This window comes from Scatophagus argus, chromosome 1 (genome assembly GCF_020382885.2).
Source record: "Scatophagus argus isolate fScaArg1 chromosome 1, fScaArg1.pri, whole genome shotgun sequence".
In the NCBI taxonomy this organism is placed as follows: Eukaryota; Metazoa; Chordata; class Actinopteri; family Scatophagidae; genus Scatophagus; species Scatophagus argus.
In genome coordinates, this window is record NC_058493.1 from 1,075,371 (window position 1) to 1,219,549 (window position 144,179).

General features: G+C 40.4%; 4 protein-coding genes across 8 annotated transcripts; 2 read left to right on the forward strand and 2 right to left on the reverse strand.

Annotated features, from left to right (window-relative positions):
* Positions 1–9,279: 9,279 nt before the first annotated feature.
* On the reverse strand, positions 9,280–59,872 carry ccdc102a (coiled-coil domain containing 102A). Of its 2 annotated transcripts, none has more exons than XM_046385978.1 (10): positions 59,502–59,870; positions 38,918–39,387; positions 37,784–38,173; positions 30,859–31,106; positions 29,646–29,754; positions 27,557–27,673; positions 26,948–27,157; positions 20,359–20,529; positions 15,426–15,529; positions 9,280–10,799 (listed from the first exon to the last, which is right to left on the reverse strand). In XM_046385978.1, exons 2-10 carry the CDS (start codon positions 39,278–39,280, stop codon positions 10,667–10,669), a joined length of 1,845 nt encoding a protein of 614 aa, XP_046241934.1. In that variant the 5' UTR covers positions 39,281–39,387; positions 59,502–59,870; the 3' UTR covers positions 9,280–10,666. The 2 variants fall into 2 exon arrangements, with proteins under 2 accessions (XP_046241934.1, XP_046242007.1); XM_046386051.1 differs by lacking the exon at positions 9,280–10,799 and adding an exon at positions 11,899–13,042 and having other exon boundaries at positions 59,502–59,872.
* A 4,763-nt stretch (positions 59,873–64,635) lies between these two features.
* On the forward strand, positions 64,636–82,487 carry txlng (taxilin gamma). 2 transcript variants are annotated; one of them, XM_046386176.1, is made up of 11 exons: positions 64,636–64,788; positions 67,219–67,327; positions 71,465–71,612; positions 72,641–72,732; positions 75,962–76,132; positions 76,408–76,602; positions 76,847–76,966; positions 77,165–77,239; positions 77,804–77,896; positions 77,995–78,090; positions 79,153–82,487. In XM_046386176.1, exons 2-11 carry the CDS (start codon positions 67,235–67,237, stop codon positions 79,522–79,524), a joined length of 1,455 nt encoding a protein of 484 aa, XP_046242132.1. In that variant the 5' UTR covers positions 64,636–64,788; positions 67,219–67,234; the 3' UTR covers positions 79,525–82,487. The 2 variants fall into 2 exon arrangements, with proteins under 2 accessions (XP_046242132.1, XP_046242212.1); XM_046386256.1 differs by lacking the exon at positions 64,636–64,788 and adding an exon at positions 65,850–65,873.
* Positions 82,488–82,656: 169 nt separating this feature from the next.
* Positions 82,657–95,661, reverse strand: LOC124057785 (histone-binding protein RBBP7). Of its 2 annotated transcripts, none has more exons than XM_046386455.1 (12): positions 95,447–95,661; positions 94,638–94,782; positions 93,250–93,395; positions 91,384–91,557; positions 91,158–91,273; positions 90,745–90,905; positions 90,477–90,603; positions 90,310–90,387; positions 89,385–89,461; positions 85,653–85,710; positions 85,290–85,400; positions 82,657–83,633 (listed from the first exon to the last, which is right to left on the reverse strand). In XM_046386455.1, the coding sequence occupies exons 1-12, from the start codon at positions 95,460–95,462 to the stop codon at positions 83,571–83,573; spliced, it is 1,272 nt and encodes a 423-aa protein (XP_046242411.1). In that variant the 5' UTR covers positions 95,463–95,661; the 3' UTR covers positions 82,657–83,570. The 2 variants fall into 2 exon arrangements, with proteins under 2 accessions (XP_046242411.1, XP_046242332.1); XM_046386376.1 differs by having other exon boundaries at positions 91,384–91,560; positions 95,447–95,657.
* Positions 95,662–101,003: 5,342 nt separating this feature from the next.
* On the forward strand, positions 101,004–111,675 carry hdgfl3 (HDGF like 3). Of its 2 annotated transcripts, XR_006843183.1 has the most exons (7): positions 101,004–101,442; positions 102,211–102,287; positions 102,872–103,010; positions 103,727–103,888; positions 106,604–106,738; positions 109,003–109,081; positions 110,996–111,675. XR_006843183.1 is itself a non-coding variant. In XM_046386586.1 (6 exons), the coding sequence occupies exons 1-6, from the start codon at positions 101,359–101,361 to the stop codon at positions 109,027–109,029; spliced, it is 624 nt and encodes a 207-aa protein (XP_046242542.1). In that variant the 5' UTR covers positions 101,027–101,358; the 3' UTR covers positions 109,030–111,675. The 2 variants fall into 2 exon arrangements, 1 of the variants encoding a protein (XP_046242542.1); XM_046386586.1 differs by having other exon boundaries at positions 101,027–101,442; positions 109,003–111,675.
* Positions 111,676–144,179: the final 32,504 nt, after the last annotated feature.

Consider the following 144,179-nt stretch of genomic DNA (forward strand, 5'->3'; position numbering starts at 1 on the left):
AACATTAGCTTCAGCATTGTGGGTTCTTTTGTTTTAAAACTATTGTGGCAGGACTGGGTGGTGGTTTGGTGTTTTTTTTAGTTGTAAAATGACAAAAAGGCTGATAAAAGTCAGGTTGGACTGCAATAAAGCTATTTCAGAATTTGAGAGATGGTTAAAGAGCATTTATATCCATTTGGGCTTTTTAATTAAGCTTATAGTTAGGGCTGGCCTATACTGCTATAGGCTTAGACTGCCGGGGATCTCCCACGATGCACTGAGCTCTTTCTTCCTCTCTCTCTCCTTCTGCACACATTCATGTCCCATTAATGCATATCACTAACTCAACTTCTTCCTTGGAGTTCTTGTGCTTTCTCGTCTCGCAGGTTCCCATGGATCGTGGTTGGACCTCCTGCTACGGTCCTGCTTGAAACTTACTGTGATTACTACTGTTTAGTCATAATCTATTTTAATTCTATTACTACTATGTAGAGGTACTACCATTATTATAGTTAGTACTAATGTTATAATCACCATAGGACCTTCTGTATACTTCATCATTATCATTATCTATAGTTCCATTACTTCAAGTATTATTGCTGTTGCTACGCATCTCTGCGTGCTCCTTCTCTCACCCTTAAGTGCCTTGCTCAAGGGCACATCAGCCGGCCAATGAGGGGTGGGGACATTATCACTCCACCACACTCAAATTTTTCCTGCACGTCCGGTGGGGGAATCGAACCAGTGACCTTCTGATCACAAGCCGCTTCTCCAACGTCCCTTTGCAGCTGCCATGATTCAACAGTATTTCCCCATGGGGTTCATTAGTGTTTCATATCCTCTTAGTGAATTATAAATGTATACTATACAGCATAGTATTGGGACACACCTCTTTATTATTGAATTCAGGTGTGATATGGGGCCATAAGCAAGGTCTATTAAGACATGGTTGGATGAGTTTGGTGTGGAAGAACTTGACTGGCCTGCAGAGGGCCCTGACGTTGTCTACATAATGTACCTCAGTATAAGGCCATACACATAGAAGGGTTTGAAATGTCATTATTTTCAGTATTTACATAATAAAAAGCCACATATTGCTTGAAAAATTCAGGACACAAGGAAATTGTGAGTGTTAGAGAGAGACAAAGAGAGAGAGAGATACTGTGACGTCCTGTGAGAACAGCAGTCAGCCTGATAACAGAGTTTGAGGAGTAGGGACTTGTGTGTGTGTGTGTTTGTGTGTAGTAATAGTGGCTTAGCACAGTCAGGTGACAGGGCCTGTAATTACAGCCAACAAGACCAGACAACCTGTCTTCTCCCTGCAACAGAAAGACAGGATAAAGGAGAAGAGGTACACACATACACACACGCTGGCCTAGTAAATGTTTTTTAGTGTATCTGCTCAAACACAGCAGACTGAAACACTCAAGTCAGTGATTGGCAAATTTCTGATAGAGGTTACTGCTTTCACATGGTTTAACATGGAGGGGAGTTTAGAGCTGTAAGAGTTGTATTTTTAATTAAAAGTCAACAGTCTGTAACTCACAGGCCTGGACATTGTGCAAGTGGTAATTTAATAAACACTGGTATTAGAAGTAACAAAACTACTTAATATCTAGCTCTGAAATGTAACCTTTTTGTCTGGATTAGGGTGGCAATCATAAAAAAAAAACTTGGTTATTTAAATTTGACCTATGGAGTTTGGACAACTGGCACCATATGCAGTATGCACATATTATTTTTCACCGTGTGTGTTTTTGTCCCCTTTTTTCACTGTCTATTTGCAATGTAAAGATCAACAAATTGTAAATGCACTAACTCAGAAATCAGCAAATACTTGTACAATAAATGTTCATAATCAGACTATATCTGTTCTTTGAGTGAGAGAATTGTTATTGATGGCAAAAGCCACTGTGATCTCCAAACTACTTGTCCTAGATGCTTTGTTGGTCGGACAACAGCCACTGCTGGGCCAGTGTCAGTGTGTAGTTTCTGTTGTGACTTCTGAATGTGTTTACGACAGGGCACCAGACAGGTTGTCAGAGGAAGAAGCCTGTCCATTGAACCAGATAATGATTTATACCTGGGGACAGTGTCCATAAGCTATTGAGGTACTTTACTGGTGCTAAAGATGTATCCCAAATGGACTGAAAAGGCTTCATTTGATCATAGTGAATAACTTAATATCAGTTTCAGGATGTCTCAAGTTCGAGAGTTTGTGTTCACGTCCCCTTTCCGTGTCCTTGATGAGATAAGTTTGTAAGGTCTAGTCAATTTAGTATCAAGTTCCTTCTCCATTGACTGTCTGCTCAGCATGATGAGAACAAACACCCTGAAAAATGTTGCCAAGCCATTTTATCAGTTCTGAGATTAAGGATTTAGAAAGTAGATTTAGTTTTACTTTTATTATCAGGCCAGAAGGTAATCAAAGCTTATGAACGTAAACTCTGGCGTGCATGCATGCGCATATGGTTGTAGGTATGTGCCTCTGCAGTATTGTTGTTTTGGCGTGGATTCATTTTGCAACCATTATTTCTGCTTTGTGAGGACATATAAGCTGCTTTACAAGGCTGTTTGAATGTTAAAACTCGGCTTTAAGGTTAACCCGATTTGGGTTGGGGTTTGGCAGTTGTGATAATTAGGGATATGGAATGCATTTACTCAGTGAAGGTCCTCACCACTATAGAATATGTCTGGAAATGTGTGCATGCTCAGAGGATTTCCCTGCTGCCACGTTAAACTCGAACACAATTTTTTAGGTGTTTTGTGGGTGTGTGTGTTAAAAGGGAGGCCATGGAGATGTCTGAATGACTGTGTTGGGACTTGGACAACAACAGCCGTATTAGACATGTGCGTGTGTCATGAAAACAGAGCAAAGCTTCCAAAAATGTCATTTTGTATTTGTTGTTGCTGTTTTCTGTCTCATCTGCCCACTGGACTGTGATGCCTGACAGCTTTGGAAGGGAAATTATTTTATTGCCTGCACGCTCATCTCTGTGGGAGATATATTGGTGCAGAAATTCCATTAGACCATTTCCTTTTTCTGTCAAAAAAATAACAGCCTCAGAAAATGGGATTCTTATGCCTCTGTGTCCTCGTCTTGACTCACAATCCACTTAGAGACGTGATGATTAATGATCATATTTGCTGACACCACTGTAGTAGTGATTGAGCCTAAGTTTATGAACCCTAAACTGGACGTGAAACAGTGCGGGACAGCGTAACCTGTCATAAACACGCCATAGTAGGCCTAATTATCAAACTTTGTAGACAGCTTTGTAGCTATATCAGCTTCCAATCTTCTGGGAAGGCTTTTCACAAGATTTGGGAGTGTTTCTGTGGGAATTGTTGCCCATTCATGCAGTAGAGCTGTGAAGTCAGGCACTGATGTTGAGTGGAAAGGCCTGGTTCGTCCCAAATGTGTTGGATGGGGTTGAGGTCAGGGCTCTGTCCTTGGGCCAGTCAAGTTCTTCCACGCCAAACTCATCCAAACACTTGTGTATAGACTTTGCTTTGTACACTGAGGCATAGTCATACTGGAATAATGTGACCCCACACTGTTGCCACAAAGTTGGAAGTATAGCATTGTCCAAAACTACTTGGTATGCTGAAACATTAAGATTTCCCTTCACTGGAAGTAAGGGGCCGAGCCCAGCCCCTGAAAAACAGCCCCTGTCTGAATACTTTGTCTATTTAACGCAGAATTCCCCTCATCTCAACTGCAGTGGTACAATTTGGTCCTCTCACAAACATATCGAAATGTTACAAGGCCAGATTGATAACAGGGAATACAGTATGGAGGTGATTCATGGCATTTCCTGATAGACAGATAGCTTTACTTGTAACCATTAACTGTAACTGATGTTAGCACTGTTTTGGAGGCCATGTTTGGTTTTACCACCTCAGGTCATGTAATGGAATTAAGTGAAAAGGAAGTTATTGGTTAACATAAAATAAGGGGAAGCAATTTCTTTGGGGCATTTTTATGTGTACTGAATGCCATACAATATCAAGGCCATCAGGAAACGAGGGGAGGAAAAGAGAGGCAGAATTGAGCCAGGGAGATTGCGGTTATGTGGGATGCGCCTTAACTATTCAGCTATCAGGGTGCCCTGTGCACAACAATTTTCCTGTACAAAGAATGATGTGAATGTCGTTTCTCTCTGCATTCCCTTTGTGTGTGTTTGCCATTATCATAGTGAATACTTGCACAAGTTTGTATGTCTAAACTGTCAATATACAACTATCACACAAAGTGTGGAGTCAGCTGTGCATATTATTGCAGTCATTCTGACTTCAGCTTACACAAGGGTAAAACATTCATTACGTCTTGACTTCTCTCTCTCTCTCTCTCTCTCCCCACACACACACACACACACACACACAGAGAGAGTAATGAATATGATCCTAGAGGGAGATGCAAGCTGTTCCCCTACGTTGCGTATGGGGAACCAGACTAAGGTTCATTCTCATTACTGTCTACTCTGTGCAGTAAACAACAGTCGGCACTGCAAAGCATACAGCCAGACTGTGTGTGAGTTTACTGCTGATTCTTGCTCCAGCTAGTTTGTTGCTGATCTCTGGCTTTCCTAACCTCTCATGATGAATTATTTTGCCCATCTTTGAGGTGTCTTAAAACGTTTATCTTTGCAATTACTAAGTCAGCATTATTTTACACATTAATACTGAATTGAATGCCTGTGTAAGGTGTTGCACATAGTTCTGAAATCATCAAGCATTGAAGCTCATTGTTTTGTTTCTTTCACCCAAACTCAGATCTCATCAACCAAGTTTCTATCAGTAGTTGGAAGGTGTTTTCAGTGAAAAAGCTCTAAAAACCCATTGGACACCACCTGCTCATGCATGAAACAGCAGACAGACACAGTTTGCAACCACCTGGTGATCATAGTGGACCATTTAGCAGCTAAACACAGATATTTCTCTGAGAAGTTGATTGAGGTCAAAAACGAGGCTAAATACTTGAATAATTTTGGACTAATATTGGAGTAATATTGATCAGCTGAATGCGAATTTCCCAATTCTGTCTGATATATACTAAACAGAGAACAATACAAATAAAATATACAGCCACAACATGAACACAGACAAGTGAATCTGATTATGCAGTCTTCTGTGGGGAAACCTCAGGTTCTGGCAATCATGTGGATGTTCTTTGACGCACACCACCCACCTAAGCATTGCAGATCAAATACCACCAGTCCTCACCCCCCAGTGGCTGACCCCCTCCTCAGCAGCAGCCTCCCTCCACCTCAACAATGCACCCCGTTACATTTTGAAAACAGCTCAGGAATGTCTCAAGGACCACAAGAGTGAACTGTGGACTCCTCAAGATGGCAACCTGATAGAGAATCTGTGCGGTGCACCAGAATAAACTCAATTCAATTTGTTTCTCAAGAGGCAAATGTCTGCAAAAGAATGCATTCTGATATGCATTTTGATATCAACTATAGCTGCTTTAGGCTCAGTGGGAATCAGATTGTGAGCAGTTGCTGTAGTAACTGAACCACATGTCACATTATTCTCTTTCTGGAATGGACAACTCAGTTTTCCCCTCATCTCAGGCTCAATAAACTCAAAAAGTTTTCACTAAACCTGCTTTCCGAAACACAATTTGTCCCAAATACATGCTAGATCACCAAAAACACAGATGGGGAGAGTTACGATTCCATTTCACTGCTGTTGTTCCTGTACAATCATATAGGTGACAAATAAAACTTGACTTGATGAGTATTACTCTGCAACCAAAAAAAACAAAGACCCCACCAAATGTACTACTTTCTTCGAACTGAACAAGATGGACTAACTCATTGTTGATTTTGGTCTTTTCATGGGGAACTGCTGAAAGCATTCAAAACAACAGACGTATACTTCTAAAGCAGTTACTTACAAACACCCAATGATATGGTGATGGCCAATGATTTTACACATAAAGGTCAATTTATTTTTCATGAGGAGTCTTATTCAGCTTGTGAAAACAGTTGTTAACTGTGTTTGGTTTTTTCGCAGTTTTGCCAAGGCCAAGGAAATTGAATCAGACTCAGACACGACAAATTTAGAACCAAAGCTTTGCACAGTAGACCAGGAGTGTTGAGATCAAACCTTGTTAGTTCTCAGGTAAGCTATGGAGATGTAAGGAGAGTCTTCTTCTGTGATATTTAAAAAGATTTATGGAAGTCTGTTCATAATCAGAAAGTTTGAAAGTCGTATGTCATGTCTGTGTGTTCATAGGCTGGAGCCTATCCCAGCTGACTACGGGCGAGAGGCGGGGTACACCCTGGACTGGTCGCCAGTCAATCGCAGGGCCAACACACAAAGACAGACAACCACACACTCTCACACTCACACCTAGGGGCAATTTAGAGTAGCCAATTAACCTAATGTGCATGTTTTTTTTTGGTATTGTGGGAGGAAGCCGGAGAACCCGGAGAAAACCCACACAGGCACAGGGAGAACATGCAAACTCCACATAGAAGGGCCCAGACTGGGATTCGAACCTGGAACCCTCTTGCTATGAGGCAACAGTGCTAACCACTGCACCACCGTGCCTCCCACAACATATATATACATGTATATGGTGTTTGCAGGTTCTTCCCATACTTGGTGGGTTTCCTCTGGCTATCAACCACTCAAAAATTAGTAAAATTACAATGGTCATTCTGTATCCACTACTAGACTGGAGCTATCACTGGTAGATTTAGAGATTTAGCCCTGCTGAGTTTTGTACAGTTAAAGTAACTCATTAGTCGACACCCATTTGGAGTTAAAAAAAGTTTGGAGTTTTTTTTTTTTTCCTTTTTGGAGAAACCATCATGAGAAAAACATTTGAAGTGAGGGGCAAGGCTGTGACATAAATATTTATATTTATATTTACGGAGGAAAAAAGACACGGTGAATCATGTTTCTTAGTATGTACAGTTGACATTTATAGAGCTAATACAAAACCACTGTGGTACAGATCATTTATAAAAAGTAGACCATAACAACAACATAAATAGTTCAGAATCCTGATCAGTAAGAATATCTTGGTCCCATTCCAGCGTCACGGTTGAAACTGAAGCAGAGAGTGACAATGGATGGTGGTGGGCGATAAATGAATGTTTTATTGCTTTCACAACTGTATGTATCCACTACTAGACTAGAGCTCTTTCACAGTCAGGAGATTTAGCCCAGCTGAGTTTTGCACAAATAAATTAACTCTTAAGTCCAACACTTCCTACTTTGGTTGAATACCAAGGCCATCAAGCAATTTTACTGGCCTGTGATTCAGCAAGTGTTTCATTATCCCATGATGGTCTAAATGCTGCTTTGGAGGCGTTTCCACTGTGACTGAATACAATCCTGAGGGAAACGCTGGACACACATACTTGTCCAGGGTTTTTTCTTCAAGAAAATTACAATATTTTAAGATACTGAACATCAGCATAAACACTGCATAAGAGAACAGAAACAGAACAGCAACGTAAACGTTTAATGTATTTTTAGCCATTGCTGTATGGAACGGTTTTGGTTCCACTGGTGTCTACTGAAAATAAAATCTCATCTTCAAATTTCTTCATGTTGTAGCACAATATCACTGATTTTCAATATGCAGTTTCTGAATTCCATCTTTATAAAGGACCTGTCACGCCATAAAAAGACACAGAGAAATTTAGCTTTTAAAAGTATGCAGTGTTTGAGGCAGTGCTTGTGCATTCTCTTAACTCATGTTTAGATATACAGTGCATCCGGAAAGTATTCACACCGCTTCGCCTTTCCCACATTTTGTTATGTTACAGTCTCATTTCAAAATGGATTATATTAAATTTCTCCCTAAAAATTCCACACAAAATACCTCATAATGACAAAGTGAAACAAGTTTGCCTGATTTTTTAGCAAATTTATTAAAAATGAAAAACAAAAAATGTAACGTGCATAAGAATTCACACTCTTCTCAAAATTGAGCTCGGATGCATCCTGTTTCCGTTGATCATCCTTCAGAGGTTTCTACAACTTGAACTGAGTCCACCTGTGGTAAATTCAGTTGATTGGGCATGATTTGGAAAGGCACACACCTGTCTATATAAGCCCTCACAATTGACAGTGCATGTCAGAGCACAAACCAAGCCATGAAGTCAAAGGAACTGTCTGTAGACCTGTGAGACAGGATTGTGTCGAGGCACAGATCTGGGGAAGGCTACAGAAAGATTTCTGCCGCATTAAAGGTCCCAAAGACCACAGTGGCCTCCATAATCTGTAAGTGGACGAAGTTTGGAACCACGAGGACTTCCTAGAGCTGGCCGCCCCACTAAACTGAGTGGTCGGGGTAGAAGGGCCTTAGTCAGGGAGGTGACCAACAACCCAATGGTCACTCTGACAGAGCTCCAGCATTGCTCTACAGAGAGCGAAGAACCTTCAAGATGGACAACCATTGCTGCAGCACTCCACCAATCAGGCCGGCATGGCAGAGTGACCAGATGGAAGCCACTCCTCAGTAAAATGCATATGAAAGACTGCCTGGAGTTTGCCTAAAGGCACCTGAAGGACTCCCAGACCACGAGAAACAAAATTCTCTGGTCTGATGAAACAAAGACTGAACTCTTTGGCGTGAATAACAAGCATGTCTGGAGGAAACCAGGCACTGCTCATCATCTGGCCAATATCATTCCTACTGTGAAGCATGGTGGAGATAGCATCATGCTGTGGGGATGTTTTGTGGCAGCAGGAACTGGGAGACTAGTAAGGGTCGAGAGAAAGATGATTGCAGCAATGTACAGAGACATCCTTGCTGACAACCTGCTCCAGAGTGTACTGAACCTCAGACTGGTGTGAAGGTTTATCTTCCAACAGGACAGTGACCCTAAGCATACAGCCAACATCACAAAGGAGTGGCTTTGGTTCAACTCTGTGAATGTCCTTGAGTGGCCCAGTCAGAGCCCAGACTTGAACCCTACTGAGCATCTCTGTAGAGATCGGAAAATACCTATGTACTGACGCTCCCCATCCAACCTGATGGAGCTTGAGAGGTTCGGCATTGAAGAGTTGGAGAAATGGCCCAAAAATAAGTGTGCCAAGCTTATAGGATCATACTCAATAAAACTTGAGGCTGTAATTGCTGTCAAAGGGGCTTCAACAAAGTATTGATCACAGGATGTGAATACTTACGTACATGTTATAGTTTTTTTTTTTTTTTTTTAATTTTTAATAAATTTGCAAAAAAATTCAAGCAAACCTGTTTCACTTTGTCATTATGAGGTATTTTGTGTAGAATTTTGAGGGAAAAAAATGAATTTAATCCATTTTGAAATGGGACTGTAACGCAACAAAATGTGCAAAAAGAGAAGCGGTGTGAATACTTTCTGGATGCACTGTACCACATAAAATTTATTGTGACATTTTTTTATTGTCATGGAGCAACTCCAGCATTGCTGAGAACACATTACATCATGAAATGATAATGTCTAATACATGTACATGAGAGTATAAGTGCCACACAATTTGTGAATACACCTCTACTGTTAGGAGAGCTAGGAGAAGTTTTATATGATTGGTGCTTTGGGTCACTGTGCTATATTCTGTGTTAGTCTATGATGTGTGAAAAGCCACATTGGATTGGTTCAGGTCTCAAGTTCAGCAGTACCAGGCATGTTCGGCCCGGGTAAGGACCAGGTACAGGTGCAGAACTCTTGGCTCTTTTGTACTCTTCCTTCATTCCACAATTTTAGCATGCATCTAAACACAGTCATTATGCTATTGACCCAAAATGCAGCCCCAGTAGCAAATATTAACCATATTTGCTACTGGGCATAGTGGAACTGACTCAGTTTGAGCATAGACTGATTGGGCAGTGGCAAACAGAAAACCGATGAAGACAGGAAGCTCCTGCACCACATATAATATGGTTGTAATTTAATCCATCTTGCAACTATAATGAAGCTAAAAGTTGTGTAGTGTGCTCCCAGCACTGGTTGTGACTTTTAAATACATAAGAAAAAGACTTTGGAACTTTGATATTAGGGAAAAAATACTTTTGACAGGCCATTTTTAGTGACATGTCAGAAACGCTTTTAAGCTCAAAGGGAACACGCTTTTTCCTCACAGCCATGAACAAAGTATTAATACTGGTGATGCAGATGTCGGGCTGGGGCCTGTTTGAATACAGTAGCACAGTTTAAATGGGACATCTGTAATGCTCGTGATGATATGAGGTAAGAATTGGTGAGTACTTTGAAAAGGGTGTCACCTGTCAGCCTCTTCTTGAAAATAGTTGAAGTAAGGATCCTTTCATTCAGCATTAGACTGTCTGGATGTCCTGATCATGTCTGTTGCACACGTGCTTGGGTTGATCATGTTGCTGTGTCTCTCTTTATCAAAGTATACCCAAGCATGTTTGACTCTCTTTCTCTTTGAATGTGTGTGCATGAGTTCGGCATAAGGCTTAGATGTGTGCTTATCATACTGCTGGTGTAGCCTTTGTCACATCACCTCCTACATGTTAATGAACAATCACGTGATTTCTTTATGTCTCCTCAAAAAGGGGACCAATTAAAACTTGCCGTTGAGGAGAAAACAGCACTGCCATTACTGTAGATCCAAAATTTCCCTCAAAGAGCAACAATATTCACCTTCATTATGTGACTGATGATAATTGTTTACAAGTATATCCTGTATCACGCTGTGCGTGTGTGTGTCATGGGATCTGGAGCTGCAGTTCTTCATCCTCCTCGTCCATATCACTGGCTGGGCCGTCTGGATTTTCAGGACTGAACCGAGCAGTTCGCATCTTCCCGAACAGACCAGGATTCTGCTGCTGCCGACGCAGCCTGAGAGTCAGGGAGAGAGACAGAGAGATACAGACAAAGAGATAAGGCATTTTTACATTAGACACATCAGGTGTTCCTGTGTATGTGTGTGCATACGTGTGTATGTCTATAAGTGAATGTGCATCTATATGCATAAATGTGGCAACAGCTTGTGGAAGGTATTTTTCTATTCCAGCATGACTGTGCCTCAGTACACAAAGCAGGGTCCGTAAGGACATGGTTGGATGAGTTTGGTGTGGAAGAACTTGACTGGCCCACACAGAGCCCTGACCTCAACCCCCCAAGTGTCCCAATACTTTTGTCTATATAGTGTATGTAACACATTATGAAATTATCATTTATGTGAACACATAAAGCTAAATAGTTTCAGTTTGATAATTAGGCCTACTATGGTGGGCGAGTTTATGACTGGTTATGCTGTCCTGCACTGTTTCACATTCAGTTTGAGGATCATAAGCTTAGGCTCAATCACTACTACAGTGGTGTCAGCAAAAGAAAAAGGATAAAGGAAATGGCCTGTTGGAATTTCTGCACAGACATATCTCTGGAATGGAGACTGCGAGTCACACCTTTTCGCCCAACATCAGTACCTGATCCCACTATTGCTCTACTGTCTAAATGGACAAAAATTCCCACAGAAACACTCCAAAATCTTGTGGAAAGTCTTCCCAAAGCTGTGTATGCATTTACAATGCAATGTAATTAAAGCCTTACACCCTGTTGCTGTAATGGTCAGGTATCCCAATACACCACTGTGTACACCATTACACCCACAGAAACAGCAATACAAAAGAAAGAAGGTATGCACTTGGTGTTATGCATTTCAGTTGGGACCAAAGTGGTGGGACAGCGAGCTAACCCATGATACTGTCTCTTGACCTCCACTGCTTGCATGGCTAAAAACAACAGCTGTAAAAATATATCTCTGATAATCACAATCAATTACGTCAATGCATAAAAGTCAGTTATGACAGCAGCAAACTAGCACCTTAATGACAGTTAGCAATATGCTGTGGTAGTAATGGGTTTTATTAGATGCCATGAGTGGGACTCAAACTGAAACTCTATGAGTAACAACCTTAGTTTTTGTACTGATAGTACTGGTAGCTCTTGAATGAGGTAAACATACACTAACATACACTCGGGTATTCCTAAACTTAATTTCCATCTTAAGCAAATTCCCCTTAAGGTATGCCCCTATGTTACAAAAATTACCCATCATTATAACATTTGAGATAACTTCTCAGAGTATCTATTCAAAAAATACCCCAAATTTCATCCACACCGACATTTCAGTCTGCTGGTTGTCCTGGGGGCGCGGATGCCATTGCTAGCCAACACTTTGCTGCGTTCACAGTTGCATGTAGAAGTGGGAAACATCAAACATTAAAGTGTGGCTGTTGAACTGCAAAATCTGACACAGTTTCTTGCTCTTATACTGAGATTGGTGGCTTGCCTAAAACCGAATAGAACCTAACCAATGGCGTCAGTTTTTTCACTGCCCATAATGTGAAAATGGTGTATAGAAAGCAAGGAGTCTTACTTCTCACAGACTCTCAGGTCCAGGAATGTTTATTGTCAATAACCACAGAATTGCATTTGTGTGTCTTGTAAAATACAACAGAAAAAAAAGAAAGGAAAAGAAGAATTAAAGCTTCAAGTAAAGAAACCACAGCTGTAAAGTGAAAGACAACATGTTAGATAAAAACACCCAGCATGCAGCTCTGAATATGAAGCCTCCCCACCCCCACGATATTCTGATTGGTCATTTCATATCAGAAATGTGGGGGGTTTGGCATCAGACCCATGTTGAGGGTCTAAAATGTGACATCATCAATTTGTATAGAATGTAACTATGGATTGTATTTTCACATTACAACTTTCTTGCATTTTGATTTAATACATTTTCCTCAAACCAGTATTTTATTATGTTTTAGTACATTTGATGAGCAAATATTATATTATTATTATATATGTAATTTGTAACAATTTGCAACACTAGTCTCTGAGAAACTGAATGGGGAAAAAAAACAGAAACAAAGAAAAGCTTAACCTACACCCTCTACAAGAAAACACAGATACGTGTCAGTCTCTGAAGCTGTTACCATGCCGACACGCCTGTCACTCCTCTACAGAGCAGAGCAACAAGAGAGCTCTCTGTTACTGGGGTAACCTGCACCTGGAAGCTTGCTCATTGGCTGCCCAGCAGTGGATCAGTGATGTGGAAAAATGTGGCGAGAACGCTGAGGGAGATTCAGACAGCAAGGAAGTGAGGACTGTGCAAAGCTGCTAGACTGAAAGATGGGCAATACACACATAAAGCAGCAAATAAAATATAAATAGCAAAAAAGTGAGTGCTGAAGCTCACAGCTTGTCAGCTTCATATCACACATACATCTGAACATGGTGTGTGAACATGGTGCTGCTGTTAAACATGACATCAGTAAGTAAAAAAAAAAAAAATCCAATTTCACATAAGGCTTTTGGTAAGATGCTCCACGTTTCTGTGGAGTTTGATAACAAGATGCTACTGTGAACATTTTATTGTGTGTCTTGCCTTCTGGATTGCTAGAGTAACTTAAACCGCATTTTGGGAGTTATGTTTGAGTTGATAAGGCACCCAAAATAAATTCAACAGTGTATTTGGAAAGCACCAGTGCTAGCAGTAAGAACAGCACTGATGTCTACAAGCGAGAACTTAGCTATGCCGTCTAACGTTATGTTACACACCACACCACTTTAGTATAACACCTCACTGGGTGTGAATGTTCACTCCACCCTATGTTCTTCATTTTCAAGTTCCAAAAAAGTCTTTCAAATATCAAAATATTCAGCTCAGAAAGGACATTCAGGGTATTGCTTTTCTGTGAAAATGTCTCCATTAAAATGAATGGATGGAGTATGAGTTTACAGTAGTGAGCACTGACTTTGTGTTTGAGGATGACATCACTGCTAGAGTGGAGGGGAATGAAAAATTATTAATTAATTATTAATCATTATTAATGAATTATTTATATATAACTATCAAATGCTCTCATTCCTACAATATTTACTCCACATACCTAATTTTTACATGAAAAACATGGAAAAATTTGTGCAGCTTCTAGCCATGTTAATGTAATCAACCAGACACTTTTATTTGTGACTTTTTTATTTGTGTCAAATTTTATGGAGAATATCAGAGTGACGGTTTTTTGAATTGCTCTAAAATTCATAGTTGAGGTGGATTGTACAGAATTTTTTTGCAACAGCAACTTCTGAGGATTCTCAAACTGAAGTCATTAGAACGATGTGACCCCGGGTTTTTGACAAAACCTGCCAGTTCATAGGTTAAAATGTGCATAATTCTCACTCTGTGAGCCAACTCAACACAAACAAGTGGCGATCACCTGGCAACCACTGTCTGCACTGTCTGCACTGCTGGCACAGCTTGCAGGATGTCAGTGACTTCCTGATAATGGAAACATACTAAGTAGTTCCAGTCAAACTGCCTGTTCAGCATTCTAAATGAATACTCTGGCTGCAGATTCCTCAACATTAGAAATAAATTACATGAAAAAAAAATAATGTGAGTGTAGTCCTTCAGTGTCTCGTCCTCACCACAGGATGGCGACTGTAACACACAACACTATGCCTCTCTGAACTTAGTTCGTAAACTATCTCATAAATAATCATGTCACATCCCATTCACTGTTTAATGCTTTACTTCAGACTGCAGCCAACAGTATACGATGATGTGTTTGTGAAAATCTTGAGAATGATTTGTGGACAGTAACATGGCTGGATAGCTAGACAGTCTTGTTGTTAAACATACTGTTGAATTACGTACTGTTTCTGAACTGTATGCAACATTATTGAACGTGAATCTCACTAGCATAACATTAGCTTTCTGGCCAGCTGGAGTGGAACAGACTGGAGATATCTCTCATTGCCAAGGTTTGTCCTGTTTATGGGAGGGGTGAACAATGTTTCCATTGCATTAGAACCTTTTGAGATGGAAATGATTGTTCAGAGACTGGTGTTTGACCAGTTGACCTGCCAACACCTGATCAGGTGTTAGCAGGGAATTAGAGTTACAGCTTTTGAAAATGCTAAATGCATTAAAATAGAAATTAATGGTCTCATCTGTTTTTCTTTAAGTGAACATGGTATAAGCAGAATAATGCCCTTTGAGGTGTCCATAGTGAGGAATTAATGGCTTAATTTGTTGCAATGGACACCTAATCTGACATTATCCCTTATTTAACATCTATCATGTATGGGTTCAAGAGAACAATTGTGTTACAGTGTGTGTGTGTATGGGTAAGTGAATTCCTGTAGTTGTGGGGACAAAAATATGTTTACATAGTCACATTGTGAGGACCTGCCTTACCTATGAGGACAAAATGCAAGTCTCCCACAACGTAAATGACTAAATATTAGGGTGAGAACTTGTTTTAAGGTTAAGTTGAAGCTAGGGATAGGTTAAGGTCAGGGATAAGGCAAGTAATGTTTATTGTTATAGTTCGGTGGTGGTTAAGCCTCTAGGAAATTATTGTAAGTCTATGTAATGTGAAGACTGAGACCACAGTGTGTGTGTGTGTGTGTGTGTGTGTGTGTGTGTGTGTGTGTGTGTGCGTGCCATACCTTGACTGTAAGTGTTCCAATTGAACCTGCAGGTTCTCCGTCTGCTCCACCTGTTCATCCAGAGACCGCTGCAGCTTCCTTGTCTGGTTATGAGACTCGTCCAACTGAAAACACAAAAACACATTTTTTGCGGTGGGTTTAGTTCAATAATGTAATAAAGTGTAATAAATTCTGGGTATAGGTGAGGGTTTTAGGGTTGACTGTCAAAGGAAGAGATTGTCTGAAGAGTGCTGAAGAGAGAGTGAAGCATACCAAGCCTTACTGTTTTGCATGGAAGCTCAGACATGGGAATAGTCTGCTAATGCTAACAATCACTGACAGGTCAGGACAGACCACTGTCCATGACACGTGTCCATGCTCTAAACCGTACTGTACTGCATCTGATCTGTAGATCATGTCCAGTGTGTGACAAAGGACATCATGTGGCTGGTATGGGTTCCAGCTGAAACTGGGGTTGGTAAACTATTGTCGAGGCATTTTTGTAGAAAATCTCTTAACATCTCAAAAGCAATAAATCAAATTCTCTGATAAAAATGTAAAAAAAAAAGTTTGGCGTCTGTTCCTGTTGGAGATCTGTAATAAGCCAATTCCAATCACAAATGAAATGACTGCCTGTGGGTGAGCACGCTGCCCGTGCTCTCAGTGCACACATTTATGGAAATTACTAGAGAGATTAGCAATCTAGCTGCACAACACTGACTGACTGAAATTTCCCAAGAGAAGCATGCTAGCTTAACTGCTGTGGACACTGACAATAGTTATCTTCATTACTGACATTTATTATGATAATGTTAGGCACTTTCTAACATGTGAATGATACATGCAGTAGGCAGCTGGATGTGATTAGCTTTGACAAAGATGTGCTGCACTTCCACAACCACAGAGAGGTGGAAACTAACACCACTAAAATACCTGCTGTTTGAGCATGGTGGTGGAAATGCTTATTTTGATTGTATTTATATGGTTGAGGTATTTAAAAGGGTTATTTATTTATTTATGTACTTCTTGTACTATAAAGGCCAAGAGAGTTCATTGAATGTGGTGAACTTGTGAACTCGTCATTGTATTCGGGTACTTCACGTTCATGTGTTTTGGAGAAGTGGCTTTCGAGGAAGGCCTGAAGCAAGGGGGTTGAATATTTTTGGTTGAATAAAAATGTAGTTACTTTGTTTGTTTCTCCACTGTTACCAATCCTAACTTTAAGAGTGAAATCTAACCCTAATCTAAAATGGTTAAGGGAAAATTCTGCTATTTATTTAAACTAGGTCGAATCCTCCCTGTTAGGACTGCTTTTAAGATAAGATAAGATAAGATAAGATAAGATAAGATAAGGGTTAGGGTTAGGGACGAACTTTATTGATTTCTGTTACGTGCCATTGTATATTTTGCTGTCCCTTGTATGTGTGTCTGTCTGTGTTCTAGGTGCAGTTTCCTGAGAGATGATGCAGGGCCCCTGCATCAAGCTGTGGGTGCAGCCTATATAAGTGGCTCTTTTCTCCGCCCTCTCTCGCTCTCATCTCCCTGGCACAGGATCCCAGCCTTTGTTTGTGTTACTCATCTTTTGTTGTAAATAAATATGCTTTTCTTGCATCAGATCTAGTATCATTTTCCCTTAATGTGCTGTGACTTTGAGCCGGTCATAACATTTCACAGTGGGGAAATTCACTTGTCTTGGCAGTTCACAAGACCAGAATAGAGTGCAAAAAGCAAAAGGTGTCCAAAACAGTTTCAAAAATAGAAAGAGTTATAAATGAACAATTTAAAATATAACACTGTACAATATACCGCTATACAGGCTATATGCATATCAGCAGAGGGGTAGAAAAGAAGGTAGTGATTGTGGGTAAGTATTACACAGTTCTGTAAGGATAGGGAGGAAATGAGACAAGACAAGACAAGTCAACTTTATTTGTATAGCCCATTTTTACAAGCAGTTTGTCTCAAAGGGCTTAACATAACATCAGCAACATCCTCTGCCCTTCGACCCTCACATCGACTAAGGAAAAACTCCCAGAAAAACCTTTAACAGGAAAAAAAAAATGAGGACTACACTGTTGAGTTGTACAGTCTAACAGCAGTGGGAATGAAGGACCTGTGGTACCACTTCTTCCTACACTGAGGGTGTAGCAGTTTGCCGCTGAAGGAGCTGTTCAGAGCCTCCACTGTCTGATGCAAAGGGTGAGAGGTGTTGTCTATGATGGATGTCAGCTTGGCTTGTCCTCCTCTCACCCACCTCCTCCACGGAGTCCAGTGGGCAGCCCAGGACAGAGCTGGCCCTCCTGACCAGCTTGTCCAGTCTCTTCCTGTCCCGGTCAGTGCTGCCCGTTCCCAACAGACCACAGCGTAGTGAACAGTAGGGGCCACCACAGAGTCATAAAATGTCTGTAGCAGGGGCCTGTACACTGCAAGTATCTCCTCAGAAGGTGGAGGCAACTTTGGCCCTTCTTGTACAGGGCATCAGTGTTATGTGACCAGTCCAATTTATTGTTGAGGTAAACACCCAAATACTTAAAAATGTCCACAATCTCAATGTCCGAGCCCTGGATGTTGACTGGTGTATGTGGTAATGTCCTTCTCCGGAAGTCAATCACCATCTCCTTTGTTTTTCTGGTGTTTAAGCACAGGTGGTTACACCTGTCCACAATGACTGACCTGTACTCCGTCTCATTCCCCTCAGACACACAGCCAACAATGGCTGAGTCGAGAACTTCTAGAGATCACATCTGCTGGTGTTGTAGGTGAAGTCCGAGGTGTAGAGGGTGAAGAGGAAAGGTGAGAGTACTGTTCCCTGGGGGGCCCCCGTGCTGCAGACCACCACTTCAGACACACAGTTATGCAGTCTCACATACTGTGGCCTGTTGGTGAGGTAGTCGATGATCCAAGCAGCCAAATGTTCATCCACTCCTGCTCTCTCCAGCTTCCCTCTCAGCAGCACTGGTTGAATTGTACTGAATGCGCTTCAGAAGTGAAAAGACATTCTCACAGCGCTCCCAGCACTCTCCAGGTGAGTCAGTGCCCGGTGCAACAGGTAGATGATAGCGCCATCCACACTGATGTTCGCCCTGTAGGTAAACCGCATCCATTGCTGTGCTCACCACAGAGTGAAGGGGTGATGCTGACAGTGGTGGAGGGGGCTGGTGTGAAGTGGTGTGAAGACAAGGGGGTGATGGGAGGTGAGGGTGAACATGGTGATGGTGGCGGTAGTATCTGCTGGCCTGGAGATGTGTGAAGAGGGGAGAGGAAGGGTGGCAGAGGGGATGGGGTAGGAATTAAATTTGTTGAAAAACAGGTTGAGTTCGCACTGAAGGCTCTTCTTCTCCACTCTGTCCCCAGAAAAGAAAGCCCTCTTCTTCTGGTTCAGCAGGGCTTTAGGCTCAGGGGTCACCCAGGGCTTGTTGTTGGAGAAACACCGTACCCTCTTGGTTGGCAAATTGTTCTCCACACAGAAGTTGATGTAGTCTGTGATGCAGTCGGTCAGGCCATGGATGTCATCACCATGAGAGCTGTAAAGTGTCTCCCAGTCTGTGGTTTGGAAACGTCTCTCACTGGTCTCATCAGTCCACACTTTCACAGACTTCTTCTGTGCAGGCTGTCTTCTCACCTTGGCTGTGTATTCAGCAGATGGATTCAGCAGATGAACGTCCTGTTGACCCTGGTGTGGCATTTCACACACTGTGTGAATGTAAGATAAGGTAAGAAGATAATGAAACCTTTATTTGCCCCACAAAGGGGGGAAAGTGGAAGATGGAGAGGCTTGACTGAAGTCCCCGCTGATGAGCAGGAGGGACTGTGGGTGCTGTGTTTGCATCCTGGTCACTGCACTGTGGAGCAACTCACAGGCGGCTGCTGTGTTGGCAGAGGGAGGGATGTACACATTTCAGTATACCGTGTTTCAGCAGTGTGGTCTCAGTATTCCAGTCCATTCAGCCAGGTCTCAGCAAAACACATAAGGATGCACTCCCTGTACACCCTCTGCAGCCGTAAGCTCATTGGTCTTATTGGAGAGGGAACAGACATTTCCCATAATAACAGAGAGTAAATATGGTCTGTTTCCTCTCCTTATTACCTTGCTTGCACTCTCCACCTCCATTAGAGAGATTCAGGAGGATGACTCCAGGATAGTACTGCAAGCTTTCCAAAGCTTTCCAAATAAATAACATTTCAAATGCCTCTTGTCTCTTTATATCACAGAAAATGCAATGTAGCTTAGCTGTTTCAGCTAACTGAAATCCAGGGCAAATCTGGTAATGTATCAATGTAATATGTGTTATACAGATGATTGTACTTTGTTATAGAATGAGATGTGCACATAATAAATAAAAAATGTAAAATTTATTTGGAAAGCTTTAGGGGACCTGGGCTTGCTGTGATATATACTATGTTTACCAGTTGTTCTGCTTTGAGTTGTTTTTCCCGACTCTCTACAACCGAGGTGTTGAGTGTCATGTTAGCATAAGTACAAGGGATAAGCAGGTACACTATTATCTGTACATGTTCAGCCAGCTAGATTATCTATGTCCTTAAACTGGAAACAGGTGGGACTAACTGTAAATTGTTCATTTAAGCTAATTGCTATGGGTTGATCAGAAGTTGCAATATTTATTTATTTAAATTATTAAAAAAAATAAATAAATGAATGAAAAACATCAGCCAGCTACTCAGTGAGGATTTTCCTTCATCAAAAGTATGTTCAATTTACTTGTCCTCAAAAAGTCCTCAAAATTACAGGTACCAGACACTTATTTCAGAGTACACTCAGGTTGAAAAATGGTGGAATTTTTCTTTAAGAACAGGTTACAATTTTGGCCATGAGAAACTAAAATGCCTTCATTAAAAGCTTCATTCACCACAGAAAATGTCCTCAGAAAAATCTTGTGCAATGTTAGGTTTGTCTGAAAGGCTAGTTGGAAAAAAATGACAACCATGTTCCTACCTCATCTTCAGCCTGTCCCAACTCTTTCTTAAGTTCTTCTACCCTTAGTCGTAACTTTTTGACTTCGGCCTCATGGCTCTCCACCCTCCGGTTGGCGTGGGCAAGCTCTGCTGTCTTCTCTTGGAATTGTTTCTTTAGTTTGGAGTGAACATGACGAAGGTCGGCCAGCTCCTACATACACAGCAGAAAGACAGAAAAGACGGGCTATGAGACTGGAGTTTCCACCACAGTTTTTCTTCAGCTGATAATCTACCAGCTCTCCTGTCTCATTCACTGTTAATCAACGAGTCTTTCAACTAGTAAAACCAATTTATAAAAAACAGAAAGAGATGGCAGGAACTGACAAAGAATTAAGATGATTCAGAAATATATACAGACAAGTAGACAAACAAATGGAAATGACAGAAAGAACTGGAGTTTTGGCTGACTTCTGAGGTCAGTCAGAGTCTGAGCTAAATACACAAACACACACACACACACACAAACATGCATGATGATGATGCAACGTGAAAATTTGCTTCACTTTTGAGGAAGAATACACTTATATGGAATGTTCCCCTTTGCAAAGGTATATTGTCCTTATTACTACAAAGGTCCAGTGTTGCACAAGATAGAGAGTGCAGAATAAAAGGGTTCCTTTGTGGGTTTCTGTACCTGCTTTCTGAAAAACTGTAGCTGCATGAGCCAAACAAATCACAACAGTAACAATCACAAAGACCAGTAACAACATCCAAGAAGTAACAAGCCCCATCATATGAGAAAAATGTAGCCATGCCTCAGCCTCGTGCTGTAATTTTACACTTTGAAATGTCAAAGAACTCATTTGTATTTGTTGCCGTTGACCAATTATACACACTAATGTCAAATGGCCCAAGTCATACTTCAAACGTAACATGATGAAACTGAATGTTCTGTGATAACATATATGATCAAGTATATATTTTAGCCATTGTTTTGAGTAGTTTTCTCCTGCTTTGTGTGTAACAAAATCAGTGTTCATTCATAAATCAGACCAAACACTGCCCATTGGTGTAGAGAATATCAGAAGCGAAGAGCCACCCAGAAGAAGAGAGACTGAAGTGGGAACCAACAGATTCTGCATTGAACAGCAGAGGCCTGCAATGGATTCATTCTAACGTGAATAATTTAATGTTGGTTTTAATTTTAATGAATTACTTTAGATCCCTGGTTTTCATGTTTTTGTTGACATGTTTACAACCAAGTTGGCAAACTCTATAAACATGCAATAATGACAATCAGTGTAAAATGTGTCACATAAATGACATAAATTTACAGCCAAAATTCATGTCTGACTTTACTGAGATGGCTAGTTTTTCCCCAGTGTCCTGCTACTTCATATTCTTGTGGATTTCCCTGAGGTTTGCATCGGTATGAGCAAAGGAAAATGTGCACTTGGAGCTAATGGCATCATCGATAATGCATCACTCACTGCACTTTCATGTACTTTGATTGTGTTGATTCAGCCTCCATCTCCCTCTCACACCTAATGGCTCCCTTGACAGAGCAGCTTACAAAAAGCTTTTCTGTATTTATACAGCAACAGGATAGAGAGAAATCAGATATTTACAGCAACAATGAAAGACAAGCCCAACACAAAGGGAGGAAAATGCATTTAAATTACTTATTTATTTATATTTGTATTTGATGGACCATTTATCTTTATTATAGTTTTCAGTGTGAGCTTTAGCTTATTTATTCTTATTGACAATATTACACGAGCAGAGGTTAGAATAAGAAACTGGCACTTTATTTGTGGTTCAAATAATAACTTTCTTCAGATGTAGTACATGGACACTCTTCCCCTCAGTGAAATTTACATGAGAGAGAGAGAGAGAGAGAGAGAGAGTGAGAGAGAGAGAGAGAGAGAGAGAAAGAGAGAGCAAGAATACTGCAAAGATAAAAAACAATATTAACAGTAAAAATAGTAATGATAGTAGGAGTAATAATTATAACAATTCAGAAATACTAAGTGGTAATGACAGTCATTGGTATCAAGCAGGACCACAGCAAGTGGTTCAAACACGACCCATGTGAACCCGTGAGACAAGAAAGCACAAAGGCTTCGGGAAAGAAGTCAAGTTAATGACATGTATTAATGGAACATGAATGTGTACAGAAGAAGAGTTAGAGGAGGAGAGAGAAGCTCAGTGCATCACAGGAAGACATCAATCTAGGCATATATATCAGCATTACCAGGAGTCAGCCTTGGCCAGCCCAACTGTAAGGTGGACAAAAAGGCCTGGCTTGCAATCTCCGGTCCAGATCATTATAAAGGTGTTGGATGGGGTTGAGGTCAGGAATACACATACACACACACATACAGTGAATAGCAAGATTGGGTTGATAATATGGGCTGCCTGAGACAGTGAGGGAAGAACTTGTGGGCAATGCATCATGTCATGTACTTCAGTATCATGTCCCAGTCCCGCAGAACATTACAATGCTGTCAATGCCAATTGTCGTCCCTCTCAAACCATAGTGTGGACAGTGCTGCAAGCTCATTAAGGACAACAATTGACTCTATTGCCCCACTAAAAAAGAAACACATAAAGCAAACGAGACTAGCGCCATGGTATAATACTGAGGTTCGCATATTAAAGCAAAATGCGCAAAAACTTGAAAGGAAATAGCGTTCCTCCAAACTCATAGAATCTTGCTCAATCTGGCAAGACAGTCTTAGATTATATAGGAAGGCCCTACGGACTGCCAGAGCAGCCTATTACTCAAAATTAATTGAGGATAACAAGAATAACCCCAGGTTTCTGTTCAGCACTGTAGCCAGGCTGACAGAGAGCCATAGTGCTATTGAGCCTTGTATCCCTGTGACCCTTAGCAGCAGTGATTTTATCACCTTTTTTAATAACAAGATCTTAAACATTAGAGACAAAATTCAACACCAACTGACCTGGTACTGATCAACATCCAAACACTGGAGCCTTAGAAACAGCAGCAGAACCAGATAATTATCCTGATTTTCTCCCATTGACCTTCATCAGCTAAATTCATTCATATTTTCATCTAAACCAACAACATGCCTCTTAGACCCCATCCCAACTAAGCTGCTCAAAGAAGTTTTACCCTTACTTAGCACCTGTCTATTAGACATGATCAATCTGTCCCTGATAACAGGCTATGTACCCCAGTCCTTTAAAGTAGCTGTAGTCAAACCTCTCCTTAAAAAACACACACTTGACCCAGAGGTCTTAAGCAACTATAGACCAATATCTAACCTTCCATTTCTTTCCAAGATACTTGAGAGCTTAACCTTCTACAGAGTGATAGTTTATTTGATTTTCAATCTGGCTTTAGAGCTCATCATAGCACAGAAACAGCATTGGTCAAAGTCACAAATGACCTCCTCCTGGCATCAGACAAGGGATTTATCTCTGTCCTTGTACTGTTAGACCTTAGTGCTGCATTTGACACCATCAACCATTCTATCTTAATACACAGATTGGAACACCTAATTGGCATCAAAGGAACTGCATTAAGCTGGTTTCAGTCTTATTTATCAAATCAATCTCAATTTGTTCATGTTAATGATACATCGTCCACACTCACAAAAGTTAGTCACGGAGTTCCCCAACGTTCTGAGCTTGGGTCAGTACTATTCACCCTTTATATGATCCACATCGGTGCCATTATTAGTTTATCATGTTTACTTTCTTACTTTCTGACTCTAACCTCAGCAACTCACCCTGTTTTTCTTGATTTTATTCCTCCATTCATCTTCCTCCCACTCTTTTGCATCTTCATCATCATTGTCTCTTATCTCTAAAATTGTGTTGCCTTTCTGTTCCAACAAAATGTTTGGAAAAATTACTCCTTGAGACTGATTTTGTTAGAATCTTTACTCTCTCTCTCTGTGTGTGTGTGTGTGTGTGTGTGTGTGTGTGTGTGTGTGTGTGTGTGTGTGTAGCATAAACCTAAGAGCATCATAAATAACCCCCTTGGACAGGTGGTAATGGGACCATACTTACACACATACTTGCTGGCACATGAATGGGTCACTGTTAGGACACGCACTCGCGCTCTGAGCAGAGACCCTCACTCAGTCAAAACACACACACACACACACACACACACACACACACACACACACGCACACGTTCCTACATTATTTATAAAACAACTTCACAGTCATTGCTATAAAAGTACAACATGCAGCTGTTCCCAAATAAAGCAATGTATAGACTCCTACAAAAGTAATTTGTCTCACCTATCAATTATGAGCCTCTCGAAGTGTGTGGTGATGTCTGCAGAGACTCTGCCCTCTGCCTGTATTTACTTATCTTCTTAGTACTTTGCAGTGTTGAGACATTTCTGGGCGCCAGCCTGTGTGCAGCACATCCAATTACAGCTGTAAAACTAGAATTACTGCCTTGCGGTTAGAGGCCTCCACACACCAGTCGAATTGCAGTTTCCATCCATATGTGTCCAGACTTATATATGAAGTGATAGAGAGCTTTGTCACATAATGCAGTGAACTTGTCATGGACTATGTTGCTTCAAATATGGATGTTGCTACAAAGAAGTTTCAAATGTAGAGGCTTCACGTACATGTTCGACATGACAGCACAGAAGATCTATACAATCACCACAGTTTCAGTGTGGACACCCAAGATTAGTGTCACCATGTCAGTATCTGACCAAATGTGAAATCTGTAAAAACATGTTTTGAGTTCAGAGTGACATCTGACCACCAAATTCTAATCTGTTCATCCTTGAGTCCAAGTGCCAAAAATTTTGCCAAAATTGAAGAAATTCCCTCAAGGTGTTCATGAGATATCACATTCATAAGAGTGTGATGAATGGACAGAATCAGCCTCTGGCCACAGCTGTCACCATCTTGGAGGCATTTAAACATAACAACCACTTTACAATCAGTTTAAAAAAGTCTCCATTTCTCCCTGGAGTTGATTCACTGCTTTGTTCACAACAGCTCAATCAACCACCACCGCTCTCCCTCTCAACTGTGGAAGAATTGCAGTTTGAATTGTGAGTTTACAAACGGCAAAATATTCTCCTTATCAGGCCTTTCACTTCTGAAAGTGTTCATAGGACATTATTTTGTATGAAATATGTCTCCAAATTGCATATCAGGCAGAAATGTCTTCACCTTGCCAAAGTGCGTGTTGGGTATACCACACCACCTGGTGACCATAGGTGTCATAAAAAGACATCTACGTATGTTGTACTGAATCTGCACATATTCTATTATTCTTTGATAAATATACACTGATCAGCTCCAACATATACCACCAACAGCTGAAATGAAAAACATCAATCATTTGTTTACAATGCAATGTTCTGCAGGGAAACCTTGGGTTGTGGAAATCATGTGGATGTTCATGTGACGACACACACCGCCCACCTAAACACTGCACACCAAATATAACCCCCAACCCCCACGTAAACAGCTCTTCGTGGAGGGTGGGGCCTCTAATACACAGGACCAAAAGGATCCAACATTGCGATTCTGGTAACCACAACATAACCCGAGAGGTCCTACGCCCCTTCCCCTGACAGCACTAGAGGGGCCTCCTGACTGCTGACTGCTGGTACCGAAAAGCTGATAGATGTTAGATAATAGATGTTATATAATTTTATCAGATTGAAGTTGAATTAACGTTATTTCAAATATTAATTGTATTTTTAAAGGTACTACACAAACACAGCTAATGAGCCGTGATTTTATAACAGGCCAAAAGAGAGACTCACTCCATCAGTTTAATCATTCTTGATGTAAGGAGAGTGTTGGTAGCACCAAGTAAAATGATGAGAGGTCAAACAATCACTCAGTTTATTCATTAGTAAATTTTTCAAGCAAAATGAGCAAACATTCCCTTGTTCCACCTTCCACCTTCTTAGATAAGAGGACTTGTTGTTTTTCCTTTTCATATGTAGCAGTGAAGAAAGTATTTTGGGATTTTGATGTTGGATAAAAAAACAAAACAAAACAAAACAAAAACACCACCTAAGCAAAACAAAAAAAACACCACCCTGGGAACATGTTCTCTGAAATGACTTAATGAAGAAAATAAGCCACAGAAATAATTGGTATTTAGTACACGAACTTGAAAGTCCCTTCTGTGTGTCTGTGTGTGTGTCTGGTGTCTTTATTAGTTGCCCCATTTCTCATTCTTTCTCAAGTAATACCATGGTTTCAACACTATACACAAAATACAGTCCGTCTCACCCTCTCTTTTCCAAAACACAGACACAAACACATGCATACATATACATACACACACACATACACTGCTGACAGTGTTCCAATCAGACTAGAGCAGAAATATAACAAATAAAGAGATCTCATCAGTGTGTGTATGCACTGGTGTAGTAAGACAATGATTGTGGGGTTTATTACAGTCTAGATTACTCTGGTAAGGACAGTGCCGTGATAGGTAAAATAAATGGAAACTTTCCTTCAATAGCTTAACAGTATAAAAACCTGAATCAAAGGATTGATGAGACATTTAGGCAGCAGTTTATGATGGGGGGAAAAAACTAATTAGCATGATGAAAGCAATGGGAGGTCAAAAAACACAAGGGCTGTCCTACTCACCTTATTTCTCTCAAACAGCTCACTCTGAATGGCCTTGAGGTCAGTGTCGAGTGCAGAGGCGGCCTGCCGGCGTTTCTTGGCCAGTTGTTCCTCCAGGTCCTCAACCTGAGCCCTTAGCTTCTTATTGTCCCGTTCAAGAGCGAGTTTCTCCGTCTCCAAGCGCTCCCTGCGCCCCCACTCTGCAGCATTTTCTACCTGTAGCCTCTCCATCTGACGAAAAGGTGGAGAGAGCACAAAGGATGGCTGAGGACTCTGCATGATGGTAACATACAGGTTATTCCCTCAACGACATGTCCAGTGGTGCTCAGTCATAAACAGCATAAGGCTGAAGCTATACAGGAAAAAGTCTTGGTGTAAATTACTCTCTCTGCACTGAAAACCACCCTGTTACTAAATCTTGTGTGAAGGGAAGGCATCGCTGTATCGATGAGCTGAACGTCAAAGACAAATTGACATGAGCTGTACTGCAGCCAGCCACCAGGTACCAACCAAGGCATATACAGTCATATATACAGTCAATGCCTTCACCCCACACACCAGCTCTTCACCTGCATGCTGCTGTTAACTTCTCCATGTTACACCTCTTTCTCTACTCTGTAGCCTCCTCACCTCTGCTCGTAGTTCAGCTAGCTTCTTGTCCATACTGGTTCGGGCTCCAAGTTCATCCTCCAAGTCTTCAGATATGCGGCCGAGTTCATCCTGGTGCATTTCTTTCAGCAGGTTCAGCTAAGTGGGTTGTAAAAGGGATGTGTTAAAGTTATGCTCTGAGAAAGAGACAGGACAACTTCAGTGCTCAGTCACCTTCAAACTTTGTAATTGCTTGACATTTAGTGTTATCTACAACTTTGGAAGAAAAGTTTCCTTCTTAAAAGGTAGTCAATTCCAGAACCACACATCTTCTGCAATCTTTAAGTATCTTGGACAACAAGTGTGTATGTAAGGATGAGTCTCCTCTACCACCCCATTTCATCCCTCATTGTTCTTATCTGTGTCCCATCTGCCTCCTCTCCACCTTCAGTCTCCCATTCTACTTCGATCTTCTTCTCTTTCACATGTTTATCTTCAAAATACCCATCATCACCATCTAAACACCTCTCATATGTTCAGACCCATCTCCTTCTCTCTTTATCTCTCCTTATTTTGTCAAATTGGTCTTTTCATTTTGGGAGACTTTCCATGAGAATTGTATATGCTGGGTTCTTTTCTTCAGGTTTACTTTGCCTTCTCTCCACTGTATTTTAACCCTTCGGGCTTGCTGTAGGCAGACATGACACAATAGAAACATGGCTGATGAAAAGATGTTTCCTTTGTGGTTTCATCAATTGCTTTTTGCGTTCACATGGAATTCCCACAATTCTGTTTTGGTTTTCTTTATGTCTGTGGGCTAATCTAACTACATACCACAACAATATGGATAAGGCAAACACAGCAGCTGTCATCTTGTACCAAGTGACAGTTACCCATAATCCAAAGCAGTGAGGTCTGAGATTTCCAGAGGATCTATAGTGTGACCAGAAAGAGGAATGAGGCCTCATCAGAATTGTAGAGAAAACTGGGCCCTCTTTCAAATGAACTCACAATGTGAAATCAAAAAGTCCCTTTTCTGTTGGGACACTTTAATGGGACTGAGTTTGGTTCATTTAAAAAGGACTGCCTAAGCCTCTCCCCTCTGTGGGCTTGGACTGCCCCCAAGTGGTCTAACACTGCCAAAACACTGGTCATGTTATGTCCAGATGACCTACATTTTATGAGTGCAGCTTTGGGTGTGTGACACTCAAGGAGTGTAACAGTGCATAGGCATGTGAAGATTTTATCTTCAGGAATCCATCAATGCAAGACAGATATCAAGGCACAGGGAGAACTTGCAAACTCCACACAGAAGCCTCTTGCTGTGAGGTGACAGTGCTAACCACTGCACCACCATGCTGTCCTGTCAAAGCTTTATTTTTGATAATATATTGCAGAACTACAGATGTATGTATCACTAGAACCATTAATCTCGACAATTTGCATGGACCTAAGAACAACTTAAGTTAAATACACTATATAGTCAAAAGTATCCAGACACACCTCTTTGTGGGGCTATTTCTCAAAGGTTGGGCTCGGCCCCTTACCTCCAGTCAAGGGAAATCTTGATGCTTCAGCATACCTAGACATTTTGGACAATGCTATGCTTTCAACTTTGTGGCAACAGTTCGTTTTAGAAAAACTCAGTTTCTCCAGTTTTTAATTAAAATATGGTTGAGCGAGTACTTGGCTGAAACTGTCCAGACTGTCCAGTGCAGATAGTGTAGTTTTATAACATATCTCAGACATGTTAGTAATGTCTTTGTTCTGTGTTTCCTGTTTTATTTTGTCATTTACCTGTTGTGTTGTCTCCCATCCTAATTAGCATCACCTGTGTTTTGTTTGCCTATTGTATTTTAGTTGTGCTTTATGTCTTTCTTGGTTTTCTTCAGTTTGTTTTGTACTCTTGTGTCATGCGTTCCAGCGATTGCTCTGCATTATTTGTTTCCCTGTTTTGTTTTGTTTTATTTTTGCTTGACTGTTTTGACTTTGCTACTGCTTAATCCCTTGGATTTTGTTTCTCACTTGGCAGGATATACTGTATCATCCTACAACAGATCTGATCCGATGTGTATCTGTTTCAGTAAAATTGTTATTTCTGACTGGCGGAGTGACAGCATTGATGTCTCACCTGTTTGAGGGCCTCTTGTTTGCTCTTGTTGAGCTCCTCATATTTAAGTTTCCACTGACTGAGTTCAGTCTCCAGTCTCTCAATGCTCTTACTCAGTGCAAGCTTGTCTCTGAGGAAGACACAACACACACAACAGTGACTTTCAACACTTAATCATACTTCTCCAGTGCCTCAGTGGGTCTTTATCCGAATCAGCAAGTGACATTTGATTTTTCACATTTCACATTTCGAGTCCTTGTGCAGTTCACAACAGAGAGGGTCTATCTAGTAAGACTAGAAACTAACAACTGAGACCATAAACCCATTAGATCCTTTATAATAGGTATGTTACCAAGTGTTTTCACATATTACGTTTGGGGAGATCTGAAAGCAGCAGACTGTTTCATCTTTGCACTTAGGGAAGACAACATCAGGGTCAAATTCTTACGATGAATCCACACATGAAGTTTTTTAAAAACATTTCTTTTTACAATGCTGCTACAGAACAGCGGACATAAACTTTAACAAGTGTACAATATCAGTCCACACTGGCATGTGCATCTCTATCTGTATCATTTCAGTCCGTAACGATTGATCAGAACTCAAAGTGTCAGTAAGATATTTTCAGTTTCACTTTTTATGTTCCCAGTCCTACTTTGCAATTCTCCTCCATAGACAGTAAAGGGTAAGTAAAAATCTGGGGCTACAGAGTCTTCTCCATAGCTTCCCCCAAAAAACTTCCTGGACTGTGCCAATGTGTCCACATTCGAAGTAATAATAATGATACTAAAGAAAACTCACCTTTTTCAACTTAATGTTGTGTTTTATATTTTTTTAGATATGTAGTTTTCTTTTTAACTTTTGCAAAATATCTCTGAAAACCATAAAAATCAATGGATAAAATGTACTAATCTATTATTATCTGTATTAGACAGTGGTACCATTAAATAGCTGTTTTCACAGGCTGAAGTACTTCAAAGAGTAAACTGATCTTAATGGATCAAATTGGTGGAGAGCCCCTTTAAACTATTGTTGTCAGCAAAATGTCCCTAAAAATAAAAGTACTCGTGATACAGACTGGCATACGGAAATGGAAATTACTTTCCAGCATGCTATTATGAATTTAAAAAAAAAACCTGAACACACAAACTTCTCAACAGATACAACTGTGGTTTTATGACACTTCATATCTATGCTACAGCACGGACATTTTTACATGTTCTGTCTCTCTTACTCTCTCTCTTTCAGCAAGACCTTCTGGGACTCATCCAGACGAAGCTGCAGGGCATTGAGTTTTCTGGTGTCTTCCTCCACCGTGCTAATATCCTCCCACAGTTGTCTGCTACGCTCCTGCCGGCTCAGACCTGATGATGACCGTGAGTTGGCCAGGTTAACAGCACCGCTGCCACCACGACCTTCCCATTCCTCTGTGTCGCCTTCTGGGGCTCTGGAACGAAGGACTGACTCCATCACCTCCAAGTCCTGACAAAGAGAGGCAGGAGAAACTACAATACCACTACAATATGTTTTCATATAGGGATATACTGTACACTGCTATATCACTGAAACTCAGCTAATGCAGCAGAGTCACTACAACAAAATTCAACAGGGCCCATATTAGGGCAGGTAGATACACTTTCATAGGAAAATAAGTTAGACCTTCACCCAGAAAAAAAAATATATGGCAGGTTTTAAGTCATGTCAAAGTCACTCATCAAAATCTACATGTACATATCCACAAATATGTAATACGTAACACATGTAAAGACTTTTCAATAGCTTGTTTACAAGAACGCAGTATATTGGTCAAAGATGAGAACAATAACAAGAATATAATTCTGTCACAGTAAATGTAATTTTACATAACAGTACCAGTTTACTGTATAAGATACAATTGTTAGGTATCTGGAAAACCTACTGAGATTGTTAAACTCAGCACTGTGATGTTAAACTCAGCACTGTGACGGACACACTCACTGTTTATACAATGTACATATTGGCTACTTTTACACATTGTACATACCTGTATTTTTAAATTTTCTTAAAAAAATTTTTGAATACAGTTTTTGTAAATACTACCGTACTTGAGATTTTAGTTTTTGTTTATCCTATTTATATACTCTGCACTTTTCTCCTTTCTTGGTCGGGAATACTGCATGTGCAATTGTCTGTAGAAACAAGAATTTCTCTCCAGGGATTAATAAAGGAATTCTGATTCTGATTCTGAGAACCAGACTGTTTGTGGCTAACCCAGAACATGAAGTACCTGGTAGGATAGTACACCATTACATTGATGCTGAAATCATATATAAATCAAATATTGTCATAAAACAGTCCTGCTGATTGAGTATAAATGTGTCCTAGAATGGTTTAATACTCTCAGAGATTATATACCCTGGTATAACATGTATGGAAAAATTATGATATATAGCTATATTGTTTTGGGGTCTATAAAGTCATATGTCTCGCCCACCTCCAGCTTGGTCTTAATGGCTGGTCACATCAGAAAGTGGCACGGTGAAGTTCATCCTCTCTAGCATTTTGTTCTCAGAAATACTCCTAATTCCATTCAATAGTGAGCTACTGAAGAGAGACAGAAACTCTCTTCTATCAGTGAGCTTGTTAGCTTGCTAGACGTAATCTTGTTCAAAACACATTTGCACTATTGACTCCTGGGTCTGTCTGGATGTCTCGCCTCCTTTGTGGAGCAGTTTACACTAACAGGCTGTGATACCTGCCCTCGTCTTTGACAATCCTGAAGTTTGTTATTGGTCAGCAATGCAAATTCACATGTTCAAGTTCTGCGTTTATTCGCAGTTTCCAACTCCATGTTGGAAATGTTAGGGAGTTTTTTCTTGCCACTGTCTGTCTGTTTGCTCGGGGGTTCAGGCTCTGGGTCTCTGTAAAGCATCTAGAGACAATTTTGATTGTATAAGGTGCTATATAAATAAATTGAAAAACTGAAATTGAATGTTGCTGGAATAATTCCTTTACCCAACATGCCATAACTCCTGACAAAACATCAGCAGGGATAAAGTTTTTCTTTCAGGTTCAGTCCCACCAAATAACGTATCAGAGTCATTCAAAACTACTCAGATCACTTGTGGCCTCTTCTGCAAGAATCTTTCATTTTCTGTCCTCACTGTTTATGGCTCCAATCCTTTGTACCTCCCTACCAAGGCCAGAAATCAAATCATTCCATCCAGAGGTTTCTGCCAACATGCTGTCATAACAGAATGCTGAAACTCTCGGGTAGGTTCTCGTGACCAAACATTTTCGTGTTTCATTTTATTTAATGGTCTTAACATTTCCATTAAATTGGAAACATCAAGCTTTCCAATTTAACTGAAGACCAACTATAGACTGCTGCTCACTGCACTTTAACCTGTTTCATGCTGCTTCATAATGTTTATATTTCCATTTAATTTTTGCATAGTTTAGCTATCTACACACCTATTTTATAAGGCTAGGCTTATAAGCTTATACCTTACTTTCACTTAAATAGTCAGGGGTGTTGCAATTACATTTCACTGTTGCTGTAGTCAGTGCCACCATGCACATGACAAATAAAGCTTCTAAGTCTAAATCTTTTTGTCTTCATAATACAGTAAATTTATCTGCTTTGACACTACAACGGTAAATCTGTAAATCAGTAAAATATGTCTTTCACTGCATCTACCAGATGTAAAATGTGAGGTCTTTCTCACAGGCTCCATATTGTTGCAGGGTTCTTTTGCTGCCTTTAACAGTTCCTCAAAAATATCTGTTGTCTATCTGTTGTATCTGTTGCATATCTGGGTTGTAAACATAGTGTATCTGTGGTTGAGTTCAGTAGTATAATATTTAAAAACGTGACATGCTTGGGCATTTGCATTATTTAAGGTTGACCAGAGCTCACCAGAGCTGTGATGCTGCTGTAGTTATAACAGGCCATGCCCGACAGAGGGACTCGGTGTGCAAGAGAGGTCGGTAAGATAACTCATACTGTGCCACATGTGGGAATACTCAGTGTGTGTGAGAACCAGAACAATGGAGGGAGACAGGAAGTGAGGCTCTGCATGTGAGTACCACTTAGCTGCCTTTCCAGGACCACCTCTGCTGCCACCACTGACAGACATATTATCCTGATTCACTGGGAACACAAAAACCTCAATGTGTATTTCTCTTTCTGTGTGTGACCATGAAAACCACTTTTGAACTAAACAAAGGTCAAATCTGATAGGCAATGACAGGAATCTTTATTTACTACTGCTAGTGTCACAGTTTGTTGAGTATGGGGTTGCGTAGCCACTGACCAGTCAGGGTGCCCATGCTGACCTGTTTCCTCTGCCAAAACCCCCCGAAATGAGCATGTCAGCATCAGAACTGGTCCACAGAGCAATGGAAGATATTGGCCGAGTCTGAAGAATCATTTCCACTGTGGCTGCTTCACTCATTTAAATTAATGTACTACAGCACTCTCTCATCTTCATTTTGTATCTCCATATCCTAACAATTTTATATTAGGAGAGGGAGTTAGCATTCCTTAGGCTTCACGGACAAAAAAAACATGGTAACATAAATAAAATACAGTGGTGCTAGGTATATGTTAAGGCTGGTTGTATGAGGACTTCAACAATTTCAGACGTCTAACAAGAGGGCTAGCAAAATACTGTGCTGTCCCTGACAGAAACGCTGCTACCTATATCCTCAAGAGTAATTTGTTTTGTATTGTGAAGACCAATGTCACTAGTCCATTGTCTTGTCAGTAGTTTTTACTGCATCTCCAATATCTGTGTCCTGGTACTTTAATGTACTTTACTTTAATGTGAGGGCATATGGAAATTCATGTACCTGTGTATCCACACTAGTGCCTTTAAATAGGGCAACACACACACTTGGTGAGTGATCTAGCAGAGCTGGAGACACAGCAGCAAGCGTGACCTACATTCACCAGTGCTCAGGTCACATTGTGCATTTAGCAGCAAAGGACATGAGCAAACTGATATCAGAGAGCATTCTGTCGATTTTACACGCATAGAGGTTTTAATATAGACAGTGAGAAATCAAGTGAGGTTTCAAACAGCGCACATTAACATGACTTACATGCATTGCTCAGGCTCAGGCCCTTTTAGTTAAAAACAAGGAACCATGAGACACAAAGTTCAGTTTGATGAACAAAGCAATCTGATGGGATTTTAAAACTATGAGAACTTATCCAAGCCACAACTATTTTATATAATAATAATAATATAAAAATATAATAATTGCAGGACAAACCTTAGAAGTACATTGTTCGCATTTGAAATTAATCTACCAGGAATGAGAATTTGCACACTGCATTCAATTGGCCACTGCAGCATCTTGCTGAATGATGTCACAACACTTATTCACCATTGTGTACTGACCAAGTGTGTTTTACCCAAGTCTTCCACACTGGCTTTCCTTCTCATTCAAAAATCACGAGAGGGCTACAATTTTTCAACTACACGATACAGACAAAAGTATCCCGACACTCTTTATGGAAGTGTTTTTCAAGAGCTAGGCTAGGGCCCTTACTTTCAGTGAAAGGAAAGCTTGATGCTTCAGCATACCAAGATATTTTGGACAATGCTATGCTTCCAATTTTGTGGCAACAGTTGGGGAAATGTCCTTTTCTATGCCTGCATGACCCAAGAGCACAAAGTAAGGTCCAAAAAGACATGGTTGGATGAGTTTGACGTGGAAAAACTTGACTGGCCCACACAGAGCTCTGACCTTAACCCCATCAAACACCTTTGGGGTGAACGGGAACAGGGACTGCAAGTCACGCCTTTTCGTCCAACTTCAGTGGCTGACCTCACTATAGCTCCGCTGGCTGAATGGGCAAAAATTCCAAGCGAAACACACCGAAATGTTGTTGAAAGCTTTCCCGGTAGAATGGAAGCTGTTACAGCTGCAAAGCTGTCAATGCATTAAGAATGCAATGTCATTAAAGTCTCTGTTGGTGTAATTGTCTGTTGTCTCAATACTTTTGTCCATAGAGCGTATCTCTACCATTAGCTATAGACAAACAGGCTTACCAGTGTCCCTGAAAGAGGAAAGCCTTTGTTACTTGGGTGATTTAAGGTAAGGTTACTTTATGTCTTCATTTTTTGAGATTGTGAGCCAGGCCTTTGCATCCAACATGAATGTGTGACTTCACAAATGGCTGATTGAATGGAGTAATTCCCACAGAAACACTCTGTGGGAATCTCTCGAACTTGTTCTTACATATGGCATTGAAAATGAACATTTAATAGCCTTTCCACAAAATCTTCTTTTATCTGACCGTTGTTTATTAATTTCTGAATTTCTATCTGTCTACCTATCTACAAGCTGCTAGGAAAAACGTCCCACATGAGAAAATTTAAGGAAGTGATACCATCGGCATTTCTTCAGCATCATACGTCAGTGTAACCGAACACTTTGATGCTAAACAAGAGTCTAAGGCTAATCATATAGGAATACCAGAGCAGTCCATTACTTGGCATTAATTTAAGAAAACAAGAACAACCCCAGGTTTTTTCTTCAGCACTGTAGCCAAGCCGACAGAGAGTCATAGCGCTTTTGAGCCTTGTATTCCTGTAACCCTGGGGGGTAATGATTTTATGACCTTTTTTCACCATAAAGTTTTACTCATTAGAGACAAAATTCATCACTTCCTACTGACTTGCGTTCAAACACAGAAGCCTTGGAAACAGGTGTAGTACCAGATAATGATCTAGACAGCTTTTCTCCTGCTGATCTTCAATTAAATTCATTGATCTCTTCATCTAAACCAGCAACATGCCTCTGAGATCCCATCCCAGCTAACTAAGCCGCTCAAAGAAGTTTGAACCCTACTGTCGCACTTCCCAATAAGACATGTTAAATCTGTCTCTAATAACAGGCTATGTACCACAGTCCTTTAAAGCAGCTGTAATCAAACCTCGCCTCAAAAAGCCTACTCTTAATCCAGAGGTTTTGTCAACTATAGAGTGATATCTAACCTTCCCTTTCTCTCTAAGATCCTTTAGAAAGCAGTCACTAATCAGCTACGTGACTTTCTATGTAATAGTTTATTTGAAAATTTTCAGTGTGGTTTTAGAGCTCACACTACTATTGACCTTTATATTCTATTAGACAGAATCAAACATTTAACTGGCATTTAAGGAACTGCATTAAACTGGTTTAAGCTGGTCTTATTTATCAGACTGAATTCCATTCGTTCATGTCAATGATGAATCCTCTATCTACACAAAAAATAGTCACAGAGTTCCCCAAGTTTCTGATCTAACCTGGATGACTTGCAATTTTCTCATTCTAAACTCGGACAAAACTGAAGTTATTGTCCTGGGCCCTAAACACCTTAGAAACAAACTATCCAATGATATAGCAATGCTAGATGGCTTAGCCTTGGAGTCAGGTACCACTGTAAGGAACCCTGAAGTTATTTTTCAACAGGACATGTCCTTTAACTCACGCATAGCTCAAAGCTCAAGGACTGCCTTCTTTCCCCTCTGCAACAATGCAAAAATTTAGGCACAAAAAAAGATGCCGAAAAACTGGTCTACGCATTTATTATCTCCAGGCTAGACAACAGCAACTCCCCTTACCAGGTTGCCCCAATTAGTCCCTAAAGACTCTCCAACTAATCCAGAATGCTGAGCTGCTTGAGACCGATAACCAGACCAAAAATTAGAGTTTGGTCTAGACCTGCTCTATTTTGAAAATGTCATAAGACAACTTCTGTTGTAATTTGGTACTATATAAATAAACTGAATTGGAAATTAAAGTTCCTGTTGGTGTAATTGTCAGGTGTCCCAATATTTTTGTCCACATTGTGTAGGTACAAAATTGGTCTGAACACAAGCTTCTGCACCCACGCCAACAGCTCTCTTAGGCTGTACTTAAGTACTGCTACCTTAAATCGTGAGGTCAGAATTCTAACGTTCTCATGATGTTATTGTTTCCTTGTTGATGTTTAGCATGTTCAACATCTTGGTTGAGCATACCATGATGTTGACCTTCATCCCAAAGGTGTTCAGTGGGGTTGAGGCCGGGGCTCTGGCCAGGCCAATCAAGTTCTTCCACACCAAACTCATCCAACTGTGTATTTACTAAATACACCCTGAGAGTGTAAAAATGTATGTATGTCTAATTGTAAGCTGCAGACTCACCTTTTGTTGACCCACCCTTTGTCTATCCAATTCCACGTCCCTCACAGGTTCTGACTCTGGCGACCCTGGTGGTCCCTCGCCAACCCTGTCTAGCTTTCCCTCAGTGTGCACCTGAGAGGAGGAGGATGAGGCTGGGGAAGAGGGAGGGATAGATGAAGAGGAGGAGGAGGAGGAAGCACCATGAGGGTGTGCAGGGGAGGAAGACGGAGAAGATGCGGACGGAAGAGGAGCTGTGTGGTCGCCGCGGAATGTCTCCTGCCGTAACGTTTCATTCTCTGAGGCCAGTTCTTGCCGCTCCCGCCGAACACTAGTCAACTCCTTGGTGAGTGTATCCAGTCGCTGCCTCAGCTGACGAACCTCATCACGTGCACGGTTGCGCTCTGCACGAACCTGTGAAAAATGGCAAAAAAAGCAAAGGAAAAAAATCAAATCAGGCCCAAACCTGTTGGTTTCTCTACAGACATAAATATGTAGAACGATTAAAAAAATTGTAAAGTGAGTCACCATTTTAGTGTGAATTAGTAAATTGTTCAAAAAGCTGGTCACTGTAGGTTTTTGCAAACACTACATTAAATAGTAAATTCGTTGGCGATGGCATTTAGTAGCAATTAATCAACATCTGGTGTGTATTTAAGGAAGCAGGATGGTCTGTGTGAGACAAACTCTAAATAGAAATAGTTCTAAAAAGAACTTTCAGTTCCCTCAGTGTCTTCATCAGCTGATTGAGTTTGCTCAGTTTTGAGCCACACTTTGACATGGACATGGACTGTAAAAGTATGTAAACTGATCTTCAGTACTATTGTCAAGCAATTGGTGTCCTGTGCATTGACCTCAACTCAAATCCCTCAACATATAAGAGATTTGTTTCATTGTTTCATTTAATTTTTTATTTCTCATTTTCATTAGCTTCTATTTTTTTGTTTTTCTTTTGTAATCTACATTCACTCCAACAGGCAATTGAAAAAAAAGTAAGTGAAGTCAGCAAAAACCTGCTTACAAAGGTAAAATGCACGTTTTAACGCTTTAATAAATTTGTGCACAGTTTTGTCATATCTTGAGGCATTACGATGGTAATTCACATCTTTTCAGTATAATGTGTATTTTCTCTCTGAGCTTCAGTGAAAAGCAGCCCACCTTGCTCCACTTCTCTCTCCAGTTGGCAGTGCAGTCTGACCACCACCTCATGGTCTTCTCCATTTGGGCTGCTCTGGCCCGAGCCTCCTCCAGCTCCCTGAGCCTCAGCTCCTCCCTACTCTCCCAGTCAGGCCCGCCTCCCTCGCCCATTGCCCCCAAGGATCCGAGCCCAAGGCCTCCCAGCCCAGGCGACAGCAGCAGCGGGGGGCTGGAACTGGGGGTTCCTCCAGTGGGGCTGGGGGTATGGGTGAGGCTGTCTGGAGAGCGGATCCCTCTGTCAGGCCCCAGACCCAGGCTACACAGCAGGCCACCTCCGGCCGACTTACCGCCTTCGGACAGGTGGGGGCTGGGGGTGTGGTTCATGATGCAGGAGGTGATGTGGATAAAGACAGTGCGGAGGATGAAGCGGGGAAAGGGGTCACAAACGCAAAGATTCAGGAGAGTATCATCCTCATCAGTCAGAGATCAGCCTGCAAACAGAAACACAGCAACAGTGAGAAATGTAACAGAGCTATTAGGAAAGAATATGCATGTTGAGTACATCTACTTCCCTCGTGTTGCTTGAAAATAAATTTGATCTGTTTGAAGATTAAACAATTCAGTTTTGATCCATTAACTTTAGAACAGAGACACAGTCAGGCACACTGTAACTGACACATGTCCATACTCACTGCAACTTTATCAGCAATTGTTACAACCAGGAAAAAAATAAATACAAACAGACAAAAAAGAAAAAAGAAAATCAAACACTGAATATTTATCTAATATGCATGTTCGTACTTTCTCAGCAGGTTGTTTTCATCACTCATTCGTCACTCCCTCACCCTCCCCAGATTCCACTACAATCCCTTTGACTTTTTCATAAAGCCAATGACACAATTTTCTGTCATCTGACAGACTCTCCCCTTATTGGTCAGGCAGCATCACGTGACATTGACATCAGAAAGGAAGCAGCACGGTGTTGCAGTGTTTAGCGCTGCCACCTCACAGGAAGAGGGCTTTGGCTTCAAACCCAGCCAGGGCCCTCCCATGTGGACTCTGAAAGCCCGAGTCGGCTTCCTCTGGGTGTAGTATAAGCCTAGCTGAATCTGGTGCAAGACCAGGGGTTGGACTTCTCAAGCTGTTGTGGCAAAGTTAAAATAACGCAAGCAACGTGCCTGGCAAATACAATGGGCTCCAGGTGCACTCAAAAAAGAGAAAATCTACTAATAAGTAACACAGCCACCTATTTGTTGAACCTTGCATTGATAATTGCTGTCAGGAGGTTTAACAACACCTCAACATATCACTGGCACACAGAATTTCCCTCTTTTCTTAAGCAAAACATTTATGCAGAAATTAATTAATTCAACATTTTTATGTGCATTTACTTATTAGAAATGCACACTTATGTATGCCTATTTTTGATCCTTTCTCCACTGTAGTGCCAGGTTTGTGTTGAGAAATCCTGGAGAAAAATAAGATAACATATTCTTTTTGATCCCCAAAGGGAAAATTTGCATGCCGCAGCACCTCAGGACAGAATAAGCACAGGGACGAGGACCACTGAAGACAAAATATACAACAGAGACAAAATACTCAAACTTACATACAAGTAGGCAATAGAATATATGTACAAGTTTAGTGTAGTACTGTGAGTGATATTACACCACAAAGAACAGAGCGCTGGCCATCACACACTGATAAAAAGTTTTCAAATATCGAATGACCTGAGTCTCCTCAGGGAGAACAGTCTGCTCTGTCCCTTCCAGAAACCCTGGCTGAACGCGGAGGTCCGGTCTCTGCTGAAGGCCAGGGATGCTGTAAATTTGCACAATACCGCTGTAAATATTGTTGCCATCCCTGTTCACTGTTTATATCTTTTTTATTCTGGTTGTTTTTATATTTATATAGTGTTGTTTTATATTTATAGCATTAGGTATTTTGTTAGGTTATTGGGCTTAACCGGGACCAGGGAAACTAATTTCCCTCCACCTCATGTTTCTACGTGTGTGAAATGACAATAAAGCTCTGTGAGTCCTTCCTGTAGAGTCCATCTGTGTCATTTGTCCAGTCCAGTTTTTTGCTGATATGAATCCACCCTCTCCACTTCCTCTCCCTGAATGAAAACAGGGACGAGGAACCTCCTCTTCCTCTGGTAATCCACCACCAGCTCCTTGGTCTTGCTGATGTTGAGCTTCAGGTGGTTGTTGCTGCACCATGTGATGAAGCTCTCAATCAGTTCTCTGTACTCCCATACATCTGACAATGGCAAAGTCGTCCGAGAACTTCTGCAGGTGGCAGGAACCAGATTTGAAGCGAAAGTCTGAGGTGTAAAGAGTGAAGCCCTGGGGAGCACCTGTGTGACTCAGCATGACCTCAGAGCCACGCCCATCCACTCTGTAAGGGTGGAGGTATCAGACTCAAATATCGATAGCATAGATACCAACCTTGGTATTAGTAATAATTCTGTGATGGGATCGATACTTCAGTTTCAGTTTCTCTCCTGTGTTCAGGATGTTGCTCCCATATCGTCAAAAAGTAGACAGTCTGTACAAATACTGCTCCTTTCCTGTCTTGTGTCTAGGCTCCTCCTCCTCCTGCTGTGCTGTGGTGTCATGCTGCCATGTGACTCAGAGGCGCTCAGTGAGCAGACAGACACAGGTGGGCTGCAAGTGAGTGAGAGTATGTGGGCATGGCAGAGACACAGAGGAGTGTCCGTGGAGCTATTATATTGCAATGTTTGCAGGAAGGCAATTTGTTACTGTGGCAACACCACCACCTCCCTCAGACAGACCCAGACCCCCATCACAGACAGAGGTCACTGACAGAGTCCTTTCAGAGAGGCCAAGAGTATCCAGTTAGTTTATACAGTGGTGAAAGTAATATTTTAGTCATGTCGAGTGGTGAAGGTAGTTTTTCTTGTCAGTACTACTACCACAACCTTCATCACTTCATATTGTTCATCTCCACCTGGTTTTATGCATCCTTGATAAAAACCTTTCAATATTTTAATACCAGTATGGAATAGAAAGAAATTAGAAACAACTGACATTGTCTATAGCAAAAGATTTGTCTGCGGTAAGCTGCAGAAGTTTTAAAACATTCTTTCTCCAGTTATAATTTTGTGCATTTTGTTATTTTAAAAAAAGCCAGAGAAGTGCAATGAAAAGGATTTCATGTTTGCAAAATTCAGGTAATTACAATATTAATAATAATAGTTAAAAAAAGATCCTAAAACTTTGCTTAAAATGTGACCTGGGTTTTAACATGAACATTATTAAGTGATAAGTAATAAGTAAGTAAATGTATTCAGGTTTAGCATATTGGTGATGCATTTACCCCATAAAACATGACACACTGCTCTCCTCTTCTTGAAAATACACAAGATGCTTTTACAAGTAAAAAGTATCGGTACTGGTATAAGTGATACTGGTCCTGTATTTACTTGGTTTCAGTCTGTAGTAGTCAGTATTAAAAGAAGGAATAAATAAGTAGGCACACAGAAATCTAAAAAAAAGGTCAAGGTAGGAAGGGAGCTGCCACAACAAGCTGCTGATTACTCTGGCTGCCGGAAGTAAAAATATTGTCTTTGGCTGTGGTTAAGTTGGCCTCAATATCACTGGGCCAAAAAAGCTTGACCCCGAGTCCATTACCTCGCCCTCTCTCCCCTTCAGGGGGGCTGAGGGAAGTTCCAGAGGAGGTCTGGAGCTGTGGGAACAACTCCAGAAGAAAAGGGAAAAGGAAAGGAAAGGAAACAACAACAATCAACAGCTGGAGGCTTATAGGAGAGTAAAACCACTAAAAAACATTCTTCCCATGTTGCTTCCCTGTTAGCTAATGCTACCTCCATGATTTTAAAACACAGTATACCACAGTATTCCGAGCTAAATGTATCCCAAAACTCACCACCGTCCACTGTGCCACATCAGTCCAGTTCCTCACTATAATTATGTTTTACAACAATGTTGTCTATATGCTGTTTTACGATGGACAGCATCAGCAGACAGAAAGAAGCTGTGTAAAATTCAGGGTAAATAGTAAACACTAGATATCACTTAATACTGGTAATCCATTCTTCTTTCATTATTCTTGAGTTGCAAATCAGACTTTGTAAACATAAATCAGTCACTGTCAGAAATATACTTATTTCCTGAAGAATCCATGAGATAGAAATTATTTAAAATAATGTCTTTTTATGGTGGATAATTCAATGAAATTCCATTATTCATTGCAATGTATTATTACTCTCAGCCTGTGTTTGTTTTCCACTATAGAATAACTGTAACTGCATTTATGGTATGTATGTAAGTATGGCTGATCCTACCTATTATGTGGAAATTAAATAAAACCACCAGAGAGCTAAGCTCCATGGGGTCACCCATTTGCAGGATGCACAGGACAAAAACATGTGTACAACAATGACCTCTGATAAACCCAAAACCACGTCACCACACTGGTAAAACTATGACAAATGAGAAAAATGAAAAACGGATGCATTTACCTTTCAACATAATCAAGTCCATGAGATGAAATGAAAATCACACTTCATAAAAACTACTTCTCAAACCAGCTCTAGGACCACACACCACACAGTGCTGATACACTGCTCTGAAACAAATTACGCTATATTTTGAAAATCTGACATGTGATGCAAGACAAGAAGCCTTCTGGAATCTGGCAGTTAATGGGGGGCAAATGTATTTGTTTAGAAGGCATAAAACCTCAGATCAGCTCTCTTTGTCTTTTTCTTTGTTCTTCAAGCTCCGCATGAAAATTATTTCAGCAACATGTTGAAGTACACCCATTCTCCCTTCTACTTCATATGCTGTATAGACAGAAGTAGACTCAAGTAGCTTTCTCTTCTCTCATTTCTAAAAACACTAACTGGAAACAGGCACTATAAAGACCAAAGTATCCAGACACACCTCTTCATGGGGCTGTTTTTCAGGGGTTGGACCAGGCCCCTTACTTCCAGTGAATGGAAATCTTAATGCTTCAGCATACCAAGACATTCTGGACAATGTTATACATCCAACTTTGTGGCAACAGTGTGGGGAAGACCCTTCTGTATTTTGGCATGACTGTCTCCAAGTGCACAAAGCAAGGTCCGCATAGAGCTCTGACCTCAACCCCATCCAACACCTTTGAGGAGGACTGGAATGGGGAATGCAAGCCAGGCCTTTTCATCCAACATCAGTGCCTGACCTTTCCAGAAGAGATGGTAGCTGATTTAGCTGAAAAGTAGGGCTGGGTACCGATTTGAATTTCAAGAATTGATTCTCAAGATTCAGAATAGATTATCACGATCGGATACGATATCAGTCCAGGTTAGTGTTGGTGAGGGTAGGCATTACAAGTGATACCTGAGGTATCACTCTGACTCTGGATGTTGACTGAAGCTTACTTTTCACATTTTCTTTGACTGAGTGGTACATGTTTGGTAGGACTTTTTCAGACAGATGTTTGCGAGACACCATAACATAGTGCGGTTCCATTACTTTCATTATCAACCTGAAGCCCTTGTTTTCAAAAACGGAATGTGGACGCATATTTTTGCAAATGAAGCCTGCATTTGCCTCAGTTATTTTGAGAGAACGTGCAGAATTGGTTGGTAGTTGTAGAGTTTGCTTGAATTTGATCTGTTGTGGCCCGGTGGACGGCTTGGACATGAGATCTTGGTGATGTCGCAACATGTGGTTCCTGAGGTTGGTCGTATTTCCACAATACTTTACTTCCATTTGGTATTCCTTGCAAATCGTTTTGCTTTTCTCAGGCTTATCGTTCTCTTTGTGGTTTCTGAACCCGAAATAGTGCCAGATAGTTAGCTTTGAACGTTTCGGCATTTTCAAAGCTTGGCTAACGTTATCACTAGGTATCGCTAGATGCCATGTTCATTGTTTTGTTATCTTCACACTACAAGCGCATGTTCACCGGGTTAAAATGTATTACAAAAATTAATCTTTGGACGTAAGAATCAATCTTTAGATAATATGAGAATCGATTCAGAATCAATTTTTTCCAACACAGGTCTACTGAAAAGCTGTCTATGTATGTAGAAAGCGAAGTCCCTGTTAGTGTAATGATGAGGTGTCCCAATACGTTTGTCTACATATTATATTTAATTCCCCATTAAATGAAAATCTACAGACCTCCTGGTTAAGAGTTTGCATTGTCTTTTCAACAAGGTCATGGAAGTAAGAATGAGCTAGAAGTATAAGAAAATAATTAAAAAATGCCAAACATTTTCTGACCTTCTCAAATCTGCGTATTTACGGCTTTTCTCAAAATCTGTATTTTCAAGATATCCTCTTGAGTGCTTTTTTTTTTTTTTACATTCTTACTTAAAGAATGTTGGTATTCTGAAGCATTAAGATTTCCCTTCACTGGAAGCAAGGGACCTAGTCCAACTCCTGAAAAACAGCCCCATAAAGAAGTGCGTCTGGATACTTTTGCCTACAATGTAATTCTAAATTGAATGTTTCCAGCAGCAGGATCAAGTCGAGTAAGATTCTGACCTTTTTTATTTTTATAGGACTGGCTAATGGCAGATACCCAAACTTGATCGCTACGTCTTCTGTGTTGTCAGTGTAAAACACTGTCATATAGAAATGCAGTAGACTATAATAGAAATGTGAGGAGGTATGTCTAAAAATACACATTCCTCTGCAATTCAAGAGACTCAGATACAAAGCATAATGTCATTTGGTAGGCACAGATACATTAAAACAAAACTGAGTTGCCGTTATTTTACAAGACTACTGGTTGAACCCTGGCAGCAGTTCCCACCTGAGGAGTGAACAAGCACTTTGGTACTTTCATCCCACTAATTTCAAACCTACTTCCACCCTTATTCTTACCTTGGTGGCCTCTGTGACCTGGGTTATTTCAGCTGGTGACTAAAAACACAGCTTTTGCTGGCATTCCAAACATTATTTCCACTTCTTCTCTTTACATATCCTTTCTTGATAGTTTTTCTTTTCCTCTTTCATTCTCTCAGTTTGCCTCTTTGCTCTTCTTGGGTGAACCTCCATGTGAACCCACCCTCTGTCTTCACAGGGCTCATAAAGTGCACTGCCAGTGAAGGGGTAATAAACTCTTTGACAGAACATCTGCCTCCGCTGACCATATGTTATACGGCCCATACTTTGACTAATGTTCAACCTCAACTTGCAGTGCTACAAACAAATCATCACACCACACTTGACCCTGTGTTAGAACTGCAGCCCCACCACACATACACCGCTATTTATTTCACATGTCAGTGCAAATGTCAGCTCATCAGGGTCTGGGTAGAGCCAACACAAAAAGAGACAAAGCATAGGCCACAGAGGGGTTGTATGCTCACAGCACTGATTTATGTGTATGTGATCATAAAGAGATACAGCAAGGCAGTACAAAGGATTTCCCCCCGTGCTTGCCAACATTTGCGTGTTTACACCCAAATGTGTGTGTTGCACTGATTCAGCATGTGTGATCTATTCTCTAAATGAGAACCAGTTCTGGAGAGCTCTCTGGCTCAGTGGGATTGGTCTGTAAGGTTCAACCACACAGTGAAAGAACATAAGAATCATGCTGGTATCCAACTCGCAGACTTGATTCATTGGCCACAATCAGTGCTGTGAAGCAGTGCCCATGATTTCCCTTATTTCTGTATTAACTGCCTTTGTGTGCACGTGGCCTGTTGAAAATTCTGCTGCGACTGCAACTATAAATGACTGTCACAAGGTAAATATAGCTCCCCATCATAGCCAGCCATTTCATGCAGATAAAAAGTTTTTATCTGACAGCAACATGTTCAGCAAGGGAAACCTGGTGACATCAGATGATACAAGAAAGAGGGAAATGCTTCTCTCTGTATAAGGTCTAAAGGGACATTGAGGCGAAAATAGGAGCGACAGTGATGTACTGTATGAGGAGAAGGCCGCTGCCACGGTTTGTGGTTTTACTCCCTGTGTACCCTGATTTTAGGCCAAGACTGAAATATACAACATGGACAGAAGGCCTTCTGTGGAAGAAGAAGAAGGCCTCTTCTGCCCAGAAGAAAAAGGTCAGGAACTGATGTGGGACAAGTAGGCCTGATTCCGAACTTAGTTCCAGTTCACCCCAAAGGTGTTGGATGGGGTTGAGATCAGAACTCCTCATCCAAAACTCATCCAACCATGTCTTTATGGACCTTGCTTTGTGTACTGGGGCACAGTCATGAGCATAGCATTGCCCAAAATGTCCTGGTATGCTGAAGCATGAAGATTTCCCTTCACTGTAAGTCAGGGACCTAGTCCAATCCCTGAAAAACAGACCCATACCACACCTAAAATCAATTATAGAGGTGTGTCCCAATACCTTTGTCTATTTAGCGTATTTCAGCCTTTATTGGGTGGATTCCCCCACGATTTTGACCAAACTTTATTGGCAACCATTACTGGAGTATGAAGCTCTTTCCAGTTTCCTTATATTAAGTCACATAGACTTGGTAATTATTTAAGGTTTAAATACTCTCATACATAAGGAGATGTATGTTTCCTTCTACATGGTAATGCCAAAAGAAGATAGATCCTACAAAGGTCTGTGAGCAGCTGAGTAACCAGGTATGTATTGCAAATGCAAATGAATTTTTTGGCGCTTTGAGCAGCACAAGCAAAAAGTTATTGTACCATTGTATCAAGTTATTGTACATCCTAGAGCAGCACATCTCTAACATTAGAAAGGTCGCGCGGCATGCAGTCGGGCAAAAATGTTTGGATCACTTGGCCGCTTCACCCGCCACTGCATGCCGCCCACCCAGAGCGCCAATTAGGTTAAGCCCCCCCAGTACAACCGACAATTGCTGCGGCACACCTTGGGAATCACTGTCCTATAGAAGGCAAACACCCCTACAGCCAACATTTCCAAAACTCTGCAACTCATACCAAAACAATCTAGATGGATAACTAGCACTACAGGTAAGAGGGAAAATTTGACTGTGTTTTCGACTTTGGTATGAACTGTCCCTTTAAGATTGGGAAAGACTGTCTTTAGAATACTTTGTAATATCATATGACAGTGTATATGGAGTTAATGGTGACAAGCAGTTACAGTAAAAAACAGCAACTATATTTGATGTAAAGTTCATCCACTCGACACACCTATTTTCTTCTAATAGTAAAACGATTTAACTCTATAACTGTACAAAGACATACTAGAAGGATTCCTCACAAAAATGTCAATATGGGCCTAAAAAATGAGAACATCTGGAGCTTACACCCATTGGATAACTATATTGTTCCAACATGCTGTCGTTACAAGTTGGCCTTTCAACACAGGCCTAATCTGTCACAGCTAAATCCACTTTCCCACCGATTTTTGATGATGATTGATTTAGTGTCCTGGCTGAAGCTGTCAGCATTAACACGATGCGCTGGGGAAATATGCATGGCATGTGAAAGACGGCTTACAGCCAAGACTGATTTACGAACCCCACTCCACGTACACAAGAAAATATTCAGTTATCTGAATGACATGGGTGTGAGGCAGTCCTCAATATGATTCAAATGACTCACAAGGATGTGGTCAGGACAATGACTAAACATATGAGAATTCTGAACTGATTTGAAAGAAATTTATCCTTGAATCAGTTCAGAAAGAGATGCCATTTTCTGCATCAACCTGGAAAACATTGCTAAAAGAGTAATACTGCACTTTCTTATTTCTTTCGAAACACATCAAACCCTGAAAAAGCTGCCCCAGTATATTAAGAATGGCTGACAGTGCAAATCCCTGGATCTAATGCATACCAAGTCATCAAACATGAGTTCTTGACACAGAGCCAGTGGAATATTTTAAAACATCAAAACATAGCTGGAGACCCCACCCCTCCTCCAACTAAAATAAGTTTTTATATCTGCATAGTAGACTTGTAAACAGTCTTTTAATGCGAGATGCCTTGTCAAGCAAGATTATCTAAATCACACCATCAAAGAAAGAGATAAGCTATATCTTTGCTGGAACAAAGTGATGAATGATAACTGGCTGGTTTTCACTTTTCCACTATGGGTTAAGTACACCCAGAAAAAAAAGTCCAAGACACAGTATGTGTCTGAGGTATTTAGGTATTGGATGTACAGCTCATTTTCATTTAATTGTTATTTGTATCTCTTTCCAGTTGCAGAGCACTTTAGAAATATATATAATCCCAACCCATATAATATATATAACAGGAAGAATTTCTTTCAATATAAACAGTAAACTTATGCACTGAAAAAAAGCTGATTCATGTGTGTATATGCTGTCAATTATAGTTCTAAAAAAAAAAAAAAAAAAAAAGATCAGAAGACTATTCAAAGTTTTTCTGCTTAAAACAAAACAAACTTCCCCAAATGAACAAAAAACTAGAACTTATTTAACTTACCATATACAAACAAAATACCTAACAAAGATAACAAAATTAGCTTTTCAATCCTCAACCCTCTTCAATCCTATCATCTCAACCAAGACTCAGCTCTGTGAGGCTGAACTTAAACAAGCAGTGCTTTGAGATGAATGCTTATTTCAGCATGCTAACATGCTCAGTGACAATGCAAACATGCCGATGTTTAGCCAGGTTGAGTTTGAGCAGTGAACAAACCAACTGCAAGATTGACAAAGCAGTCAGTTAGTCTTGGATTGGTAAGTGTGTGATGACTGCTTGATCTCCTGCTTAACAGCAAACCTTGCCAGAATGGCACCAAAAATGGTAAACATACAAAGCAACAACATAACAGTGAGTATCTACCACAGCAAACTGGTAACAGCTGGTAGGTATGATGTTTAAAGATTTCATATTAGAAAAGTTGCTCTTTAAACCTTATTAATTATATAAAAGACTGAAAACCTGTAACATTATTGCATACATTTGAGTTTGGATCACTTAATGACTACAGACAGTCTACTTGACTGAATAAAATAGCTACCTCTTCTCTCAAATGTCTATGCAAAAATATCAAACAAGAGAACTTCTTCCATGGCCCCAGGTGTTATTGCAGCAAGAGGCTCCACTGTAACAAATTATACAGAACATTCCTGAACCATGACTCTCTCTTACACACACACACACACACACACACACACACACAGACAAGTCATGTGATTCCACACAGCATACACCCTACATGCCAAACGAAACACAGAAACTCAAACATGCATTTCCTTTTCTAAAAAGCTAATCTACAAAGTCTACAAAGATTCAGGCAACAAACTTAAGTTTCAGTGAATGAGCGATAAAGAAGAAAGCCTGTGTGTGTGTGTGTGTGTGTGTGTGTGTGTGTGTGTGTGCATTGTCTTTGAGCTTGGGTAATGTCAGTGTAAGCGTCCAACTCAGCACAGGCTGGAGCAGAGGTCGGCTTAGATTTTCTCATCTGTCATTTTAACTCACAGGGTTATAATTTTATCATAATCTATTATTACACATCATTTTAATTCTTTCTTCATTACAGTGAGACACAGTCTACTAAATAGCTTTTAATTTCAAAAAACAAAAGATATTGATCACAGTAACATTTAATATAGAGAACAATTTTACAGATTATGCATTTATAAGGGTACTTCAACACCACAGCTAGTCTGTCTACAACAGGCAAATATGAACAATGCTATGTTAAAGAATTAGACAATGATAATCAAAATCTGAACATGCATTTCCAAGAAATTAAACTGAACTCAACTGACCTGCTATAGCCTGAACTCAGACCTTCCTCCTGGTCTGCACATGCTTAAACTGGGTGCCCAGCAAGACTCTACACCAGAGACTGCATCCCTCTCTGACCCATAAATAGAACAGAGGCTCCAGGGCCTCTTGCCTGTAGCTCTAAGACAGGCTATCAGAACCCGGATAATGAGATGCACTGAGCACAGTGCTGAAGTCAGTGATGATGCCCACACGCTTTGAGGGGAATCTTTCTATGACAGCTTGAGTTACTTCCACAATGTTCTCTTTGTGCAAAATGGAAGAGGTCTGCTTGTCTGAAATATATGCACAGCACAGCAGGGGCCTTATAGCAACCAAAACTTTGAAATAGTTACACAAGGATATGATTAATATGCATGACAGGGCCACACCAATTCATTTTAATAACACCATAATCATACTAAGATGAAATTGGATGATTAAAGTCCCATGGTATCTAACACACAGGCACTACGGTTTGACTTGATCTTTTCTTTCTTCACTTCTGAATCTGCTGAGTTGCAGGAGATGATGAAATTATAGGACAGAGCCGGAAATAACTACCAAGGCAATGCAGTACATAAAGAGAGACAGACTGAGGAGGATGCTATACTGTGCCTTGGGGTTGGATGATGTTAGCACATTTAGCACATGACTATGGCTGTGTACTGGCTACGATCTGTCTGTACAATACAATTCAATCCAATTTATTCATATTGCTCCAAATCGCCAAATAGAGCAGGTCTAGATCAAACTCTTTAATTTAGTTTTTTTATATACAGAGACCCAACATAAGCCCAAACGGCCCATAAGCACTACAGTGGTAAGGAAAAACTGCGCTTATAGTAGGCAAAAACCTCAGAGCGGACTCCGGCTCTAGGTTCAAATTAAAGAGTATTGTCTAGACCTATTCTGTTTGGTCTAGACCTATTCTATTTGCAAAGTGCAATCAGATGGACTTTGTTGTGATGTGGTGCTATACAAATAAACTGAATTTAACTGAATTAAATGCCCTATTGGCATGTGCTGTTGTCCAGCGTATTGAAATGAAATACATTTCAATCATTACACTTTTTTCATACCTTTTTGTACAATGAATAAGCTTGATAAACATTGGAGTTCTGGTCTAGTCTGAATTTCTCTAGCTCTAATCCTTTCCCACAAAGAAGCAGAGTTCACAACCTGTGCGATACAAAGCTTAATGGGGAGTCAGCCACAGAGGGATTGAGGGGGTTAACAGGTCATAATGGCAATCAAACCACCTTTTAAATACGAGCAGAACAGCCAAACAAGTTTACACTACAGTTCACAGATACATGGGAACTACGCAGTGACTGAAAGACCCTTCAGAAAGGGGAGAATATGGGGGCACTAATCCCCACACACACACACACATACACACACACAGAGTTGTGTTTCCATCACCTTTGGGGACATTATATAGACTTCCATTTACATCCTGGAGGTTTAACCACCACCTAATCACAACAATTGCTAACTCTAACCTCAGCCTAACCTTAAAGCAAGTCTTCACCCTAATATTTAATGATTTACATTGTGGGGACTCTCATACTGTGACTGTGAGGACCCGCCTTACACACACACACACACACACACACACACACACACAGGAGGCAGCCGTGGCCTAGAGGTTGGTGATCGGAGGGTTGCTGGTTCGATTCCCCCACCGGAAGGGCAGGAAAAATTTGGGTGTGGTGGAGTGATTAATATGAGAAATGCTCCCCCCTCCCATTAGCCAGCTGATGTGCCCTTGAGCAAGGCACTTAATCCCCCAATATGCTCCCCGGGCGCTTGATGCTGCCCACTGCTCCTGTGTGTGTTTCACTGCATGTAATTTGCTGGGTGTTGCATGTGTGTGTTCAACTAAGGATGGGTCAAATGCAGAAGACGAATTCAGTGTGTGTATGTAAATATATATATACTGTCAATAAAGCTGATTCTTAATTAAGAAGATCAGTTCCATTGTGTTAAAGCATGTTCAAAAGTAGGCTTAAATAAACAACAAACAAAAACAGGTGATTGTGGCTCCAAACAGTCAGTGACTCCACCCAACACAAACATCTGCCGCTCCTACTCTCTACATCTGGGAGACAGATCACCAAGGGGCCACCAGAAGCAGCCAATGACGTCATCCCAAACAGGAAGGCTGCAAATTTGTGTGTGCGTGTTTATTGTGTGTCACTGTGTTTGAGACTAAGTTAGAGATGAAAATTAAATGCTAAAAAAAATAAATAAATAAAATACAATTGTAACCATAATCATATGAACAGAAAAATATGCATTGTTATGACAAGACCAGATACTGTGGCCAAGGTTTAGTTTTTATTTACATGTTAACAACACAAGTTGAAGAAAACCTGTGTTGGTAACAAGGGCATATGCCCTGCCCTCCTCTTGTCCTATCTTCTCCTCTCATCTCCTTACCATTCATAAAAATATCAATTTAATTTAGAAAAACACAAAGTTAACAGTAACATACACACACATTCAAACCCCCACACGCATATGAAAAACAGATACCTGCCTTTCAGAAGCCCATAGCTATGTTTCAGTGACAGCAGCAGCCTGAAGGCATTCTTCTGCTTGCTCTAACTCACACACTACTGCCAGCCATAATTATCAAGTCCAGTGCAAACACAGTTAAACATAGACATGGACACACACACACAGCTGTGTTTCCATCACTTGTGGGGACATCAAACAGACTTATATTAATTTTAAGGAGGCTTAACCACCACCTAACCATAGCGATAAACATTACTTGCCTAATCCTAACCCTGACCTTAAAGTAAGTCTTCACCCCAGTATTTAATGATTTACATTGTGGGGACACCGCATTGCATTGTCCCTACAACTACAGGAATACGCGGATACACACACACACACGTGTGTGTGCGCATGCACACTGACTTCCAGGCGGATGGAAACCCACTCCATCCGAGATAAAACACTGCCTACACTCACACAGCAGATCTCTTTACTGTTTCTGTTGGTGGTTTCCAACCTTTCATACAGCCAATCAAATCTCACAGTTGATCTGCGTTTACACTGGGTGATTAACAGCAGCTACACTGCTTAGGGTAAATCAAAGATTAGCAACATCGCCTCACAGCTCCAAGGTTCAGAATTTGGAAGTAAAACCCTGCTCCTGTTTGTGTGGGACAACTTACATGTGTGCATATGAAACAATGAGGCTGAGGAGAGACAAATCTTCCTCAAAGGTAGACACCTGGGAAATACATAGGACGGTGCTGTGCCTTTCTCTCTAGAATCATCCCCGCCCTAACCTGTCTTTGCTCATCTATAAAGTGTTACTGAAACATCCATTTTATCTGAACCTGATTTTAATTAAAATTGTGGTTGAGGCCACAGGCCAAGTAATGTGTGATAAGCTTTTAATGTAGATTCAGATCCAGGTTTTAGAGAATTTGTTACATTGTGGCAGGAAATATATTTACAATATACAATTTTTCACTCACCCCTATTAGGCAGCATGCATTCATGTATCTGAGGGTGATGGCTTTCAAAGGAGGCCTGAAGAGAGGTTGGATACTTTCAAAATCTGATATTGCTGGCTTCTCCAACCTTACCAACCCCAGAGGAACCGACTTGTTTCTTCAAGCTTCAGTCATTATCAGGATACCGTTCAAACTGGCAGCGTTATCAAATTATATATTGTGATAAATATCGATAATGATCAATATGGAAATATTTATTGTCATCGTGTTTTTTGAGATCACCCAACCCTTCTCTGTGGCATGCGATACTGTAAAAATGCTGAGAAGGCCCAGCTGATGCATATTTGATGCAAATTGTATGAACATTATTGGAGGGATCCTAAGAACAAAAGAATCCATTGCCTACAACTGCTTCCCTGCATTTGATGTGCATGTGACAAATAAAGAACATTGTCATTCAGAGATCACAGTGACTCTTCAGTGTAAATGGGTAGACAGCAGGATGGACTGCAACATCAACAAGTTGACATTCAAGAAGCAGTCTTCCATCATCATCTGGATGTCAAGATCACAGAGCAAATCAGTTACAGACGCCATGCTGACAACAACTTGACTTCCAAGACCTTTGAGAGGCCTGACAGTCACTGAGCCAGAGAGAAACAGAGAGGGAAGACAGAGATGAGCAAACACATAGTTGGAGAAACAGCAGTGTGCACGAACACAGGGGGGTTCAAAAGAGAGAGACAGAAAGACAGAAAGAGAGAGAGAGAGAGAGAGAGAGAGAGAGAGAGAGAGAGAGAGCTATGCAGAAGGCAGATGCTGAGAGCAAAGTAAACAGTGTGAGGGTACTGGAATGTGTTTAAGCAGCCAGAGTGACTGAAGGTACACTGTCAGCCTAGCACACAGGCTGTCAGTCACATACCAAGGGTACCCGAGCAAACTGACAGCACTCTTACCACAGTGTTACAGTCCTCGGGAGTCCAGCCCGGTCTTATAGTAAGGGAACCACAGCAATTTCTCCCACAAACAGAGAAAAGTAAAGGACAGGGAGACAGACAGACAGACGTAGTAGAAAGACTTGGCTCACTGAGTTTCACTGGGTGGAGCAAGAAATGAGAGGATGTTGATATTCCACACAGGAAGACAGACAAACAAAAGGTCTGCTGGATTGACACAGGACACATACTGGAAAGAACAGACCCAACCATATTTCACATGAGGAGACAGCAGTGTTTATCCCCCAGAACTGTATACTTAACATGATGGAAAAGCCTCCCAGGTAATGACTAAACTGTGTCCCACAGCTACAGATCTCATATGTTTCAGTTTCACGACCGATTTCATAATGATAGCTTTGGATACAACAAGTGTAAACACATCTTACAATAGTCCATCTAAAAATAAACCAAATCTACTTCAAGTTGGCACCAAACGTTTGGTTTTGCTGCTGGACACAACATGTCTCCTACTTCACTGTCAAGGCCTTTCCGTGGCTTCAAGTTTCTACATGCTTGTACGAGTTGCAAACCGGACTGGGACTGACCTCCAAACTAGTTATGATGTTACAAATCATGCTCGCAGGCCCATCCCCGAAAGTGGGATATAACCTCATAGTCTCAGACTCTGCACCGACATTATTCTGCACACCGAAGCTCAATTGTCAATATCCATTCATGGATATTGTCGTAATTTCGACATTTTGACACAGCAGAATAAGCACACACGTTACTAATAACTCCAATTTAAGTATCACAGATATACCACTATCAGATAATACTAGTGCCACAGTGCATGCAGCTGGTGCCCTTAGCACAAACACAAAAAGGGAGGCACGTGGATGTTCGCACAGATCCTACACAAACACCCTCTAATGATGAAATTCATGTCATGTGGACCCTCGTTCATTTGCTGATACAGACAGTAAATCGAGCAAGCACACGTGACAGCGGGCCCTCGTTAATCTGCCCTTCCTGCTACAAATATGTCAAAATGTCTGCAGTAAAATAGGTCACAGGTTTTACAACATGGCACGAAATCAGAACTTTCAACCTCATGGTGGTGAGATAACCAGTATCGGGAGGATTCAGCCTCTGGATTTGCTCAAATGACTGCAATGGTGCAAAGTAAAGAAGTACTTTAACTCACGTACTGCACTACAATTTTGAGTTATTTGCACATTCCTCAAGTATTTTTATACCACCACATTTCAGAAGGATGGGAGGAATCTAACAACCATATTTACTGAAATTACTTGGCAAGTTTGGGTTTTACATACAAACACACAGGCTTGTGACCCCTTGTCTTGTTTCAGACCCCAACCACAGTCTGTTCACCTGCTAATATCTGCTGCCGGACCACGAGACTACAGAGCAGCTTCTAACCTCAGCTGCAAGCCTCCTAAACTCGTCTTCCACACTCCATCATAAATAAATAAATTGTTTATTTATGTGTGTGTGTGTGTGATAAAGGGACTACAACTTGCATTTCATTGTGTATCCCTGTTCTATAGAGTGACAAATAGATGTACCCTGAACCTTGAAAACATGGCTTTTGGTCTTTCTTCTGCGTTCAGAAACTCTTTGTTTCCATGACAACCACACAGTGAAGTCACCCATCAGAATGCAGCATGTGCACCATTCACATGTCAGTGTATGTGTGCATTTATAAGAGAGATGGCTGGATACTGCTTTTCAACATTCAGGGCCAAAAAGGTAGGCTAAACTGGGTTAAACGGAGGACAGCAGTGTGTGACATTGGAGACAGAAATTAAGAGAGAGCAGAGTGCAGACAGGCATCTACAGGCTGCAAAACAGATGGTGCTGTCTGCTTCCTGAAACCTCAGGACACTGAGTCAAACCATCAGCCACAATGTAAAATGCAGGGATGCCCCGGACAACCACACAACCCCTGAACAGCTTTCCATTAAACATCCTGATTTCAACAAAAGTCCATTTTTGAGCCACCTGCCTCCAGTTATATTTCTGTTTGTTTCCTCCTTCTGGATGCTGAGCTCATTTTCATCTCTTCATGTGGTTTGGATTTGATTCACTGACTCTCTGAAAGCAGTTAGAGGCAAATTTAACCACTTCAGCAGCAGCATGGACTCAGTCTGTAAACATTAGATCACCCAGGAAGCAGGCTACCTCTTGCTGTCTTGGAATGTCTCTCAAGCTCTTAAGCAAAGATAGTTTGTCCACTGCAGCTGCACTTTCAGCTTAGACCAAGGGAGCAACAGTCTTAATCTGGCTAACTCATCAGGCTGGAGACACCCTACACTCTGTGTTTACATCAATGAAGCTACATTAAAGTCACTTATATACATGTATGAAGCAACTGTACATTTTGCACTATTTCATCTATTTTTATCTATTTCTATTCTGAACTTAATTACCTGTGTATATGTTCTATGTATACAGCATGAAGGGAACTGCAAACTTCTATTTAGTTGCGCAACCCTGCATTGTATAAAGACAAATAAATTACCTTGAACCTTGAATATTTTACCAGATAAACCAAGAACAATCAACAAAACGCAGTCATCACATCTTCTCAAATGGGCGTTTTTGGGCTGACATGTTCTGAAGTGGCAGGTTGATTACTGTATTAAATATAATCACTCATTCGGACAGTGGGAAAAAGCAAAAATGTAGGTTACTGCGTTGATGCCCTCCTCTCCTTGACGCACACACACACGTTTGCTGACAGTGTAAACACAGAGAATGATTAAAGTATAAGCTTGGAAGTCTTGAGCTTGAAAGTGGAATTTTATTATTATTAAACCTTAATTTCAAAGTTACTCTCCAGCTCACTGATGGAGACAGACAGCAGCAATGGACGAGTGGACTGCAGAGTGAATGCAGACAGCGAACAGAGACAGTAGGAAAAATGGAATCGTGGAGCGTACAGTGTTTACTGGTAACCTAATTAATGTTAACAAACTGGTAAATGAAAGCTATCTGACACTCAAATACAATGAATAACAGTCACCCAGTCCACTGTTTTACAACTAGGGAACCAGATCCAAGATGTTCACAAACGTTAATTGTAGACTATTTATCTGACTGATTTGTAGACTGAAAAATCAGACTGAAATCAGGAACGATCACATCAAAGAAAAAAAACCAAATAAGATAGCTAATCTGACCAGACATTTGATGCCACTTTTCAGTACTGTGCTCACAACACATTTCAGTTTGTAAAAAAGTAACTGAAGTTTGACACCATGTCCAATTTGCACCTCCTACATTACCATTTTATTCAAGTGACAGACTTTACCATGCATTTTTCTAAAATATACATTCTTGGTGATCTTGGAAAACCATATTTTTTTATGAGCTAGAAGAGACCACAGCTGGATGACAGGGTGGAGCAGGGAGGGATGTCCTGATTGGATCTGACTGTGAACCCCAGAATGTAAGGTGGCCATGCACTAAAGATTACCTTGCTTCGTTTATTTCACTTAAAATGGAACCATAATTCACAAAATGATGTACTGAAGAAGACTGGGAACTACAGACTGCAACCATAAACTCATTAGGACATTGTTTACTGCGCTAATACATCACAACAGAAGTAAATAAAAAAGATAATTCTCATTCTCTTACATACAATCAGACTTCTCTGTAACTAGTGGAGTTGGACAAGGCTGTCCATTAGACAGAATGCAGGTTTAAGACATGGACTTCGCTTGTGAGACCCAGAATCTCTAACCATTTATCATACGAGCTTGTTTTAAAAATGTTACTGGCATCAAAATCATAATAAGCATATATTTACAAAAATCAATGAGTACTTTTAACATGAAACTTATCCCAGACTACAACAATCAAGAAGACCAGTTTATTTCCAGTGAGCTGCTCTTCACAAAGTCTGACTCCACCCTCTGATTTTTTTTTTTTTGATTCAATAAATATTTATATTCATTATATTTTCATACAAGCGGCATAGAAAATGGATGGATGGATGGATGGATGTTTTCATGCAAGGGAAGACAGTCATACCCTTTCATGTCCCACTAGGGTTCCACACTTAAGAAATCTGCTACAGGCTACTTTTGCTTTGTATGTACTTATGAATCTAGGACAAATATTTAAAAATTTCATAAACTAAATCATCAAAGAACACAGCCTTCCTGTGTGACTTCCACAGTGGTTTCAACAGCAAGAAGTGCTTTTTTCTTTTTTCCTCTTTGTACTTTAGCAGCAGCAATGCATCTACATCACGGATGAAGCTACAAAATGACGATCCCGTTACAGTACACTGTGTCTGTTATTTGGACGTTTATACCCTAAAATCCCTTGTACATGGACAGAAAAAAAAGAGGAGAGCAATGATTCTGGTGTCATTTGACACCAGTGTGTGTGTGTGTGTGTGTGTGTGTGTGTCAAAGCAGTGGACTCAGTCAAACTATCCGCCACTATGGCAACAAAAGCAGAGGAGAACGTACCGTAAAAGAAGAGCCCGTGGAGACCGCCCTGGTTCCTTCCTAAAGATTTTAATGCCGGCGTAGCAGATGAGGTCCCCCTTTCCTTAAAAACCCTCCGTCCCGTGGCTGTTCTCTTTTGATTGTTCTTTTTTTCTCCTCTAGCCTGGAGAAAAAAACGTCTTCCCCACTGAAAAGAGGAAAATGGGCGGTCCTCGAGCGTTTGGACAACCCGTCTGACCAATCGGCTATCGATATGACAATAATCTATCGCTTGGAGCCAATCAAAATCTGTTCCCAACATAGAGCCGCGTGCTTATTGGTTTGCAATGTAAAGACCTCCCAGTTGAAACTACTACACCACCGGGAGGAGAGCTAGTGACACACGGTATAGACACAAGTATCCAGACACACCTCTTCACACAGATAGATAGATAGATGGACAGATAGATACTTTATTGATCCCAAGGGAAATTCAAGAATATTTATAGAAGAAATTTAGAAAAGAAAAGAAATTTATAAGGCTGTTTTTCAGGGGTTGGGCTACACACCTGACTTCCAAGGAAGCATACCAAAATATTTTGGATCCCACTATGCTCCCAGCTTTGTCGCAACAGACTGGGGAAGGCCCTTTTCTATTCCAGCATGACTGTGTCCCTGTGCACAAAGCAAAGTCCTTAAAGTCATGGTTGGATGAGTTTGAACCAGAACTTGACTGGCCTGCACTGAGCCCTGACCTCAACCCCATTGAACACCTTGGGATGAACTGGAACGGAGATTGCGAACCAGGCCTTTGTTGTCCAACATCAAAGCCTGACCTCACAAATGCTCTGCTGCATGAGTGGGCAATAATTCACACAGAAACACTTCAAAATCTTGTGCAAAGCCTTCCTTGAAGAGTGGCAGCTGTTGTTGCTGCAAAGCTGTCTAAGTATTTAGAAAGCAATATCATTAAAGTCCCGGTTGGTGTAATGGTGTCTGGTGTCCCAGTACTTTTGTCCACATGGTGTATGTTTAGAACATGAAAGAAGGAAAGTGTAAATCAATCGGGGAAGCACAGTGGCCGTATTTTTTTGCTATAGAGAAGTCTTACGATATGATGTGGAAGGAATATTAATCAAACTACAAAAAAATGAGGGTTAAGGGATCAAACACTTAATATGTGGAGTAATGATTCAAGAATGTAGCGAAGTGTTCTTCAGGAAATTTTGTTGTTGAAAATTGAATGCCTCAAGATAAGGAATCCTTTTTTTCTTCAGCAGATGATGGGGTATTTGGAATTAATTGTGAAGAAACTGCAAGAGGCTATTGTTAAAGTAGGAAAATGGTCATTTACCACCCCACCCCCAAACACACACACACACACAAAGTATACCCAGTGACTGCTGAATGTGTTCTAGTAAGTCTATGTGGAGTAGTAAGTCTTAAATTCACAGTTTAACACAGAGGAGCCAGTCTCCCTCTTTAATCACAATTGTCAAATTGCTCTGAACTCTGCTGCCCCCTACAGGATCAAGAAGTCAGATAAAACGCCACAGCACTGGCTAAACTAAAGCCACCCAAGAACTAAAAAAGGCCTGTAGGGTGAAGCAAAGAAAATGGAAAAATGTTAAACATGCATTTTATGAGGTCTGGAAAGATGCATTAAAGAACTATCAAAAGACAATTAAAAAGGCACGAGCATTCTTCTTTTTCTTTTACTCTGGTTAAAAAACATTTGTAATGTATTATTTAAACCACCTCTTAAAAACAAGTTTGCTTTCATGTAATGTTGTCTTTTTATTCTTTTATTTATTTTATTGCTTTTATTGCTCCTATTCTTTTGATCAGTAATTACTATGCCGTGTTGTATGTGCTGATTTCTGGCCCCTTTGGATAATAAATCCCTTTTGACACAGAATGTCTTGCTTTTGTAGTTTCATGTTGACTTCTGGCACTTTCAGACATTTTTTTAAAAACCGTTTTTACTGTATTTATTTAATTTGAATATTGCCATCCATAAAACAGGGAGTGGCTTTGTTTTAGTTTATTAATGTGTGTATGCAGAAGAATTTGGGATCAGATAGAGAGATAGATAGATAGATACTTTATTGATCCTGAGGGAAATTCAAGCATTCAGTAACACAGCAGTGTAGCTTAGTCAAAAAGTAAACAAAGGAACTAACAAACTAACTGTTAGTAGGAGAGATTTCGATAATAAAACTAGACTAATTATAAATAGGCTAAACATATACTAAATAACGGCCCTGCGATTGACTGGTGACCAGTCCAGGGTGAATCCCGCCTCTCGTCCGTAGTCAGCTGGGATAGGGTCCAGCTCCCCTGCGACCGTGACGGATAAGCGGTATAGAAAATGGATGGATGGATATACTAAATAACAACATATACTGAATCTATGTTTCACTGGGCCCTGGCCTATTACATCTGAATAGATGGTTTCAAGTAGAAAAGGTTGACAAGCACCAATCTATATCACAAAGTTATCAAGGCACCACTTCAAGAGCAGATGTTATTTTTTGTTTATTTAGTATAAGACAAGAGTCTGATTCCTCTGGAGAATCAATGTGTTCAAATATTTTTATACTACAAGACGTTTTCAGTTTTTCTGCTTAAGTGCACTGTCTATCAGTATTTGCAGTATGGCCATCCCTTTGTAGTGCTTGTAAAACTCTGAGGAATGGATGTCTGTTGGACTGGTTTGCCACTACTGATCCCGACGTTAACTTTTTTGCAGTGGCTAACGCTAGCTGTTTTGAACTCCTCCATCTAATTCAACTCAGTTCAAAAAACTTTATTAGTCTCCCGGGCGGCAATTAAAATAAATCCGTTGAACGTGAAACTATCGCAGTTCAAGGACTCTTTTGACATATCATTATCGCACATGTTAATATCGCGATGAAGATAAATTTTCGATATATCGTGCAGCCCTAGTGAAGACCTTCTCTATTTTCAAGAGTAGACTGGTGATCTCCCATGATGCACTGAGCTCTCTCTTCCTCTCCCTCTCCTTCTGCACACATTTATGTCCCATTAATGCATATCACTAACTCAACTTCTTCCCTGGAGTCCTTGTGCTTTCTTGTCTTGCAGGTTCCCATGGATCGTGGTTGGACCTCCTGCTGCGGTCCTCCTTGATACCTACTGTTGTTACTACTGTTTAGTCATAATCTATTTTAATTCTATTACTACTCTGCTGGAGCAGCTACCATTATTATTGTTACTGCTGTTGTTATCATAATCACCACAGTACCTTCTGTACACTTCATCATTATCATTATCTACAGTTCCAATACATCTGGTATTATTGCTGTTGCTACATATCTCTGCTTGTGTGCTCCTACTCCAGGAGCAGCCAGGTTCTGCTCCGAGTTTTCGCCAAGTGCTTGCTCATGGGGGAATGTTGGGTTCTCTGTATCACAAAATTTAATCAAAGAGTTGGGTCTAGATCTGCTCTAACTGGAAAGAGTCATGAGTTAACTTTTGTTGTGAATTGGCGCTATATAAATAAACTGAATTGTGCTGTTTGCAGTAGAGGCCCCAAGGACTGCATCCATGCACCCAATGAAGGTGCAAGGGAGCAATATCCCAAAGAGGAGGATGCAGAATATATGATGATCTGAAAATAGGCACTTGAGGTCTATGGTGACAACCCAGTAGCCTGCCTGGATTTCCTGTCTCAGTCTGGAAATTGTCAATATTAATAAGTCGGTAACACTGGGTCGTAGTTGAAGACTACACAGGAGTCCAGCTCTTGGGACATTTTGCGCTATGTGAGTGGACATGACTGGCCTTTCCCCTTATCAACTCCACACACAAGGAACCTGCAAGGCAACACAGACAGACAGACAAAAACAAAACAAAACAAAAATAACCCTACATGTGGCAGGCCCTGCTGGAGCAGGAGTGTCATCACATATGCACCACATTACATACATATGGTCTGCATATTACACACACTTGCAACTGGCCAGGATCATAGTTCTTTGCTTTTGTGATGAACTGAATTTCCTCCACTAATAACTTCAGTGAATCTTGGCTGATGTCCTTTGGCCTGGACTCAAATGGATGGATGTTTCAGCTGTTGTGAGCTGTGTAATATATCCGTTATGCAGTATGTTTAACGAGAAAAAGGTGGCAATGTGTTCCATGCCAGAACTGATTTGACATTGTATTTGCCTGTGGATTGCGTAAGTGCAAGGACAAGAATGTCCATTTAAACTGGTTATAGCTACTACTTGACTATACTGTGTAAACACACCCATTACCCAGCTGTACCAATATACTGTAGCACACCCTCTACAGTAATGTCAGCCTTCCATTTGTGGAATCGCTAAAATTAATGTTATATTAATTGTCTGTTGGACATGTCATTGTTTGTTTTGCTTTTGAGTTATTATTCAGTTATTTAGTTATTATTCTAATCATAATCCAACTATCCATATTGTATTTAAAATTCTCATTGCTGTTAATACTACTTACCTGAGAAAACAGAACGAACAACGTGGGAATTTGTAGCCATCTGTTTTCGGAAACATACTTGATGATGTTAACATTACAGGATGGTGGCTAAGATAATTGATTTTGTAGGCTAGTTGTTGTTGTTGGGATTGGGTATGAAGTGGCCGTCGTTTTCCTTCCTCTCTGACGTCCCTAAAAAAGAGGAACTTGGTTTGATGCACCAAGTTAGTGAGATTACTACCAAAATTACAACGATGTCGCCTTCAAATTAAAAGCAGGAAAAATATCAATTTGATGGCACGTGCACAGGAATGTTGCACATCCTATTGTACTATAGATATATAATGCAATATACTTAATTATATACTTGCAATATACTTATATACTTAATTTCAGTTTGGAATATTTACATCACAGACTAGAGAGGCAAAGTGAATTATCGTAGTTGTTGTCAATAGAAGTATTTTTAGCATTATTAATAGTATTAGTATTAAATTAAAAATTAAATACAATCATTGACATAGAGTAAATCTGTGATTTGCAAAAGAGGAGAAAATACGATAAAAAAATGACATCTATTCTGTAGACTGCTTAAGAGACAGACTAAGAAAACAGACTCACGGTGTAGGTAAAAATGGCTGTAATAAAGTTTCAGACGACTGGACATTAGTACGGGCGTTTTATGAAAGAAGTGTAAATAATGGGATTATGTTTAATCGTCGAATCTGACTTTGGAACACGGCTGTGGTTATATTTTGAAGAGATTCAACCGGACGTTTTACTTGTTATCCGACAGTCCGAGCTAGCTTTATAGCCGTGTCCTGCTTACATCCATTCGACAGTGAAAACACAGGTAAATGCTCTAGGAAATTAACTAACGTATTTACTTAACTGGTACTATATCGTGCTGATTTTACGTAATTTCAACGTAGTATGTGATCTGGCACTATTAGCATGAGCATGTGGCTTCTCTATTTATTATTACACATTTTGTATTTGCCGAAGTAAAGTTCACTTACAATGTTAGTTAGCAGGGCTAACCACCGACTAGCTGTTACCCCAAGATTAGCATGGCTAACAATAGCAAACCTACGTTAGCTTACGTTAGAAATTTGCTTTACACTTCCACGTCTAACTTGCGTCGATTACTAGCTCTGGTCTTTGTCACTTAAGGAAACACCTGGTATGTGTGACATGCTGAAATGTCAACTGCAGTTTAGCTAAGTAGTTAACATGGCTAGGAACCGTACCCGCCGTACTGCCCTGAGCCGACAGAACGTCACACCAGACTCTCTACACAGTCTCGACGGTTTACTTGTACCTTGTTGATCTTCAAAACCACGCTGCTAATATTACGTTTCTCAAGACTATTTTAAATGTAGAGCGAACTATCTTTCAATTCGGTTCGGTTGGTGTCTTTCTGTTGATGCGCATTTCTGTGTTTTTAAACTTTTTGAAGTTGGTTAGCTACCTAATAGTTCCAGAGACCAACATAAGTTTTTCAAGCAGCTTTACTTTTAAACATCGCACATTATGGACCACATACATGTTGTGCACCTAAGACAGCTTTTGGGTCCTCTGAGAGGAGATAGTCCTCATATTAACGTAACATTAAGTTAGCAACATAGCAAACGTTATAACTGCTAGGTAAAATAACATGTTTTGCCTGTTTGGCGGTGATTAGTCGTGCAGGAAGCTACCGCGAAGATAGCTCTGATACAGCAAGGCACGTTGGGGATCTTTTCTCTTAAAATGCGAAGGATTTATAATACATATGCAGCGTTTACTACAGTCACATACTAACATTCACAACAGCTACACTGACATGCCGTTATGATTGTTTGATAGCCCACTCCCGGTTAACGTTAATAACTTAAAAGTCAACATTGTTCCTTCATGTTAGCTTGCAGCATGCATATACAGCAGTCAGCCGACAAGGTACGTTGGCTACCTTGTCTTACTGACTTGTCAATGTAAACCCGTCTGTGTTACTCCACTCTCTTAACGTTATGGAGCTTTTGTTTAGTGTTAAATGTCTGGCCATCTTGAGACCTGTTGGAATGTGGATATGTTGCTGAAGTAACGACTAACTAGCTAACTTAGGATGGGCGACTGTAGGCCTGAGACGACTGACGTGTTTGTTAATGCTGTTGTAACTTTCACACGTGGTTGACAAGGTTTGTTGCATTATTTAGACAGTACTAAAAGGATAAGGGTATTTCTCTGAATCGGACAACAGGCGACAGCTAAAACAACTGTAAAAAGCTAAGGAAATTTTCATACAAGATGCGATTTGACACTATTGACACTGTAGCCATAGCTGGGAATCTATTCTGTCTGTAGCCCCGGTGTTGTTAGCCTGTAACAACACAGATGTGTTGCCATCCAGTCTTCGGCTCCATGTACAGATTTTATTTACTCAGCTGTCAGACAGAGACAACAGTTTATACTAGAGCAGTATGGAACTGGCTTCTGCAAACAAAATATAATAGATCAAAAGTTAGTCTCTCTCCATAATATAATTTAACAGTTGGTAGCACCTGGGTACGCAGCCCACAGATGATTTGTTTAAGATGATTTGATTGAGCTGCGGTTAAGATTCTTTTTTTATTATTAAAAATGTAAAAAATATCAATTATTTTGTTGACTCCGTAAGATGAGAGATTCCTAAAGATTGTCCCAGTTCTGGATCCACTCTCAAGGTGGACTTGAGGTGGACTGCTATAATTTTAACTTAATACAACAAAGTTGTTACATACAAAGGCATTATTTTAAGTTACTGCATCCTGACCAGACTGAATCTAGCTAGCAAATTTGACACGCAAACCCAATCTGATATCTGAATGCATTACTGACCCTTAGTTCGCTAGGCTGATGCTGCAGATTTGCTACACTCTCTCTTCCTCTATTACCAGTGGGCATTGCAGAGCTGCTTGGAAGACATAAACACAGACAGGGAGAGAGAGAACTGATCTGAAAATAACCAAACTTGACCAAGCCTGACAGGTTTAAAATATTGCCGTGATAATAACTTTTTTTTTGTCTGATATCCTTACAGATATATTATTAAAACTGAGTTTCTGGATCCTACATTACTGTCTCGCTAGTACCTGAAGCTGCATACCTACACGATAACAGGCCCTGTGCTTTTTATTGTCATTGTATATGCAAACTAATAGGTAGTCTCAATGTGACTCCTAAGTTGTTACTAGACACAAATCTTTGTTCATGCAATAATATCATTGATATTTCATAACAATTTTGTTTTACTATGAATTTCTAGCTTGTGATCAGGACTGATGGAGACAACAGAAGTTTGTGAGATTGACGTGCCCACCAGAACAATAGTGGGAGGCAGTGATTCTCCGCCTGACCTGGACAGCCCGTGTCAGGTAAATGCATCAACATGTTTTTTTTATGTGTGATGTTTTGTGGATATTCTTTTATATGTTATCAATACCAGTAAGTCCCGTAAGTTAAAAATTGCAGTGGATATGCTACAACTGTTCTAAACTCTAAACAGGGCTCCAGACTAACTTTTTCCACTAGCTGCCTTGGTGCTCCCTACTGAAAATTGAGCTGCAGCACATTATTTAGGAGTAAAATTTAAGGTTGTAAAATGAACAACTAGCGCTAGGTTATATATTTTATTCAGTTCTGTACTTACATTATCCTAAATATTTTCAACTATGTTCAAACCCACGGAAATCTTTATTCAGGGTAACAGTGCTTGTCATTTGGTTGCTTGTCACTATAAATTCCAGGGGAGAGTCAGAGAGTGTGGAGCAGAGTTGGCAAAGTCACCAAATGTAATATTAATAAAACATCACCTAAATAAAGTCCAATTTGGCAATAATGGTTGTTTAACCAACAGCTTCCATGATCCCACAGTATGTACTCCTTTTGCTTTTCATTAGAGACTCTTAGAAACAGAAACTACATACTGTGTGTTTAAATCAACCTGCAAAGCAACACACTCATGTTTATTCTGTCTCACCTGTGTTACTGATAAAAGCTTTGGTAATAAATAGACAGTTTACAGAAATAACAATACATTTGAAAGGAAAAAGTAGCAAAGTCAAGTAGTGCTTTAAGTGAAAGTCAATTTCCATGACTTTTTAAAAAGGGGCTGCAGCACCTCTTAAAATCAAATAAGATGAGATAATCCTTTATTGGTCCCCATAAGTAAAATTCGAGTATCGCAGCATCTAAGGACAGAATAAGTACAAGAACGAACAAGTAGCAAAAAATAGGATCGAGAGACGGGCATGCTATCTCTGACTAAAGAGATTAAAGAATTTCCCCTTGGGGATAAATAAAGGAATTCTGATTGTGATTCTGACACCACTAACTATTTTCCTATCTGCACAATGGCTTGTTTTCTCGCGATCTGGTACAGTTGCTTTGGCCTAAAGATAACCACCCTGTCTCATTTGCATATTAGAGATGGAAATAAATAGAGCCATGAAATAAATGTGGCATTGTGAAATAAAAGTGTCATGAAATAAATAAATGTGGCATTATGAAATAAAGGTCCCGTGAAATAAATAAACGCAGTCTTATGAAAAACATCATTTTGAAATAAATATATCTTATGTATCATTTAAGTATCGATATCAAAATGTGCCCATGTGCAGTAGTCATATTGCAGTACATGCAATTATAAGTAAAGCAAATAAACTCAAACATGTAATGCTACAACATTTTTGCTGCTTGACACAAAAGGAAAACTCTCAAGGTTTACATTTTGTATGACTAATTAAGAAAAATCTGTGCATCTCTTAAGCGTTTTTTTCTGCCACAGAAATTTAGCTTAGCATTTAACAATTTTAAATGTTGTTTGCAGCGCACAAGTGTATTCGTAAAATTTTATTAAGATTCAAAGATTTTTATTGTCAGTTCTCATGTTTCTCTCTCACCTTAGTGCTAATGCCATATAATTAAATAAAAAAATGAGAGAAAGATAACAATATAAAATAGGAATATAAAAGCAATGTAAATATAATAGCAATATAAAAATCTAACGCATGTACAGTAGTGGCAGTAGTGTAAATACAGTCACACAATGACTGTGCTGAGTCTTTATGTGCAAAACAGCTGAGGTAAAGTCCTTATGTAAGTGGACGAGTTACAGTCCAGGGACAGGGGACAGAGGGGGGAGGTAGTGGACTGTGGACAGTTCAGCATCCTGACAGCCTGGTGGATGAAGCTGTTCAACAGCCTTGTGGAGCGGGCTTGAAGGCTCTGGTACTTTTTCCCTGAGGGCAAGGAATGCAGACTCGCTTCCAGTTAATGTCATTGATTTTTCTAAAACAAATTCATGTGAAAACTTCATTAAATTCATGGGACCTTGCAGAGTCCTCTACTCCAAGTACTGTTTTAGTTATGAATTTCTGTTTAATCGTCAGAGCTGAATTTCATCTTTTTTTTTTTTTTTGGATTCTTTGCATATACATTCTAAATCTCAACAAATGCTTATTTTTCACTGGACTGGTTTGAAATTTTTTCTGAACAAGAAGAAAAATTTTCAGCATGTCTTTGTGTATGGTAATAGTTTTTGCAGAATGTTACACAGTAATCAGTTTAATAAGAGTTAATATTTCTTACATGAACAAACAATCTTTAATTTTTAAAAATTATTATCTCCTGTAGTTCTCACTTTCTTACAGGGTGGTTGGTTGCTTGCATTGTTCAGTAGTGGATGAATGTGATCAAATCTCCATGACATTGCTACCCCCTCCTTGTTGATATAGGATCTGATCGCCAGTCAGCACAAATCTTAACACAGCATTATCACATCGTCAAGTTATTTGGTGCTGCATTAAAAATTGAGTGCCGTGAGTCTGGCTAGATATGTCTTCAGAAAGGCCTTTTCAGATATTTTGACTGTTAATTACAGATATAGAAAAGTTGTTGTTTTTTGTTGTTGTCTTAATCATCAATATTTTTTGAAAATGTCTTTTTTCTGAATTTCACTGGTAGTAATATGACATTCAGTGGATAAGTAGATACCTGTACTATGTTGACTTCAAGTCTTTTTTTTACATTTGTGTCATAACTGATGAATCAGTTTTTAATTGGATTCAGGAAATTTGCAGGTCACAACTACACTAATGGAAAGTTCACAACTCCGGGTCCTGTGCAACGTTTCTTCCTGTTAAAAGGGGGGTTTTTCCTTGCCACTGTCTGTTTGCTTGGGGGTTCAGGCTCTGGGTTTCTGCAAAGCACCTACAGACAATTTTGATTGTATAAGGTGCTATATAAATAAAACTGAATTGAACTGAAGTTTGGCTGACTCGATGGTGTCCGAAATGACCGTTATGAAATTGAGAAATGATATGTGTGTTGAGTTAAAGAACTCATATTTATATCGTCATCTTGTGTTTAATAAACAAGCCAATGCCATTGCAAGCTATAATTTGCAAAATATTCATCTTCCTAAGGGAAATAAACAGTCAAATTGTGCCTATTGTACCTTTAAAAAGGTATAATAGGTAACAATTTCCTCAAAAAAGACACAAAAGACCATGAAAAACAACAAATAACAACAAAAAAGCACATCACTTATGAATGTCTAGAGGTGTGTGTTGTACCTGTATTTTCTTGTTTTCTTAGTACTTTGCTGTGTTGGGTCATTTGTGGGTGTCGGCCATTGTTCAGCACTGTGTAGCCTCCAGACAATAACAAAGCAAGGCTGGGACTCCATAAAATCATTGCACCCAGGTTACAGCTGTCTCTGTCTCTCCATGGTCTCTCTCCTCTGCCCGCTCGGTCTGTCTGACAGAGCTGCAGGTCTGTCTGATCAAACCTGCAGTTCAAGTGTGTTAACACAAAATCCTTAGGGTTGTGCAGAGGTTTGAGTGGGTTTGTATTTTAGAACGCCGTCACTGTTAAACAATCAGAATTCTGTGATTCACAGCTTTGCTAACCGCAGCATACTCAGCCACCTCTGCCCTCGCACTTGGCTGTTAAGCGGTGGAGGAGTGGCAAACTGAATTGTGTGTTTACGAACAGCAACCATGATATTTGGCACATTATGCCTTTTAAAAATTTCTTTCTTTAGCAAGCCAATAACTGATTATTTTGCTGCCCCCACAAAAATAAAATTGACACTCTCAGAAATGAACAATCTTCGACTTAATCAGAAATTGGAAAACTGTTGCACTGAACATGTAAGTCAAAGTAATAAATACCCAAGTAACACAAGTAAATAAATTTGGATCATTGAACATGAAGCCCAGTGTAATAAATACCTAATCAAACTAACCAAAAAAATGTAGGTTGTTGTTTGAGCTGTCATCTTCCCTTAAAGTCAGTAATTCCAGTTGAAACGTGATGGATGCTGTGTAGCCATCGGCCACTGTTGGAAAAAAGTTTCAGTGATACTGACACCATTTGATTGGTATCCCTCTGTAAAGCCCAGTTTCTTTAGTGAAACTGCGGTGAGAAAAACCTGGGTGAAAGAGCTCTTCAGTGAGAAGTTATAGGTGCTTTGTACTCACTTTGTGTGTGTGTGTGTTTTTAATCAGGAGGAGGTTGCAGAGTTTGGTTTGAGTTTGGGCTGTGCAGAGGAGGAGAGGGGGGAAACTCCAGGCAGGGAGGACAGCCCCAGTGATCTGGTGGAGGCTGAGCTCGATCCTGGAGGAGACCCGAAGTCAGGAGAGGAAAAGGCGTTTGGTAGGAACCCTATGCATTTACAAACACTAAACACTAAAAGACAGAATGGAATTTTTACATGTCGGTCTCATGTATAAATGAACACCCACATTTCATATTTCTGTTAAATTCACATCAGTTTTACCAGGTCAGATCGTAAACATTCACTGCAGTAAATTTGCCACTTAACTGCCATTGTGGGGCAATAATTCTTAGAATAATGTTCTTGGTATGCTTATTTGTACATTTTTGTTGAGCATATCTAAATGGTTATAATTCCCTTTTCACTCCTGTTTGTTTCTATTGACAGTCTTACATCACTTTTACAATACTTTTTTGGAAATGAAATTTTGCAGGTCAGCTCATCAGTTTAAACACACTGAATGATTTATAAAGAGTATACACTGGTGCAAGACTGAGATAATCTATATTGGCTCTAGATTAATTACTGTAATTTCTGGACTATAAGCTGCTACTTTCTTCACACACTTTGAACCCTGTTTAAACAATGATGTGGCTAATTAATGGATTTTGCCTCAAGGCAAAAGTGACATTGAGAGCGACAACGAAAGAGAGACTGACAACGTGGACACCTGCAGCTTAAAGACAATTGTGGCCTATATATGTACAAGCTTTCTTCTTTTTAAATTTAGTGGGTGCCGCTTATATTCAGGTGCGCTCAATAGTCTGGAAATTACAGTAATCAGATTCCGAGCACTTATAAGCTTTTCATTTAGCTGTTAAAGTGTAACAACAATATCAAAGCAGGGAATGTTGTTTTCTGCTTCAAATAATACTTACAGGTTAGTTTTGAAGGACATGCCAACTTTCTGTAAGAATGCAAATAACTTTTAATATCCAGCCAACACAAAATGTGGAATAGGTTAAATGAGCTAGCAAAATGTTAAATCACAGTATGTCAGCCTCTGTGTCTGGCGATGGAAATTGCTCATTGGTCTTTTACTTGAATGAAATGTCCACCAGTGCTGTACATTGAGTGTATCCCTGTAAATTTAGTTTTTCCCATTGTCTTGTGGTTTATGTTTCAGGGAAGGAGGTTATTCTTTTGATGCAGGCACTGAACACCTTAGCCACTCCTGAGGAGAAACTGGCTGCTTTGTGCAAGAAGTATGCAGACCTGGTAGGTATCTTCATTTGATCAAGCAGAATTGTCTAACCACCTGCTCAACCTCCTGGATAGGGTAGTTTAAAGGAAATGCTATGCAAAAGGGTCAGTTTTTACCTTCACACCGTGATGTTTTCTCAAATGTAACCAAGTGGCTTTGTTGCCTAACCAAACTGTGAGAGGAGGAGAGAGGCTTGTCACAGGATAAAAACCCTGAAATTTGGTGCATTTTGGATACCAGACCTGTTCAATATTAATAAACTTTAAATAACCAATCAAACAGCACTCTTCACGTTCTGAACAGCTGCTGCACTAGTATGACAATAAATGAAGAAAAAACAAAACAAATCCTCTTTCCTCACGATAGTTTTAACACTATATGAACACAGTTTAAGCTTTTTTAACTTAACTTAACTTAAGGTTTTTGATTTTGCTGGTCCAGTGGTGTTTTATGTAAAACTTGACTAAACCAGCATTGGTGAGGTGTGGGCAGAAATAGCTAGCACCATATGGCTAATAGTATGGCTAACACTTCGTTTTGTGCGAATCCTTTTGTAACGCCTTTTGCTGCCGGTCTAACAACCAGTATTTGAAAAACGTGAGTGAAACCAAATCTTCTTTTAAAAGGTTTACTTAAAAAAACACAAAAGTACACATTACACTACACCCGATATGGCTCGATCAAAAAACTGTGTTGCTTCCAACGTCTCTAGCTGCAGTGCAAGCAATGGCAAAATGACTTATTATTGTCGGGAGCCGAAAATACAGAAATACGATATGAATTCAGATATGAATTCCTATTAAATTATTTTCACCATATTTTAACCTTTTTAACTAACTTATTACTACAAATTAATTAACCCTTAACTGGCTCTTAGAGTTAGTGAGCTCTTAAATATCTCCTGAATGCTTCTTCCACCACTGAAAGTCTCACAATAACACAAACTAATAACCGATTGAGGCAGGGACACTCCAGTAAAATTACTGTTTTTGTTAATGGAGGTTGGTTTTGATTGACTGCCAAGTATCCTGTTCTTGATCAATAATCCACAGATTCCAAAGATTTTTTGTTCCAAAAGTGAACAAAAGATCTGAAACCTGACAAAAAAAAAAAATACGAAACTGTGGAAAAAATCTGAAAACACAAAATCTGCAACTGAATAAAACTGAATAAAAATTATAATTAAACTGAAAAAAAACTTTTTTTGTTGAGTACCATGTTCAAAATTGAAATTTCAACTTTCAATTTCAAGTATTTTTTGTTTTTTTTCTTTTCAAATTAACGCAACGCTTGGCCCTGATTTGGCTCCATAACTATGCTGCTCTCCAAGAGTGAACTCTCCAGTACTTCAGGACAAAGCCTTGCTTTGATCCACTCCCACTGCCCTGTTAAAGTTAGAGAATTATGTGCTTCCTGTTTCTGTTTTATCCAAATTAAAAACCCTCTAGAGATTCAGTGGGCAGAAGCCCTTAATTTTAGTAGCAAGGCTTTTATTGTGAATGTGCAGGAAGATGTTGTGGAAAACGTTTGACTTGTGAAGTTACATACTCAAAATGTACTATAGCTATTGTCATCTTTTCTCAAGTTGCACCAGCCTGAAGTCTTCCTCTGTTCTCATATGAAACAGTAGAAGAAGAAAAGGTTTATGGTGAGCAATACAAACACAGTGTTTTACAGTTGTCCCGATGGGTTGTTGCACCACTACACTCACACATAAGCTCAGCAGGAGCCCAATCCTAGCACAGCCACATGCAAATACAGATGATGACCATCCACTGCTCAGGCAAAATTCCCATCAAAGTTTACCAAATTTAAACTCTACACACAATGAGTGAAGATGCAGATTTACTCATGTGCTTGTCTAATTTTGAGCTTTTGTGACCATACCCTGAAAACGAGGTTGACACGTCACTTCCTGTGGATTGGTTAGCCCCACAAACATAAAATAGCTAAAATAAACACAAAGTGCAGTTTATTCAGTGTAAACTGGATAATCTGGATATTAGAGTTTATTCTCTTTTTAAATCATTGTGGAACTTCCAGTTAATATTTGTGCCTGAGGTTTCCTGGGTCTAGTGTTTCACAGTATACTGATACTATAATCACTCCAGTCCTTGCAGACATAATGGGCTTTGCCATGGCTTTTCTGTTATGTAGGTTTCAGTTTTCACCATGACAAAAGGTGAGGCATGACTGCAACTACAAGTGTTCCTGACATTGTCTGTGTTTTTTTTGACAAAGCAGACGCACATAGCGAAATGGCATTAATTTACTTAGATAAACAGTGGTTAGGAAAAGCACATTGACACCACAAAGCCTGTCTGTAAACAATGTTTTAAACCCACACAGACCAAGAAAGCTAATACATCTGACTTGGCAAAGCATCTCACTGACAGACATGCAGACCTGTTCAAGGAATTAAAAGAATGACATGTTAGCCAGTGTGACTGATAGCATCATTACATACCCTCAAATTAAAGACTAACAAGGTGATTGATTTATTCTTCTTGTCCTTTTTCTTCACCATCAGATATTATCAGGGCACTTAAGGGCAATGATAACTAACTAATCGGGGTTTAGCTTTTTAGCTGAGGCTAACATCTCTACATGCAAATGCAAATGTACCACTGGTAAAGTTAACTTTACCATGACTTTAAAGCTGCTATAAATCAGATGTTTACAAAACAGTTTTAAATGATCAACATATACTTAATCAGTACTTGTGATGGTAATCATAGCATGCACATGTCTTGAATTTCCCTGGGGATCAATAAAGTATCTATCTACATTTCTGTCAGTAGTTATAATTATCATCATAATTACTCTGCAGTTTATCTTCTGAATTAATTGTTTGGTCCATGGATGTCGGAAAATAGAAAAAAATTGCTGTCCAAGAGGCCAAGTTGATGCTTTTAAACTGCTTGTTTTGACTGACCAGCAGACCAAAACCTAACGATATTTTGATGTCTATCATTAGAGACAAAGAGAACAGAAACCCATTCAATTTTTTATAGAATGGCTTAAATGATTGTTAATGTCTGTCCTCAGGGCAGCAGGTAAACAAATATTCTGAAGATGTTGCAACTGTTTAACTGACTTTTATTGGTTTCTGTATTCAAGTGCAAATGTTATGCATTAATGTAATTTCCCAAATGAATAAAATCTGTTTTTTAATTATTCAAGATACCAAGTTCAACCATAATGCCATCTTTTTGATGCTGATTGTGTCTGTTGTGTGTTCAGCTGGAGGAGAGTCGCTGCATGCAGAAGCGACTGAAAGCCCTGCAGAAGAAGCAGTCTCAGATTGTGAAGGAAAAGATCCACCTGCAGGGGGAGCACAGCAAGGCCATCCTGGCCCGCAGCAAGCTGGAGAGCCTGTGCAGGGAGCTGCAGAGACACAACAAGACACTGAAGGTACACCTTTCGTCTTCTGTCTTGGCTCGACGTTAAACAGCGTAAAACAAACATCCACAAAGTAATTTCATAACATAAGTATGTCACCAGTACATTTGAAATTGTTAGAAAGGCAAGCATGTCTTTGTCCAAGGCACACCTCAGTACTGTCAATCTTCATCTGGTCCTTTCTGGATAAAGCCTCTGATAAAGAGGAACCTTTTTTAAGTTGATTTGTGCAGTACATTACAACTCATTGTTGACCTCCTCTCATTCCCGCTCCCACCACCTGACAGGAGGAAAACGCCCAGCGCTCTAGGGAGTATGAGGAGCAGCGGAAGGAGGCCATGATGCACTTCCAGATGACCTTGAGTGATATTGAGGTGCAGATGGAACAGCATAGCTCCCACAACACCAAGCTGAGGCAAGAGAACATGGAGCTGGCTGAGAAGCTCAAAAAGCTCATTGAGCAGTATGAGCTCAGAGAAGAGGTAAGAATGCTCAAACGCACCTCTTTTAGTTTGCTGAGTTAACCTGTTAACTTCACGAGCTTGTCCTGTCTGGGATAGTGCTGCCTATTAGATCAAACATGATCTGGTGTCTGTTTAAAACATTGCAAGAGCAGACAAGACAACAGAGCTTTAAGTGAAGTTAAGTGGTTAGGATCACTGTTGTTCACAGCAGAGCACACCACACGTCATCCAGTCTAATAGAAGTTTGACGTGTCTCTGGCAGCACATCGACAAGGTGTTCAAACACAAGGAGCTGCAGCAGCAGCTGATGGACACCAAGCTGCAGAGAATCACTGAGATGATGAAAGAAGTCGAGGAGAAGCAGCAGAGAGAGAGAGACTTTGTGAGTACATCGTTAGAGCCTGTTCTCTTTCTGATGATCTCTTCTAGAGTTCATTGCCCATAGCACTCAGTAGTAAATAGCCTGTAGTTAAAAGAAATAAAACCCTAGATATTTGACAGTATTCATGATCGAGTTGGTACTAAAAGTGTGTGGTGTACCTGCGAGAGTGTTAGAACTGACTGTGCTGTGATGCTTCAGCTGCTGAAGGACGCCACGGAGTCCAGGCGTAAGTGTGAGCTGATGAAGGAACAAGAAACACAGCTCAAACAACAGGTAAGGTAACACGCACACACACACACACTTTCTTGGTATTCGGACCATGTTGTGGGTGAATACTTAATTCTGATTGGCTGTCAAATCTCAGTATTCAATATTGTCAAACAACTCAACATTGAATATCGTCCTTCAGCGTCTCATCCTCACCACAGGATGGCGACTGTAACACACAAGTTCCAGCTGCTTACACTGCATCAGCTATCACACAGGGGATCGTGTCACATCCCAGTCACTATTCAACTCTCTGCTTTAGGCTGCAGCCAACAATGCTCAGGACTATCATTCTATCTTGACGTTGAGTTTTGGGGACAGTAACATGGCTGAATCGCTATGTAGTCCTGTCATTAAACGTACTGTTAAAATATATTTACTGTCTGGCTTTTAATCTTGCAAGCATAATGTTACCTTTGAGTCAATGTGATATATCTCTTGAAAAACTTTCAATTTTGAGTGACGAGTGATGTGTCCAATGAGGTCCACCTCGTCTGGCATTCTCTGTTACGTAAAATCGACCATGTGAAAGATCTGAATGTGACTTCTCACTGCTCCCCTCTCTTTTAGCTCTCCCTTTACATGGATAAGTTTGAGGAGTTTCAGAGCACTCTGGCTAAAAGCAATGAGGTCTTCACCACTTTCAGACAAGAGATGGAGAAGGTGAGGTGCTGTTAATGATTGACTGCTTTCACATTGGCTGGTTTTCTGTGTTTGTCTCACCGATTTCCCTGCTCGCTGTTAACTGTTTGGCTTTCCAGATGACCAAGAAGATTAAGAAGCTGGAGAAGGAAACAACACAGTGGAGGACCAAATGGGAAAGCAACAACCAGGCCCTGCTGCAGATGGCTGAGGAGGTGACTTTTCTGAACCACACCCTTCTCATTTCTTTTGATCACTGTTAGAAAATTAAGAATACGAAAGGATAAAAAGAGCAATTAACCATTTGGAAAATATGCTTAATTGCTTTCCCTCTGAGAGTTAAATGAGCAGCTGGATATCAGGACATGGTTAACCTAATTTAGCATGTGTAACCAACTAGCTTGACTCTGTCCAAACTTAAGCAAATATTTGTGTTAATAAACATCTTTTCAAAATTATTAAACTGTTACGTTAATACAAAAATGATTTTTATAAGTGTATTTACAGCTCAGTTCTCTTGTTTCGTGGTTGTCCCTGGAATTTAAAGAATAACTTTGATTTTATATAATGATGGATAACATTATAACCTCTTAAAGGTGAGGCCCAAAACATCTGGATAACCCCTATCCAGATGGCTGGCTGCAGTAGTCATAAACCCCTTCCCCTCCATGTTAGCAGATGTCCTTTTTCCCCTGTCATTTTCACACTTGTGTATGTTCAGGTGTTCATTTTTTTGGTTTTAATTAGTTATATATTGCTTTAAAAAAGGGAGTAAAATGTCAGTGATTGACAGCTGAACGCAGCTTCTTATTGGGTCAGGCAGGTGTTCAGAAAGGTTATCTCATGACACTTTCCAATTAGAGCAGGACTAGACCAAACTCTTTAATTAAACTGTAAATAGAGAGAGCCCAACATTCCCCCTTGAGCAAGCACTTGGCGACAGTGGCGAGGAAAAACTGCCTTTTAGAAGGCAGAAACCTCGGAGCAGACCCCGGCTCTAGATGGGCGGCCATCTTAGTTCAATCTTTTTATTCTGTCTGCCAAAGTTTCCTTTTTGTCTTGAAAAGGGAATTCAGTTGTGTTCCATTTCCTTTGATTTCTTCTATGCTAACAAAACCCATGAAACAGTTTGACAAGATAGGCTTCATTCAAGGTCTGCTGACTTGCAGTCCAGTTAATCTTACCTCATGGTGGTCCGTTTTCTACTTCTTCCCAGCTGTTCTTTCAAAGGTGAAAAGTGAACAGTGGTGCTCATGAAAAAATGTGTTGTATTTTAGAAAACTCTGCGTGATGGACACTTCAAGGCCCTGCAGGGGAAGCTGGAGCTGCTGGAGAGGCTGTGCAGAGCTCTGCAGAAAGAGAGGAATGATCTCAACAACCGCCTCAGCCTCCTCCAGAAGGAGGGAGACACAGGGACCACAGCACCTCCTGAAGCACAGCCGCGGGAGCCTTTAGCCAGGGAGGAAGATGAGGAGGAGGAGGAGGACGACGAAGATGAGGAGGGCTTGCCACAGGGTGATAAGCTGGAGACAGAGGGCATCCATCAAGCTCCTAGACCACCTGAACTGGACCCTACTAAGGACAAAACCACTACTGCTACGACAACAGCCAGCCAGCCCGCACAAACCGCAACCGCACAGCAGAACTGAATGAGCCAATACGGCCTGTGTGTAGGTGGGAAGGCTGTGATCGGAGGGCTCCATACCTCAAGCCTAGTTCCATAAGTCACCAGAAAAACATCTTTAATGGAGATAGAGATTTCTTTTTTAATTCTAGACTTGCCTCTCCAGGTCTCTATACAGACACTGAACTCATATCTTTTTGTGTTTTAGTTTAAGTAATGATAATATCAAGGACTCTATTCTAAAACTACCCACGTTTGCAATGGTTGGCGAGCACTTCGTTCTCCATTTTCCACCATATCTTTATTTTCTTTGGAAATTTCCATGCAGTGAAATCGTAGCTGTTCCTTTCTGTCTTCACATGGTCTCTCCCTGTAGTATCACACGCCCCACTGGAAATGTTAGTTTGATTAAATTCAAAAGTGAGTTTATCACATGCATATTGTCACAGATCACACTTTTTTAATATGGCCTTACAGCCAGCATATGATCTTTGGAGGCTGAAAGTGGAAATATGAAGTGGGATGTGGTTTAGAGCAAATGCAAAGTCAGAATTGGACTTATTTGACATTTGTATTGGCCGCAGGGTATTTAATGTTTTTTTAGATCATGTAATATCACAGCATGGATGAGGTGCAGGTTTAGCTGATTGACTTGATCAGAGCCTAGGGCATCTAGGCACAGATGCCTGGGAATCTACGCATCTGTGTGAACTTACCAACATTCACCAGCCGCAGCTGTGGTTGGTTGATTTGCTAGTTTCCAGTTAGCAAGCTACCCTGTCAGCCTGGCCCACACATGCTCTGTCAGCAAGCTAAGCTATGGGTTGTTCTCTATGCTAATGCAAAATAGACAATTCACATTGCTCCTTTCACACCCAATCATGATTCTGTCCCTGTGAACCTGTTCACCTGTGGAAAGTTCCAAACAGGTGTTTAATCGAGCAGTGCACATCTTTCCCAGTCTTTTGTTGTCCCTATCCCGACTCGTGTTGCTGGCCACAATTTCAGAATAAGCATATATTAACAAAAATCAATATATCGTCTTTGTGCTGTTTCAATTGAGTATATGTCGAAAAGGATTCATTATCACATTCTGATTTATTAGTTTTACACAGCGTTTCAACTTTCTGGAATCAGGGTTTTATTTTGTTGTGGTATGTTATGTTAGATTAGGTAAACGGCAGGTAGACGGCGACATGTTCTTGCCTTTGTTCTCAAAATTTTTTGAAAGATCTCCTATTTTTTTATTAATCATTAAACTCATAAAACTGGCTACCTGCTAATAAGAAACTAACAGGAAACTATTGTTCTGAATGTGATTCAGTAACGAAACCCAGTCCAGGTGTGCATTCCGCCTCGTGTAAGTCAGGGGTCTAGCAGAGTTTTGAGTTTAGCAGTATCGTATCAGTTGACATTGTTGGCAGGCTTCTTAAATAAAATGTGACGAAGCTGCTCAGCCCATGTTTATTACATATACACAAGTTGCTTTTCTGTTGGAGTCACAGTCAGTGGGTGTTTACTGCCCCCAAGTGGTTGTCCATTACCATTTTGAATGGAACTCTAGGATATTACTATTAAAACTGACATTATTTCCCACAAGCTTCAAAGAACTTTAACTTTGGTTTGATAGTGTCACCTCCCATTTTTACCTGTTTTTAGGAAATGGTTCTATCTGGTTTTGGGACAATCCAACCCATCCTCCAATCACTAAAATAAGTAACGGAAACTTAAAAATTGTCACATTTATTTTGTTGCGTGCTTCTTAAGCTACGAGACAACTAAAGTGATGTACGAAAGCTTAGCAAATATGCAGAATGTGTTGCATGATTTAAATCTGGATTTCAGCGATCAGTGTTTAATGCACCATGCAATTTGATTTCTATATGCTGAGCTCATCATGGTGTACAGAGGAGGCAAGTCTGGAGTTCTGCCTTCATCCACTGGCAGTTTATTACATCAGAATAATGGACCTTGTAATTTTTGAAACTTTATGCTGGAAGAAAACTGAATGTGATTTTCTAATGCATTTGAATAAAAGATGATTGATTGTCATCAGAGACGCATATATATATAGGAGCTATTGCAATAGCTGCAGTTCTTGTACATGGGGAAACTCATCGGGGCGTGGATTGATTCGGTGAATGTAGGGAATCTGCAGTCAACATTGTCAAGTCAACTTTCACTCACACGTTTAAATTCTCTCTGCATGATTTATTCTCTTTCACGTTTTGTTTTGGAGCACATTTGTCAATTTTTTTTTATTATTTTACCCTGCTTGCTCCAGGCAATAATGTTCTAAAACAGGCCAGGTATCTTGAATAAGCACTTAATGTTTGATGTTAACCCCTCTACAGTTACTTCATCAGCATCCTTCCATCCATTGGCAATCCCAACCCTTTGAGAGGTCACACGTGGTGGAAAAGTGCTTGTTAACTGGACTCCCACAGCAGCGTTTAACCTGTTGTTCCAGCTCGCCGCCTCTTTAAGTGCTTGTCCTTTTTGAACTCAGTATATATTGTATCAGTGAGAATCATGAAGGGGTACTGACAATTCATTCCTCAACAAATATGTACACAAACCCACTGCCTGTTGGTTAGCCCATGTGTGATGGTGTGTAATGTCTTCAAAGACGTCGCCTTGCAGTTGGATTGAGTTTATCTGTGACTGATGTGAACATATACAGGGTCAGATGGCGTGTGTGTGATTTTTCTGTCAGTAGAGGACAGCTTTCGTCACACCCCAAGCCAAGGGAAGACCTTTCAGCATCTGTTTCCTCTTTCTTTGGTATTGCCCCACACTCACTCTCAGGTAATGTCCAAATCTACCTCTGCAGGCGAGACTAACTGTCAAAGATGAGGCATGATTCACCATAGCTTCGGAGAGCTTTTATTTTTACTAAAAAAACGTCCCTACACCCCTCTTTGATTGTACAATGTCCTTATAGTCCTGTCTTGCTTTTTAATAAACATTTTGTAGAACTTGCAATAACAATGGGTTTATTTTATAATAAGTGTCTTGTGTCATTTCCATTTCTTGTGTCAGAGTTAGGCAGGAGGCGTCATGTTTGTTCAGTATTTTCCAGACTGACTGTTCGGCCAGACCTCAGTCCGAAGAGATTTAAAATTCACATTACTGTAAACACAAAGCTTAGTTTCTATAAAGTTATAAAAGTTTTATTGCAATTTGTAGTGCAGGAAACAAAACATGACAATTTCACATTATGTAAGAACACAAAAGAGAAGAAAAAGAAAGATTTGCATTTCCTTCAAGTGCACTCGTTTAGTCCCACACTGTTCACTCAAGCAAAAATACTGAAGTTTCTGTACCTTATGAACAGGGAATGTTTTTTTTTGTTGTTGTTTGTTTTTTTAAGGACAGCCAAGAAGTGTCAGTTGCGAATAATATTTTGTAACAAACGCCACCACGAGTTGGGAAACAAGGTATGAAAAAACCATCTCCCTGGACATGCCCACTGTTTTCAACCCATGACACAGTTTTGACAGATGTAGGTCAGGTTTCCCAAAACAACTTCGGTACTCAGATAACCAGTGTCCAGGTTTTCTTACACAGCTAACATCTTGGGGGAATGTGACTATATAGTGGTTTTCTGGCTACCAATAAGTCAAAATGTAAAATAAGACTTTCACGTTTTCTGTCAATGAGCCTTTCAAAATGAACTGGTCTTAACAACAAGTTCAGTTCAGTGGCCTGGCTGATTAATTGATACGGGCAGGACGTTTAACAAACTACTGGTACAGCCGGAACTTGGCTCTGATGCGTAGAAAACTGTCATCCTATTCCAAGTGCTGAAATGCTTGTGGGTACCCGGGTCATAGTGAGGTGTAAGCAGGATTCAGGATTCAGGAGACTGAATCCAGCTGTCTGTTAGAGGAGGGAGGAGGGGTGGTCCATTCCATCTCTTACTGTCCACGTTGTACTTTGATGTGGAGAGCAGACTTTTTATTTTGCACTTGAGATAAGCCAGAGAAGGAAACGCCAGGCTGACTGAGAGCTCAGGGAGTGGATGAGGGGTCCCTGCAGAGAAGCTCATGCCCATCCGAGTTCCGCTCACTAGGCCTCCAGCTCTGATGCAGGGGTGTTGTCTGCCTCCTCGTCATTGTAGATGTTCTCCGCCTGGTAACAGAACAAGGACGAGAGGACAAAACATACAAACATCAATGTACATCATTTTTGGCAGCCTCACAGGTGTGAGAAGCAACACACAGTGTAACCACACTGGACATGACCGCTTAATTTGGACATCAGTATTTGTAAACTGAATAAAGTACTCACATTATTATATAATAAAGTGACCCCGTTCTATTTACCTTTTTTTGTTTTTGTGTTTTTTTGGACTGGGTGCAGTGATGTAACTGCTATCTTGAATATATGCACAGATCCGTACAATAAAATGACAGATGACAGATCAGACTAACAGACTAAGGAATGTTCAGCATTTTCAGTCAGGCATAACTTGATCTAATGTTACGGGCAGAATGGGAACCAGCAGCTATAAGAGTAAAGTTTGGACAAAACAATCTAAATGAATGTGCATAGAAAGCTATGTTATATGAAACTTTAAAAGTATCAAAAGCAAAAGCAGTTGTTCTTCAGTAGAAAGTCTCCTTTGACTGATAGATGATTAAATGTGAAGTTATTAGATTGTTATGCTGAAGCTTCAGCAGGATTTAATTGTTTACTATAGATGTTTGAGTGGGAAATAGCTTGAACTATTGGTTATACAGTCTGGTACTTCAATGGGGGCTGGGCCTCAGGCATGAGAAGACTGATTTGTTAATATTTCTCATAATATTAGTTATTTCTCCCCCTTGTGCCTTTCACAATAAAAGCAAAGTCTGATCTCAGACTGCAGTCAGTCTGAGAGACGGTATGTGGTAAACGCTCAAAAGTTTGGCTTCACTTGACAAAAGTGCACAGGATACAGGAAGCCAATTTGGCCAGCATTTGTGGTTTCATTTCTCTACTGCTGACACAGTACACACAGTACAAAGTGTGGGAACAGGCACCATTAGCCATGGGTTTTACTGTGGATAAATGTTCTGTATGTTAAGCCAGCAAGCTTCTTTCTTGATCTCTTTAGAACATCAACCACTCTGACGGTGTGCTTCTGTGGATGTTTGGGCACGAGTTAGAGATTAAAGATCTGGAGAGCATGAGGAAATATAGTTTTTAGGTGAAGGTATATCTGTGGTATACCAGAGCTCTTACAGTGTGGACATTTCAATTCAATTTCAGTTTATTTATTTATATAGCACCTTAAACAATCAAAATTGTCTCAAGATGCTTTACAGAAACCCAGAGCCTGAACCCCCGAGCAAGCAGACAGTGACAAGGAAAAACTCCCTTTTAACAGGAAGAAACCTTGAGCAGGACCCGGATCGCAAGGGAGAACCATCCCGCTGATAGTCAGCTGGGTGAAGGATGGGGGGAAGGGGTAGACAGGACAGAGAGGATGAAAGAGAGAGAGAGAGAAACATGCAGTAAACATCATAAATTACAAGGACAGACATGACAGGTTGTTATAATTGGAATTCTGAAGACTATGCATTGTATGTATTTGTTCTGCCAATATAGCAGGAAGTAACTTACCAACTCACCAAAGAATCAGGATTCTCAAGTTTAACTTTAACTGAGGCTTGTGTTTGATAAAAAAAAAAAAAGAAAAAAAAAGAAGGAAGCAAATTGGTGTATGAGGAGAGGCTTGAGCTGTCATCATGTGACAATCCCAAAAAGAAAACTGTGTGGCCTGTGGATTGTAGCTGTATTTACCATCTGCCAGACTTGCATGATGTTGTCCTCGGACACTGAACAGATCACCCATGGTTCATTGGGGTTCCAGGAGAAGTCAGAGATCTTGGCTGTGTGGCCGCCGTGAATGAACTGATGGAAAAGAAAGGTAAGGACAGGAACTTTAATAACACACAGAGGCAAAAAGGCAAGCAGGATTTGGAACCATCAGCATGTTTAAACCTTACAAATGTGAACGGTCAGTGCTTTGGAAGCACACTGGAGATGCTGTTTCACCAAACAGGTGACGTGATGTGTTATCATGTGACTAAGGATCTCAATATGAATGAAAGATTTAAGTGACTAAATATCGTACAGTCATCGTGATGTTGTGATATCACTTACCAGCAGTTCTGGTGGGCCATCCTCAGCATCTTCTGCTGACTGTTCCTCACCAATTTTACTAGGAAAAAATAACAACGACGAAAAAAATGAGTCTGGCACAGTGCAGGTCAAGTGTGATATTTACCACTTTGTTGGCTAACCATTACAAAGACTTTGTTTTGTTTTTAACCTAAGTAAGGGGTCTTCATGAACATCTAGGTACTGGTCTGAATTGGATTATTTGTCATGTAGTGTTCCTCTAAATTTGAACTTACCACTAATGATTTCCTCAAATAGAGATCCACATAATAACATGCTTTCAAATGATGGTGCACATGCATGTAACCGGTGAAACATAACACCAAAGGATCAAAATGCCGTACACCTGAGGAGACATCAAACTCACACTGACACATGTATCAGTACTGGTAATTGCAGTACAGAAATGTCCAAGATAGAAACAGTAAGTCTCCATTACAGAGTATCTCAGTATCTAAGATGGCGCTGTCCCAGATGGCAGCCCGCAGCCACAGCTCTTGTTGTGTTTTTTAATCTTTATATATTTGTTGGTTTATTCCTGCTCGGTTGTTTTCTCTGATTATCCACAACCAGTCATAAAAGTTGTGGCGATGGCTGGATTAAGTTTTATTACTCTTCTCCACGTTTTTCTGTTACTTTTACTACTCTTTGTAACAGAGAAGGTTACTCCCGCAAACAGCTGATTGCGCTGTGTAAGCCCGTGGTGCTGCCTGGAGACAGACCTGTGGTCCCGCAGGAGTTACGGAGGAGACACTGGGGTTGCAGGAGTCAAATGGAGTTAGAGGAGGAGAAGACATAAACCAGCGGTCCCAGTGATCATAATGGGGAACTTGAGGTCTTTGGGGAATACGACTGGCAGCGCTAGTGAAGACCCAGAGGGAATACCGTGAGTGCAGTATATTTTGCTTCAGTGAAACGTGGTTGCACTCACACATCCCGGACAACAGCGTTGAGCTCCCAAGTTACAGTTTGATACGAGGTCACAGAGACTGTTCCAAGAGTCGGAAGAAGAGGGGTGGTGGGCTTGCACTTTATGTGAGTGAGAGGTGGTGCAATCCTGGACATGTGTGTGTGAAGGAGCGGATCTGTACCCTGGACATTGAACTGCTAGTGGTGGGAATGTGCCCGTATTATTTACCGAGAGAGTTCACGTCCACCATTGTTATCGCTGTTTACATCCCCCCATCAGCTGATGCAGCGGTGGCCTGTGAAGTCATCAGCTCCACCGCGGCCAAACTACAGGCTGAACACCCGGATGCATTCATGGTTATTACAGGTGATTTTAATCATGCAGCTTTCACCAATATGACGACTGCCCCACCAGAGACAATAAGACACTGGAGCTCCTGTATGCTAATGCCATGGATGCATATGACGCCACAGCCCCCCCCCCCCCCCCCTCGGCAGGTCAGACCACAACTTGGTCATGATGACTCCAAAGTATGTCCCTCTTGTGAAGAGGCAGCCGTGCACACCAGGACGGTGAGGAGGTGGACACAGGAGGCTGCTGAGGCACTGCAGGACTGCTTCGAGTCAACAGACTGGGATGTACTCTGTGAGCCGCATGGGGAGGACATCGATATGATGATTGACTGCATCACTCAGTACATCAAATTCTGTGAGGACACCACCATGCCAGCCCGGACCGTGCACTGCTACTCCAATAACAAGCCCTGGATCATCAGAGGACGTTTCTTGACTCCTTGCAATTTGCCTACCAGCCCCATTTAGGAGTTGACGACCCCCCCCACCATCCATTTGCATTTGGATGGTGGGGGAAGCACTGTGAGGATCACATTCTTTGATTTCTCCAGTGCTTTCAACACCATTCAACCTCTGCTACTGGGTGAGAAGCTGCGGGTGATGGGTGTTGACGACGCAAGGATCTCCTGGATTACTGACTACTTGACAGGCAGGCCACAGTTTGTCCATCTGGGCAACGTCCTGTCTGATGTGGTGGTCAGTGATGTAGGAGCTCCACAGAGAACTGTGCTTTCTCCCTTCCTCTTCACCTTATACGCCACTGACTTTCAGTACAACTCTGAGTCATGTCACCTGCAGATGTTTTCTGATGACTCAGCTGTTGTCGGGTGTATTAGAGAGGGAGAGGAGGGAGAGTACAGGACACTGGTGGACAACTTTGTAGAGTGGTCTGAGCAGAATCACCTGGGACTGAATGTCAACAAGACCAAAGAGATGGTGATTGATTTCAGGAGAAAGAGGACGCGTTCACAGCCACTACGGATCAGGGGGGAGGTGGTGGAGGACTACAGATACCTGGGAGTGGTGATCGGTAATAGACTGGACTGGATTTCTAGAGGCTGTGTACAAGAAGGGGATGAGCAGACTCTATTTCCTGAGGAAGCTGAGATCCTTCAACGTGTGCAGCAAGATGTTGGAGATCTCCTACCAGTCTGTTGTTGCCAGTGCCATTTTCTTCGCTGTTGTGTGTTGGGGCAGCAGCATCAGAGCCAGCGACACCAACAGACTTGATAAAATCATCAAGAAGGCTGGTTCTGTACTCGGTCTCAGGCTGGAGTCTTTTGAGACCGTGGTGGAGAGGAGGATGCTGAACAAACTGTTATCCATCATGGACAATGAACAGCACCCTCTCCACCACACAGTAGACAGACAGCGGAGCACCTTCTCCCACAGGCTGCTAAAGCTCTGCTGTCAAAGGGACAGATACAGGAAATCTTTCCTTCCACATGCCATCACACTGTATAATAACAGCTAAACTCTGGTCATAACATACAGTCACTACGCACTTTATATGTTTTACTCACTCAACTTACATTCTACTGGCACTCTACCTCTACTTTATTTTGCACTACATTACACTGTTTACTGTCATATATATGCTTTTTTATATTGCCTTGTATATATATTTTATATATGCCACTTTTTATTTTGCTATTTTTAACATTTTGTTTAGCTTGTTGTGTGTATTGCTGCTGCTGCACTGCAATTTCTCAGCCTGGGATCAATAAAGTATATCTATCTATCTATCTATCTACGCACAACTTCAGTTTTACAACCTGAAATGTCTACTCAGTACTCATCCTTGTCAAAAATCTAAAAAATATACATAAGGCAACATGAATTGATATCTTTATAATGACAATGTATCAATGTGTCCCGATAGCGACAGACCTAAAGTGAAAAAACACAATGAAACGGCAACTTTGTGGAGCAAGCCATTCCCAGCTTACTGTTCAGCTGTCCGGCCACAACTTCAAAAATGCTCCTAAAACTGACTGTACAACAGCTGGTGAACATAGGGGACCATTTAGCAACTAAGGAGTCAGATACTTCCTTCAGGAGTCGGGGGAGCAACAGTGCCGAGAAATCAGCCAAGAAAGCAGCAGTGCTGACCCATTCTGGCCAGTAGCTAATAAATACTAAAACTAGCCCATGCTAAATCAAACAACTCTCTAAAACACAAAATTAAACTGCTGTGGGGTGGTTGGTGACATAGGCTGCCACCAAAAGCGCCATTTGAGTCTCGATCAGCCACTCACAAAATTCAACTGCAATAGCCAGGTATGAACCTGTAGAAGGCAGTCGCTATGCATATTAATAACACAAAATGTAAAATTCATGAAAACATGAACCTTACAACGAGCAACACATGTCCATAGCAAAACTTGAAATGAGCCATCACCGTTTGGTATAAAGGTATGGGTGGTAAGAGGGATGACGAACAGTTTTTACCTCAGATCCCAGACATTGAGACGTCGGTCCGTGCCACTGGAGGCCAGGATCGTCTCATTGTGAGGAGACCATTGTACCTAATGAATTATACACATGGTCACTAGCAAGTCATTGTAGCAAGAGAAGTATAGCAGCATAGGAAAAACAATCCCTTTGCTTAGTATGGTCTCCGCTTCAGCTTATATTAATACACTGGACAAATAATGACTCATACAGTGTTGTATGTAGCATTAAGAGATTCACAATTTGACTGATTGGTCAGTAAATAAAGTGAAAAAATGAAACAAATTATAATAATTATCTGTACAGTTCTTCAGGACTGGTACAGGAAAAGGTACAGAAGCCAAAGTTTTCATGCTTCACTGGTCATATGTGGGATACCCTCAATCACAGTCTAACTTTGATCATACTATTGATCTGGAAATTGATTGAAATTGATCTGGTAAGTAATCACATTTACAGTGTTACTGGCTTTAATGTTCACATGACAGATTTTTATTATTACTGTTATCAGGAACCAAATTTGGGTGCTTGTGAGACTGTGGTTAGAGGAGAGATGTCTGTCATAAACATACATACAAAGCTGTGTTGGACTAACAAATAACACTTGAAAGTAATTCAAGTTCTTCCATCCATCCATTTTCTATACCGCTTATCCATCAGGGGAGCTGGAGCCTATCCCAGCTGACTACGGGCGAGAGGCGGGGTTCACCCCGGACTGGTTGCTAGTCAATCACAGGACTGACACACAAAGACAGACAACCACACACTCTCACACTCACACCTAGGGGCAATGTAGAGTAGTCAATTAACCTAATGTGCATGTTGTTGGGATTGTGGGAGGAAGCCGGAGTACCTGGAGAAAACCCACGCAGGCACAGGGAGAACATGCAATCTCCACATAGAAGGAGTTCTATGTTCTTACCTGGAAAATTTCATCTTTGTGGGACTCAAAGGAGTGGAGCTTCAGTTTGAGATTTCTTAGATCCCACAGTGCAACAGTCTGAGAGGAAACAAAACAAGTTTTGAATTAAATATTTACTCCAAAATATTCAATTTTAGACCTCATGTGTATTTTTGCATGTTGTCTACCTTATCAGCAGAACCAGTAGCAAGAATGAACTCGCTGTAGGGGTTGAAACTCAGACAGTTGACCTCAGCAGTGTGAGCATCTACTGCGTGGCTGGCTTTGGATGTGTTGTTGGACCGGGTATCCCATCTGGCAGATAATTAACGAGGGTCAGAGGCAGCAGGGACGTATTTGGTTAAAAATTTTAAAAAAATAATAACGTTTGCACTTGACAACTCTGCCATTTCCACTCAGAAAACCACACAACAGACTGGCTTATCACTGGCTTACATCATGAGTTTCTGATCGTCAGCCACCGAACCAAACAAGGATTCGTGGAGCAAATGCCAGGAAACATCTTCTACCACTGCTGTGTGGCCAGTGAAGATGGTCTTGGCATCCACAATCTTCCCTTCCTTGGGGCCAGCCCCAATGTCCCATAGACAAATTGTCTGGAGAGAAATAAGAGGGGAGCAAACAGTTTTTAAAAGGCTGTTTTTCCTTGCCTGCTCACTGGGAAATGCTGGGTATCTAGATGTTAAGAAGTATGGCCTAGACCTGTTCAAACTCAACATGCCTGAACTAAAACAGGTTTGAATAGTGTGAACACCATGATTTACATTAAAAAATAGATTCTGAATGCCTTTAAGATTAATCACAATCTGTCAGATCGCCCACCCTTATTAGTATTTCTAGTCACTTACATGGTCATCGGAAGCACTGAGGAGGTTGCCACTGAGATTAGGATTCCAGGAAAGGCCATACCCTTCTTTCTGGTGGCCTTTCAGTCTCAAGTCAGGACTGCACTCCCCACTGGGATCTGAGGCACACAAATACACACTGCTTTTACCTACAAGGTGTATGAGTCACTGGAGTATGAGCATTCTGATGCACATAATCATTAGCGTACAAGCAAAGCAGTGATCCAACCTGGCTTAGATGGGTGCTTATTGTAGTCGAAGACGAGCACATCAGAAGTGGGAGTCTTGGTGGCAATGATGCAGGGATTCTGGGGCATGTAGCGGGCTCGGTTAACCTCACCTTCGTGGTTGATCTTGATCTCAATCTCTATTTTTCCACTTACTGAACCAAATCCACCAAACTCTGACAAGAGAATACAATGAGCCTTTGATACAGCCAAGCAATTGTGGGTTAAACCTTACTTGTGACAGGTCAGTTGATCTGTTTTACTAGGGATGCATAATATAATGCTGGCTCTTCACATTGTTGCCTTTCAAAGGCTCATATATGTCTGTATTTATTCTGATATGTTTGCTAGATTGGCTGGTTGAGTTGGACTGTACCTGAAAATTGTTCAATGGCCAAACTAACATACTGATACTACCTCTGGCAACACACGAAAGGAGAAGTGAGCCTTCAGCACACCTACACACAGCTGCACACCCATCAACATACCTGCTGGAAGACAGAAGGACAATTTCAGTACAATGATTGAAAGGAACATCAGTTATTGAGTCTACATAATATCTGAACTAATCAACGCTTAAATCAGTTCCAGACAGTAACCAGCCAGCATATCAAAACTACGGTAACTTGCAATGTTGATGTTGGCTGTGAGGCAGCTGCCGTGGACAATGTTTGCGATTCCACCAAGCATACTGTGGTGCATCGCAGTAAGTATCCCAAAAGCTGCACTCCCCTCTGCTCTGCCGAGAATACGCATCTAGGCTACGACTGATTTAAGTCTCATCAAGCTGCACAGAGCACATCAAGCCACACAGCAAGTCAGACACAAAAACAGCATCAAGAATCCGGTCAATTTACAAAATAAAACACCATGCGCAGACTCCCATTCATAAATTGCCCTTTGACCGTTTAACTATTTATCCAAAGTAGAAGCAAGCCAACAAAACTGGTCAGGTAAAATGTTAAACTCCTGAAATGCTCCCAGTGAGGTATGAAGCCACGTGGAGGACGGAACAAAATTGTGTCACAACTGGAGCAATCAAAGAGGAATTCTGTTGTTTTTAAAACTGGGCCCTGTATTTCCATATTTTGGTGTGTAAATGATTCATACTTATCTAAAGTCTTTGAATTGGTCCAGTAGATCGCCTGAGCTGGCAGCCATGACAGGGCTGCAAAGTAATCCTTCCGGTAACTCTGACTGTCATTAGAGACCTTGTTTTTGCCATACACAGGCAGAGTGTCTGACAACATTACAGAAACAATCCCTACTGAGAGAAACCTTTGTGGTAAAATCCTCTTTATTTAACTGGAAACGCGGGTCTCACTCAGAGAGAAGTCTTGCTCTGAAATTGTGCGAGATCTTTCACAAAAAGGTCTCTCTTTGTAGAGATCCTTTCTGCAATGTTGCCAGACACAATTAATCTCACCCTGTGAGGTACTTTTTTTCAGCGTCACCGTGTCAGCTGAGGTGATCTAATAGACCAGCTCCAAAACTTTTGGTAAGCAGGAGCCATTTACACACCAATATATATAAATAAATACAGGCCCCCCCCTTAATTCTCCTTTTAGGCGTTATTGTGGACATTTTCTAAGATAAAACTGTAGTTGGATTTGTCAGTATTCATCTGTTTTAATCAAAACAGATTACTGCTGAGGCCTTTATTTAGGTTTAAACTTGCATAAAATTGGTCTTCATGTACTCTGTTAAGCTGCTGACCACTAGTGGCAATGTGTGAACGGAAACAATCATACAAACATGACGCTGTCCACTTATGTCCATTTTTTGCTGGGGCAACAGTCAAATATTCCAATGTATGTGGATAGTGAGCTACTTCAGTACTGCTCCAGAATGACTCCTTGGGTATTTACCTCCTTTCTCACTGTCATAGTGCGAGGCGTCAAACTGGGCATCATCGTTTGGTACCTGGACACTGGCAATCACGAGGTGGTTTTGCTCATCTGATGTATGGGTCCCCAAAACCAGCCTGTGGACGGTGTAGTCCTTCCCTTCTGGCCTGTAGCGTTACACAACATGGACGTGATAATAATTTTCAATAAATATTCCGCTTAGTGACAGCTCTGCTTAATGTGTTATTTCAGTCATACTTGGACTATAGACATAGAGTGGCATGTCATTTTGTAAAAAAGTATCCATAAGTGATAAAAGCTATACAGCATATACAGTATGTGCTTACAGGTGTATACTGGCTTCAGTGATTGTGACAAACAAAAATAAGGACTCATAGGCTTGTCTGATGATGGTTTCAACACATTAATATTCTGCAAATTTCTATAGCACTCTGTCGAAAAATAAATAATACACAATGGGTGAGAATAACTAACAAAACAAATATATAGACCACATATTAGCTTGAGTACTAATGATAAGGCAGGTATATTCATAGCGCCAAATCACAATAAAGGTTGTCTCATGACACTTTGCAATTAGAGCAGGTTTTGACAAACTCGTCTGACAAACTTATTCGTAGCCTATTAACTTGTACATTCACACTATGTGCAATTTTTTGCCAGCTGTGTATCCTGGAAGCTGCAGCTCTTGCTTTTAGAGCGGATTATGTGTTAAACTTCTTCACATTTTTTCTAATACTATATTTTACTCTTTGTAATTGGTCGTATGCTGCAAACACTGCTTCCTTTATGTGAACATGCTCATGAGTACCAGGGAAAACCTGGGTTGACTTAGCATGATTGCAGTTGTTAGGCATAGTGAACTGTCTGTCATTGTGTGCTGGCCCTGCGACTGAACAGCAACCAGATCAAGGTGTACCCCACCTCTCGCCTATTGTCAGCTGGGACAGGCTCCAGCCACCCCGTGACCCTGCACGGATATGGACTATAGAAATGGATGCCTGAATGACCATGAATGTATAGACACGTTCATAGTCACAATTACAGACACAACTCGCTTATGCCAGTCCCAGTAAGCGACAAGTAGTCAAAATACACATCTGGCTCCAGAGCCTTGACAGAAACCCCCTTCCAAATATACAGTTCTGTTGTATCTAATTAAATGTACGTTATCAAAGAAAGTGAGAGAGCAGATTTGTAGTTTGTAGACCCAGACAAACTCCAGCAGAAAGAGACTGACTGATTTTGAGTGACTGTGCGTTCATGGAGGTGGCAGACTGTATCTCAGGGCTAGAACGCCAGGAGTATGTCTCTCAGAGACACAACACTTTTTGATACTGTTTCTCTAACCATGTTTTGTGAACAGTAAGATGGAAACGAATAATTACCTGCTGACATCTGGAAGCCACTGGACAGTAAGGCTGGGCCACTCCAGCGCATGAGTCATCACCAGATCATATAGGAAAGGTGTGTTTTTCTTCCAAATCTTGTACTCCTCATTGATGACCCTTTCTTCCACTGCATCGTCATACACTTTAGCAGCAAAGCAAGGAGTTACAGTTACAACGGAAAATAACAGGCTAATGTGCATTATTCTCAGTTCATTTACGCAAATTAGCCGGGGAAAGTAGGTTAAGCACAGACAGATCGTTACGTAGTATCAATGGACTTGACTAACTGGAGTTCACATTCTTTAACAGACAAGACAGCCCTCGTAAGTTACACCAAACGTACGTTCACTGTTAGCTTGCTTGAACGTGACATTAATAAAACCCTATGATAAAACATCGATAAAAAACTTCAAGAATGGTGGCTGCTCGGATATAGTGCATTATTATCTTCCACATTATTTAGCTACATATTATCTTCCATGCGTACAGAACGGATGTGTTGCTCACTGGTACCAACTACGGCGTATATGAAGTAAAAACGAGCAAACAATGAATTAAGTTGAATAAGTGCCATTTGGTGCGTTGGGTGTATACTGAACTTAATGGGTAGAGGTCTGACATGTGGTTCTTTCAGCAACGTACAACCAAGAACAGCGCACAGACTGGCTAACACCAATAAGCTGCTGATGGGACTTTACTGAACTAGCATAACATGCTAGCACCCATGGCTGCGCTGCGCACACAAAGCGGCACATACGGCAAAACGAGCCACCGCTTTATCCGCTAGATAGTTCTAGTGAACCTACCCTCTTTATCAGCCATGCTCCAAACTCTGCGACGTGTCACGCTGCTCGGAAGAAAAGTAGGTATACACAGTTTTACTTTACGGTACTGTTCCCCTGTATAGTACTGCTTAGTTTGAATCACTAGGCTTGTTCGAATTTAACTGCGCCTCGCCTGGAAAGCGGACCAGAGCAGGCGGCAACTGCAAGGGGCGGAGACAAAAAGCTCCGGTCAAGTCGGATGGTTTCCAGCAGCCTTCAGGACTGCACAGGAAGTCAAAGAAACACTCGCATGCTGTTAGATCTGACTCTCATTTATTAAAATGTTTCATCACACCCATATATCAGTTTGTACGCAGTCCATATGCTACTAAGATACTATACGATCAGTGACATTAAAGTTCATTTTACACGAATTTATGTAAATCAGAATCATATCAGATTACTGTTGTATGTAAAGCATATTCTCAAATTACACAAACAATTAAAAACGCTCTTAACATCTGACAGATAATCAATAATGAAAACTTATCTGTTCGTAAACACCTCATTAAACCAACCCGATGCTAATACAGGCCTGTGCATGCAGCTATGATATATATTACTACTGACCACTAAATGTCACCACCAGCCACATAACATTCTGTTAACATAACAAACCTTCAAAATCAGACAAATAAAATCAAAATCTCTCCAACAGAAAAGAAAAGTACGTATCAAACGTCGTATTGTTGTTCTAAACTAACAGTTTTGGATTAAGTGACAGACAGGGACTTCCCATCATGCCCTGGGTCTTGCAGTCGGTAGGCTTGTTCACAGACATATGCATAGATATGGGCTTGTTCGAGATGAACCGGATCTGCGCAGAAGCGATCACCGGCGTTCGCCGCACAGTGCATGCTGGTTACATTTCTGTTCGACTTGATCCTGACTTGCTCTGACGTCACTCACGTGCGGGCAACAATAATCCCGCGAGATCGAGGCGAACGCAGTTTTTGAGCCAGGCGGCTGCAAGTCGAAGCCCTTCGCGTTTCTTTGCTGCAGGTGCTTTCCACCGACTGCAAGACCTAAGGCATGATGGGAAACGTCTGCATGTCGCCTGATTCAAGAGCCGATTGGTTCAGAAGTCGACTCAACAGCGTGACGTTTTATAAAGACTGTTCCTTTTTTGTAGAATTGGAGAGATTTTGATTTTATTTGTCTAATTCTGAATGCTTATTCTGTTAACAGAATCCACATTGGGTGGTTCGTGGCAGTAGTAGTCATTGGTAGGAAGAATAAGTACATTCATGCATTTGTGTAAAACAGAGTTTAAACGTGAACTTTAAAGTCACAGATCAGTATTTTAGTAGGATAGGGACTGATAACTGATATATGGGTCTGATATAACATCCCAGTAAATCAGAATCAGATTTAACAGGATGTTAGTGCTTCTGTGACTTCCTGTGCAGTCTGAAGGCTGCTGGAAACTGTAGGGAACTGGAAGCTCTTTGTCTTACTCTCATCCTGCTGCCACCTGTTCTTGTCCACTTTCCAGGTGAGGTGCAGTTCAACCTGAACAGCCTACCCTCATTCGCTATATGGCATGAGTATAGAGGATACTTTACGTGACCTGACATGACAATCAATTCAATAATCATTCTTGGAAAGTTTTTTTATATATACATACAATAGATTCCTGAAATCAAGACCAAACTTATATGTTTTTCACAAGGAGCAGTGTCTTTATTTTCCATCCTTGAAATATGAAGAAGAAGAATGCTGTAAAGTTTTCCAAATTAGTTGAGGACCTTAACTTTAGGGAAACCGTTTGTGTTGTTCATTTCTACCTTGCTTTTTCCTCTTTTTATTTTAGAAAAAAATGTATTTCTTACTTTCTTTTCCATTCACACTATTTTATGTACTGCTTACCTGTAGTATGGACAAAAGTATTGGGATATGTAACTTTGACACCAGCATGGACGTTAAGGATATTTCATACTAAATACACAGCTTTGCAGTTGCAACCATGTCTTTATGGACTTTGCTTTGTGTAGTGGGGCACAGTCATGCTGGAAAAGAAAAGGGTCAAAGTTGGAAGCATAGCATTGTCCAAAATGTCTTTGTTTGGACAAAGACTGTAGCATTAAGGTTTCCCTTCACTGGAAGTAAGGGGCCCAGCCCCTCAAAAAGAACCCCATCCCAATACTTGTGTCTGTATCAGGGCTGGGCAAATCTGAACTGTGTTGTAGGGCAGAACCAACGATAACTTGAACTTAATTCTGCTCAATATTAATTTTCTCCCATTGTAAAAAGCAGTAAATTATATATTTTGATTAGCTGCTACTGCTAATCAGAAGTATAAGAATGTTCTGTAAATATTTATCTAAATTTTTGAATTGTGGTGTAGGTCGAAGTGGAAAATAATCCTATTAAAGTAATAAACAGTTTAAAACAAAAACCATCATTACATCACTGTTTCATTTTATTTTTAACTTGTTAATCTTCACCAATACTGAAAAGGTGTTACGTTAAAAATAAGCAACTAATCAACCTCATACAAAAAGTAATGCTTGTGGTGTTTTCAGATCAGTTTACTTGTTCAGTGAGGAAAAATCCAGTCTGTCTTGGGCTTCATGTGTGGAACGTTCTCCACTTTGAGTGAAGAGTGGGACTGACCTAAAGTGCTCTGCCAGAAGTGTGTCAGACTGCAAGTCAGTGAGTTCCATCGGAACATCACCGGGTGCATTGTCCACACTGCAGGTGAAGGGAGAAGAAACCATGTGCATTTCACTCTCAGCTGTTTTAGAGTCCTGAAATCACCTTCAAAACTCACCATGCAGTACTTCTAACATGGATGAGTACCTGTGGAAGTGATCAGCTGATGGCATGGCTTCCTTCAGTGTTGGCATGTGAGTGAGAATATTGTCCCCCATTTGGCTTGAGAGAAGCCGCAGCTTTCTCATGAAAGCCTTTGCTGCGCTGTACATTTCATGCACAAAAAGGTCCTTGCATTGCAGTTTGACATTCAGTTCATTCATTTGAGCAGTCACATCTACAGCAAAATCAAGGTCTGCCAGCCAGTGTGCATCTGAAAGCTGAAGGATGCCATTTCCCTTCTGCACACAGAACTCCTGGATCTCAGCTCCCAGAAACCTTTCAGCACTTTTCCCAGGCTGAGCCACCTGACAGCTGTGTGCCAGCTTATGTCACGATGTTCAGTCTCATTTTCCTCCAGAAGTGCAACAAACTGCCTGTGATTCAGTGCTCTTGCTCTGATGAAGTTAACTGTTAGTTACAACATCAACAACATGGTTCATTTTTAACACTGACTTACACAACACTTCCTGACATGTTAATTTCTGCTCAGGGTTCATTTCTGTCACTTTATCCTGCATTCTCTTCAAAAGTCCAACACTTTTCCCCATCAGATTTGGACAACCATCACACCTACCAGTTTGTGCCATTTCAGTCCCAACTTGTCCCAACATGCATTTACCTCTATTAAGAAATCACTCCCTGTTGCTGTCCCTTTCATTGACTGCACTCCTTAATAAACTCTCTGCGATTTTGTGAGATATGACACAACTTGTCTTGACAGCTGCATCTCTGGGTGTGCAAAGTTTTGTAAAATGTGTTGAGTTTGCAGCTTGGCTAGCAAAGCCTCCAACTCCTTTGCGCGCTCTTCAGATAAGTTCTTGCATTTCTCCTGGTGTTTAGTGGTGATTCAAATTGTAATCCTTAAACACAGTGACTTGTGTACCACAAACTAAACACACGGCTTTACCTCTGACTTCTGTAAAGAAATATTTAGCAGTCCATTTTCTTTTTTTTAACGTCAGCCGACATTTTTAGGGGGGCAGGGGTAGCTGGCTAGCATCAAAACGCCAGGCTTTTCAAAATAAAAGCAACACAGTTGTATTGCATGCACAGCATAAATACTTGTTCATTTGTGTTTATGACTCACATACCGCGGGCCAGACAGGGATGCCCAAAGGGCTGTATGTAGCCCGCGGGACATAAAATGCCCAGGTCTGGTCTATAAAATGTATTTCTGCTTTTATCACTACTCAACTTTACTACCATCTGCTGGATTTTAAGATGTATGGCATGCATTCTTCCAAGTCCAAATGTCCTATCTCTCACTGAAAGTGAGAAATAATTTAGGGGGGTTTTCTACACTTGGTCCCTTTTAGCCATTCAAACGAACTCAGAGTGATTGGTCAGTATTTTTTGTGCATGTGTGAACATCGCAAACAAACAGAGATCCCTCAGAGACAAAACAAACCAAGATCACCTTTGGTTGACAGAAAGAGGACTTAGGCCTCATCAGAGCTGGAGAAGACCAGAGAGAGAACTGGGCTCTCTTTCAAATGAACTTGCAATGTGAAAGCAAAAAGAATTTTGTCGTTTTTCTGTTGGTTCACTTTTTGCCTCACTTTAATTGGACTGAGTTTGGTTTGTTTGAAAAGGAATATGTAAAAGAAAAAGCTTTAATTGCTTTTCCCTTGATCCACAATTACAATCCACATGAAAGTCAGGCCAGTAGTTTTTCTGCTGACAAACAGACAAACAAACTCAACCAAAACATAACCCCCTAGCATTATAAGAGTAAAAACCTAAAAAGAGTTAAAACAAGGTCAAAAATATGCCATCTTATATGTATAGGACGTGTTGTACATATTTGGTGAAATTAAAGACTCACTGACAATGTAAAAGTAGAAACTGTTCCTCTAGGTTGGGTTTTGCATGCTAGCAAGTGCTGATCAGGTGCTGGTTTGTGGCTGTGTTGCTGGTGCTCACCCAGCACTGTTTAGCAAGAAGAAGCAGTGTGGACCACTGCTGATGATGCTAAATAACATTTTAATCTCATAATTCAAGTTATTATGTTAAAAACAGCCAGTCATTACGTTGTGGGGTAAATTTCATGTTCATGGAAAACATCTTTTAATGTATTGTTACATTTTAGCTTCTTTAATTTGGTTCTGATATAGAGGGGAGTGGAATCATGAGTAACAGCATAACAAAAAAGCCCGCGAACCTTCCTCTATCACGTTGCCTTCAGGCAACATAGGTACTGAGAGAAGTATGACTCCCCACTTTCTATACACGATATTCACATTATAGGCAGTGAAAACCGACGCGATGGATAAAGGTCTATTTAGCAGGCCGTTTTGAAAACGAACTTGACACCAGTCACAATATGACAGCAATAAACTGTGTCTGATTATGCAGTTCAACAGCCAGACTTCAATGTTTGATGTGTCCCACTTCCACATGCAACAGAGAACGCAGCGAAGTATTGGATAGCAATGGTGTTGGTTATTTGTTTATTAGTAAAAACTGAAAATAGATAATTAATTCAAAAGAATTTCAAAACTGAATAAAAAATATATTTAAATTGATTACATATAGTAATTGTTATTTAACCATTTCCATGTTTTACCAAATCATATTATTGATAACATTCTCGCGACTTTTGCCATATATAATTAACTCTAATACTTATACATATGTTACAGTTTAGGTGTTTTAGTGGCGTACAGACAGCACTTGTTCGTCTTTTCGTGACATGGATTAAATCACAAGTTAAAACAGTATTTCTTTCTAAACTAGTGCTAATAAAATAATATCTTGAAATCTTGTAAATTAGCATTGGTTTTATTTCAAAGACCGGAAGCTTGATCTTTCCTATTCTGCCAAATCGCGTTTCTACAGGTAACCTACCCTACTCCAACTTAGGCCATTCTCGATTACGTTTACACCTGAATGTGTGCGTAAGAGATAACCCTCTTCCAGGCCCCGTTTTTCGCGTTTTTTAATTATTTATTTCCGTGTAAACTGCAGTGTTGATATAAAAACATTGATGGTCGATAATTTAGTCCTGCGTTGAGGGCCCCGGGGAGAACTGCAAAGGATTATAAAGTCACCTCAGACCTCACTTTTTGTCCAGCGACATGGCTCGACCACGGCCGCGAGAATACACGGCAGGAGATCTGGTTTTCGCTAAGATGAAGGGATATCCGCACTGGCCGGCGAGGGTGAGTCTGGGTTGCGGCCGAGCTATGAGAACAGGGAGGCGGGGTTGAGCTACACAATACAGCCGCTGCTTCGCTGGGGGAACCGGAGGGATGCTATGGTGCCCTGAGCTCGACTGGAGCTGACTCCACAGCCCCGTTTGGTCTGCCCATTCCTGTTACTGACCGCCAAAACGTCTATGAAAGGCTTTGTTTTCTGCCCGGTTCAGTAGAACTGCAGGCGCTTTAAAATGAAGAAAAAACGTAATATTTATTGGGCTCCATTTTCTTTAAATGTTTCATGCTCCAGTCAGCCGTTGCTTGAGTTTTAACATGAAAGCAAAATTTCATTTTCCACTAATTAGTTCAACATGTGTTTTTCATTTATTGCAATATGTTTAGCTGTCACTCGTGGAATAGATGATCCAGTAGCTGACCTCAGGTAACCCGTACTACATCCCTGTCATTTGTACTAAATTATGTTCCGTATTATAGGACACCATAGCCTCCGAATAGCATACAGAGTATGGCCCTAAATTCAGTGGCGCACATAGGTTTTCATGTCATGACTTACAGTGGATTTCCATATTGCAGTAGGCTATCGGCCACCATTTGTAACCTTACAAGTTCAAGCATCTCGCTATACAGTAGGCTGTGACAAAGTCAGATTAGCTCATTTTAACCGCAGCCCCATAGCGTCCTCTGTCAGTAATCCTGGAGACATTAACAGATGTGTTTGAAGTCTAATCATTAGGAGGAGTATGTAACAGTTTGTCTTTCCCCATCTTTCAGATTGATGAGCTTCCAGAAGGAGCTGTGAAACCGCCTGCCAACAAGTACCCCATCTTCTTCTTTGGGACCCATGAAACGTAGGCAACTGTTGTCCAGGATGAACAACATCCTTTTAAACACTAAATTATTTAAGATATGAAACTGACTGAGTTGTGATACAGGTACACACGTTTGGGACTGCTGTATGAAATGTTTGTGCTGGATATTGTTTGAAATTGTTTTTTGTGTGCATGTGAAATAGAAAACTGCTTTTAACCTTTTTTCATTAAAAAAACATGCTAAATAGCTTAATTGCTTGAATATGATTCAGTCTAAAGTTAAAAAGTTTCCTGATTTAGATAAGCAAATATATGATCAAATAATGAGCGAACTAGTCTATAAATCTGTGAAATGTCCAATAAATGTAACTCTTGAAATATTATGTGGTTTTCCAGAATGTTTTAATAATAGTACATCTCAAGATGGCGCTGTCCCAGATGGCAGCCTGCAGCCGCAGCTCTCGTTGTGTTTTTTAATCTTTATGTAGTTGTTGGTTTATTCCTGCTTGTTTGTTTTTCTGATTATCCAACTGTAATTTCCCAACCCGAGATCAAAGCATATCTATCTATCTATATATCTATCTAGTAGCAGTAGCACTAAAGGTCACTTCTCCTTTCTTTAGTGCATTTCTGGGACCAAAGGATCTTCTGCCCTACAAGGAGTACAAAGACAAATTTGGCAAGTCCAACAAGAGGAAAGGCTTCAACGAGGGCCTGTGGGAGATAGAGAACAACCCTGGAGTCAAGTTTACAGGCTATCAGGTCAGTCGGCAGTCTATTATGTCTGTGGTTCAGAGAGAAGACAGAGGGAGAAAACAAAAGGGGTGGGGTGGGGAGGGGTGCCAGACAGGCTTGATGCTTAACAGAACCTCATTGTTGCCTCACCGAAACTGTAAGACTCAAATGAAGGGGCTGTTCAGAGATGGGTTGTCACAATATTTTGTTTACTATTTTCACTGTACGATTATCATCACCAAAAGTATTCACAATAATATAATCATTGCAATATCTATATAAAATCTCAAAGAAAAATGCTAGTGGTCAAAATCATTTTTAATTTTGTTATTTGTGTGTTTTGTCTCTTCAAATAAATTAAACTCAAAATATGAGAGTCAGGAGATGGGGACAGAGAGTGTCTGTAAAAAAGTGTAAGAACAATACACTTAATGAATAGTGAAAAGGTAACCTCACAAACTGATAAACAAAACATCCATGAGCCCTAAAATCTGTGCTGCATTACTAATACAATATTATCATGCACTATGTGTATTATTAACACAATATGAGTATTTCATAGTATTGTAGCAACACGGATATTGTCAGTATCGGTTTATTGTGACACCTGTACTTCAGCACAGACAGCATTTGCAAAAGATTTGTCTTAACTTGCCGTACCACATTTATAAGTTTGAGGTGCCAGGTACTGTGGGACATTTCTGCTTTTATTTTTAAAAAATGATGGCATCTTTTGTACAAAGGCCATCAACCAACAGAGTTCCTCAGAAACAGAAGAGGGGGGAAACACTGCTGACGGCAGCAGCGAGGGAGAGGAGGGTGATTCTGTTGAGGAGGAAGATGACAAGGAAAAGCTGAAGGGAGACAAGACCGGATCCAAACGGAAAAAGACGGCCACCTCCAAGGTACTTCAGCTCTCAATCATACTAACAGTGGAACAAGAACAGTTCAGATAATATGGGTGCTGTACTTTGCCTTGAAAGAGGAGTAAATGCTATGGTATGATCATGTACAAACAGGCTGACACAGTTACTAACACTATGATCCAAATGAAACTATTGGTTATTTACCACTGAGCTACCATTTACCATTTAGAGGTGTGTAGCGGCTAACCAATTTTCTTGCATGTAGGGCAGCCTGTATTGCGCTGCATCACATTTTCTCCACCTAAAAGGGTTTAGGGTACTTTATCAGGAAGTCTCTACACATCTGGCAAGATGCAGGTCTTACAGTTAAAGGTTTCTTAAAATAAGACATTCTTGTCGTCTTCCCCTTTTTTTCTGCTGAAAATTTGTCTATGGCTTCACTTGTTTCTTCTGAGGTTGTCAAAGGTAATACTACATATTTACATGTTTAAAACAGTGCAATACCTGCATTTGATTGTGTCATGAATAGCAAAGCTATATGAAAAACAGATCTCCTATTAGATTTTCAACCCAAGGTTGCACAGATATTAACATCATTAGATGTTGTAGTGTTCAGTGACTTTTCCTGTACAAGCACTGTGGGCAGGTTGTTACTAAAAATATGTTCCATTTTCTTTGTGCCTTTTTATTTCTTTTTACAGTGGCAGTGAAAGAGATATAGATTAATGTTGAGTATTATTTACAATATTAGTATCATATTGAAGTTTGAAATTCCGGTATCATGACAGTTTTAGTTTCTTAATCCTTTAACAGCATCTGTTCGTCAGGATCTAACTGTATAATGCCTTTCCCTTTGGTTTGACCTTTTTTTTTTTATTTTTGAAAAAGCCTTCCAGGTAGGGATGGAGTGTGAGCACTGCCACACGTGTTAATGTATTAGTACAGAAGCCATTACTGCTGTAAATGGAAGCAGGCTGAAAACATCACACACATCCTGATCTTCACTTAGCAACCACTGTTGCCTAGCAACTGGACTCCCTTACGCACAGCACATGTGGTGCATCCAAAGGAATGTGGGACTGTTGGGGAGCAATTTGGTGATGTGTAGTGAAATAATTGAATTTTTAAAGCAAATATAATATAAAATTTTTATAAAGAGAGAATTTAATTTCAAGAAGTTGACAATTTTTTTTCCCGCGTGTTTATGGGACTACTACAACTTTAAATGGTGTTGATTCACAATTCTGATTGTATTAGTGTGGCAGTTTGCTTGCTAATTAGTTTATTGTTAGTTAAAGGCCAACCAGAGTTTTGACTGTGACCATATTGTATAATTTTGAGGTGTCATGTTAAGGTTACATATAGTATATTTGAATCTGTATTTTGGGATGAGACAAAATCTAACCTAAAGTTCACTGACTGGCTTTTCAGGGAATTGTCTCTGACAGTCTTCATCATCAGATGGTGTTTCCTTTTAAAAAAAATATATATATTAAATGCAATCCAGTGTTCACTAAACTCCTCCCTCGCAACTGTCAGTAACATTTTCTATGATGATCATATCTATAGTGTTGTATAGGGGCATTTATAGTGTATTATAATGCATTATGTAATGCTTTATTACCACGCTCATATACACACATAAAAAATTATAGATGTGACATAATGAATTATAAGTTGAAGTGTCTTATGGATGCTCTTGACTAGTTATAAACTGGAGGTTGGCTGATGATGCTTATAATGCATTATGACTACCTATCCTCACCTAGATGAAAATGCATTACACTTTACCGCCTACAGTGAAACATTGTGATGAAGCTGCATTGTTGTAGATACATCAACAAAATGTGCTTCACCTTACTTAATGCATACTGTGATAACTTATGATACTGTATGGACTGTTATAGCAACTATGAGTTCTTACTACAGCTGATTGTTGAGATGTGTAGGTAGTCATAATGCATTATAAGCCCCATCAGACAACCTCTAGTTTATAGTCAAGAGCCTCCATAAGATCCGTAACATGTCTTTAGCCTGCTCTTCATCTCTACTGCAGGCTACATTGCCAGGTGCTAGCATCGCAAACCTGAAACTATAGCCAAGCTTTCAGCTGTGGAGTTGCTTTGTGAATAATGTTGACACCAGGTTTTGACAAGTAAGGAGAACGTATGCAGCAAAAAAGACAATATATCCTCCTCTTTTTAAACTGGTAGTTATGAGTCTGTCAGTGTCATAATGCAACATTTGTGGAATACTCTTAATTAAATGTTGAAAGGGAAATCTACTATTTTTCCGCCTGGGCTCTGTATTAACAATTTGAGTGTGTAAATGATTCCTACTTACCAAACCTCTTCTGCTGGCAGCCATGACACACCTTTGACTATCAAAGTTTCATGCACAAAAAGTGCTTTTTTTGCCACTGAGATTAGTAAAGAATAAAATACTTTCTGATTAACCAGAAACGGTGATTAATCGGAAAAGTTTCATGCAAGGAGATGTCTTGTTCTGAAATCCAAGGAGTTAGTTTTTACAGTTGTTTCCTCATCTCAACTGTTGAAATCAGCTAAATAATCAGCCATGACTTTGGAAATAAATTCTTGCTACCACTACTTCTTCTCCTTCCAACTCAGACTCCTGTTTTGGTTTTCTCCTGCAAAGCGTGATGTGCTACTATTGACATTTAGAGCTTGTTAGAAATTAGTATTCTGACACTCAGCAAGTGGTCCCGCACCTTGATCTTTGTGTCTGTTTCAGAAATCCTCCAAGCTGTCACGGATCTCAGCTGTAGAAGATGACCTGGAGAAGGATGGGAAAGACGATGACCAGAAGAGTGGCTCAGAAGGAGGAGACCCTGACAACGACATCATCCAAAATACCACTGACAGTAAGGTGGGATCATTAACATAAACATGATTTCAAAAACAATATTAGCTCCTTTAATCCAATGAGTCACATTATATAAATATGTTGGAAAGCTTCTGTAAATTATTCTATAAATGCTACTTTAACAGTTGCAAGGAGTAGCGGCTGTCGTAGTCTTGATTGGCTCACTGTGGTTTGTGATTAATTTTCAGGAATTTGATTGCACCATAGAGGTGGTGGAATAGTACTTTCTTTATTGAACATAGTGTGCTCTTATACAGCTTTGAGCACATTATAAATGTCCAGTTGACCAATCAGATTGCTCGGTCTGAACTACTTGTTGTGTAACCACCAGCAATGAAATATTATGATAAAGCTACGTAATTAGATGCATCAATATGTACTTCAGTTTACTTAACACATACATTGAAAAGATATCATACTGCATGTTGTATATGTTGTGTGATTGTTTTGACACACTATTGAGTCCTTACTACAGCTGTTTGTTGAGGTGTGTACAGGTGAGTATAGGTAGTCATAATGCATTATAAGTCTCATCAGTCAACCAGTTTATTACTAGTCAAACGCATCCATAAGACACTTGAACTTCATTATGTCGCATCTATAATGTTTTATGACTGAGTGCAAGCAACTTGACTCACTCAAATGTGGTTCCCCAGTTGCCCTTGCTTAAATCATCTGTTAAGCTCATGATTCTGTCCTCTCTCATGCACAAATCTAATTCTGTGTGTTCAGATGTGTACCTGACACCCTTAAAGGTTGGCTTGCAGGGGGACAGCACTTTATTTTTCTCATCACTAAAATAGTTTGTTGTCAGTATACACTACATAGACAAAAGTATTGGGCCTCCTAAGCATTACATGAACAGGGACATTAATGACATTGCATTTTAACCCTCTGGAGTCATGTATAATTGTTAGTTTTTGACTATTTTCGATTCTACCTTTATCTTTTAGCTTAGATATTTTTTACCTTGCCATGTTTGGTATCATTTTTTGTCAACACAACCTCACAAGTGTGACTTTACTGTTATTTTTTTCATTTTGACATACTGTATTAACACACTGGACCTAAAATCACACAAAAAATATAAAATCCGAGTGGGAAAAATGCGCTGAATGAAGTGCGCTCAGTGCGCTGGTGTTTACTGTGTCTTCTTGCATAAAACTTGCACCAAACGTGCACCAAACGCGCAACAAACGCGCAACAAACGCGCAACAAGCGTGACGGCAATGTTCAGGAAAAAAACATCGCGTATATTGTTTATCATAACTCGGGTTTTACTTGACATATTAACAAAATTTAAAAACTTGTATATAGTTTGAAGTGCCCACTTTCGACACAAATTAAAACTGAGACTCAGCGAGGCTGCGTCTTGCAGCTAAGTCGTCTTAAATTGTTCATGTGATAAGGATGCGCCGGCGCGTCTGTCGACTCCAGGAGGTTAAATACATAGACTTCTTTGCTCAATAACAGCAAATTCTTTCACTCTTCTGAGAAGGCTTCCCATAAGATTTTGGAGTGTTTCTCTGGGAATCTTTGAACATTAATGCGCTAGAGCATTTGTGAGGTCAGGCACTGATGTTGGATGAAAAGGCCAGGCTCGCAATCTCTGTTCCAGTTCATCCCAAAGGTGTTGGGGGGTTGAGGTCAGGGCTCTGTGTGGGCCAGTCAAGTTCTTCCACAGCAAACTCATCCAGCCATGTCTTTATGGAGCTTTGCTTTGTGCACTGGGGCACAGCCATACTGGAATAGAAAAGAACCTTCCCCAAACTGTTACCACAAAGTTGGAAGCATAGCATTGTCTTCGTATGCTGAAGCAATAAGATTTCCCTTCACTGGAAGTAAGGGGCCAAGCCCAACCCCTGAAAAACAGCTCCATAAAGAGGTTTGTCTTGATGCTTTTGTCTATATAGCGTAGACTAGTTAATTGTGTCATTCTAAACATTGTCTGTTTTACTTGCTACTATCATTACTGTGCTTTCCCCTATTAACACAGTTACAGTTACATGTATTTATATTTGTTTTCATTGTTTCACTGTATTTTACATTTTGCAAAGCACTTTAGTCTATATTTGACTTAGTGTGATAAGATAGGCGTTTAGTAGTCCCACATTGGGGAAATTTTCATTGTCACAGCAGCACAAGGATAGCAAAAATAAAGGTGCAGATAAGTCGAGAAAAAAAAAAAAAAGAAAAAGAAAAAAAGACAAATACTAATCCCAACAATGCTAATAATAACTGTGTTCCTTTATTATTATGTCCCCCAGAACCAGCTGCTCATAGAAGAACATTAGGCGACGAACACACGAAAGGGAAATCATTCTTCACAGCTGTGACATTAGAAAGGTGAATCTACGACATGATTTCTTGACAGCACCATCTACTGGCTGCCATCATCACTTCCACTTCTCTGTAGGACTTGGCAGTATGTGCTTGTATGAAAGATGTACCCATACTGATACTGGTATCACCTTGTTGATGCCAGTTTATAACTGGGCATTATGTCACACAGTTTTTTCACCTCTGAAACTGAATGCCAAGGGCCTTGTCAAGATATAATGACAAAGGCTTTGACTGTTTATTTAACAAAGCTTACTTACAAGTCTGCAGAAACACTGGATAAAGTATAGAATATTTAAAAGGGAATTAAGTAGCTATCCATTAGGGATGTGATTAAATTAACTGTGTTTATGTAAAGCTCATACTAATATCCCCTTGAGAATAAATAAACATTTATTTGTCAAAGAACTGGTGGGCAGTGTGGGTGGCTCTCTTACCTCCTTTAATAACAGCAAGAGTAGACTTAATCTGTTGCTTTGGCAGAAAGCATAATCAAGGTCTGCTTTTAACTTTTTCTATCAACAGCATCTCAAAGTCTTCATTAGCAATTTGAGTTATTGGCTCAGATGTCACTTTGGAAGAAAGAGGAATATATATTATTACATGGATAATTTCATACAAAGGTGAAAAAAATATTTATTTGCAGCCCTGTCACAACACAAAATCACAATTTGTCTATGGTAAGAGGTAAAGCTAGCTAGCTAGATTGAAATCCTGAAGAAGTAATATTTCACATTGTTAAATACTACCATAAATGTGTTTTGGCTTGAGAATGAGGCTGGTCAGTAGCTGTTGAATAAGCAGTTGAATATATTCAGCTGATGCTCAGAATATTCTCAGAGACAAAGACAAATTACATTGTGTTATATTGTAGTCCAGATCCTAGCTCCACCATATTGGTTGTTCACAGCCCTGCTACACTGTAACTCTTGTGTATTTGGTGTAATTTTGGATTTGTATTAAAAAGTAAGAGTTCAACACAGGCCGCTCAAGAATTAATCTTAATAAAACATTTTTTGTAATGCTTAACAAGATGAGCGTAAAGGTATATTAGCAAAAATCTGTCACAGCATTAACCTGTATAAAACCAAAATAATGAAACATTCTAAAATTCTAATTCAAAACTTCTAATCACCTTTTCAGCAAAGATGACTGGTATTTATCCAAGACCTTGTCTCTCCCAACAGTACATATTGTTTACATGTATGTGCTATAACAATGGAAACATTGCTTAGTTGCTCTTTAATTATTGTTGATAAGGGACTTATTATGTCAGTTTTAAATTCATTTGTGAAATCTGTAAAAATACAGTATTGGTGCATCTTTACTTGGCATGTGACATGATAAAATACCATCATCTCACTACATGTCACATTTAGGCCAGAAGAAACAAGGAGTTGGGGTGGCATGCATTCTTCCCACTGCATCATTGTCACAGTGTAGATAGCCATTGATCAGTATTTATACTGACCTGTATCTGTATTGTATCGCTCATGATCCCCTGTCACTGTGTGAAAATGCATTTGATTTCTGTATATTTATATATATCGATATCTTTCTATCTATCTATATATATGTATATGTATATCTATATATAGATATATATTGATATAGATATATATACTCTCCTACCATCAATGATGTTAGGTATTGCAGTGTACTGATTGCTCTAGTTGTAGCTTGAAATTGATTTGTTTACAAAGATAATAATGGGAGGGAATGAAATGGAATATGGAATATATATAGAATATTCAGTTATTGTCAACCATCATCCATCACCCTATGTTACCCTTTTATGTAACCAGAAAAAGATGAATGGAAACACATAGATAAATGTATGAAGTGTTGTGCACAACTGGGTTACATATTGTAACTCAATATTAACTACCGGTATATCTGTATATTTTACTTTTGTTGTAGAAAATAGGACCACGATTCTACCCGGACCACTTTAGGTAACAGCTCATCTTTTTATGGAAAGTGATACATCTGTTCTTTTGTGTATCTGTGAAATAGATTACTGTATATTTCAGAGCTTTTTATAGTGGCATGCTTTGCTGTTGTACTCCAGACCATCCTTATGTAGATTATTGTGTCTATGGCTTCTTTAAAATCAGGTTTGTTGGTATGCGACGGACACAATCACACACTTTTGTTCTGTTGCCTTGTCTCAATGTTTAAACCTGACAGTGAAATGAGCCGCATTACTTATTAAGGAATGGATGAATTCATCTCAAACACCGTCAACAACATAGAGTGTTAAAACACATTTTGTAATTGCCAGTACATCATTGTCCCTGAGAGAGAGGGAGTTGACTTAGACTGATTAAAGATGATACCACACAGCTCTGTCTTTTAACACTGTGCCAGTTGCCTTTACTTTGCTTCCACTATTGCTGTCATGAGATATAGACTTATTTATTTTTTAATGATAGCTGACATCTTCTGTATGTAAACACATGCTTTTTTAAAATTTATTCAGATCTTTGTTATGCTCGTTTTTGGAACATGCTTTGCATTTTCAGGGTTTGTAATTTACTGTAAACTGTTTTTGCTGTTTTATGGTTGAGACTTTTTCAAAATAAACTCATCGGAATGCATAGGGATGTTGTAATGCTCATTACACGCAAACAAAAGTGTTGAATGTCAGACATTGTGAATTGTTCATGCGTCGTACAGCCTGCTGCATATTAACAATACTACACACTGCATATCATTAATCACAGCACAATTTATACACTGTGATACATGTACTTAGTAGGGGAAAGCTGGTAAGGAATGGGTTTTCTGTCAGAGAGTTTTAAAGATTAACTTATCCCAGTCCCAAGATGTCTTTCTGCTGACAGATCAGCTTTAGAAAGCCACGTGTCCCAAAAACATGCTCATTGGGTTAATTGGCTACTCTTGGCAACCAGTCCAGGGTGTACCCTGCCTCTCGCCTGTTGTCAGCTGGGATAGTCCTCCCTGCAACCCTGCACGGATAAAGTGGGTACAGAAAATAGATGAATGTAGCAGAGGAGACATGGGCCAAACAAAAAACTTAAAGTACCTAAATAATTTTTACTATAGATGGTTTCTGTCAATTTAGGTAGGTTTTATTATGCTGATGTAAGTCGAAGCTACGGCTCCACCACCTGATCACTACTGTGCAGATGCTGGTTCCAAATGACATCACCAGAGCAAAATGGCAGCACTCGTATCCAGGATATTTTTTGTCATCCACCTTTATGTGTGTCAGTGACGTATCCACATTTCTGTTGTTTCATGCTTTACGTGCTGACACAGTTAGGCATATCAAACTTGTATTGGCACTCTGTTTCAGTTTTCACCTTTCTATTTACGTTGTGTATTTTGCCTATGCATTGGTTTTTATTGTTATCTAAAGCCATCCATCCATTTTCTATACCGCTTATCCATCAGGGTCGCCTAGGGGCTGGAGCCTTTCCCAACTAACTATGGCCGAGAGGCGGAGTTCACCCTGGACTGGTCGCCAGCCAATTACAGGGGCGACACACACAAAGGCAGACCACCACACACGCACACACTCACACCTAGGGGCAATGTAGAGTAGTCAGTTAACCTAATGTGCATATTTTTTGTTTTGTGGGAGGAAGCCGGAGTACCCGGAGAAAACCCACGCATGCACAGGGAGAACACGCAAACTCCACGCACACTCCAATTCAGTTCAATTCAGTTTATTTATATAGCACCAATTCACAACAAAAGTTATTTCATGACACTTTCCAGTTAGAGCAGGTCTAGACCAAATTTTTTAATTAAATTGTAATACAGAGAGCCCAACATTCCCCCTTGAGCAAGCACTTGGTGACAATGGCGAGGAAAAACTGCCTTTTACAACCAGAAACCTTGGAGTAGACCCTGGCTCTAGAAGGGTGGCCATCTGCCTTCACCGGTTGCGTTGAGAGAGAGAGAGAGAGAGAGAGAGAGAGAGAGAGAGAGAAAGAAAGAGAAAGATAGACAGACAAAGAGAGCGAGGGAGAGGGGGGGTGGGGCATGAGAGAAGCACACAAGCAGAGATTCATAGCAGCAATAATAATACCAGAAGTGTTGGACCTGTAGATAATGATAATGACAATGAAGTATACAGAAGCTACTATGGTGATTATGATAACAATAGTATTAACAATAATAATGGTAGCTGCTGCAGCAGAATAGTAATGGAATTAAAATAGATTATGACTAAACAGTAGCAATCGCAGTAAGTTTCTAGCAGGACCGCAGCAGGAGGTCCAACCACGATCCATGGGAACCTGTGAGACAAGAAAGCACAAGGACTCCAGGGAAGAAGTTGAGTTAGTGATATGCATTAATGGGACATAAATGTGTGCAGAAGGAGAGGGAGAGGAAGAGAGAGCTCAGTGCCTCATGGGAGGGCCCCCGGTAGTCTAAACCTATAGCAGCATAACTAGGGGACTGGAGAACCTTGGCAACAGAAAGATCGGGGTGCGCCTAAAGACAACATTGCCATTTCAGTTCCAGGCGGGGACCTTTGTTGCACTCATACCCCTCTTTCTCTCTCTCCACATATCCTTGTCTGATCTGTCCAAACTGTCTTCCAAAGGTAAAAATGCCCCACAGCCACAAAAAAATAATGTTCAAAACATATTCTTTGGCACAGATTTTTTTTTAAAGCTCAGGTTATTGTGTCTCCATGTGTAGTGGTGTGTTTGGGAAAACCATGACCTGGACTCATTTCATGTCATGATTCTCCCAGTTATATATGGTTCTGGACACATTTTTGGTTTTCATAATACTTTCAGTAGTACTAATGTAGACTAGTACAGGTGACTGTCTATTATCTGTTTATTAATTCAGGAGGTTTGTTGGTGTGGAATTGCAGGAGATTTGTTTTAATTACATATTTTTTTTACCCTGCTGACAACCCAAGTGGTCTTGAGGAAACTCCAACATTTTGCAGACATTTGAAACATTTTGTTGCAAAACAATTTCATTTTCACTATAATGTTAATATCATTGGACAGCAGTTGAAGGTATTTCCACTGATTCTGAAAATTGAAAGTTTCTTTTTCACCTTGGCCCTTTTATCCATTGATCCTTCCTGCCTATATCGAGGGTTTAATGTTGGAGTGTTATCACCATCCACCATTCTGCCTTCCTGCAACACCCAGGTATTCTGTAATATCCAGCTGATTGTAATCTGCTGCTTCACAGCAAGGTGCAGAATGCTTCGAATCAGGCCCTTTGCCTCAGATGAAACAGATGGAATGTTTGGGAAGTTGATATGATGCTTCATTTGAATTTTCAGCATCCTCTTAATATTGGTGGCATCGTATGGCATTGATGCATAGAGCATCATGTACAGCACAACACCCGTACTCCACACATCAGACACTTTGGGGTTGTATGAAAACGTCAGTGCCACAGTAGGTTTCACTCAGCATCACCTGCCCATCTGCAAGTGAGACGCTTGCTGAACCCAAAGTCACACACTTTGAGGTTATAATGCACATCCAGCAGCGGATTTTCACATTTAAGGTCTCTGTGGGCCACATCAGTGTTGTGAAGATATTGAAGTGCCTTGCACAGCTGTGTGAAAAGCCTGCAGCTTGAATGTTCAGGTAAGGCCCCCTTGACATTGATATGCTTCAATAGGTCTCCAGTCACACAGAGCTCCATCACCACAAACACCTGCAGATACAAAAGGGTGCAGTAAATATATGCAACACAATGTGCAATGGATGTGAAGTGGAAATTAAATGAGCAAAATCAAACCCCCTTCTCTGATACTGTAAATACTATACTTGCTCATGTCAGCAATTCAGCATTAGCATTGTGAGCATGTTAGCATCAGTATTACACCAACTTAAAGGTCAGAGGAAAAGCTATGGCTGTAACAGAATTCCAATTATAACAACCTTTCATGTTTGTCCTTTGTAATGTTATGATGTTTATTGCCTGTATGTTTCTCTCTCTCTCTCTCTCTCACCCTCTCTCTCTCTCTCCTTCATCCTCTCTGTCCTGTCTACCTCTTCTTCTCCTCCTTCACCCAGCCGACTATCAGCAGGATGGTTCTCCCTTGCGAGCCGGGTCCTGCTCAAGGTTTCTTCCTGTTAAAAGGGAGTTTTTCCTTGCCACTGTCTGCTTGCTCAGGGGTTCAGGTTCTGGGTCTCTGTAAAGCATCTAGAGACAATTTTGATTGTATAAGATGTTATATAAATAAATTGAATTGAATTGAATTGAACACAAGACTAGTATATCTGTTTATTTCACAGATATAGACAGATATTTATATCTATAGATTTAGGACTATATATATATGTTTATTTCACAAAAGTATCTGAATTCAGTTTTACACTGGAAATAGGTGAGGCCTACACATGCATATAGGTATGTGAGGTAAAAATAATAACTGAGTTCAAGTTTTTGTTGCACTGCACAACAAATGATCAAAATCAATGTGAGCTATTGAGCATAAATCTCGCTGAATGTCTGAATACTGAAAAAAATATGAATCCAAGGATTATGTGACAAGATCTGAAGTTTATCCATGACAGATTCAACTATGTGATGACTTTTAGTCGTCGATGAAGAACGAGTGGTCAGGATTTGAATTACACAGTGGCTGTCAAAGGAGCCCTATCTCCCTATTTCCAGATTTCTCCATAGAGAGCGTACTAACATGCTAAATATGAGTGTGGTTTACTAACTGCTCTTGGGCAGAGAGGAAAACACTCTAGAGGGTTGTCAACACAGCCCCGAACATCATCGGCTGCCCTCTTCCCTCCATGGAGCTGATCCTGCGTCCTGAAAAACACCCATAACATCCTCAGGGACCTCTTCCTCCCTGATCTCTTTGAACTGCTGCTCTCAGCTAGACACTAAAGAACAATAAAATCGTCAACAAACAGATTCAAAAACCACTTTTATCCCAGAGCCATAGTTGCACTAAGTGCTGTTAAAGCTTGAATTTACATGTGTGCAAAATTCTTTACTTGTAATATGACAGGAACTCAGGAACTTGTAGAACGTTTGACTCAAGTGTCTTGTGAGTTCTCCATCTTGGAGTCTTCATTTGTTTTTTTTTGTTTTTTATATTGCCTACTAATTTTTGCACTTTGTTTTTTTTAATTATTACTTAATAAAATATAGTGTTACGACAATTTTTTGTCTGCCTGTAGTGAGTTAAAAAAAAAGAAAAAAAACCACAAGACTGGAATGGTAACATGCACCAAAATGTCTAATTTCTATATAGAGAGGAGGCAACACACAGAACCACATGGCAGTAAGCAGTTCAGAGGTGTGCCCCACTGACTGAAGACTTCATCCCATTTTTATACTTTCTGATGTGTCTCTGGTCCTTTGTGGAGCTTCACAAACATTCCTTTAGAGGTTGACAGAAAACAGACAAGGTGCAATAACTGTCAATGCCCCATTTCAGGGATTTAGGACTGGATGTTATCTCTCGTGGGATCAAGATCTCATCCTGCCCTTTGCTTTACCCAGGACGTTAGTTATAACGGGGCTATAACAGTCAGTTCACTAGGTCATTGCTTGGGCACAATAACACTACACAACTAAAGCTACAGACTAACTACATCAAGTATAAAGTCGAAGTATAACATTATGTCATTGTTACTACAGACCATACAAAATTTTCATGACAATAGAAATCTTTATTGTTTTTATTAATGTTCCCTGTTTTATTGTATCTATCTATATCTAACCAGCCCATAACTGAAAAGTTTAGAAAAAGAAAATGGCATGTCACAGGATATAAACCCTCAGTCTTGTGGTGAAAGCCATATACAATATATAGACAAAAACATTACACCAATGGGGACTTTGGTGGCATCACATTCTTAGTGCATGGACACTGGTGTAAAGTTGTTTTCCCCTTCGTGGCTGTGGCTTCTTCTGGGAAGGCTTTTCTCAAGAATGTCATCAGATTATATTAAGATTCACTCCGGTTTGTCCTCGAGGTGTTCAGTGGAGTTGAAGTTGGGGCTCTTTGTGTGCCAGTCATGTTCTTTCACACCAGACACATCTGGCCATGTCTTTATGGACCTTGCTTTGTGCTCTGGGGCACAGCCATGCTGGGGTGGAGGGGAGCCTTCCCTGGTCTGTTATAGCATTAGAATGTGTTGGTATGCTGAAACATTAAGATTTCCCTTCACTGGGAGTAAGGGGCCTAGCCCGACCCCTGAAAAACAGCCCCATACGACCTCAATTCAGTAATAATGAGGTGTTCTACTACTTTTGTCCATATAGTGTTCTCTTCCTCAGGGTGCTGCTTTGTCACATTTTGACCCACACGCCCAATAATGTTTTATTCTTTCTTACTTTTGTTGTAAACAACTTAAATTTGACCCACACCACGCTAAAGTCTGGTCAGTTTACAACAAGAGTCTAAAAGCCAAGACAGAAAAATGGATGATATTTGATGAAACTGAGTGTCAGGGAATCTGATGCCCTTCTCCTCTTTGCTTGCCTGTAATTTGAACCATGGAAGTGATGTTAACGTTTCCTTTTTGTTGTTTTTTTGAAAAATATTCCCAAAAAAAGGGAAAACTGTTTGTTCAGAGCACATCATCTGTTCACCTCTGACAAATTCATTTTTATTTGTTTCCACGTCAAGTTTTTACATATTTGAAATTTTATTGTAACTGGCTTATGCAACTTGATAATAATTAATTTCACTCTGTCCTTAATAATTTTATCTTTTTTGAATGACATTTGTTAACATTTCAACATTTAAGAAAATGTAATATTTGAGGGGAATGAATACTAGATGGTTAAAAAACCATGGACTTCTTTGCATAGTCACACACTCTGGATACTACTAACTCTCATAACTGAAAGAAAATATAATATTTATTTCCTTGTTTGTGTGCCATTCAAAAGTGTCAAAGGTATTGACAATGTTGGGATGGTTCAGAGATCTGGTAATCTCCATTTCTTGAGACAGAAACTTTTCCAAGTCACTTGACTTGAGCTTTATAACCTTTATGGCAACCTTATTCTTCAGTTGGGTACAGTATGCACTCAATTTGCCATACATGCCTTCTCCCAGGCTGCTTATGTTATATAATAGGTATAACCACGGCTCTCCATGACTGTTTTATAACTCATCATGAATCTAGTGATGACCCCAGGAAGGTATTGGATTCTCTCCAAAACCTGATCTGGTCTGGGAGTGAAATGCAAATGCCACTTTATCAAAATGGTACAGTTTATTGAATAATAATCTTATAACATCATATTGCAAAAACAATGATTCTAAGAACTGTCCTACAGAAATTTGTGAGGGATAATGACCTTATCAGGTATTTTCAGACTGCCAATTCTGGCCTACTCAATGTATACACACACACACACACACACATATATATATATATAAAACAGAAAGAACCCAGGATATGTTTTAAATTGTTTGATGTTTTAAATGTTAGATTGTCCAAAGTAGCCACATTTAGCTTTGATGACAGCACTCATCAGATGACATCAATGGACAACTGTTCTTTAGTCTGATGACTCCAAATTTGAGATTTTGGGTTCTAACCACTGTGTCTTTGTTAGATGTACAGAGGGTGAATGGATGTTTCTCATGTTCCTTCTTGGGCGGCACGGTGGTTCAGTGGTTAGCACTCATTGCAAGAGGGTTCCAGGTTCAAATCCCTGTCTGGGCCCTTCTATGTGGAGTTTGTATGTTCTCCCTGTGCCGGCGTGGCTTTTCTCCAGGTACTCCGGCTTCCTCCCACAATCCCAAAAACATGTGCATTAGGTTAATTGGCTACTCTACATTGCCTGTAGGTGTGAGTGTGTGGTTGTCTGTCTTTGTGTATCGACCCTGCGATTGACCAGTCCAGGGTGAACCCCGTCTCTCGCACATAGTCAGCTGGGATAGGCTCCAGCCCTCCCGTGACCCTTCCTCCTTATCATTGCCAGGGTTCTGCTGCCTGAGGTATTCACTTAACAGGTCATGGGGGGCTCTGGGGGGTCATCTTCCCGATTTATTCCTGGATCTTTGTTGTTTCATCCTGGACAGTGACTCTGACACTCACTAGTCCTCAGCTTCCCTGTTTCCACTTAGTGTACAGTCTCAGGGTGCTGGACTTGGGGTGAAACCCTCTGTGCATCATGAGGAGCAGAGTATCTGATGATTGGCAGAGCATATGTGTTGATGGCCTGTACCCCGTTCTTCCCATTCAGCTGATCCTGAATCTCATGGTTTCAATTTATAGTTATGTATAACTATATATATAACAATAGATATTATTATATCACAGAGTCCCTGAACACGAAGCACAAAGCTGGATACCTTGCACCCCTGTGGTCGATTTCTGTGGCTAAGTGACAAAGTACCTTGTGAAGGTCTGCTAGAACAAGTGAATGCAGCACTACAGACTATACCTATTCAGTCGATAACTGAGACTGAGAATGAGCTGATGTACACCACAGCAACAGTAATTCTTGAGATGCTAGGCTACAAGGTTTACACTGTAAGAAACAAAGAGCACTATCCCCCATGCCTGGATACTGCAGGAAGAGGCTGAAGGCCAAGATCAGGACAAAACAGAGAGAGTCACTCAGCTCTCAGAACTACAGAAAGGGATGATGAAGAAAGGGCTACTGATGAAGTGTACACCTAAGGCAGTGGAGACTGCCAAACAAAGGCTCACAGCTCTGGCTGCCCACCTGAATAGATACACACAATAAGCAGAAGCTAGGAGAATGAACAGGATGCTGCCCACCAAACCATCCAAAGTGTACTCCCAGTGACAAGGCAATAATATAAGAACAGATCCATCCAGGGCTGAGACTGGACAGTACTGGAAGAACATATTGGAGAAGGAGGTATCACATAACATCAATGCTCAATGGCTAATGGCTCTAAGAGCAGATCACAACAGTCTCCCATAACAAGACCCAGTAACCATCACAATGGTAGACATTCAACAAAGAGTGTCAGGCACGAAGAACTGCACAGCGCCAGGTCCTGACCATGATCCATGTCTACTGACTAAAGCAGCTAACTGCACTCCATGAACATCTAGTAGCACAAATGAACCAGCTACTGATGGATGGGACTCAATCAGAGTGACTAACCCAAGGAAGGATAGTCTTCATCATGAAGGATCCTCAGAAAGGAGCAATTCCATCCAACTGCCAGCCAGTAACCTGCATCTGCACAAGTATGTTGTGGACATCATAGCAGCTAAGATAAGTAGGCACATAGCTCAATACAGGAGTGGGGCCCAAATATATCTCTATACACAGTGCCACTTAAAAGTTTGAGACATCTTTAGAATTCTATATTTCTACATAAATATGACCAAAATATCAGCAGATTTTCACACAACTCCTGAGAGTAGACAAAGTGAATCCAATAAAAACAAATGAGACAGAAATATTATACTTGTACATTTATTTATTCAAGAAAATTCACCATTAGGACATCTGTGAATTGCGAAAGTATGTGAACTTTTGCTTCAGTATCTGATGTGACGCCCTTGTGTAGCAATAACAGCAATTAAACATTTCCAATAATACTGATCAGTCGTTCACAACAGCTTGGAGGACTGGGTCATTCCAAAACATTAATTTTGTTCTCCTTTAACCATTCTTTTGTGGAGCGACTTGTGTGCTTGGGGTCATTGTCTTGCTGCATGACCCAGTTTCTCCTAAGATTCAGCTCGTGGAGAGATGTCCTAAGTTTTTCTTTAAGATTCGCTGGTGTAATTTAGAATTCATTGTTCCATCAATTATTGTAACCCATCCTGACCCAGATGCAGCCAAACAGGCTCCATTCTGATGCAGGAATGCACTGTATTTTTTATTTAAACCAAACAACTCTATTTCGGTCTCATCCGTCCACAACACATTTTCCCAATAGTCTTCTGGCTTGTCCACATGATATTTAGCAAACTGCAGACAGGCAGAAATGTTCTTGTTGGAGAGCAGTGGCTTTCTCACACCATGGTTGTTCAGTATTCTCCTGAGGGAGGATTCATGAACATCAGCATTAGCCAATGTGAGAGAGGCCTTCAGTTGCTTGGCAGTTAACCAGTGAGCCTTTGTGACCTCTTGGACTATTACACATGTAGCTTTTGGAGTGATCTTTGTTGGTTAACCACTCCTGGGGAGGGTAACAATAGTCTCGAATCAGCTCCATTTGTGCACACTCTGCAGAGATGTTTTTCTAACTTTTTCCAGCCTGAAGAGCAACAGCAACTCTTTTCTTGAGGTCCGCAGAAAGCTCCTTTGTCCGCTCCATCATGCACATCAGGGAGTCTGATCTTCATGACAAGTTTGTGTCCCTGTCCCTGTTTGTTTTTTGTTGTTGATGTATGGTGAGTCTCATCATATTGAGTGGACACACCTCAGGTGAACTCTAATTTGGTCTTCAAATTAACTGCTAATGCTAGAAGGTCACAGATTTTGCAACTCACAGATATGTAATATTGGATTGTTTTCCTGAATAAATAAAAGAACAAATTTAATATTTCTTTTATAATTCGTTTCTATTATAATATTTTAATATAATATATATTTCTGTCTCATTTGATTGATTGAGTTTTCTTCGTCTACTTTCTCAGGACTTGTGTGAAAATCCTCTGGTGTTTTGAATCATTTTTAAGCAGAAATATAGAAAAGGATGTAGAGGTCACAAACTCTTAAGCAGCACTGTTCATTAATTTGTTGTTATTTATTTAAATTGTGGCTACAACTGTTTTTTTTAGATGTAAGAGGATGGTGTTTCTTCAACTGTTCCAGCAGATGGCAGCAAGAAACAAGTATGTATTTCTCATGTGACGCAAGAAGAAAGATATGAGATATGATTCACACTGTGTTTAAAGCATGTGTAATTTTAGCAATATGTATGAATAAGCGCTAAATACTAAGAAACGGAAAAATCATTATTCATGAAGCACTCCAGGTGTCTTTAAGGCAAACAGGATGATTACATGTCATGAACCATGCTGCATGTGTCATGGCAACTCTGAGCCCAGGCAGAATTTGTACTGTGGGTGGCAGCAAAGACAAGGACGAATACAGTATTGCTTGGCTCACATGGTTCTTATTTGTCTCCTGTAGATGTTTGTGGACTGCTGAGCCAGTGTCATATACCATGTTTCAGCACCACGTCTCAACAATTACGTGCCTTTGTCTATCTCTCCAGCTATTTGTCTCCAAATGCACTCACTTATTCCTTTATTCATACCACTCAGATACTAACACCTTGACAGGTGGTCAGATGAAAAGGCAGCCATTTTTAAAGTGCTGTCATCTTGTTGGATGGGGTTTTGTTTAGCTTGTAGCCTTAGCCTGGGTCACTGGTGTTTACCATGTCCTTGAAGTTCTGTTAAATTCAGAAATGCTCTAAAAGTTTGTTTATCTTTCACACTGTGACTGTTGTTCATTGGTGCACAAAACCAAGATAAATCTGGCTTCTATGGCTGCCAGTAGTGCACTGTCAACTCCCATGATCCTAAATAGCCATAGTCATAACAGTGCCTGCGACCAGCCACAACAGTTCACAGCCATAAAGCCCCCCTGGCACGCTCAATTTATCATACATTTCGCACTTTCACACTATTCACAGAAAGACCTTCATGTGGCATTAGTGTTAGTTTGTGAAGAGGCCTTCTGACATCCAACTTGATGCACCTTCCATGGCTCGCATTCATGCCCAACCTGAAGGTAGAGGTAGATGCAGAGGACACACAAATGTGGGCAATTTGGTTTGCGGCTGACACCCAGTGCTCTGAATAAATGATCTAAATGCTTGCCAGAGATTATTTTGCCACTGCTGCCCCTCAGCGATGACACAAGAGGGGGCAACACACCCCCTGTAGCCCTGTGATGGCCAGCCAGAATGAATATGAGGAAATGAGGCAGACATCCAGTAAATAATAGTTGCCATTGTGCCCCTCGGCATGCAGCGGCGCTGAGGGTAGGCTGCATAGCGAGGGTGGGGAGGGGTTGGCTTCCCCATGATATGCCAGGGCCTGACATGGCACCCAGACCCAGAGCTGTCACCCCTGCGGAAACATCACCCTCTCCTCCACAATTTGTGCACTTAACACTTCAGTTGGCACATGACAGGTGCTTATTTCCCCGCACTGGCTTTTCCCCCTCGCACTGATGGCTCTGAGCCCAGGGCACACACGGCATCTGGTATGGATGTCTGTCCACGATGCTACACTCTGTAAAACTATGTGACTACACCAGTGATACTTTTCACATCCACTCACACTGCATTTGCAGCCCACTGAACGTGGCTTCAATGTGCTTTGCAATGTCTGTGTGTTCATGTGTATATGCGCAAGAGGGACAGAGAAGTCATGCATCTAGGGCCAGAATGGGAAAATAATTCAGCCTGGGAATCTAAGATCATTCCAGTCCACGCGTTCACAACAGACCATGTATACTTTAAGGGGTTATTTTTTGTTGTTGTTGTTGTTGTTTTCTGTTTATACCAGGAACACATCTTTTAGTTTTCTGATGCAAAACAATTTCAGAAAAGAATCTCACCTTAACCTTTCAGGTGTTGTGTAGTAAAGAGCATAGTCTACATGTATTTTCTTGTTTTTTTAAATATTATTTTTGTGCATGCAAATCTCCTTCTTTCATAGTTAGTATAATTAAGTGCTGATAACATTTGTTAATTTTCAAAGTATAGAATGTATATAGATAGATAGATAGATAGATAGATAGATAGAAAGATATTTTATTGATCTTCAGGGAAATTCAAGCAGCCAGTAGCCCATTACAGCAGTGTAGGTTAGTCAAAAGTAAGCAAACAAACAACCAAACAAGGCCTAACTGTTAGTGGGAAAAATAGAAAAATAGACTAAACATACTAAATAAACTAACATATGCTACATATCTGAAGGTATTCGTGATATTTTATTTTTTTTATTGTTCATCTTGACATGCATGTGACCAACAGTGTGTGATTAACAGGCAGAGATCATGTCACCAGGTTAAGAGGTGTGAGAGGGGGCAGACTTCAGAAGAAGAAAAAGAATCACTATATTGACAGTATATATATTTTTACATACACACACTGAATTTGTCTTCTGCATTTAACCCATCCTTATTGAACACACATGCAACACCCAGCAAATTACATGCAGTGAAACACACACAGGGGCAGTGGGCTCCTGGGGAGCAAATTGGGGGTTAGGTGCCTTACATTAATTGCTCCATCGCGCCCAAATTTTTCCCGCCCATCCTGTGGGGGAATCGAACCTGTGACCCTCCGATCACAAGCCGCTTCACCAACCTCTAGGCCACGGCTGCCCCCAGGTCTACAGCTCTGAATGACTGTTGCTTTCTCTTTGATTTATTCCTTTCATTTTGCATTATTAATACTGGCCTGCCAAGCAGCTGGCCAGGCCACCAAGAATTCTCCTGGTTCTCTCAATGGCCAGTCCGGCCTTTATGTGTCCTTGGAGGCAATAAGAGTCTTGTCACGGTGAGTCATGCATCAGCTTGATCAATGTTGTTCCAAAATACATTTTTGTTTTGCAGCAGTTACACAATAATAAACTAAATAGTAAAAATAAATGATAAATTTTAGGATAAAATGCAAGACAGCAAATCATCCCACTCCTGGGATGACTGCATTGCTTTGCGTCAACCTTCTAAACAAATTAAAGACCTCTGCACAGCAGGTGTGATAAGATGTACCCAAATTTCTGAAGGAAACAATAGAAAGCAGGACATGAAGTAAGCTTACTAGAAATTAATATCAGGGGCGCAGCATTTTGCTTAATCTATTTTTTTTTTAATTTATGTTGGTTTACTACAGATGAAAAGCACCCTACCTGAATTGTCACTTGAACACCGACATATGTCATTATTAAGCATTTGCTGAAATGACACGTGTTGTAGGATTTTTTTATTTTTTATTTTTGGCCAACAGTCTCAGTCCACACATCTGGAAAGCAATGTAGCTTTTTTTCTGATTCTTCACACCAGTAAAAATAGCAATACCATAATGTGAAAATACTGTGAAGTAAAAGGCTTGCATTCAGAACTCTGCTTGAGTAAAAGTACTTCTTATGCAGACTGTCCTGTTTCAAAGTGTTTGTGATAGTCACTAATATTTGTGAGATAATTTTTAATCTTAGAAAAATATTTGGGTACAGAACATATTTGCAGCCAGATAAATATAAAGATTTTTTTTCAGTACTTTAGGGGCTATTATGTTAATTTTGCTGCAGAATAAGTTACAGACCTATAATGTGGATGGCCAAGCCAGCACGACCATTTCATTTTTATTGATATCATAATATTATTTACATGAAACTGTTTCATTGCAAATGGTGGAGCTGGTGTTGCTGATGTCTCTGAGAATACACCTTCCTTGAAGCAGCTGTAAGCTGTTTGGCCTTGAAAGTACCCACTCTCCCCAACGTTATAAATAATGGAGTGTCCTGTTGAGACTGTCTCTTACCTTGGCGCCCTAAATGACTTTCCTCAATATTGTAATCACGCTTGTCATCCTTAAGCCCTTTACTTCTTGTAGTCAAAGTCACGGTTTCATCCTCCACTCTGAAATCCCATGGCTACAGTTGACAATTCAAAAACAGAAGTGGGACTACTCTTTTTGTCCTTGTCAATCACAAGGAGTCTGGCTCTTTTCCTGCAGGCCACAGTGAAGACTTTGGGGAGCGATTGTCAGGTGGCATTACTGTCCCACCAACACTGCTAAAAGCTAGCTTTTTTACATTACAAAAAATTGTTAATGCATTATTTAACACAGAGATCAGGCACAATTTCTAGAAGGATCTTGAGTTCTACAGTGGAGGCATGCAGCCAAGACGTCTGGGTGATGATGAGGTGGAAGGCACTTTTTGCCTTATACATACATAGACACACACACATACATACATACCACACGCTTCTATCCTTAAATGTGCAATTTGAGATATGGACAGAATTTTAAACTATCATCAGAATGAGAAGTAACAGCAGTGATGACATCACAAAGTTGTCTTTTTATAGAAATGCAGAGATATCTCTTAGCATGCTAATAGTACCGGGTGGTTGGTTGTCAAGCCGGACCATAGCAGGAGCTCCAACAACAATCCACGAGAACCTACAAGTCAAGAAAGCACAAAGAGTCTGAGGAAGAGGCCAAGTTAGTGACGTGTTAGGACTGTTGTGGATGTTGGTGTTCGTTGTTTTTTGTAGTGATTGGTGGACTGAATTTCGAATGTGCTTGTGCTTGTCCAACCTGTAGCAAAGCAGGGCGGAGCCAGTTTTTCAACCACTTACTTGCACACATACATCTCATCAGTAGTTTTCCAAGTCATCAGTTTTCCAATTTTGACTGGTGTCTAATTTCCACCTCTGTCAGATTATACCGTCTCCATAGTGGTACTTAGTCAGGCTCTCTGCATTTTGCTCATTGCTGTATGTTTTTGGAATCTAACCTTTTTGTCTTTTTGCCCAGGTTTACCTGCCTGCTCTCATTTGGTTTGTGGACTGAAGTTTCTGTGTTTGGATCTGAAGATTAAGCCTTTGGCATTTCTGTTTCTCAACCTTGATGCATTTGTCTTTGCCCTGTTTCAAGTTGTTGTTCTTTTTTTTTTTGTTTTTTTTTTGGACAATTTGGTGATTTTTGGACAATTTTGATTTATTGCCTGTGTACAATCTTATCATTTTCTCAGTAAAGAGAAAGTTTGAGTCCTTTTGCTCATTGTCCTTTTGTGAATCTTAACATAACGTGCATTTATGGGACATGAACGTGCAGTCTAAGCCTATAGCAGCATAACTAGGAGATAGGCTTGGCCCACCCTAACTGCAAGCTTTACCTAAAAGGAAAGTTGCTGAGAGCGTAGAGTTCTAGTCAGATAATAGGGTTTTATGAGCTGTTTAAGATATAATGGTGGTTGAGACACTTCAGAGACTTAATGGGACTGTTATGAGATATGAAAACTATGTGAACTGTTGGCTCATGCTTAGGACTATGCTAATCACCCTGACTCCTTGGTTTCTTAGATGCTGGGAAGCTGCTGGGGCTGACTAGCTACAGCAGTTAATGACTTAGCTTGCATTGTACAGAACTGTGTTTGCAGTTCACCAAGCCTGCTTGCAAACAAACTACCTTTATTACATGCACCAGTATTGCTAAAGGAGAGAACCAAATGTGTAATGTTTGGACACTAACCCCTAACACCAGTGAATATTCAGGGTATGGACATTGAGATAATGGACTCTTATTAAGTATGTTGGTGTTGACCTCAACAGCAAATTGGACTGTACAGGAACCAGAGCAGATTGTACCTGTTGAGGAGACTAAGGACTAAGGACTTTTTTTTTGACTCTGTGGTGTCATCGGCCCTATTCTATGGAATGGTCTGCTGGGGCAGCAGACAGGGAGAGACTGAATAAAATCATTAGGAAGGCCAAGTCTGTCCTAGGAAGCCCCCCTTGACCTAGTGCAGGCGGTAGGAAAGAGAAGGGTGATAGCCAAGCTATCCTCTCTGATGAACAACTCCCACACCCAGCATGAGACTCTGACAGCACTGGGTATCCTTCAGTGCCAGGCTGCTTTACCTCAAGTTTGTGAGGGAGCATTACCACAGGTCCTTCCTCCCTGCTGCTGTGAGGCTGTACAACCAGCACTGCTCCCAGCAGACCCCATGCACTCAAACTGAATCTCAATAAATCACTGTACAATAATCCCCCAACCCCTTGTGCAATACAGCAGCTTTTACTGTTAATTATCTAAAAATCATGAATTACTGTAAATATGGTATGTGTTTTTGTATAATTTCTCTTTTTTAAATAAAGAAGGAAGAAAGAGTAAATATTGCTGCATTTTTTATTTTAATTATCTGCATCTTTATTTTTGCTATCCTTGTGCCGCTGTGACAATGAGAATTTCCCCAATGTATGGACTGATAAAGGTCTATCCTATCTTATAGTGGGCAAATAGTCACTGTCATGAAGAATAAAACAAAAGGGAGTACCACCCCTATCCAGGCAAAAACAAACAAACAAACAACAAAAAAAAGAGAATGTTAAACCATTGATTTGAAATTGTGGAGAATCATAGTGGACATTGACCTCAGAGTTGGTAAAATCAATTTGGTAAACATTAGAAATTTGAGAAAAATGTACAGTGTCCAGTCTAGATTATGCACCAAAGGACCCTGCTACAGTTCTGTTATGGTTAAATAATTTTAACTGGCAGGAGAGAAGAGACACCCTGATCTGAAGGTTTGCCACCTTCTATCTCCTCTGTGGTGTACAACACAGGGTGCTGTGAGAGGCCTGGTCCTGACAGGCAGGGAGGAGAGGCCAGCTGTGAGTGATAGCCAGGTGGTCCCAGTCCCAAGGCCTCCTGCTACATCAGTCCACTGCTGACCTGATTGGCATTAATTGGTAGGTGGTGGGGGTCGGGGGGGGGTGGGTGGTGGGCGGGTGTGGGGGGGGGGGGAGAAAGCAAGTGAAAGAGAGACAGAGAGAGGAGCTGTAGCAGTCATGGGTTGTGTGTATACGCCAGCATTAATTTTAACAGCAATTTTAGATTTAGCCTTAGTCTATACACAAAAACACTCACTAGTTTCAATCACATAGTTTTCATAGTTTTAGTTTTGCTGATGACAAGTCAAAATGTTTTACTTTACTTTTAGTTGACAAAATGTCATTATGTTTCAGTCTACTTTTGGTCAAAATGTTAATACAGGTACAGGTACATCTATAGTGTCTAAGATAACCAGACTGGAATGCAGCCAGTGTCAACAAGTTATAAAGCATGTTTCACTCACAAGTTTTGAAGCTCATTCATTCATTATTTTGTTGCTGCCAACAGAAAACTTTTACATGCTCATGTGCTAATGTTGACATTAGGAATTGCACTTAGCTAGCTAAATTGGTTATATTCCCCAAACTATATTAATTTGGAACCCACGGAATGTCTGTCCATTTGCTTTTTCCAAAGTACATTGAGTTGTGTCTTGCAGTTTTTTCCAATTATTACTCAAAAAAACAAAAAACAATACAAATTACCAAGTAACCTAAATCATGTTTAAATTGTTTAAAAGTTATTCAAGTTGTTGTTTATGCTGTACCACACACAGTGCAAAGATTCAAACCATAAATTCATTGTATTCAATTTACAGATACAAAAACCATAATTCTTAATATACTACATCGACAAAAGCATCGGGATGCACCTCTTTATTTTTGAATTCAGGTGTGGTATAGGGCTGTTTCTCAAGGTGATGCTAGGCCCTTTACTTCCTGTGAAGGGAAATCTTGATGTTTACCAAGATATTTTGGACAATGCTACGCCTCCAACACTGTGGCAGCAACCCAAAGAAGGCCCACCTCCACTCCAGCATGGCTGTGCCCCTACGCACAATGCAAGGTTCACAAAGACATAGCCAGATGAGTCTGGTGCGGGAACCTGACTGGCCTGCACAGAGCCCTGACCTCAACTCCATCAAACACCCCCAGAATGATTCGGAACGGAGACCACGAGTCAGGCTCCCCGTCCATCACCAGTGACCTACCCTACAAACTCTCCGCTACATGAATGGGCAAAAACCCCCACAGAAACACTCCAAAATCCCAGAGCAGAGATTGCCAAAGCCACAAAGGGAGACCAACTCCACACTAATGTCCATGCACTTAGAATGCAATATCACCAAAGTCCCCATGGGTGTAATGGTAAGGTGTCCCAATACGTTTGTCTTTATAGTGTATCTTTGATCAGTTTGTAGAGTTTTCTTGGAATCAGAGTTTTGTTTTCCTTTTAGCTTGAAGTTTAGCAGATATCTTCTTTGGGAGTTCAGTATTTAGATTTACAATAAAATGAAATCAATTTACTTGCCTTACATACATCTTTCACACATGGTGGGTGGTTATGATGATATCCTATTTTCAATACACGGCCAATATGAGCAGAATGCATTAGTGTAATCTCAGTAGAGAGCAGGAGTTGTTTCAGTACGAGTGAAACAGACAGTGGGTCATGCTGCCATCAGCCTCCTGCTGACCACCAGCTAGCTGCATTGAGAGAGAATCAATACTGAGACCCAACATCACAGGTTTATGAAGCAGATGTACTTGTCTCTTAAATTCACCATGGCTTTTAAGGCAGCTCCTAGCAGGCCTGGTCTCAAGATAAACATAACCTTCATGACTCCCTGTAATTGTTTGTTGAACAGTTCAGACAAAAAGGCTGAATGAACGGAGGCTCTCAATAGTGTCTCCTTGTCACTCCTGTGACAGTTACCTTGCAGGGACTGAAAAACATGTTTTTCTCTCTCTTTCTATAGAAAACCCTTTTATCCTTGTGTTTCTTTTTTGCCTGAACCTGGGTGACTCAGTCTTTTCTTCCCTCTGGGCTAAATTGATGGCAGTGCAGGAGTTAATTGTTCAGGCATGTGTTTGGCTTCCTGATGGAGAGTGGATGTGGATCAGGATGGGGTCAGGGTTCACAATGACATGTTTTTTTTCTGGGCACTGGAAATGGAGAAGAGGCCATGGGAGAGTGCTGAACATGGGGGTGAATTGGAGTTCCACCAAGGCACTTAAACCTGTCTCTATACAGCAGCCAACAAAAGAGAAAAATCATCTTACACATCAGAAACGATAGCATATCCAATGAGAGCTGCTGCTTCATAGAAACTTTTTAAGAGATGACACTTTTTAAAATGTTGGACACACAAAGAGCTTGTATTCGTCTGCATGAAAGAACAGACTGACATACAGTAAAAAACCACAGAACAGTTGACTTTCATAAGTGAACTCTGAAAAAAGTTCAAAAACTTTTATGTATAATTTCAGACAGCCACAGCTGAAAGAATTCGATAACTGATGTTTCTTTTTGTTAGGTAGGTTTTACACTGAAAGGTCTATTTAAGGACAAGTTAAAATGGCAGCTTGAAGACCACCAACTGTCTTATAAAATAAATACCGAGGAATTCAAATCTTCCCAACAAAGTAAATGGTATTTTCAGTCAGGTTGTCTGAATTCATAGTTCATGGTGGGAATGACTAAGAAAAGATTCAAACACCATACATACCCTTCATGCAGACCCTATATTACTGATCCTACTGATATTTACATACCATTCCTTGTGATCTAGGGTTATGCTTACATTTCAGTTATTTTCTTAAATAAACTGCTTATTAGTTTATTCAGAAATGGTATGCCTCTTTAAACCTAGTTTGTGACAATATACAGACAATGTCGTCACCCTGACACTGCCCTTTTTTACCTGAACCAGAGGAACACATATGTGCTAATTATATTCATGGATTGTAGCTCAACATTCAGTAGCAGTGTGCCCTTCAGGCTCATCACCAAACTTGGAGATCCGAACACCACTCTTACTCTCTACATGGGTGCCCTTAGAGGTGCATGCCTGACCCTGTCGTATACTCTTTATTCACGCACAACTGCATGGCCACCCACAGCTCCAACACCATTAGATTGCTGACAACAAAATCATTAGTGAATCTTCCCACTGTGGGATCAATAAAGTTCATCTTATCTTATCTCATCATTAACTTGATCACTGGCTACAAGATGGCCTATGGAGAGGAGGTCAGAGCTGGGACATCTTGATGCCAGGACAACAACCTCCATATGAACATCAGCAAAACAGTGGAGCCAACTGCAGCCATAATGGAAGTGACAAAGTTACTTCAGGTTCCTCTGGGTTCACATAAATGAGGACCTGGCCTGGATGCAAAACAGTGACAGTATCAAAAAGACAATGAGACACAACACTTCTTCCACAGGCTGAGGAGACTTAGTGTCTCCTGGATACAACTGTGAGGAATTATAGAAGGTGGTGATAACTGCACAGCACATCACCAGGAGGAAGCTGCCATCTATGGAGGACCTCTTGACTTAGCTGTGAAGAAGAAGACCGATGGGATCAGAGAACCCAATCACTCCAGCCACAGTGGTTTAGCATGTTGCCATCCTTCAGACGTTACCACCAGTCATATTAGTCATACAATCATATTAGCTGAGTTGAGGCCTAGCAGACAGTTCTTGCGGAACAGCCGCTCAAGCCATTCACATCCTTGATAGTGCATATCTTTAAGCCCTAATATAATTTAAACCAGTTAATTATTTAAAACCTCACCTTCTGTAGAGTTGTCAAGAAGATGGAAATTAGTTCTAGAGACCAAAGACTGACACAGGCTGTATTTCTGCTGTAAAGCTGGTCTTTTTAACATGGGGGTCTTCTAAAGATTGATTTCCTTTTGGAGTCAGCCTCAGGTGGTCATTTGAGGAACTCCAGTTGTTGGATTGGATTACTGGATTCATTTTTCAGCCTCAGAGATTGCTGCTTAATGCCAACATAGGAAAGTCACTGCAGACTACAGATTCAAACTAGCGTGAAACACACTGAGATGTGATAGGTTTAATTAGCAATGTGTAAACTCATCTCGCAAGGGCTTAACGGTAATGGACATTCATTTACATGAAAAAAGTCCCAAACTCCAAATTTAAAGTACCATTATTTTGACTGTATTCCTACATTTTACACATGTAAATCTATTTGTGCGTGTGAATGTGTGCTGGCATCAGCCTGGGCTCAGAATGGACACTTGGCTCAGCGGGCAGGATGAAAGGAGCCCAGGAGCCAGCTGGTGAGGCAACACAACTATGTGATGGTTACTGGGGGGGGCAGTGCTCAGCCCTTAACATCATTCTCTCAGCTAGCTGCAGGACAACCCACATCAACAAGCACAAGTCCAGCATCTCATGACATTACTTCAGCCAGCTTAAGCCATCTTAAGACACCAAATTGCACTGTAGTCGGACAATGATCTGGGGTTATTTGTCTCAGCTGCCGTTGTTTGGTTCCTTTAACTTAGTTCACTGTCAGTGTGGGGTGAATGGAGTCAGGAAATCGCGGGGGTATTTAACAAGGCTTGTGTAATTGATTGTGGCAGATCCTGCCAGCAAACAGCAGGTCCATGGCCCCTTTCACTGAGCCCAGCAGAGGGCCTGCATTGATGTGGATAAGGGAATTATCTCTACTCTGGTGACTCAAGCTGAAGGACACTGGAAATTCAATTAAACCAATCTATGTTCTCAATAACCAGACCCTGTGTTCTGACTGTAAGGCTGAATTTTGACGTCTACAGCATTCTGACTGTGTCAAAGGTGTTGCCTCAAGAAGAGAGGAAGAAAAACTTTTGGCTTGCTGAATTATTTTGAGCTAGATGTAAAGCTGCACTTCATTAGAACATATTATCATCTCGTTCAGCACTTCAGCGTAGTGACTCACTTAGTAGGAGAATAGTGTGGTTGGCTGATATGTGTTTTCCACAGTCAAACCTTTTATTGTTCATGTGGGAGATTTGTAAAGCATTAACAACTCAGAGCCGCGCCGAGACCAGGACAACCATGAGACAATCAGGTGGAGCTGTCTGCTTTCATGACTGAATGAGAGAGTTGTGGTTTCACATTCAGAGGGTAGTCAGCAGGGGAAAGGAGATGTCTGGAAGAACGGCAGCACACATGACCAAAATGTCAACAAGAATAGCAATAAAATATGAAAAAAAAATCACATTCCTGCTCTAATGAGATTTATTATAATACTGTGGTGAGGAAAGAGATGGGTTTCTTTCAGTGTGCTTCAGCAGGACAACACTTAAAGTAGTGAAAAAAATGGAACAAGCAAAATCATTTATTCACATTGAAAGAAAGAGTGAAATAGCTCCAGCTGAAATGTCAGTGACCTTCTGGGCTATTAATTTTGATTTCACATTTTCAGAAGTAAAAAAATATGTCTCTTTATTCTGTACACTACTGAGCTATACATACAAAAGCTTACATGTGTGATTCCTTTGAAGCAATTTTATATATAATGATAAAAAATCATTATGTCATAAAAAGAGTCAGCAAATGATATATTTTGTCATGTTGACAGCAATATGCTGCCTGTTTTATATATTCTAATAAGATTCTTCAGGGCCTGAATTTTGCTCACCTGCAACTAGAAAAATGATTTATGTAATATAAACATGTGCATAGTTTTGGGACATTTTCTTTTGTTTCATAAAATTAACATTTATTTTTATATTTATGGAATAGGTACACTTTTTCTAAGTTTGTCTGAAAATGATGCCCGTATCCGCAAATATACATTGAAAACAATGATCTTCTATCTATACTAGAAACATGGAGATCCTTTCTGAAAGCAATAACCCTGTAAATAATGTCAAACGTAATGAGTTTTCAGCAGTCTATGTTAGACAGTTCAAGTGAGGATCTTCCAAGTTCCAGCCTGTTTAGTATGAAATTCCCTCTTTTTGGTTCTTTCCCTCTGCTGTAGTTCAGGAATGACACTGTCAGTTGTCAGTTGACACTTGTATTTGCTAAAACAGACAGCACCAGGCTCATATTAGCTTCAGCTGAACTTTCAAATACTAATTTTTGCTTCTATTACATTAAATTTCACTAGAAATTTTGCTTTCTGTATGGACAACAGAACCAATCACAGTGACCAAGAACGCTTTTCATACACATATGAGCATGTGAGCATAGTTTTAAGAATAACGGGAAAGATGTGAACCTATCCTTCAAAGCAGGGTTTTTCAAGGTCTGACACTGTGGAAACCTTATTAAACCTATTCTGAAGCAAAAACAGGAAAACAAAAACCAAGCTAATTCCACATTTTCATGTAGTGAGTCACATTCTCTGCAAATGTTGAGTGATTATTATAACTGCTTTGATTAATAAATGTGAATGAATTATTCTGTTTGTAGTGACAGTCTGTTTAGCTCCGGGCATGGTGGAATTTCTATGGTGGACTCCACCCTGCCCCAGTGACTAGCTGGAACGGTGCCCTATCTAACTAGCCCTAACTAGCACTTCCATATGATTTAAAAGGCAATTTAACTTTTTAACTCAACTCATTCAGTTGCTGATTTGAAATAATGAGGTTATGCATGTAGTTCTCTGAAAAAAAAAAATCCACAAAATGGCACATCGTGCATACAAGACCTGACTTGAGTCCGACCAGATCACTCAATAAACTGAGCCCAGTTACTTGAGTCCTTTGAGTCAGTATCACCAAAAACCTATTGGTGAAACCCAAAGTCCTCTTGGGTCATGCAAGTCTGTGTTTAAGGGTCAATATCCCCATCGCTATAGAACACATAACAAACAGTGTTTCATTTCCAACTAAAGACTGGAGCAGAGCAGACATAGTACTGTAGAATGTGTGCTTCCAACATAACACCAAAAGATATTAGCTACACGATTGCTATGTTGTCATGTCTTTGGATAAATAGTTAATTTGGTATTTAATGTGATGTAATGTAACATTACTGCTGACAACCCCTGTACTTTCAAACTTTAAACTGCCACTCATTGTCCTTCGAAAACCTACTGCATTTCTTACTCCAACAGCGGTTGCACCAAACAGAGCAGGGGCCACAGGACTCATGACTGTAACTGAGAGCCAGTAAAATCTCTGTTACAATCACGAGTCCTGTGGATCCTGCTCTGTTTGGTGCAACCACCATTAGTCCATGTAATTTATGCTATTTGTTGCAAGAGTTTCTTGTTAACAACTATTTAGAAGGAATGTGGTATTATAAAGGGATTATGAATGGAGAAATTAATAATTTTGTATTCATGTGGGTTGTTAGTGGCAAGTGTAATCAAGGACTCAACAGATCATGTTAATGAAGAGGGGGATTCGTGAATCTCAATTATTTTCAGGGAACCGAGTGAATTAACCGACTGACCCAGGACTCGTATGTGTCTAATACAAGAGCAGTCTATTGTCAGACTTAGAGACGAGAGAAAGTAGGAGGAGAATGAAAATCACTGCAGTAACACCATGAGTGTAAGCTAGTGTGTGCAGCATGTAATAAATGTTGTTTTAGATCACATCAAGTTCGGTGTTTATGTTGTCCAACAATAAGTAACCCTTTTCCAGAACACTGCTGTTGCCAGAGGATGATGGAGCACTGTGTATTAAAGGGTTTTGATTACTTTTCTCCAGTGAGTGCGTTTTTGTCTTTTCAGTGCTAGCTTAAAGCCATGTTAGCTCATAGCTAGTTCATAACTGTGTATGAAAAAAAAATAGCTGGAAAAAAGGTATGGTGTTTGTCAAAATTCTGTACTGCTGAAAAAGCTATGAGATTTTTGTGATTTTTGCTATGTGAGACTGATGTGTGAAGCATTACTGCTAGCTGATATAATGACCTTGTGAAATTCATTTCCTTATTAGATGCATGTTTTATATATTTTTTTTAGCATTTGAGCAAACAATAATATGAACCGTTGAGATTTTACTAATGCTGCACAGTGTAAAAGAAAGAGATGGACTTAACTGGTCAACTGAGTGCTAAAAACGTTGTTTTTTCTTCATATGGTTGATTTCTGAAAGAGGATGACTGTGACTTGGTAGCTTAAGGTTATTATATTGGAGGCAGCTCAGCCACCACTGCTGCTTCACGTGGAGGAGTCCCAGAGACACTCTATGGTTATAGAGGCACCATCTTTCCATGCGGATTATAGATAAGATTTAACGGATACATAAGGGACCCCAACCTAATGAAAAGAAAGCTAAGAGTTAACTACTTTACTGAAATAACTGGGAACTAACTAAAAGGACTAAAACTGAACTAACTAAACTTCCTACTTGACTAAAGTAAACTGTAAATATTTTATTTTCAAGAATGATCCTACGAAATGGATATAATAATTTAAGTGGCCAATTAAGGTTATTATATTCTTTTATTAAATTTACAAAGTTCTGGGAATTTTTTTTTTCTTCCTAAACAGAACAGGAGAGCAGGTGAACTAGTGAAGGTCTTAGAAAACTGTTTGCTTGTTTTGTGTATAAAGTCGTTGCAGTGTTTTATTTACTATCCTCCTTTTTGACTCTGGATTTCAGATATTGGTCTGTTACTGTTGCTCGGTGTTTAACCTCCTTCATAACTAGTGTTACATCAAAAGTCATATAGTGAACAGGGAAAGGTAGACTTGAAAGGTCCATGTGGATGCGAGTCTCTAGACCGAAGAGAATAATTTGTTTTGGTGGGTGGCAAGTGGAAAAAAGTGCACATGCAGATTCAGATGATGTCAACCATCACCACCCTACATACTGTATTGTTTTCTTGCACTTATTCTGTGTAGGCCATTCTGTGCTTATTTATAGACTGGATACAGCCTACATACGTGAACTGTCAGTGGTTACTGTTCATAATGTAGAAGGGTTAGGATTAATATTAATAGGGGTTTGTCAAAAAAAAAAAAAAAAACGAAAGAAACTTTTTCTGTATATTCTATTTTCATGTCAGTTAATGCTTTGATATCCATTTTTCAAAAACTAAATCCCACCATACTCCATTTAAATCTCATCATTCTCATGATTCCACTCTGTATATAATCTTAATAAGGTGATATGCAGTTTTGTGTTTAATCAGATTTATGTCTGTAATACAGTGAAGTGTATAGAGGCCCATTCATTCCCATCTATTTAGAAATTGTGACTTTTATACATCTACACATACATTTAAAGTTAATAATACTTTGTTTTGCACACAGATCTACTTTGACATATAATATTCTTAAATTCTAATTGTGAAGTATCTTTTGACTATTGCATTTATTGTTACAAGGTCCATGAGTTTTGATAAAATATTATTTCAGTGTTTTCTTCAAGAAATGCTTCACTTGTAAGGGCTACTTTAAATACATATATAGACAAAAGTACTGGGACACACCTCTTTATTGTTGAATTCAGGTGTGGTATGGGGCTGTTTTTCAGGGGTTAGGCTAGGCCCCTTAATTGCAGTGAACTGAAATCTTTATGCTTCAGCATACCAAGACATTTTGGACAGTGCTATACTTTCAACTTTGTGGCAACAGTTGGGGGAAGACCCTTTTCTATTTTCTACGAAGCAAGGTATCTTGAAGAGATTGAATTGAACACAACTGGACTTTGTTATATGTCTTCGAAGACATTTTGCCTCTCATCCAGGAGGCTTCATCAGCTCACATTCATCAAGACTAGTGTACTGCTCTGTCTTTGTGTTAGCTGGTCAGTGCGTGAACACAGAGTAAACAGCAAGATAAACTCGTTTTCACAAACCAGAAACCTGAGGGCCTTGCTCCTTTATTTTCTTACTTAACAGGTTGACAGGTGAAAACCGAGTAAAACTGCAACAACAAAGATAGAAAAGAAACTTAAAACTGTGCCTATTAAGTTCAAGAAATTGTTAGCTTAAACCAGCCTAATACAGTTACGTTAGCTTAGTGCTAGCAAATACCACTGAAATTAGCAAGCTAATTGCATAGCTCAAGGACGTGCTTCTACCATTCTGCTCCATGCATTTAACTGAGATGGCTCATGGGGTTACCAAAATGTAAACATAGGAACGTGTCAAAATAAAGGTTCACCTTTTTCCTTTACAAAATACTTCTTCCTTTACGTCTTCCTTTCTATTGCTAAATATCATTTAGCATTAATTTAATTTTATAGAAAACAATTCACAAACATTTTTACATTTTTTTTTAAATGATTAATAAACCTGAGAACAGAATACTCCTCTGACATGACTAATGCCACTAAATTTCACTTTTCTTTTATTCATCACATTATTTGGTTAATTTCCTTTCAATCTTTTCCTAGGAGGAAGATGATGTCAGAGATGGGCTGCAGGTAAGGTTTTGAGGTGCCCTGAGATGCTGTCCGCACCTCAACTTTGCAAACTCTTCCATCGCTGCTTGGAAAGGTTGATGTGACCAAAGCCATTGGCCACTCGTTCCTTGGTGCTTGACTTTGATTCAGCAGCACAGTGTCTCCAGGTTGTAGGTTGCACTTTGTTCTGTGCCACTTGCATCTTGAGTGCTCAAGTACTCACTTCTCTAACGGCTCCAGAATTCATTCGCCAGCGCTTACAATTCAATTCAGTTCAGTTTATTTATATAGCGCCAATTCACAACAAAAGTTATCTCATGACACTTTCCAATTTGAGCAGGTCTAGACCAAACTCTTTTATTACACTCTTACACTTGTCTCCACTGGCCTTTCAGGCAATCATTACCACTGAAATCTCCTGGTGGAGTGTGTAGACCTGTCTTTTGGGTCAGGAGCATGGCAGGAGACAGGAGGGGTCTGATGAGATGGGAATCAGCGGCCTTGCATTGATGATTGCTGATATCTCCGCCATGAAGGACCTCGTGTGTCAGGTGAGTACGTTTGTTTTGCAAAAGCATAGAGTCAAATATTCTGCATGTGACCCCCATCATACGTTCCAACACTCCCCCCATGTAGGAGGCGTGTGGCAGATTAAACTTCCAGGTACAGTCATTGCTATGGAGATAATTCAGGATGCTGGTCTGCTTTTCATCAGCTTTGCCAGGCCTCTGATGGCAAAGAATCTTCGCAATGCGTTAATACAGCTTGTGGCATCTATTGACTCTATAACTTCAATGTGTACCTCCCTGGTGTTCATATATGTGAACAAAATGGCCCACCTTTTGGTCTGCACTGCACCTCCTTGAGTGCGTCGTGTCACCACTGTTCACAGTCCAAATACGTCCATCCCTACGTAAGTGAAGGGTGGGGGGGGTGTTGAGCCGCTCTGGAGGGAGGTCAGCCATTTTCTTCACTTCCAGCTTCCCTCTGAGCTTACTACATGTCACACAGTGACAAAGGATAGAACTGACCAGTTTTTTGCCACCGACAATCGACAGTCCAGCTGCTCTGATGGCCTCTTCTGTGAACTGCCGGCCCTGGCGTTTCAGTTCTGTGTGATGGTGTTCCACAAGCAGTTTGGTAACATGACTGTTCTTTGGGAGGATGATTGAGTGTTTTATCTCTGAGTCGAGAGAAGCATGTTGAGACGCATTCCTGACGACCCACAGCAGGCCGTCACTCATGTAGGGGTCAAGGGTCAGGATCTGACTCAAATTAGAAACCTCTCTGTTTGCCTGAAGAACAGTGTATTCCTCTGGATATACATCTCTTTGAACAGTCTCTGGTATGAGCTCTTCAGGAGTGCGAGGTCCACTGCACTGATGCCAGGCTTTGCATGCTTGCTGTGGTGTGTCTGCTGTGTTGCTGAATCTTGCTCAATCTGGCAAGACAGTCTTAGATTATATAGGAAGGCCTTGTGAACTGCCAGAGCAACCTATTACTCAACATTAACTGAGGATAACAAGCATAATCCCAGGTTTCTCTTCAGCACTGTAGCCAGACTGACAGAGAGCCATAGTGCTATGGAGGCTTGTATCTCTGTGACCCTCAGCAGCAATGACTTTATAACCTTTTTTAATGACAAGATTTTAAACATTAAAGACAAAATTCAACAACTACTGACCTCAGCTGGTACCGATCGACATCCAAACACTGGAAACTTAGATACAACAAAAGAACCAGATAATCATCTTGACTGATTTTCTCCTATTGACCCTCATCAGTTATATATTCATCAAAGCCAACAACATGCCTCTTAGACCCCATCCCAACTAAGCTCCTCAAAGAAGTTTTACCCTTACTTAGCACCTGTCTATTAGACATGATCAATCTGTCCCTAATAACAGGCTATGTACCCCAGTCCTTTAAAGTAGCCAAACCTGTAGTCAAACCTCTCCTTCAAAAACACACACTGACCCAGAGGTTTTAAACAACTATAGACCAATATCTAACCTTCCATTTCTTTCCAAGATACTTGAAACAGTTGTCAATCAGCAATATGACTTTCTTCCTAATAATAACTTATTTGAGTATTTTCAATCTGGCTTTAGAGCTCATCATAGCACAGAAACAGCATTGGTCAAAGTCACAAATGACCTTCTATTGGCATCAGACAAGGGGTTTATCTCTGTCCTTGTACTGCTAGACCTTAGTGCTGGATTTGACACCATGGACCATTCCACTTTATGGCACAGATTGGAACAACTTATTAGCATTAAAGGAACTGCATTAAGCTGATTTCAATCTTATTTTTCATATTGATCTCAATTTGTTCATGTTAATGATACATCGTCCACACTCACAAAAGTTAGTCACAGAGTTCCCCAAGGAACTGTGTCCTCGGGCCAATACTATTCACCCTTTATATGCTCCCCATCGGTGATATTATCAGAAAACACTCCATACATTTTCACTGTTATGCAGATGACACACAATTGTACTTGTCAATGAAACCAGAAGAAACAAATCAGCTAGTCAAACTTCAGGCATGTCTTAAAGACATAAAAACCTGGAGGACTTGCAATTTTTTACATCTAAATTCAGACAAAACTGAAGTTACTGTTCTGGCTGACACACCTCTGCAACACTGTGTGGTTGTCAGGGACAGTGCCTTTGGAGTGGCACACTGGCATGGTGGTCCCACTTTTCAAGAAGGGGAACCAGAGGGTGTGTTCCAACTATAGAGGGACCACAATCCTCAGCATCCCTGGGAAAGTTTATGTACTGTAAAGGAGAGTCTATCCGTTAATTAAACTTCAGATTCAAGAGGAATAATGTGGTTTTTGTCCCTTGGTGTATCCTGTGGGGGGGTTTCTGGGAATATGGAGTGGATGGCCAGTTGCTATAGGACATCCAATTTCTGTATTGTCAGAGTGAAAGCTTGATCTGCATTGCCAGCAATAAGTTATACTTTCCCAGTTAGGGTTGGACTCAGCCAGGGCTGCTCTTTGTCACTGGTTCTTTTCATATTCTTTATGGACAGACTTTCTAGGTGCAGCCAAGTGGCTGCTTTTTGTGGATGACATGACATGTCCTATTGACATCATCCAACAGTCACCTCCAGCTCGCACTGGGATGGCTTGCAACCAAGAAAGAAGTGACTGGGATGAGGATCGGCAACTCTAAATCTGAAGCCATAGTTCTCACTGGAAAAGAGTGGACTGCAGGTCAGAGGAGAGTTGCTTCCCCAAGTGGAGAAGTTCAAGTATCTTGGGATCTTCTTCATGAGTGAAGGTAAAATGGAATGGGAGATTGACAGGCGGATCGGGGCAGAGTATGCTGTGATGCTGTACTGGTCTGTTGTGGTGAAAAGAGAGCTTAGCCGAAAGGCAAAACTCTCAGTTTACCGGTCAGTCTACATCCCAACCCTGTTGGGAGGGGGGGCCCGGCTCACAGTCTCCTTTCTGGTTCTACTGAACATACTTGCTGCTATTTGAAGATTTAACCATACAATCTAAATAACAGAGGACTAAATCTATTGTTTTTTTAATTTGCTGTGGTTATGAAGTGTATTCTGTTGGTTTAGCAGTGGAGTCGGTCTCCTGTTTGCAGTCCTGGCAGCCTCGGCTCATCTGGGAAGGCTTTCCGCAGGATTTTGGAGTGTTTCTGTGGGGGGATTGGATTGGAGGGATTGACTCGCAGTCTCCGTCCCAGTTCGTCTCAGCAGTGTATAATGGGAAGGGGTTGAGGTTGTGGCTCTGTGCAGGCCAGTCAGGTTCTTCCTCACTGACTCAACCGTCCATGTCTTTGTGGCACAGTCATGCTGGGCTGGAGAAGGGCCTTCTCTGGGATGTTGCTGTGTGCAAGCATGACTGGGCTGGAGAGGGGCCTTCTCTTGGATGTTGCTGTGGGCATTTCCCTTCACTGGAAGTAAGGGACCTAGTCCAATCCCTGAAAGACAGCCCCATGTCACACCTGAATTCAGTAACAAAGAGTTGTCTGAATACTTTTGTCTATATAGTGTGTACTTGTAGTGTGTGTGTAATTGTACAATTTCTATGACACAGACCAGAATCTATACTACTAAACAGTACACAGACATGATACACCACAGACAGTCCAATATGGCCCAATAAAGCACTGAACGCCTTTCTAACATATAATCTAACTACAATCTCTCTCTCTCATGCACGCACACGCAAGCACGCATGCACGCACGCACACACACACACACACACACACACACACACACACACTTGCACACAGTGTGTTTCCATTACTCTGGGGACATTACATAGACTTACACATTCATTTCCTGGAGGCTTAACCACCACCTGACCATAACAATAAACATTACTTGCCTAATCCTAATCCCTTACCTTAACCTAACCCTAACCTCAATGTAACTTTAAATTGTGGGGACTTGCATTTTGTCCCCATAAATAAAAGGCGTGTCCTTGCAATGTGACTGTGTAAACAGATTTTTGCCCCCACAACTACAGGAATATGCGTACACACACACACACACACACACACACACACACACACACACACACACACGCACACACACACACAAACCACCATCCCCCCTCACGTTTGTGGGTAATGGATTTTATCAGGGCAACAGTATCAGGGCTGATTTTGACGAGTCCCTAGGCTGCTCTACAATTCCTTTTGAAATCTCTTTCTTTAGTAGTCTTGTTCAAGTAGCCTGAGGCCATGGCCCTCCGAGATCACAATGTTATTAATACAAACATGTCAAACCGCATGCTGAAATTCAAAACAGAGGAGCCATAATGTCAAGGTGTCAGACTCCTGAAATATAAATTATGCTTTAATATTCCTAAACACTACACAAAAAATTCTTCACTACATAAAAAGCATGATGCATAAGTGTTTAATATTTCAGTGTAATGGCACCAATTGCAACAGTGGAGGGGTTTCACTGACAGCCGTGGCCCTGGCTGTGATGTGAAATTTCGATAACCCTGCAGGATTAATGACTGGACTTGGTATGCCACCCTGCCATCCCCCACTCTGCTCCAGCATGTTATTCCCCTGTAGAAAACTCTTGGGCATCTGCTGAGAGAACAAAACTGTGGCTAATTATCATCTTAACACCCCCCCCCCCCCCCCATCCAATTCTTTATTTTCTAATGAACATACTTGTTGCTATTTGGAAATTTAAGTATGCGATCCAAATGACAGAAAATTAAATCTAATTTTTTATTTGCTGTGGTTATGAATACTGTGTTCTACTGGTTTAGCAGTTGTGTTACAGCCCTGTGATTGACTGGTAGCCAGTCCAGGGTGTACCCTGCCTCTCACCTGTAGTATGAATGGATGGATGGATGGATGGACAGTTCTACTCTGTGATGAGACTAGTTAATAAACCAGAAAGTTCAAAAAACTTAAATAGCATTTTGAATCTCAGGTACAATTGCAAGTACAAACTACTAAA

Coding starts and splice junctions, on each gene's coding strand:
- hdgfl3 (XM_046386586.1), top strand. CDS start 101,359: ATGGCTCGACCACGGCCGCGAGAATACACGGCAGGAGATCTGGTTTTC. Junction 102,288..102,871: donor TTCTTTGGGACCCATGAAAC/GTAGGCAACTGT, acceptor TCCTTTCTTTAG/TGCATTTCTGGGACCAAAGG. Junction 106,739..109,002: donor AAAATACCACTGACAGTAAG/GTGGGATCATTA, acceptor TATGTCCCCCAG/AACCAGCTGCTCATAGAAGA.
- txlng (XM_046386176.1), top strand. CDS start 67,235: ATGGAGACAACAGAAGTTTGTGAGATTGACGTGCCCACCAGAACAATA. Junction 71,613..72,640: donor AGGAGAGGAAAAGGCGTTTG/GTAGGAACCCTA, acceptor TTTATGTTTCAG/GGAAGGAGGTTATTCTTTTG. Junction 72,733..75,961: donor GCAAGAAGTATGCAGACCTG/GTAGGTATCTTC, acceptor TTGTGTGTTCAG/CTGGAGGAGAGTCGCTGCAT.
- LOC124057785 (XM_046386376.1), bottom strand. Junction 90,906..91,157: donor TCAGTGCTTCCGATGACCAT/GTAAGTGACTAG, acceptor ATTTCTCTCCAG/ACAATTTGTCTATGGGACAT. Junction 90,604..90,744: donor GACGATCAGAAACTCATGAT/GTAAGCCAGTGA, acceptor ATTATCTGCCAG/ATGGGATACCCGGTCCAACA.
- ccdc102a (XM_046385978.1), bottom strand. CDS start 39,280: ATGAACCACACCCCCAGCCCCCACCTGTCCGAAGGCGGTAAGTCGGCC. Junction 27,674..29,645: donor AACAAGAGGCCCTCAAACAG/GTGAGACATCAA, acceptor CAACCCACTTAG/CTGAACCTGCTGAAAGAAAT. Junction 27,158..27,556: donor TAGCTGAACTACGAGCAGAG/GTGAGGAGGCTA, acceptor CCTTTTCGTCAG/ATGGAGAGGCTACAGGTAGA.